Below are 144,179 nucleotides of genomic sequence, written 5' to 3' on the forward strand. Positions count from 1 at the left end.
TCTCTCATATTGGAATTATAGCATTAACATATGAAGGTGTTTATTTGTGAAGGCTAGATAATTAAATTTATAGGAAAATGGGTGAGGAAATGGATGACAAAGATGAAAAAGTGTGGGATTGTGAGGAATAGTTGAGATGTGACGATAAGGAAGCATATGGATTGTTCTTTCTCATAGGAAATAGCTTTGTGACAAGTACTACAAAGAGAGGGAGTGTGAGGGGATCAAGGTTAGGTTAGTGAATGTAACCATTTTGGGGAATGTGAGGCAAAAAAGGAGTTATTAAGGGGGTGAGAATGTAAGAGATCTTTAAGGAATCTATAAGAGAATTGGCATTAATGTATGTAGGTGGGGTGTAATATATGTCACATGGGTCTTTGACTTCAGTTTGGGTTAGGAAGTCTTAATCCACATTTTTAAAGTTGTGCAAGTAATTATAGGCAAATTGGCTAGGTATATAAGTTGGAGTTGTCATTCTTGGCAACATATAATCAATGTTAAAGTGAGACAAGCATGGAGATGAAATTTTGAATGTTTGACTTAGAAAATGTCAATATATCATGTAGTTTACCTTTCAACACAATTAGAAATTTGATTGGCATGGTTCACAAAGTCATCATTAGCATGTGTGCAGTTACTTGGTGATAGTAAAATATGTTAACATACCATACCTAAGAGTGCAAGGTAGTAAAAACAATATGGATAAAGAAAAAAATTCCACAATATTTTGTATTGCAGTGATATATTTCTAGATCTGACTGTGTTAAGATTTTTACTATCAACATTTTGAATCATACTACATGATCCATCAATAGGATGAAGAGCAAGAGATGCAAAACAAAGTGAGTTACAGATGATGGTTGACCCAAAATATAAAGGGGCTAAGGCAAGAAGGAGTGCACACACACAAAGGTTGAAGAATAAAAATAAAATAAAAAGAATAAAAGAGTAAATAGTTGGACAAGGAGCCACAAGGATCACACTCCAAGGACAAAAAACAAAAGAATTAGAAACTAAAAAACAACACTATATAAGAACCTATAATATATGATATAACTAAAAGTGTGCATTAAATTATATATTAAAACAAGAGATATCAAGAATATAATACAATTTATCAAATATGTAGGCAAAAGATATCAAGCTCCCCAAGCATATGACACAAGGTCCTCCAAATTTAAAAATCATCTAGGCCCACACATCACATTGAGTGAAACCAAGATTTTCATAGTAATGAAAATTTACCATGCTATAGTACTCCATAGCATACTATCCAAGTACTCAAATATCATCCATCTTCTCATCCCAACCAAACCATACCAATGCATAAATGACCACAGTAAAGGCTAGCTAATAAGTTTGCACCAACATTGGATCAAAACTGGTCGATATAGATAGTCCACATCCAAGTTATCCCACTACAATTAAATGGCTAGCCTACCTACCTTATTGTGTAACTTGTAGATCCAATCATTGCAACATGAAAATGCACTATCACATTAGTGACATATATAAATGAGATCAAAGAGAATAATAATGTAGAAAACATGACTCAAACATCAAATCAAGCACAAATTTGATTTGCCAATTATGTTCACGTTGAGCACCATAGTCTAGGAATCCAAAAAAGTATCACCATAGAAATGTTGACTAGAAAATCATGTACCAACATTTCCATGTAGAGAAAGAAACACACCTCCTCTCACCATGTACAAATCATGCATGTATGTAGAACTATGACTATCTCTTCTAGTAACACCCTGAAGGAACCAAAGTCTAGAAAATAGTTGTTCAATAGGTCCACAAAAAATAGAAGTTTTTATTTCAGCATGCAAAACCTACAAAAAAATTGTGTTTAAGACCACCATGCACATCCACACCCACTTCTCATCTCAAAGATTCAAAAATCTTGAAAACACAAAACAATTAAACCTAGAATAATGGACTATCATAGATGAGCATCATCATAGATTTTTAAGAAAAATTTATAAAGTGCTTAGATCTAATGAAAAGGAATCCAAGACATGTAAGTACAATCATCCAAGAGGAAAACATAGTTTAGGAACTCTAGAAACACTTGTGGATCAATTCCACAACTATTAACACATACATAAAAGAGAGGTAGGTTATCCAAAAGCTTCAAGATCATCCAATGGTTTATTTCACAAACTCTATGCATTCTAGGTAACAAAAGAGACACCTTCAAATAACCATGCATCAAGAATTATTCTTTTGCCAACTGAAAGCTCTAGATAAATATCATTTCAACATGACCAACTCTATTTTCTTTGTGCACATCATCCTTCAAGAAATGTCTATTGCCTCCTTAAAAAAAAATCAATTGCAAGACTTCCACTCATCAAAGTATTAATTATCAGTCAATTTCTTCAAAGCAAACTTCTTCAAGCTCTGAAAGATAAGAAATCTTAATAGAAGAAATACCTAGAACTAGAAACACTATGAATCCTCACATGCAACCAACATGTAATTCACAAAAATAAGCTCTAATACTAATTGAAGGGAAATGAGAGCACCCTATAAAGTCATTTGAGATTAGTATGCACATCTTGTATATAGTAGTTCCTTGAATAGGTTCTAATAAGAAAATACAAGTGCATGCTACTATGCCATAAAAGTGGAAATAGAAATAGTTGATTTCCCACAATTAAAACCTTAAAGGAAATTCATTGTAATTTACTGATCTAAATAAATTCCAGAAGCATCATATCATACAAATTTTATTCTAATGAAAATAGATTAAGAATGAGATAGAATAGAGAACATAAATATACGTGAGGAAAACCTTTCTGGGTAAAAACCCCACCCTCCAAACCATTAAATTAATTTATCATTTACATCTTGCTCTATTCTAGAGGACATCTAGTAGCATTACCCTACACAAATAACTTCTATCTATCTCTTAATTTTCCACGATAATGTTTTGTACTTATAGAGTTTTCATACAAGAGGAAATAGTTTCTAAAGCATCTACATTCAACACATCTACAAATTATTTTAGAAACTTCCTTATGGACAATCCTTGCACAAAAATAAAACATAAGAGAAAAAATCACAAAAAAATAGAAGCTTCCTATTTTTCTAATTCAAGTCTTTTCTTGTTGAAGAATCTAGCTTAATTTAGCAACTTTCCAAGAAAGCACAAATAAGGCAATAAATCATGGTAAGGCCAAGTCACCTTATCCCAACAATCCAATTGATAAGACTGAGAGAAGTACATAGTTGATTCTCAAAATATTTCTAATTGAGGTAAAATGAAGATTCATGATTCCACCCTCTATAGTGAGAAAGTATAAGGAATAAATTTGTTTTATGGTTGACACATATTTGAAATATGTTGAGGTAGTTGACCTTAGGATGTTATATGTTGACCCCCTTGTATACAGGACTACTAAAGATGAAATTGAAGGATATGTGAAGGAAATCCTTAAGTGTAAGCTAGATGAATAATTTGACATATTTGGCACAAATTAAGAGATCATGTTGATGGGTTATTAAGTGAATATTGAGAAGTTTTCTAAAAGAAAAGTGGAAAGAAGATCATGGAGAAAATATAGATAACTCCAGAAGGATCTACTACAATAAGGTAGATAGTTTCTGGTATGAAGAAAGAGAAAAATTTCATGTTTGTGCCACCACTAGAAGTAGCAAGACCATCAACATTAGTTCCATCATTAGTAGAAAGAATCACAGTAGCTTAAACAAAAGAAAAAGCATCATCTACACCATATGCAACAATTGCATAAATGTAACCATAGTCCATGTCATCATCCCAAACCAATAGAGATGAAGAAGATGAGGAAATAAATACTAATGTTAAGATATCTAAAGGAACAAATGAAATATGTGAGGTTGGAAGAGGCCAAACAAGAAGCAACTGAAGCTACAAAGCAAAAAAAAAAAGTAAAGAAGTTTTCCACTGAACCTAACAAAAGACCAAAAAAAATAATGAAAATATAGAGGAGGAGAGTACAAGTAGTATATTTCAAATCTAAATAAGAGGAATCAAAGGAATAAGAAGAAGAAGAAGTGGCATAGGTGGAGATAGTGAAAGAGAAAGAAAAAGGGATGGAGAAAGAGAATGAAACAATAGGATCAACCATAAAATAGAGGAGACAATGGAAGCCTAAGATTAAAAAGACAAGTTGTACAATTATTGATGATGAAAATATTTCCCAATTGAAAAAATTCTATGAATTGTACTATAATATTGACAAGTTTCATTTAGAGAATGCAGTAATTAGGAATATTATCCTAAATAACAAGAATTTCAATGACATACAAGGAGTTATTCTTAAGGACTTGTATGAAAGGATTGAGAATTGGAAGATGAGAGTGCAAGAGGAAGACAAGAAAATCAAAGAAAACATGATAAGATAGTTGTGCATAATATACAATGAATAACACCTAGAAAGTTTGATGAGAATTCTTGATCCTTATTTCAAGAAAAATAAAAGAGCTATTTTGATTATGGGAGGAAAATGAGAGGAAATAAATAAAGAAACTAAGAAAATTGATATAGTAAAGATGATGATAGAAATTAATCCATCAAGTCCCTAGAAAATTGAAACTGTAGAGGGAAGCTAGGGGGAGTAGTTCCTACTCTTGTAACAACTACAATATATACAAAAGGAAAGAATGAAGCAATTCCTTCACCAGTAGCATTTGTAGATAAATAGTCCACACTAATATGATAGAGGTAGAACCAACAACATCAGAGGCCCCTCAAATCATAGTTGCTATAGATATAAATGATATTGATAGAAAAAGTATCACAAAGGAACAGAAGATCCCTTCAAGGATTTTGGCCCCATTCTTGAAAATTTGGTATGTTCTATGAGGTTAGAAGATGAAGAGAAGAAGGATGGAGATGGGGAGAAAAAAGGGAAGAAGAAAAGAAGGAATAATAGAAAAAGAATGATTATCTAGATACTTTAGCAAATGAACTCATGAAAATTGATAAGAATTTGTAAGGAAATTGGAAGGTAATTACACATGAAACATCTTTGAGTATACCCTACTTGAAATACACTAAGAATGAGGTTGACAAAGTTGTTTTCCAGAATGAGGATGATAGTTTACTAATCACTCCTATTATAAGTACAAGCGAACACCAAGTTCTTAAAGATCACCATTGGAATTAGTTTTAGCAACATTATGTGGAGATGATGATGATGATGATGATCAAGTTGGCTTGATATGATCTTTGAGAAAAAATACTCTATCAATAATAGTCATCAAATAAAGAGAAAAGGTGAAGGCAAAAGATGTAATCAAAATATTTTATGATGAGTTCACTCACTTATGTGAAGTTGTAGCTAGAAAGGCACAAATCATTCATGATGTTGAATTGTTTAGGAAAGTTTTTGGGAACATAAGAAAAGACTTGAAGACTCCTGATACATGTATTAAGGAATTAAGGAGAGGTTTGATTGAAGGAAAAGAACTATATGGAAAATGTGCTTTGTCACATGACTTTATCAAGGTCATCTTAGATGAGCTAAAGGTCAAACTAGAAGAATTGAAGACCCTTGTAAATGATCTATAAAGTCCTAATGTAAAGATTATTGATTTGGAAATAAAACTTAACAAAGTCCATGATGATATTGGGTTGTTAGAGCTAAAGAAAGAAAGGATATTGAAAACGTTGTAATTATTGAGAGAGAACCTTACCTTGAAGATAAAGGTAGAAATTCAAATTTTGATTTGTATATGGCATTTTGACTCACCTTTGTCATTGTTGTCAAAGTGGGGGTATAGTTAGGAAAATTATATGCATATATAAGAGGAAGTAAGATGGCATAAATAGAAATGACCCACATTTTGGCATTTTGAAATTTTGTAATGGCCATGTGAAGATTTTCAAAAATTTTGAAATTTTTATTTTTGGGACAACCAATTTTCCCATATGTTTCTATCAATGCCAAAGGGGAAGATTTTTGAAAATTTAGATAGGTAGATAAGCTAGAGTTGTCATTTATGAAAATATATAATTAGTGTTAAAGTGAGCAAAGTATGGAGATGAAGTTTTGGCAGTTTGATATAGAAAATTGTCTAAGTATCACATAGTTATGAATAGAGCTATTGCACTTTTTCCAATTATAGTGATGAGCTAAATGAACATGGCAAAGTTATGGAATTGAATATTTTATTTAAATAATTTATTTTTTATTACCAATATAATTTCTTACTAATTAGGGATGACATCTTCAATGTTAACCCTGTAAGGAAGAAAAGGTGTGCAGAATCACTTCCTACACTAATCTTTGAGAGGATGATTATGAAAATTCAAATAACTATTGTAGAGATCTCAAGAAATTCATAATAACATAATAAAAATAATAATGAACACATAACACAATTATTACCATGGGGAAACCCTTCTAGGAGAAAAAAACCACCCTCCAAAACCCGCACAATGTATTCTCAAATGAAGAAGATTACAATGCACTTGCAAAGAAAGTTCTTACAGGAGCACATCACCACAACTAGAACTCAAACTCAAACTCAGAGAGACTCCTTCTAGCACCCAGTCTTGCAAACAAAACTCAATGATTCAAACACCTCCCCAAGCCATCCTTTTATAGTGAATTACAACTTGGAAACCATTTGTGGTCTTACAAAACCATGGGCCAAAACCATGGACAAAAAAAACATGCCACATGTTATCCACATGTCATTTGTAAGTCCAAGAATAGCATTTTCATCAAAAAATTTGTTCTCTAGTTTAGACCCCCATAAAATTCATATAATGAGCTATTTATACTCTAAAAATAGCCCTCCTATATTGTACTAGGGACAAGACATTTTTAACATCTCATACACCTTTTTCCAACTCATAAACATGTGGAAAACTAACCCAAACAAATTCTAGACTTTTTTGGAAAAGGCTTGCAAGGTTGGGACACAATTTTAAACATTCTCCCACTTGTTGAACACCTTGCAAGAGTTAGGGGAGCCAAAGTTTCATTGAATTAATTGGTAGGGTCCAAGAGGCTCATAGACTCTAAACACGATCTAGATTTCTTTGTGCTTATAGGCTTAGTTAATGCATCAGAAACATTCACCAAAGTCTCCACCTTCTCTAGCTTCACCTTGCCATCATCGGCCATATCTCCACAAAATGATATTATACATCAATGTGCTTGGTCCTGGCATGAAATGTTAGGTTCTTCACTAGGTAGATTGCATTTTGACTATCACTATAAATTATCACTACACCCTATTTGATTATATATTTGAACATAGTCTCTTAAGTTAGATAGCTTCCTTGCAAACATGAGTAGCTACCATATACTCTTCCTATGTAGTGGAAAAAGGGACCGTAGCTTGTCTCTTGCTCATCCAACTGATTGCACCACCAAATAATGTAAAAAAAATACACTAGTGGATCTTCTTCTATCAACATTGCCAACCTAGTCTGAATCCACAAAGCCTTGAATATCTAAGGAATGCTCATTTCCTATTCCATGGAAACATATAGAGTACTCTGAGGTACCCTACAATTATTTTTAAACTCTTTTTAATACATCCTAATGTCCTCCTCTTGGATTAGACATGTAATGGGAAAATACTCCCACTACTTGGGCAATGCCTAGTCTTGTACATACCATAGCATACATCAAACTTCCAACAACACTTTGTTATGGTACTTGACTCATCTCTTCCATATCCAATGGGGACAAAGGACACTATGAGCTGCAAGTATTTGTTCCCATAGTAACTAGAACACTCAATGGTTTGGAATCCTACATATTGGATCTTCTTAGAATAGTATCAACATACTTACTTTGTTGTATCCAAAGCTTTCTATTTTGTCTATCTCTTATAATTTCCATTCCTAGAATGTACCTTACTACACAAAGATCTTTCATTTCAAACTTTGTTGAGAGTTGATATTTTAATTCTACAATCAAACAGTTTCCTTTTCCAATAAACAACATATCATCAACATATAATGCAATAACTAGGAAATTATCACCATCAAACTTGTAGTATATATAATGATCAAATTTGGATTGCACAAATCCCAAACTCAATACATATGTATCAAACTATTGGTACCATGTCCTAGGACTTTTTAAAAACCATACAAGGACTTCTTCAATTTATAGACCAAATTCCTTTTACCTTTCACCAAAAAGTACTTTGGCTATGTCATATAAATTTCTTCCTCCAAATCTCCATGAAGGAAAGCTATCTTCACATCCATCTACTCAACTTTTAGATGATAAGCTACTGCAATAGAAAGTAAAAATTGAATAAATGTCATTTTTACTACAAGAGAAAAAATTTCACCATAATCAATTCCTATAACTTGGGAGTAACCTTTTGCAACCAATCATGCTTTATACTTCTCAATTCTTCCATATGAACCCATCTTCTTTTTGAACATCCATTTACAACCAACAAGCTTCTATTCTTTAGGAAATGATACCAAGTCCCATGTGTCATTCCTCTTAAGAGCTGCCATCTCTTCTTCTGTGGTTATTTTCCAAGACTTTGAATCATTCATACCAAGAGCCTCTTCTAAAGATTTCAGTTCATAAATATTAACATTGAATGAAAATATACACCTCCAATCATTAGGAGAACATCCATACCTTTTTAGTGCTTTCCTCTGTCTACTAGACCTTGGAACAAGATCTGGTTCAAGTTCATGTTTAGGTTCATGATTAGGTTCTCTCTCTTCCTCTAAATTCAAAACTCATAGAGATCTCTTCAAAATATAATCTCTCTAAGGGCCTTGATTCAACTTTTTTAGGTGTAATAGAAAGTTGAATCACATTTTTCTTTTCTTCTATCCATTCTAGATATACTATAATAGAAGAAGGTTTAGTTTCTCTAAAAATAACACTTCCAGAATAAAATACCTTTTGTGCAACATGATCCCAAAGCTTGTATCCTTTCACACCATAAATATATCTAATGAAGATACATTTGAAAACTTTTTTGTCTAATTTTTTTCACTTCTCCTTTGGCACATGAGAATATGCCTCAACCAAAAACTCTTAGATGTCTAAGTGAAGGCTTGTGGCCCAACCATGCTTCCATTGGTGTCTTATCAACAAGAGCTGATGTAGGATACTTTTTTATCACATAGAAAGTAGTGGTTACAACTTTAGCCTAGAAATTTTGGTCTACTTCAACTCCACTAAGCATACTCCTAGCCTTCTCCATTAAAATTTTGTTCATTCTTTCTACAACTCTATTCTTCCGTGGAGAATACGGAGTTGTATTTTCTCTTTTACTACCAAATTATTTACAAAATGTGTTGAAATAATTTGAGTAAAATTCACCTCCATTATTAGTTATCAAACACTTTATCTTCTTTCCAGTCTACAACTCAACCATTACTTTAAATTCTCTAAAATGACAAAAAACTTCAGCTTTACTCCTAAGGAAATAAACCCATGTTCTTCTACTAAAATCATCAAAGAAAGAAACATAATAAACTAATCTACCAATAGAAGGAACATCAACCAAATACATATGATGGAATTATATCCAAAATACATGAGGACTTATGAGAACTTGAGTAAAAATGAAAACAATTTTGTTTACCATAGATACAATGCTCACAAAAATCAAACTCAATTGCAGTCATTCAACCCATCAACATGGTTTTTACTATTTAAGGTTCATAGACCCTTCTCACCTATGTGGCTAAGTCTTTGGTGCCATAAAATAGTCTTCCTTGCATGTAACTTTGATTCTATAGATAGAACACCCTTGGGTACCCAAAAACCATGACCATCTGTTGAAAGAAAAACCCTCACTTTCTCTAGCAAAGTAGTCCTCTTCATAGTCTTATCAGAAGTACTATTGCACTCAATTGTGTATGTATCAAGATAGTAAAATGTACCCAATCTACTTCCTCTTTCTATTACTATAGCACCTCTCACAATTTTCACACCTATTTCAAAAAATTGTACATGCACACCCACATCTATTAGTTTTCTAATAGATAACAAATTCCTTGACAGTCTTGAGATATACAAGACACCATCAAATATTCTAATTATTCCATCAAAAAATTTCACATGAATACTTCCATAACCAATGATATCAAGAACTGAGTTATCACACAAATACACCTTACCACCATCAAACTTTTTGTACTTACTAAACTAGTTTCTATTAGGAGTCATGTGAAAAGATGCACCTAAGTCTATCAACAATGTATTGTCACCTACATGAGTGGCCAAGGCTATAATGAAAAAATCTCCATCTTCCTTCTTGGACTCAGAATCAAAATCTTACTTCTTCTTTTCCTTCTTCTCCTCTTTGAAGTCCTTTTGGAAGTGTACAAATTTTCCACAATTCGAATAGATTGCCTTGGACTTACCAAGATGATCTCCCCTTATTCTTGGACATAGAATGGCCAGGCTTCTTTTCATTCTTGCCTTTTTCTTTTGGTCTTCCTCGAACACTCAAAGCATCATTGGCATTCAAAGAGACCTTCCTTCTAATCTTCTTAGAAAGTAGAGAACCAACAACGTCCTCCATTTTGAAGACAACTGAGGTGCTCCCTATGGCCATGACAAGGCTACCCCATGAGTCTGGAAATGATCATAGCAAGATTTGGAACCTTTCTTCTTTATCCATTGACACCCCAAATAAGGTCAACTAAGTCACTAACATATTAAAAGTTTCAAGTATCTCAGAAATCTATCCATCTTCTTCCATTCTCAAGGAATACAAATTCTTCCTCAAGAAAATCTTATTCACAAGTGATTTCTCTTGATAGATCTCACTTAGCTTCTTCCAAAGCTTCTTTGCAATAGGTTCTTTATGGATATTAATAAAAATTGATTCTACAAGACACAATATGATGAGATCTTTAGTTTTTCTATCTATCACATCATATTGTGTTGCTAAAGTCAGATATGTGAGCCTCAACTTATTCTCATCAATCGCATCGCATAGATCTCAATCATTCAATAGATCTTTCATCTTCAGCTTCCACTTCTCAAATTTTGTGTCAAAAACCTTCTCTACATCAATCCTCCCTAATATGCTTGCCATCTTTGCATTCTTGCAACGCAGAAATGAAAAACCTCTACACAAGATCCCACTCAAATGTTGATTAGTTCAAAAAACCCTATACCCAACAAATAGAACCAAAACTAGCTAGGCCCTGATAACACTTGTAAGGAAGCAAAGGTGCATGAAATTTCTTCCTATACTAATCTTGGATAGGATGATTATGAAAATTCAACTATCATAGAGATCTCAAGAAATGCATAGTAACATAATCAAATTAAAAATGAACACATAACACAATGATTACTATGGGGAACCCTTTCAAGGGAAAAAAACCACCCTCCAAAGCCTGCACAATGTATTCTCAAATAAAGAAAATTACCATACACTTTCAATGCAAATTCTTATAGGAGCGCATCACCACAACTAGAAACTTAGACTCAAACTCAAAGAGACTTTTTTCTAGAACCCAGTCTTGCAAACATAACTCAATGATTCAAATACCTCTCCAAGCCCTCCTTTTATAGTGAATTACAACTTGGAAACTATTTGTGGTCTTACAAAACCATGGGCAAAACAACCATGCCAGATGTTACCCACTTGTCATTTGTAAGTCCAAGAAAAACATTTTCGTCCATAATTTTGTCCTCTAGTTTAGACCCCCATTAAAGCCATATAATGAGTTGTTTATAATCTAAAAATAGCCCTCCTATATTGTATTAGGGACAAGACCCATTTTTAACATCTCATACACCTTTTTCCAACTCATAAACATGTGGAGAACTACCACAAACAAATTCTAAATTTTTTTGGAAAAAGGTTGCAAGGTTGAGACATAATTCTCAACAATCCCTAAGTGGGAAAAGTATAATTTTGTGTTTTGGAACATGTATGAAGCCATGAAGGTGAACAAGATAGAATAAAATTATATAAATGGAAGTTTTTGTTGGTCAAAAGAATAGTCTTGACAATTGAGTGTCAACACACTTAACCATTTTCACTATATATGCCAAGTACACAATGTATGCCAAGCTAGAATTTCAATAGGTGTTGAACCATAGTTGGTGCCCAGCAAGTTAGAACATAGTATGTGTCAAGTGATCCAGGAAATGTTCATGTGCTGAGTGATGTAGGAAATGTTTAGATGCTAAGCAATATAGAACATACATGTGCCAAGGTACAGTGTTTAACAGGTGTTGAACAAAATAGGAAAGTAATAGATGCTGAGCAATCTACGAATTAGTTTATGCTGAGCATCATTAATGTAATGAGTGTTGAGTAACAAAGGATTAGCATAAGAGTTTTTACTTTCACATACTAAGATATAAACCATTTTTGGAGCCGACCTAGAGAAATTTTGAAGGAGAAAAAAGAAGATAAGAATGAATCATTTACATTCCCTATGCAATTTGCATGCAACCAATCAGAAAAATGGATAAGGAATGCAACCAATGAAGAAAATTCAAGAATTCAAGTAGAAATTTGAGATTAAATATGGATCATAGATCCATACCTAACCCTAAGTCTTTGTATTCTTTATAAGGAGGTCGAATACCCATTCCATATGAGGCTAAGAATAGTGTATGGGGAAATTATAGAAAAAATTAAGTGTGAAGAAGGAAAGACTTAGAAGAATAGACCAACAATTACATATCAAGTTGATCAGAATAGGACAAGGAATAAGGAACACATACAGAGATCAAATCAAGCAAGGATTAGAATGAGGAGAGTAGATCTAGTTCCCAAACCTAGCAATTTGAGATTACATTCAATCAGGTCAAATGTTCTAATACTCTCTCACAATTGTATTAGAGGTTGAAATCCTAAATAGATAGGTTAGCTTAATAGCTAGGTAGAAGAACCTTTGGAGAAGGTGATTGAAAATCCTATGTATTAGGTGGGTTTAGCAACCTATTGTAAATCCTTTAATAGGGTGACACTTCATGTAAGTGTTTTTCAATCCTCTAAGTAGGTCACTATTGACACAATGTAAAGCCTTTAACAAGGCAAGTCTTTCACAGGGCAGACCATCAAAAGTGGTTGAACATTGATTGCTGCAGTAATTTTTGTGGGTGTCATCCCCACCCCAGTTTTACCTTCTTATTCCTAGAGTGTTTTTGGGTTACCAAAAATTTGTGTTATGTGTTGATGCATGCTTTCATTTTATGTTTTCTTATATGTTAGACATTTATCTCATAACCAAATTTATGACTAAACTATTTTACTCATTGTTTGTATCATTGATTTGGTCATTTATTGTCATTAAATGGTAGTTTAAGTGGTATATTTTGTAGTTTATTTAATCATATAAGGGCATGCTGGAATTGAACCACCATCATCCTACTTGTAAAGTGGTTGTTCTTACATTGAGCTAGTACCCTTTAAATAATAGTGATGTTATTAAGTGCATAATATAAAGATAAAGAGAATGTTTTCATTGTCAAATTTATTATATGTGGCTTGTTCCCATTATTATAATAAAGTTGTGGAACAAAAAAAAAACCTTTTATTCATGTAAACATGGGAGATAAATAAATCTACAAATTTTGGATGACAATTAATTGTTGTTCCAAGTTCTTAATTTTTATTGTGCTAAGAGAAATTGGCTTATGTGTAGCTTCATCTAATATATAACATGAATTTACTTACCTCTAGGAGATAAAAATATTTGTGACTATATAACAATAAGTATTTTAAACAACTTAAATTTTAAACATTGTGGTTCTTGTATCCACACACACACACGCATGCACGCATGCGCGCGCACACACACACACACACACACAGACATTAATAATGTAAAATAAAATTATGATATCCAAATTTATATTCTTCCTTCAACATCTTTAAGGTCAGTTGTTGTATGTCAATGAATATAAGCACAACTCCAATATTGATAATTAGATATATTTATTATTGGAGGAAGCTCTTTTACTCTAATCTCACTACCCTAGAGCAATGAAACAAAATATTATAGTTACCAAGCCAAACCATCTTCTCTCCTACCTTATCAGGTTACAAAATAGAAGGGTTAGGAATATTCATTATTTTTGCACTGTAGGAAGGGTTTGATTCTACTTTATACAACTGAGCACATTGATCATGTCCACATGTTAGGTTGGCTATCATAAAGTTCAACTTTATTTAACCATTGGTGTGTTGGAAATATTCAAGATAAGATAGGTTACTAAGAGGGGAGGGGTGAATCAGTAACTTCAAAACTTTAAAACATTTTAGCACTTTAACCATATATACTATTCACCATTCATTTATCTAATCTACTACATAAATGAGAGATCAAACATTCATAACACATGTACACAGTGATTTGGTGACCCAGAAACCTTCCACATAGAAAGTAAAACTGGGGTGGGGATGATACCCACAAAACTTTGTTACTGCAGTATGAAGTTGGCCTATTAAGGCTTACATTGACCACTTTAGGTGATCTACCCTATTAGGAGCATAAAGGACTCCTAGGTCCACCTTGTTAGAGGATTTATAAACATACATTGAAGTATGCACTCTATTAGGAGATTTATACAAAGACTATTAAGTCTACCCTGTTAAAGGATTTACAAAACTAATTCACCTGTTAGGATGAAATAGTGGATCTACTTACAAACTTGATTTTCTAATTAGATCCTTGAAGTATATATCACCTCTTGTGACTGATGAATCATTACTACTCCTTGTAGACCTTGTTGCTTACTCTACTCTTCTTCTTATTCGCATTTACACTTCTCAAACATTACATGTCTCTCTTGATACTCTAATCCACATCACGTACATCTTGCAAATGATATAATACATTACATATATATACCATTCCAATAATTACAATTGCAAGGTCGGCTAAAACACAAGTGAACAAAATATTACTGAGTCAGCCAAACAATAAATAACTTAGGTTCACTGAACTGACTCGGTGACCTTCTGATACTCGATGTCCACTACATTACTCAACATCGTCATGCACTTAGTAGAAGTGAAGGCTCGGTCCATACTAATCACCTAACATATTTCTAAACTTGGTAACCATTGGAGACTCGATGGATATAGTATCACTCGATAAAAATTGAACCCTTCATTCACCTTGCTTTCACTTGATAAACATTATACTTTCATTACTCAGTAAACATTGAACTTCCATCACTTGGTAGACACTGTGCTTCCATCACTCAGTAGGCACTGCTAGATTGTACATTCACTCGGTAGCTATACTCAGCTTGGTTAATAGTAGAATACCCAGTGTGAACTACAAAGCTCGGTGTAAATTGCTTAAGTGATGAATGTACAAGGTTACCACTGAATGCTTAGTATACATTGTAGACTGAGTGATGAACTCGATAGCTATACTAATATAGATAAGTGTTGTCACTAATGGAAATAATAACTTAATGCCAACATGGTGGTATGGATGCACATGATAATAAAATGCATCTTCACCCTACAGTAGTATTTTTTAACCAAAGAGCAAATTTAATAGATATCCATAATACTACTTTCTTAGGTGTCTTGTGTCTAAGTTATTATTATATAAAACATTCAAACCATAGGATGGATGGGTTGTCCACATGGTTATTCATTAAATCCATTTTTTTCCCCCAAACATAGTTCAAGAAAATAAGGTGGATGAATTTTGGAAAGCTCAACATTCCAATTTGAGAGTGGCCACAATTAGGATTGAAGATTGTAGTAGTATAATTTCTACAATTGGATACATATAAGTAATTATGAAGAATATTTTATATCAAAAGTGAGTGTCAATCTAATTAAATCATATTTATAAGTCAAAGGAATTTGGTTATGTAACACACAAATTCCATATTTTATATTGTTTACAATTGTTAGTTAAAGTAATAGTGTAAGTATGATATTGTTGGAAATATAGGAGTAACTAAGAGGGGGGTGAATTAGTTACCACTAAAATATATCCCAGATCCCTTGGATGTTAACAATAAAATTGATTGCTATTGTTATTTGGTAAACACATAGAAAATGTTGTAACTTGGTAAATGTAGAGTGTGAGTTACTTTTAATTGATCTTAAAACATTAATAGTGATTAATTTGCAAACATTAGAGAAATAACATGAACACACAAGACACCAAGATTTAACGTGGAAACCCAGTATGGGAAAAACCACCAATGTAACTAGTTATTGTTTTCACTCTTCTAAAGTGAGCCCTGTTAGGAGCCAGCCCAATTAAAGGTTACAAAACACACTGTTAGGTGTGACCTTGCTAGAGGATTTAATCACCTTGTAAGGAGTGGCCTTGCAAGAGGTCTTAAAATAGTTCAATGGAACTATCACCTTGTTAGAAGATTTACAACTAGCTATTTAACCACCTCTATTAAGGGATTTTAGATCATTGCTACAATGGTAAGAAAGTAGCAATTTGAAATGACCTAATTGTGATGCAACTGAATTGCTAATTACAAATCTCTATTCTGCTTCATACTAGATCCTTCTTGATTGAATAAACCTTTTCTAGTCCATAAGGATACATGATTATCCTTCAAGTTTTCTTTCACTCTTACTTTCTAAATTCAATCAGCACACACACACACACACACACACACACACACACACAAATCTCAACTTGACCTTTCATTTATACCATCCAGATTGTCAAGTCAGCTCAATTAAAAATTAAAATGACCAATAATAATCACCATAGTCAGCTAGAAACAATACTTAAAATAATTAAGCTTCTTATGCCAAAACAACAAAATCCTTTATTGGCTAACCCTACTTGGTAAACACTAGTTCTGAGATGATTTCTTGTGTTAACCAATAGAAGCTTGGTTAACACTACAAACTTACAAAATCCTTTGGCAATCAAGTGAACTTGGTTAACACTATCTCCTGCCAGAATTCTTTTGATGCCCAAGTGAGCTCGGTAGACACTTCCTTTGTAGAGTAATTTTTAGGAATGCTCAGAAAACAAGAAAAACTATCTTGCCAACCAAGTGAGCTTGGTAAGCACTGACTAACAATTAATATGAAATTTGTGTAACATCAAAGACAACACACAATTAGATAATTGTATCCAACAATCTCCCTCTTTGGCATTGATGCAAACACAATGTGTCATAGCACAATGAAATTTGAGAACAAGAATTTCTCTGATAGAAAGTTTCTCCCTCTTAGATTTTTGTCAAAAAATTCTTTTCTTTCATGCAGTAATCTCCCTCTATGAAGGAATTACATAACTTCTTTGATATTATACTTCTCTCTCAAAAGAAATTTTAGAAAGATATGACAGTAAACTTCTCCCTCTTTGACAACACATGCCAAAGAAAACACATACCAAATTAGTATCAATGTACCTTGAGTACTGATTCATTTGCAATATTCCCTTTTGACTATGCTACATCAACTAATTGATTTTCAACTTGGTTCCTATTGATGCATCACTAAAAAATTATTTAGTGAGCTTCAGATAGGGGAATGATCCCTAAATTACCTCTTAGATATAGGAATGCATCCTTAGGTAATGTCTTGGTGAATATGTTTGCAATCTATTCTTTTGTATGAACATATTTCAATCTGATTTCTTTATCCTACACCAATTCTTTGACAAAATTATATTTTATAGAAATGTGCTTAGTTTTGGAATGCATCACTGGGTTCTTTGATATGTTAATTGCACTAGTGGTATCACAATACATGACAACTAGTTCTTTGATCTCAACTTTCATGCCTTCCAACAACTATTTAAACCAAACAATATTAGAACAATTCACTGTTGTTGCAACATATTTTGCTTCTACTATAGATTGGGATGTGTAGTTTTTCTTTTTGCTTGTCCAAGAGATCAACCTTTTACCAAGAAAGAATGCTCCACCATTTGTACTCTTTCTTTCATCAAGATTTCCCTCCTAATCAACATCAATGAATACTTTTAGGTCTAAGTTTCCTCCAAGTTTTTACCATAAACTTAGTCTTCAGTACCTTTCAGATATCTCAAAATTCTTTTCATTTCCATCATATGATTTTCTCTAGGTTTAGTTGAGAATCTTGCCACTATCCCAACTGCTAAAGCAATATTAGGCCTTGTATGAACTCGATACTATAATTTTCCAACCATTGATTTGTATAAGGTCTGATCTACCTCTTTTGAATCATCATCTTTAGTAAGCTTTAGTCTAGTACACATGGGGGTTCCAACTAGTTTAGAATCTTCCATTCCAAATTTATTGAGTATCTCTTTGATATACTTAGATTGAGTAATGTAGATACCATTCTTGCTTTGCTATATATTAAGTCCAACAAAGAATTTTATGTCACCAAACATGGACATTTAAAACTCTTTGTTCATTTGTTCTGAAAATTCTTTACATAGATCATCATTCCTTGTAAATAGAGTGCCATCCACAAATATCTCTGCCAATACAATCTTGTTATCTGGTCCTTTCTTGATGTACAAACTACTATTATCATTAGTTCTATAAAAACCAATTTGTATAAGGTAGTTGTGCAACCTTTCATACCATGCTCTAGGAGCTTGTTTTAGACTATATAACATGTTGTGTAATTTGTAGACCATGTCCCTTTTGTCTAGATCAATAAAACCTTCTGGTTGCTCAATGTAGATTTCTTCATCAAGAATACCATTGAGAAATGCAAATTTAACATTCATCTAATATACTTTGAATCCTCTATGAGTAACATACGCAAGTAGAGTCCTAACACCTTCTAATCGTGCAATAGGGGAAAAAGTCTCACCATAATCAATTCCTTCTTCTTGACAATATTCTTTAAACACCAATATTTCTTTGTTTCTTGATACTTGTCCATCTTCATTTAGTTTATTTCTGAATACCCATTTTTTTCTAATGACATTTTTATCTTTAGGGCTAGGAACAAGGGTCCAAGTTTTGTTCTTCTCTATTTGCTCTATTTCTTAATTCATAGCCTCAATACAACTTTTATTTTCTAATGCATCTTTAACATTTCTAGGTTCAAAATCAACAACTAAACATGTACCTTTTAGCTTACTTCTTGTCATAGTACCTTCTAATTTATCTCCAATAATCTAATCAGGTGCATGATGCCTTCTGACATACTTAGCTAATATAGGTTCTTTACCTTTTGAATGAATTCCACTATCTTCATTTTTAATTTCAACTTTTGGCTCAGGTTGCTCAGACTCGATAGGCATTGGCTTGGTAGCTTCAAAATATGACTCAGGTCCTTGTGACTCAATTTGAACTTCTTGTAACTCGATAACTAATGAAGATGTGGGAGTAGAAGTCTCCTTATTGATAGACATGTCTGGCAATGTATCAGGTTTGATGTAAACAAATCTCCTATAATCTTTTGGTTCCTTCTCGCTTTCTTCTTCAGTCCTTTCTACAAAGTTGTCAATTCTCACATATGCACTTTCTATGATTTTATGAGTAGACAAATTCAAACATCTATATGCCTTACTTCTGCAAGAATATACTAAGAATATACCTTCGTCACCTTTCACATCAACTTTTCTTTTCTAGATTCTTTCAAGATATAACATTTACTTCCAAATACTTTTAGGTAGCTTACATTGGGTTTATAGCCATACCATAATTCATAGGGAGTTTTATAAAAGTCCTTCTTTAATTGTACTTGGTTCAAAATATGAACTATAGTGTTGATGGCTTCCTTTTAGTATTTGATAGCAACATTCTTTTCAATCATTAGAGTCCTTGCACAATCCATGATAGATCTATTTCTTCTTTCAGCTATTCCATTCTACTCAAGAGTACCAAGGGCTAATATCTATCTTTTAATTCCTCTTTCAATGCAAAAGTTATTGAATTCATTGGAGATGAATTCACCACCTCTATTTGATCTTAAGAATTTCAATCTTTTCCCTATTTCCTACACCATTCTTGCTAGATACCATTTGAATTTCTCAAATGCTTTTGAATTTTATCTAAGATACATAAAGTCATCATTCTTGAATAATCATAAACAAAAAGAATAAAGAATTTTTCTCCACTATAGCTTTCTATTCCAATGGGGCCAGATAGGTCAGTATGCACAATTTTTAAGACATCTTTAGACTGGTAGTTTTTTCACCTAGGAATACCTCTTGTTTCTTCAAACTAGGAATACCTCTTACTTTTCTAAATTTTCTTATCTTGACCATATTATCAAAGTTTACATGACATAATCTTTTGTGTCATAACCAAATTTCTTCCATTTGAGAAATAAAACATGAACAATCACCAAGATCAAGATAAAATAGGTTACCTTTTGTTTGTTTGCCTGATCTAATTAGATTTCCTTTTTCATCTAGTAGTCTTGCCTTGCCATGCATGAATTCCACCTTGAATCCAATGTTGACTAGTTGTGCCACACTCAGGAGATTATGTTTTATTCTTTCAACCCATTAAGAATTGTCACATACAATTTCTTTGGTTAATGAGATTCAACCTTTCCCTTTTATGTAAAAAGGTTCATTGTTTCCAAACCTTACACTACCACCATCATAGTCTTCAAAGTGTTCAAAATTTGTTTTGTCTCCAGTCATATGATGTGAACATCAACTATTTATGATCCATGTGTTATTTTTACTGATATGAGAGACGAGTGTCATCTTTCTTCTTCTTCATCAAATTCATCTTTCAAAAAAATGTATACTATTTCATTTTCACTATTATTAGAATCTTTAGCCATAAAAAAGGTCTTCTTACCTTTTTCCTTGAATGATTTGTGATTTTTGAAATCCTTCTTTCCATTACACTTGTGACTTTTCTTCTCATCCTTGCTTTCTTTCACTGGGCACCTGGCAGCAATATGACCAATTTCTTCACATGAAAAATAGATTAGGGGAACTTTACCTTTGTATTTTCCTCTACCTCTAGAATATTTCCTTGCAAGTAAATCTTCAACAACTTCCAGATCACTATCAAAACTTTCTTTTGATTCTTCTTCATTTTCTGACTGAATGTCCTTTATTTTCTTCTCTTTCTCCTTAAGTGAAAGTTTGACCTCAAATGTAGATTCAATATTCCTGGAAGCTAGAACATAATTGTCATAGTTGTCTAGCTCAAAAGCTGTCAATCTTCCCACTAAGGAATCCAAAGTTATCTTGTGATTTGGCTCACACCTCTTTTCTTGAATAACAGATACTCTAATTGCATAGATAAGAAGTAATGCTCTGAGAAATTTACTTACAATAGTTTCTTCCTTGATTTCTCCTCCAAAAGCTTTGATTGCATTGAAACTTGCTTTGATTCTTTCTACATGGCAACATTTTTATCTTCTCTCATTCTCATTTGATCAAACTATCCTTGAAGGATTTTTTCTTTGGCTCTCCTCACATTGTCATCACCACCATAGATGTATTTTAGCTTATTTTGCATATCAAAAGTGATGTAGAGCCACACCTTGGAAAACTCAAGAGGAATCAGTCACTCAACTGAGTTGCTTCAAGGGGCATCTACAACCTTCAGGATCAAACATTTTCTTTTTTTGTATTTCACCATCAAAATGATGAAGAGACGCATCGATGACATGAATCAATCTGCATATTCCTTACTCCTGGACCACACTGTGTGCCATCTATTTCACCACTGCTTAAGATATTTTTCATAACCACTTCCTGACATAGACGTATTAACAACAACAGTTCCTATAATTGTCTCACCAGCTGATAATTTATAAAAAATGAACAAGTCAACTTCATACATATCATCTTGCCGCATAGGGGAACATCCATTTTCAGTCAAAACCGCATTCTCAATAGGAAAACCATTTGTAACACCAATCCTTCTTACCCCAAGTCAGCAATCAGGTTCTTCAATTACATTATTGCATTGAAAGAAAAAACGTAGAAGATCAGTAACTTAGAATGACTCGTAACTGAGTTTAGACCCGATTTAATGTTTCAGCCCGAGTTTTTGATAAAAAGAACCTTGCAAACTCTGGAGCATTTCGATCTAAAACTTACATGCAGTCTCCGCATGGATGGCAATCGGGTGCAACCGAACCATACCAATAATAATGGTTCTTAAAGAAGTTCCATGTTTGAAACATCAAGATATATATATAAAATTGAACATTCTATTCATGACGAAAAACAAGAATCTCAAAACCTTGGAGAGTTTTAAACAAACAATTTCATTCTAATCTAAAAATGCAAGAAGGCAATATATAAAAATAAATGTACTCTCAGGCTTCCAAATCTGGAAAGAGAGTTAAAAAGGATGTCGTATTCTCTACTGAAAAATGCAAAAGAACACCACAAGAAAACCGAAACTTGCACGAAAAATGAAAAATGATTCCATCCCTCTCCAAATTCGATGATTCTCTTACATAGCCGACTAGATTTATTTAAAACCGACTTTCTTTTCCTAATTAAAAGATGTGAAATGTTTTCTTCTTATTTAGAAAAGAAAAACATCTTCTATCCAAAAAAAAGGATAAGCATCTTAAACATTCTTTTCCTACCAATATTAGGTAGTCATTTTCTAAATCAGGAATATTCCAAAAAATTGCCTACTACCTATTATTGGATTCTGACAATCATTAAACACTCCACCTATGAATTAAAAACTATTCTAATTTAAAAACCACACACCTGGTCCTAGGTGGCTATATCTGGAGAGCTCATCGAACTGCTACTCTAGGTATGCCACCACATGTAGGATGTTATTGAAAACATTTAAATTTAAAACACACACACAAAACATAAATATTTCATATCACATTTTCCACTCTGCTACTGCAGCATACTCCCCTGTAGAAAGAATCTCAAGTCCACTTGAGATGAGATCTTGAACTGATGAACCATGTTTGTTGATTTGTTTCTCATCCATCCAAATAGCCTCTGTCACTAGTTTGTTCTTCCATTTGACTAAATACTGAGTGTATTATCATCTATGAGTCTTCTTTATTTTTGTATCTAAGATTTTCTCCAACTGAGGTAGTGCTGATTTAGGTAGTTGTTGTAGATCTTCTGTTACTGAATCTTCATGTATAGCTTGTGTTTCAGAACCTTTGTATTGTGTGAGATCACAAACATTGAATATGGGTGAAATACCAATATCTGTAGGTAACTAAATTTTGTAAGCATTATGTCCATAGTTTTCCAGAATTTGACAAGGACCAACCTTCTTAGGTAGTAACTTTGTATTCTTCATTTGAGGTAACCTTTCTTTCTTCAGATACGCCCATACTAAATCACCAACTTTGAATTGTACTTCTCTTCTTTTCTTATCAGAAACTTCTTTGTACTTTTGATTTGAATTCTGTAGCTACAACTTGACTTGATCTTGGACCTCTTTAATAGCTTCAGCAAATTCTTCAGCATGTGAACTACTTGGAAAAGTATTTGGAAGTTCCCTCAACTTGAGAATTCCTCTTGGATGTGTATCATACACAATCTGAAATGGAGATTTCCCTATACTTCTATTCACTGTATCATTGTATGAGAATTCAGCTTGAGCAAGTACGGAATCCCACTTTTCTCCATGTTGTTTTGTAAGGCATCTTAATAGATTTCCCAAAGATCTATTGACAACTTCTGTTTGACCATCGATCTGTGGATGATATGCAGATGAAAATGATAAATTTGTGCCAAGTTTCTTCCAAAGAGTCCTCCAAAAATGACCCACAAATCTGCCATCTCTGTCTGAAACAATATTTAGTGGTAGTCCATGAATTCACACTATCTCCTTGAAAAATAAATCTGCAATGTATGCTGCATCTTTGGTGGATTTACATGGTAAGAAATGTGACATTTTACTGAACCTATCCACAACAACAAAAATTCTATCATACCCCTTCTGAGTTGTTGGTAATCCCATAACAAAATCCATACTAATACTTTCCCATGGTCGTGAAGGAATAGGTAAGGGCTGATACAATCCTGCATTGGTACTTTTACCTTTACCTTTCTGAAAAATGGTGCATTCTTCCACAAATTTCCTCACATCCTTTTGTAGCTTTGGCCAAAAATAGTGTCTACGAACCAGCTCTAAAGTCTTATCCAGTCCAAAATGACCAGATAATGCCCCACTATGTTTCTCCTGTATGATATTATCTCTCATGGAACACTTTGGGATGCAAAGTTGTCCTCCTTTGAACAATAATCCTTCTTGAACTAGAAAATTAGAGTATTCCCTATTGTACCTTTCATCCAAATTAATACATGCCTGATAAATGTCTTTGAAATCAACATCATCAACATACATACCTTTCAGATTTGAAATGCCTGTAGTTTCCAACTGAATTTGTGACGTAGTCAAAGTTCTCATGCTTAATGCATTAGCAACCTTATTTTTTACTCCCTTCTTGTGCTTAATAGAAAATGTGAATGCTTGCAATGTCTCCACCCATTTCATGTGCCTATGATTCAATTTCTCTTGACTGTTTATAAAACTAAGTGCCTGGTTATCTGTGTATCCAATGAATTCCTTGGGTAGCAAATAGTGTCTCCATTTCTTCAGGGATTGAACAAGGGCATACATTTCCAAATCGTATGATGAATATCTCTGTTTGGCTTCATTGAGCTTCTCGCTGAAAAAGGCTACAGGTCTATCCTCTTGATAAGAACACCTCCTATGGCTATGTTGCTTGCATCACATTCTATCTAAAAAACTTTATTGAAATTAGGAAATGCAAGGACTGGTTATCGGGCCACTTTTTGCTTAATAAGTTCAAAGGCTTTATTGGCTTCTTCTATCCAAACAAATTTACACTTTTGCCCTCCTTTTATGGTGTTCAGAATAGGTGCACAAATCAAGCTGAAATTTCTGATAAACTTTCTGTAGAAAGTGGCTAAACCATGAAAACTTCTAACTTCTGCAATAGTTCTAGGAGTTGGCCAAGAAAGAATTGCACTTACCTTATCTTGATCCATCTTGAGTGTTCCCTTTGAGATCACAAAGCCAAGGTATGTCAGTTCCTCTCACATAAAACTACATTTCTCCATATTGATCATTAACTTTTCCTCTTGTAACCTTCTCAACACCAAATCTATGTGTTTCAAATGCTCCTCTTTTGTTTTGCTGAAAACCAAAATGTCATCTAGATATACTATCACAAAATTTCCTATAAAATCCTTCAAAACTTCATTCATAAGCCTCATAAATGTACTAGGAGCGTTAGACAATCCAAATGGCATTACCTTCCATTCATACAATCCCTCATTTGTCTTAAATTCTATTTTCCATTCATCTCCTGGCCTAATTCTTATATGATGATACCCACTTTTCAAATCAATCTTTGAAAAATATCTTGTTTTTCCTAAACAATCCAGTAAATCTTCTATTCTAGGCATTGGAAATCTGTACCTTATAGTGATCTTGTTTAGTGCTCTTGAATCTGTGCATAGTCTCCATGTTCCTTCTTTCTTTGGTGCTAGGACTGTAGGTACTACGCATGGGCTTAGACTTTTACCAATCAAACCAGCCTTGAGCAACTCTTCAATTTGTCTTGCCATTTCTTCATTTTGTTGGGGTGTTAGCTTATATTTCACCTTGTTGGGTAATGTTGATCCTGGTATGAGATCAATACAATGACTGATTTCTCACACTGGTGGGAGACTTTTTGGTATTCCATTAGCTATAATTTCTTTGTACTTGTCCAGAATTGGTTCCACTTCGTCAGGTACCTTTTCCTTCTTCTTTTCTATCACTTCCACCTTCAAGTTTGAAGACTCCATCTTTGAATTTTCTTCCTCAGTCTGATTTGCAACATCATTCTATAATTTTTCTTTGAGTACAGGAACCAGTGCAAAGAGTGGGCTCTTCTTTCCTTTCACCTCTTTCAAGAATTCTTTCTTACCCATCACCATAACTTTGGCTTCTGCGGCTTTTGATTCTTCTTGACTTGGCTCAACTAAAGGTATCAGTTCAATGAGATTTCCATTCTTTGTAATGGTATAAGTATTCTTCACTCCATCATGATGTGCCTTGAGATCATATTGCCAGGGTCTGCCGAAAAGTAAATGGCATGCATCCATATTAACAATATCAAACAATAATCTATCCTTATAGGCTCCAATCTGAAATTCCACCCAAGCTTGCTCTTCCACTATAGTATGCTACCCTTTATTTAACCAAGATATTTTGTAAGGATATGGGTGTTGTATTCTTGGTAGCTTTAACTTTTTCACCATTTCAAGAGATACAAAATTTTCTGTAGAACCAGAGTCTACTAGTACCTTACAAACTTTTCCCCCAGATTTATAGGTAGTTTTGAAAATGGACTTCCTTTATAGTGGTTCTTCTTTGATAGACATTTTTAACAGTGTTCTTCTCATCATAAGTGCTTCTCCCTTTTCTGGATAACCATAACTTTCTGAATCTTCTTGTAAATCTGCTTCTTGTGCCAGGTGTATTCTCCTTTCGCCATAAGTACTAGAGCTTGCTTTTGTTGGACATTTGTGTGCCACATGACCTTCCTAATTACAGTTGTAGCATCTTATTGGTCCATTCGTCCTTCCTGGTGATCTTCCTCTAAAATTTGGCCTTCTACGTCTAAAACTTCCTCTGAAATTATCAAACTTAACTTCATTATGCATCTCCATTTGTGGCTGAAAATTTGGACTCCTTCCTGCAAATGTACCTCTTCTTCTAAATGGTTGTCTTCCTCTGCCTCTGTTATTATTTTCTTGTCTCCTTTTGATTTTCTCTTCCACCTTCAAAGCTAGCCGATAGCACTTAGCTATGGTGTTTCGACTCAGCAACTGCAACTCTTCTTGTATGTTCATCCTCAAACCATTTAAGTATCTTGCTACCTTAATACTCTCGGGTTCTGCAAATTTTGACCTTAGACTTAGTTTTTGAAATTCTTCTGTTTAAGTGCAGACATCCATATCCCTTTGTCTGAGATTTTGCCTTTTCTGATGCAATTGTACCTCATAGTCTTTAGGGAGATACATCTCTCTTATCATTGACACCATATTCTTCCATGAACAAATTTTTCTTTTATCCTCCTTTACCCTTTCTTCTTGCACAAAATTCCACCATGTAAGGGCTGCTCCCTTCATTCTAGACTTGGCCAACTTAACTTGCTGTGACTCTAAAACTTTCTCACATTCAAAATGATTCTCTAAGGCTTCAATCCATTCCAACACTAATTCAGCGTCCATCTTTCCTGTAAACATAGGTAACTCCATGGGTTTTCCTCCCAAAGCCTTTAAAGCTTTAAAAAATGGCTTCTCATTCTCAGATATTCTATCTTCTTCACTGTTGGGTATGTCTTCCTCTTCTTCCATTTCTTCTTTCATTTCTTTCTTCTCAACTACATTCTACATATATTCCAACTTACTGGCTAGTTCTGCCACTATCCCCTTCAACTCCCTATTCTCTTTCTGGATAAGTTCTTCTTGCTCCTCAACTTTCTTCACTAACTCTGCATTGGTCACCATCTTGCTTGACCCTATTGAGGAATCTTGATTAGGGGCGTTCAACATATAACTTCACAACCTGCAACTCTCAAGCTCTGATACCAAAAATGATGTAGAGCCACACCTTGGAAAACTCAAGAGGAATCAGTCACTCAACTGAGTTGCTTCAAGGGGCATCTACAACCTTCAGGATCGAATGCTTTCCTTTTTTGATGACATGAATCAATTTGCATATTCCTTACTCCTGGACCACACTGTGTGCCATCTATTTCACCACTGCTTAAGATATTGTTCATAACCACTTCCTGACACAGATGTATTAACAAAAATAGTTCCTATAATTGTCTCACCAGCTAATAATTTATCAAAACTGAACAAGTCATCTTCATACATATCATCTTGCCACATAGGGGAACGTCCATTTTTAGTCAAAATTGCATTCTCAATAGGAAAACCATTTGTAACACCAATCCTTCTTACCCCAAGTCAGCAATCAGGTTCTTCAATTACATTATTGCATTGAAAGAAAAAACGTAGAAGATTAGTAACTTAGAATGACTCCTAACTGAGTTTAGACCCGATTTAATGTTTCAGCCTGAGTTTTTGATAAAAAGAACCTTGCAAACTCTGGAGCATTTCGATCTAAAACTTACATGCAGTCTCCGCATGGATGGCAATCGGGTGCAACCGAACCATACCAATAATAATGGTTCTTAAAGAAGTGCCATGTTTGAAACATCAAGATATATTTATATATATATAACTGAACATTCTATTCATGATGAAAAACAGGAATCTCAAAACCTTGGAGAGTTTTAAACAAACAATTTCATTCTAATCTGAAAATGCAGGAAGGCAATATATAAGACTAAATGTACTCTCAGGCTTCCAAATTTGGAAAGAGAGTTAAAAAGGATGCCGTATTCTCTGCTGAAAAATGCAAAAGAACACCACAAGAAAACCAAAACTTGCACGAAAAATGAAAAATTATTCCATCCCTCTCCAAATTTGATGATTCTCTTACATAGCCGACTGGCTTTATTTAAAATCGACTTTCTTTTCCTAATTAAAGGATGTGAAACATTTTCTTCTTATTTAGAAAAGAAAAACGTCTTCTATCCAAAAAAAAGGATAAGAATCTAAAATGTTCTTCTCCTACCAATATTAGGCAATCGTTTTCTAAATCAGGAATATTCCAAAAAATTGCCTACTACCTATTATTGGATTCTGACAATCATTAAACACTCCACCTACAAATTAGAAAACTATTCTAATTTAAAACCACACACCTGGTCCTAGGTGGCTATATCTGGAGAGCTCATTGAACTACTACTCTAGGTATACCACCACATGTAGGATGTTATTGAAAACATTTAAATTTAAAACACACACTCAAAACATAAACATTTCATATCACATTTTCCGCTCTGCTACTGTAGCAAAAAGTAGTTTTGCAGTCCTTGATCTCATCAAATTCATCATAGCTAAAAGCAAATGCAATATCAATCATCATGGTGTTATGGTTCTTTTTCTCAACAATATCTCTAATAGATAATGTACCAGTAGGAGTTGTGTATTCTTCATCAAGGTATTTCAAGCTTGAATCACTACTGGAAGCCAAATGAAATGAGTCCTTGCCATGCTGAAAAGTTGTCTCTATTAAGTTTTGGAATTTGTCTCGTGTAAGACATCTTGATCTTTAGCTTAGGTCCTTGAAACTTTTCTTGCAAGCACCAAAAGCTTTGATACCAATTGTTAGAAATATAGGAGTAACTAAGAGGGGGGTGAATCTGTTACCACTAAAATATATCCTAGATCTCTTGGATGTTATCAATGAAACTGATTGTTGTTGTTATTTGGTAAACACACAAAAACTGTTGTAACTCAATAAATGTAGAGTTTGATTTACTTTTAACTGATCTTAAAACATTAAAAATGATTAATTTGAAAACATTAGAGAAATAACATGAACACATAAGACACTAGGATTTAACATGGAAACCCAATATGGGAAAAACCACCAATGTAACTAGTTACTATTTTCACTCTTCTGAATTGAACCTTGTTAGGGGCCAACCTAGTTAAAAGTTACAAAACACACTATTAGGTGTAACCTTGTTAGAGGATTTAATAACCCTATAAGGAGTGGCCTTTTAAGAGGTCTTAAAACAATTCAATGGAACTATCACCTTGTTAGAGTATTTACAATTGGTTGTTAAACCAACTTTGTTAAGAGATTTTAGATCACTGCTAGAATGGTAAGAAAGTAACAATGAAATGACTTGATTGTGATGCAACTAAATTTTTGAGTACAGATCTCTATTCTACTTCATACTAGATCCTTCTTGATCAAGTAAATCTTTTTTGCTCCACAAGGATACCTTCTTATCCTTCAAGTTTTTTCTCACTCTTACTTTCTAAATTCAATCAAGAAACTTGCACACACACACACACACACACACACACACACACAAAAAAAAAAAAAAAAAAAAATCTCAACTTGACCTTTTATTTATACCATCTATATTTTCAAGTCATCTTAATTACAAATTAAAATGACAAATAATCATCACCATAGTCAGCTAGAAACAATACTTAAAATAATTAAGCTTCTTATGCTAAAACAAAAAACATTCTTCATTAGCTGACCCTACTTGGTAAACATTGGTTTTGAGATGATTTTCTCTATTAACCAATAGAAGCTTTGTTAACACTACAAACTTGTAAAACCCTCTGGCAATCAAGTAAGCTCAATTAACACTATCTCCTACTGGAATTCTTTTGATGCCTAAGTGAGCTCAGTAGACACTGTCTTCATAGAGTAATTTTCAAGAATGCTTGGTAGACAAGGAAAACTATCATGCTGAGAAAATGAGCTTGGTAAGCACTAACTCACAACTCATATGAAATTTTTGTAACATCAAAGAAAACATACAATTAGATAATTGTATCCAATAGATATATGTTCTATAGATAATTTATTTAGACTAAAAAAAGAAAAATAAATTTACAATTTTCTTGAGAAGATTATAATGACCACCATAGAGCGTGATGATTTTATTCCAAAACAACTTTTAAACACATGAACATTCAAATTTTACAAATCATATCTCAAATTTTAAAAATTTATAGCTTAGATTTGGAAATTAAAATTAAAAAATTAGAATATCTTTTTTCACTAACAGATAACTAGGGATATAGGTCCTGCAAAATAATTTTGAATGCACTACTAATATACCAAATAAAAATTATATATCAAACTTGGTTTTATTTTTATCACTATAATAAAGAGACATTCACACGCTTCCTCACTAGCTGATAATAAGAGGAATAACTACTTGTCAAATGCTAGTTAATTCATAGCCTTAAACTACCCTAATTGGTTGTGAGAAAATGGAGATGCATTCCACCTTATCTCATCAATATTTAGACAACATTATCCAAAGCCTAGAATGCTTCAATTTATGCTCTCAAGGGTCTTTCAAAAATATATTTTCATTAAAGTACATCTCATCATATTGTCTAACAAAGATTTGTTCTACAACTCACTTTGTTGTGTAAAGAAGTATAAAATAGCCTATGAATACATAACTTGCAAGTTGATGTTATTACATCACTTCAATTAATTGCAAGGAAAAAATGATCAAACATGCACATAATTTGTGGAGTACTACATACTGATGAAATATGGCCATAATCTTGAGAAGGACTATAGAGAAATATAAGAGGTTATGAAGGCCATTGAAAGTTTGTGTATGAACTTAGAGATGTTGAGATAGTTATAGCCATTCTGATTTCAACAACCTAGTAGAGATTGAAAGCATGCCACTTAACAAGAAGACGATTTATACATAATGGAAATATCAACCACCTTAGGACAATGCTTGTGTAAACCATTTTTTGAAGAAACATTAAAGCTATTTTTCTATCTATATTTATTCCAACTCTTACAATATAAATTAAGAAAGTAAACTATGGGACATCATGTATAATTGTTTTATTAAGCTTTTAATAAAGCCAAAGGCTGAAAAATCTCACATGTTCCTTATATTTTTGTTTTAAATGTAATTTTTATTTCTTCAGCATCAGTTGAGTTTTTTCATAAATATATCTCCTTAATTTTTGGTTTAACAATATAACTTTTTTTGGATTCATGTCATTGTAGGACATGCCATTTTTTTAGGAATGATAACGAGACTTAGTATGTGGTCTATAAGGAAGATATTTATTTTTTGGTATGTTGTATTACAAAAAGTTCTAAGTATTTGTAGTAATTACTAGTTTTAGATATTTGGTTAATGATCTATCATTGCATTGTAATCAAGTTCTTAGAATAATCCAATATCACATATTACCTTGCCTTCTTTACCTCCCTTACCTGCACCTTAGAAACCAAGTCCATCCTACTTAGTGCCCATGCTAACTTGTGAATAATGTCAATCTTCTATATCACAAAAAAAGAAAACTTCCTAGGGAAGCATGATGTAAAAATATCTAGTTTCACCATTTCCACAAAAAGTATGATTAAAAAAATAACCTAATGTAATAGTTATGTAACCATACCCACAACAACAACCATAACAAAAAGGATAGATCTAATAGGTGCATCAATGACCATAGATTCCTCAATTGCCACATGCTCCATAACCACATATAGTGAAAAATCAAAATGTACAATATACTAATCAACCACCTAATATTTAGAATGAGTCAAATCAAAGTTCACAACAACATGTTCAATGGACACATGCTCTACAAGTGACACAAATCCAACCCCAATTATAGCTACAAGTATAACTACAAATGTAGTTTCAACCTCTTTCATAACAAACATACTTGTCACAATAGGCTCATACATGCTCAAATATATATCCTAGCCAAACACATGGATCTTCTCTTGAAGAATTCTCTGATGCCTCAGAAAATACAAACCAATAGATAATCACCTTACCAAGTTGGTTCTTTTGAAGCTTCAACAAGGGAAGCTTACCATAGAGTTACCACATCCTCAACATAATCAATGTGTATCTCAAATTAGGGTGGTTGTAGTACTAGGTCTTCTCTAGTGTCACTACTATTTGGGCCTCTAATGCATAGATTTTAAACTTATAACTTAGCTTCTCGAACACCTTCTAGTCCATATGGTGCAACATTCTCTATGACAAGGAAGTCCTCTTCCAGAAGCTTATACAAAATTTCCTTCTCCTCAAAAATCTCAGAAATATACACAACCAAGTGATGCATACACTTCCTAATGTCCATAGAGGTCATACACCATCTACTCACCCTTTTGATGATCCAATTAAACAAGTGCTAGGTGTGGGATTTTTAAGAAATTGAATTTAGAGTGTGATATAATTATTGATAGAGAGTGGAAACCTATAGACATGAACTCAGTGCTAGATAGGTTGAACAATACAAAATGACCATCACAAGGAGGCTACTATAATTGATGAATATGTAAAGAAGCCTTATGTATGCACTTGTAGCTAACTGTATGCTCTATTTTAAATTGAAATGTTTAGAATTTGATTAGGGAAGATTTTGAATTTTGAAAGCCTAACTACCAAAATTTAATAATATTATAGCCTAAACCTTCTATGATAAAATATTCTTAAAACTTAGAATGTTCACATAATATTGAAGATGCGATAAAGGTTCATCTAAGATTAATTTATTTTTCATTGAAAGTTAAATAATGGATTTTGATAAAATGATTGTTCCTATTTTTTAGTATGTTTTAGCCAATGTATATTTTTATGCACCAATTCAAGTTTTTCTAAAGCATGCAATTTTTTGTGCTCTAAATCATGAACATTGCATTCTATATGGAGAAGCTTTTGGAAGGGAAAATATTAAGAAATAGAATCATTTTTTTTAATTTTTTGATCTCTTGTATTTGTTATTACCAAACCTTTAATAAGAAGTTTAAGCCTAACAAGAAATAGTCATTGAAGAATGTTTTGAAAAAATTCCATATGGCATACAACACGTGATTGAGAAATTCATTTGGTGATAAAATCTTACAAGAATTTTCCAAACCAAATTGTTTGCTAATAAAACCATAGATGAATCACCAAGGTAAAAATTACTAGGAAGAGAGAAAAATACTTAGAAATGAAGATGTAAATATCAAACCTTGTGTTGTGATGTGGATCCTAATCAAACTCAAAGTTTTATTTATCATGACTTCTACCAAGATTATTTCTATGAGATTTTGGGAGTATTTCCCCTAAGAAAAGTTCATGGGGAAATGCCCTTATGGGGTCCTAAGGTAGTGCCCAAGGTGCACTCCTTGGTGTAGTACAGTATGGGGTCAAGGGGCAATGCCCCCATAGGGCTTTTCATGGGTAGCACCCCCAAAGCCAAAAATGACCTTATATTGGAAAAGGTTTTGGCTATTTTTTTCCTATTGTTCTAGCCCTAATTTTTTAAGTGAAAAAATCTTGTATAAAAAACCTTAGGATTAGAAATTTCATAATGTATGGTGATATTATAGCTTCTTGCAACAATATTGAGTTCTAAGAGATTACAAATTGTAATCACTAGAAAACAATAATATTAAAATTATTTTTGGTGGACATAGCCTAGGGATTGGGTGAACCACACTAAATCTTTGTGTCTTGTGTTCTCTTCTATGCAATCAATTATTTTCTAATATAGGTTATATTTGCTTGTAACTATTATTTTTGTTCATGGTTAATCCTAACAAGTGGTATCAAAACTAGACTGTTGTCATTTTTTTTAGGCTAGATCATTGTCATTCTATTTTTTTTAGTAGTCCTCTATAGGAAAGTCTCATGGTTGAGTGAAATTATCTTTATTAGAAGGATTTATCAAATTCATTGGAAGGAAAGGAAAAGAACCAATGAACTATGATAGAGGAGGACTAGAAGATTCTAGATAGAAAGGCACTTGGAAGTGTTGGAAATATTCAAGACTATGCTAAGTTACTAAGAGGGGAGGGGTGAATTAGTAACTTCTAAAACTTTTACAATTTCAACTCTTAATCCAACAATCCAATTAGAATTTAATCCATCACATGTAATCTAATCTAATTGCGTGCATAAGAAATTGAAAACATGAAAGAATTCATAACACTATGACACAAAGAGTTGGTGACCAAAAAACCTTCCAAATAGAAAGTAAAAATGGGGTGGGGATGATACCTACAAGCTTTAGTACTATAGTATAAAGTTATCTTGTTAAAGCTTACATTGATCACTTCTGATGATCTACCTTGTTAGGAGCAATTAAGGCTGCTAGGTCCACCTTGTGAAAGGATTTACAAACATACAATTAAGTATGCACTCGGTAAAGAGATTTACAAAAGACTGTTAGGTCTACCTTGATAAAGGATTTGACTGATCCACCTGTTAGGATGAAATAGTAGACGATCTTTGATATACAACTTGGTTTTGCTGAATGAGATTCCTTTAAGTACTAATCACCTTGTTGTGATAGATATGACTTTTGTGCTCCTTATAATATTTTATCCTTTTTAATTCAATTTTTCTTCTCTTCTTTGATTAATTCCATGCATATATACACCTTCATCATGCTTGGATATGATACAATATATTACATATATATACCAATCCAATTATACAAATTACAAAGTCATTCATAATACAATTTAACACAAATATTACAAAGTCAGCCCAAATGAAGACACTCGAGTTCTCAAGAGTGACTCGGTGAGATTTTGATACTTGGCATCCATTATCAATATTTGACATCATAATGCACTCGATAGATATAGAAACTTGGTCCATACTGATCACTTTCAAGTAGTCTTGATCTTGGTTTTCACTGGTGACTCAATAGATACTATGAAACTCATCATATAAACTAAATCACTTGTTTACCATGGCAAGACTTGGTAAACACTATCACCTCGGGCTTGGTATAAACTAAGTCACTTGGTTAAGACTAAGAAGCTTGGTTAACACTAGACTCACATCACATACATTGCAAACTTGGTAAACACTGCACATCTCAACTTGCACTAGTAAACTCAACATACACTAAGATGCACAGTTTACACTACTAATCTTCACTATAACTATAACTAGTTGGTAACCACTAGGATTTTTCCAAAGGACTTAGTAGCAACTATAGAACTTGATGACAACTGAAATGCTTGGAAAACATTAATAGCTATACAATAAGCTTGGTAGCTATATACAATATTAATAAGTGTATGTCACTAATAACAAACTTGACTGATATGTAAACAATCTCCCCCTTTGGCATTAGTGACAAAAACACTTATCAACCAAAATTGAATTCAAAAAATTTCTTGAATACATTATATCCATCACCATGTGATACTAGCTTGGTAGAGTATTGTTTTTTAAATTTTTCAAAATTTATTTTGTAAGATATATATATATATATATGGTAAAGTTCTTTCATATAATATACTATACTTTTTCTTGCTATATACAAAATATCTTTCTATACATAACTTTATCCCCAATTGATTTTAGAACTTATTACATTTTCTCCCCCATAACATGTATCTTTCTCCATACATATATCTTTCTCCCCCTTTTTGAGATTTATGCCAAAGATTTATTTTATTTACATAGTAACACCAAAATGAGCTAAAAATTCTTAATGTACCTTAAGAATGATTAACAAAGTCTTATCTCAATTATCTTGTAGGACCTTACATGTGTAAAGTACAATTTGGACTTCTACTAACAATTTTATCATATGGTCCATAATGGAGAAGTTATTATCATGGTTGAGAGCTTTTGAATGTACAATATGCTTCTATAGTGCATCCATGTTGGGAAGAATCACATTTTGTATATCTATCAATGTGGATCTTATCCTTGCTTCATCTTTGAGCAGTTCTACTTGCATATTTGAAAAAAATCTTATTTTCTTGGAATGTGCAAAGCTTGAACTAGGGTCAAGTTGCAGCTACTAAGCATTTGACTTTAGATCATCATCTATTTTGGATAATTTACCCTTTATTTCCTTAGTAAACTCAAAAAAATCACATAGTTTTCCAAAAAATGATGACACATTTGTACAAGATGCTTCTAACTTACCCAAAATTGTAGAAAGTTCTACTTGATATATAACTATTTGCTGAGCAATGTGCTTTAGCACTTTATTATCAAACTTCTTTTTTGCCTTCTATACTAGCTTATCTTGTCCATCAGTGTCTTCATTAAATTTTTGTACTACCTTTGCTAGTAGATACAAAATTGGTTGTGAATAATCAACCTCAATACCAATGGGCTCTTCCAAAATGTTCTTTACATCCTCAATAATTTTGAATTCCTTATCTCTCTCCTCTCTTAGTCTTTACTATTTAGCCTTCTTCTAGAGGAGTTCACCAAATGACTGCATTTGGTCTAGAGTAAGCTTGGAAATATCTCAATTTGGTATTACAATTTCCTCACCTAAATCAATTTCTTCCTCCATTTCTTTTCCTTAATGGCTCTTCTTCATTAGATTCTACCTCATCCTCTACTTCCTCATCCTCTGCTTGCTCATCCTTACCTTTTCCCTTGGTCAACAAAAGGGTTAAACTAGATTTTAGTTTAGCAATTCCTTTCTTTTCCTTGTTAATTTCCTAAGGAAGCTTTATTTCAAGTTCGATCCTGGCTTTTGCTCTATCATATGTGCCAAAATATGTAGCCTTAGGATCAACTGGCTCATTCACAAGAGCTTCAATGATATCTTTAGTTTCATCAATATTAACCTCATAACCAAGATGTTTTGCCCATGCTACTCTAGGCTTAACTACCTGAATGTAGACTTTGTCACTATCCACCATGAAACATACATCATCCTTATAATCTTCAACTAGTTTCTTGTGGAATCAATATCTATTGTTCATTTTCTCTTTGAATGTATCAAAATAATTGTTCATAATACTATTATAGTTTTCACCCATTTTAGCAATAAACTCATTTATCTGATATAGCATAGGCACATCTTTTCTCCAAACTATAGTGCCTTTTGAAGGGAAGAACTTTTGAACATAAAGGAATAGACAAGTTAACAAGGAACCAAACTTAGATGGGTTATTCTTTGATGTCCTTATACTTTCCATATTTTTGTTGAACTGCCTCAACAATAGCTCGACAAGGTCGAATTAAATTGTTCTTTACCACATTTTATGCCAAGTCCACAACTTCACGTGACACATTATTCAACCTACTAGAGCTATAAATCTTATGTGCAATGATGTGAATACCAAACTTCAATTCCATATCTAAAACACTACTATTTTTCATTCCTCTACCATCCCATTCTACTAGGGTTTTTTTTTCAAGTTCATCCTAACCTATGGTTTTAGTCATTTTGGCCTTGGCTAGCATTGGGAGACTAGTGATTTGATGAATCATCTTCTTTGTGATCAACACTAGTTATTCTAGCCACAACTACCCATTATGCACCCAACTAAGGATAAACCTAATCCATTTCACTTGAAATTTGTGGGGCATGTGAGGGATGTGTGTTAATCCTTTGGTTTCTAGGTGTTGGTGCTCAAGTTTCAAAAATTCATTCCTACACAGCTTATATAGGGCATCATCCATTTCTAATGTACCAATCTCTTGAATAACACATTTGGAATGAGTGTGAATATCATTGATCAAAAGTATCTTTGGAGGGATTTGCAACTATGCTCCACTCAAATCTAGGGTTCCAGTGATTGCAACAGTGATCTTGAAATCTAGCACTTTCCATTCTACTCCACAAACCAACATGTTAGATCCATTCTTAACCTTGTTGCTGTTGGATGCCATCTTCACTCAGTAGGGTTTGAGAGAATTTGAAATCTTTCGCTGAAAATTTTCTAAAATTGCTTGGAAGGCTCTGAAGATTGCACTTTTGTAATGACACTTGAAATTTCATGGTAAGAAATGACTTCAATTTCATGCCTTTTGTTAAAAAATTTCCACAAATGCTTAGTGCAAAGGGTAGATTGATTGACATCTTGTTGAGAAACTATCATCCACTACTTTGTATTCAACACTTGGTGAAGTCTTCATGACTTGGTAACCATATGCATTTTTATTACTCATGACCTTGCTCGATAAAGTTTGTGACCAAACCTTACTCAGTAGAGAAGATAACTCAATAGACATTGATCCCTTTGTATCCTAAATACAAATTTGGATCATTTTGTTCTTTTAATCTGGAACTATTTTGGATGTCTTCTCCGATAGCATAGTTCCAGTTTCTACTTTGAGAACTTAAGTAGAAATGGTAGAGCCACCCAATTCTTGAGTGACTTGATCATCATTTCTTGGACTTGTATCCTTGGTAGTCTTTGGAACCCATTATTACCTCATCTATTTTTGGATGTTATCGGTTTTTCCTTTTTCTCATCTTCAATTCTACTAGTATTCATGCAGCTCTTGGCAAAATGACCAAGTTTTATACAAATGAAATATCTTTTAGTAGTATCCCTTTTTCTCAAATGATTCTTTACACAATTCATTCGAATGTGTCCAAATTCTCCACAATAATGACATTTGCACTAGGTGTTGTAGTCCCAACCAAATATTGCTTTCACAATTTGCTTTGCTAGATTCAATATCTTGATTTTTCATTTTGATGACTCATGTCCATGTGTCTTGCATTTGTGACATTTACCTTCAAATCTTGGTTTCTCTTTGCATTCATTAGCCTTATGTTCATGCTGATTGGAATTGTAGCAATTTCCATTAAAATTTTCTTTTCCATTGCTCCAACATTTGTTTAACGCATGACTTATCCATAGTAATTATAGGTAGGTCTTTGATTCTTTTGAGCTCCTTGTTTGGATGATTCTCCTTCTTCTATATATCCAATTCCTTCTTTTCATTTTTGTTTATACAGATTTTTTTTCATTCAATTAATTCATGTATGCTTGGGATTTCATCAGTCTTTCATTGATTTTCCTTTCATAGTTCAAATCATTTTACAATCTTTCATTGATTTTCCTTTTCAAAATTTAGATCATTACTTATTCTTTCATTTTCAAATCTTAGGCTCATGATTTCCTCATTTGCATTGGAGAGCTGATCAATAAGGTCTTCTTGCTGAAGGGATTGGTTCTAGATTTCATTGTTCCTTCCATATTTCTCTTCTTGTATCTTGCTCTCCTACTTCATGACTTCACATAGCCTTACTAACTGAATTTCCTTCTCTCTTCTTAGTTTTCTTACTTCTTTTTGTAGGGAACTATTCTTTTCTAGGAGTTATCTAATTGCTTCGTTGGCTTCATCTGAATTGATTTAATGAAGGTCTTCAATTCTTTCTTCAATTTAGAGATGATCATTCATTTGAATTGCAAGTTCTTTTCTTCTTTTTAGGGATTGAGAGAGTTTCTCCTTTGCTTTCTTGAGTTGGGAAATGACCATTTCCAAATCTAGCTTCTCATTGTTAATAGCTTTGTCAAATCTAAATATCTCCATGGCCTTGATCTTTGCTCAAGTTGTTAAAATTTTCTCTAAGAACCACAATGCTTTGATACCAATTTTTGGAAATATTCAAAATTATGCTAAGTTACTAAGAGGGGAGGGGTGAATCAATAACTTCTAAAACTTTTACAATTTCAACTCTTGATTGAACAATCCAATTAGCATTTAATCCATCACATGTAATGTAATCTAATTGCATGCACAAGAAATTGAAAACATGAAAGAATTCATAACATTGTGACAAAAAGATTTAGTGACCCAGAAACCTTCCAAATAGAAAGAAAAATTGGGGTGAGGATGATACCCACAAGCTTTAGTACTGCAATATAAAGTTATCTTGTTAAAGCTTATATTGATCACTTCTGATGATTTTCCCTATTAGGAGCAATAAGGACTACTAGGTTCACCTTGTGAAAAGGATTTACAAAGATACAATTAAGTATGCACTCAGTAAAGAGATTTACAAAAGACTATTAGGTCTACCTTGTCAAAGGATTTGACTAATTCACCTATTAGGATGAAATAATAGATTATCTCTAATTTGAAACTTATTTTTTCTGAATGAGATTCCTTTAAGTAGTGATCACCTTGTTGTGATAGATATGACTTTGTTGCTCCTTATACTATTGCAGCCTTTGTAATTTTCTCTTTTTGCTCTTCTCTAATTAATTCCATGCATACATACACCTTCATCATGCTTGGATATGATACAATACATTACATATATATACTAATCCAATTATACAAATTACAAAGTTGGCCATAATACAAGTTAACACAAATATTATAATGTCAACCCAAATAAAGACACTTAGGTTTTGAAGACTGACTCAGTGAGGTTCTAATACTTGACATCCACTACCAATGTTCAACATCATCATGCACTTGGTAGATATAGAAGTTTGATAGATATTGATCACTTTCAAGTAGTCTTGAACTCGGTCTACATTGGTGACTTAGTAGATACTGTGAAACTTGTCATATAAACTAAATCACTTGTTTACCATTGCAAGACTCAGTAAATACTATCACCTTGAGCATGGTATAAATTGAGTCACTTGGTTAACACTGAGAAGCTTGGTTAAGACTAGACTCACATCACATATACTATGAACTCGGTGAACACTACACAACTCAACATACACTGAGATACACGGTTTACACTGTTGATCTTCATTTTAACTACAACTGCTTGTTAACCACTAGGATTTTCCCAAAAGACTCAGTAGCAACTATAGAACTTGGCAACAACTAAAATTCTTGGCAAACACTGATAGCTATCCATTGAGCTTGGTAGCTATATAAAATCTAAATAAGTGTATTTCACTAATGACAAACTTTATTGATATATCAATAGGAAGCATTCAATTATGCTTGGCACCATCAGTGACATTTAACATTACAAAAGTGAATACTATGGAAGAGTTGATGCAAACCCTAGCAACGTTGTATGAAAATCCCTTCTCTTCAAATAAGGTTTTTCTCATTAAGAATTTATTTAATATGAAGATGGAATAAGGTGGATCCATTGTAGATCATTTAGCTAAGTTTAATACTATTACTATCCAATTATCTTCTGTGAATATTAATTTTGACAAAGAAATTAGGGCTCTTCTGATTTTGTGTTCTTTGTTTGAAAGCCAAAATAGCTTAGTAATGGTTGTGAGTAATTCTATTTCTAGATCTAATATCTTAAAATATGATGATGTAATTTTTGTTATTCGAAGTGAGGAAACTCATAGGAAAGCCTCAGGTGGATCTACTTTAAGAAGTGATTTTAATGCACAAAGTAGAGGCAGAACAACTAAGAGGGGAAGTAATTATAGGAATTATGAGAAATCAAGAGGAAAGTCAAAGGGGAAGAGGTATCAATCTAGAGGACCAAAAGATTTTTGGTATTGTGGGAAACCAAGGCATAAGAAGAAAGATTGATAGACTCAAAAGAACAATGAAGGAGATAAACCAGATGGTAACAAGGAGGCAAATATGGTAAGTAAAAAATATAAAGAGGATGCATTTCTTCTTTCTTTAAAAAGTGTTAATGATTCTTGGGTTTTAGATTATGGGGCTTCATTTCATGCTACACCCCATAGAGGTTATTTCATTGATTATCTCCAAGGGGATTTTTGGCTTGTTTATTTGAGGGATAATGAACCCTATTAGATTGTTGGAAAGGGAAAAGTTAAGATTAAGTTGTAGAATGGGAATCATTAGCTACTACATGAGGTAAGACATGTTCCAAGGCTAAGTGGAAATTTAATTTCAGCAGAGCAACTTGGTGACATTGTGTAGTTAAATTTAATGATAAAAATAGGAAGTTTTCAAAAGGTTCCCTTATAATACCAAAATGTGTGAATGTAGGCACCTTATATCTTTGTATAGGTCATACTATTTCTTCTACTTTTCCTATTTTAGAGAAAAATGAATGTTTAGGAACAATTGTTGCAGTTGAGAGGGAGAACAAATGATTGTTATAGATTCTAATGCAACATTATGGCACAATAGATTTGCACACATGAGTGAGAAAGGTAGGAAATTAATTCATTCAAAGAAATTTTTACTAGGTTTGAAATGTGTTAATATGGATTTCTGTTAAAGTTGTGTGTATGGGAAATAAAAGAGAATGAGTTTTGTGAAGACTAGGAAGGAAAAGAAAAATGAGAAATTAGAGCTTATGCATATAAATGTATAGGGACCAGCTAGGGTATGTTCTCTTAGTGGATCTCATTATTATGTTGGGTTTCCCTTAAAACATTTGGGTGAAGGATATTAATAATGTTATATATTTTATTAATAGAGGTCCCTCTACTCCTTTGGGATGTGGTATTCTAGAGGAAGCATGGGCTAGCAAGAAGATGAGTTATTCTTTTCTAAGAACTTTTGGTTGTGAAGCATTTACACATGTTGATTCTGAAAATAGAACGAAGCTGGAAGATAAATCAAAGAAATGCGTATTTGTTGAAATCAAAGAAATGCGTATTTGTTGGATATGACATTGACAAATTTGGTTATAGGCTTTGGGATTTTGAAAATCATAAAATTATAAGAAGAAGGGATGTCATATTCAATGAGAAAGTTTTGTACAAAGATTTTTTGCAGCAACATGAGATGAAAGAAAATGATTATGTAGTTCTAGATGATACACCAAAAGATGATGTTCCAACAATTTCTCATGGTCTACACCAACTGAAACAACAAATACCACACACCCCAATGAATGTCAGATAGTCAACAAGACTAATTAAACCTCTAGAAAGATTTTCTCCTTATTTTTATTCTATTTTACTTACTAATACTAGTGAAACTAAATGTTATGATGAAGCTATGTAGGTGGATACATAGAATCAGTGGGAGTCTACAATGAAAGAAGAAATGGACTCTTTGCTAAAAAAATAGACTTATGCAAGTTGCCTATAGGTAAAAAGGCTTTGTAGAAAAATTTAGTTTATAGATTGAAAGAAGATGATGGAGGTAAGAAAATATTTAAAGCCAAGTTAGTGGTAAAAGGATTTACACATAAAAAAGGAATTGATTTTGATGAGATTTTCTCTCTTGTTATTCACACTATTTTAAGTATTATGGCTACTAAAGATTTGCATTTGGAGTAGCTTAATGTTAAAAAAAACCTTTTCTCATAGTTATTTGGATGAACATATATGTATGGCACAACCACAGGGATTTGAGGTCAAAGGTAAGGAGAAATTAGTGTATAGATCACAAAATTTTTTATATGGCTTGAAGCAAGCACTTTGGAAATGGTATTTGAAAATTAATAGTTTTATGCATGAGCATGGATATAGTAGATGTCATTTAGATCATTATGTTTATTTTAAGAGGTTGGATGATAAGAGCTACATTATTTAATGTTTATATTGATGGTATTCTTGTATCTTGGTCTAACATGGATCACATTAAGGGGTTAAAAGAATATTCAACACATTCATTTGCTATGAAGGATTTGGAGGTAGCAAAACAAATCCTTGGTATGAAAATTTGCAGAGATAGGAAGCCCAAAAAATTGACATTATCTCATGTTGATTATATTGAGAAGGTGTTGCAATGTTTCTCTATGAAGAATGCTAAAGCTATCAACACACCTTTACCTAGTCATTTGAAGTTGAAAAAGGAGATGTGTCTAAAGACACAAGAGGAGGATAAGTTTTTCCAAGGTACCCTATGCTTAAGCTTTAGGAAGCTTGATGTATGCTATGGTATGTACAAGGTCAAATAGTGCACAAGCAATGGGAGCTATTAGTAGGTATATGAGTCATCCAGGGCTTGAGCATTGGAATGTAGTCAAATGGATTTATAGATATTTGAGAGGAATATCCAATAAGTGTTTACATTTTGGGGGCTTCACTAATGATTTATAGGGCTATTTTGACTTAGATTTGGTAGGAGATATTAATACTAGGTGGGGTACTACAAGTTATGTATTTACTATTGGTGGGATAGTAGTGAATTGGATTTCATAGTTGTAGAAGGTTAATTCTTTAACCAATACAAAGGAAGAGTATGTTTCTACTATAGAGGCAACCAAGGAGATGATATGACTTTATATCTTCATGGAAGAATTGGTACACCCACAGAGGGATAATTATATGTTTATAGATAGCTAGAGTGTCATTCATCTTGCAAAGAATTCTTCTCTACATTCAAAGACAAAATACATACAATTGTAGTGCCATTTCATTCAGTCATTTTTGGATGATTGATAGTTAAAGCTAGAGAAGATACATACATATGATAATCCAATAGATATGTTACCAAGGTAGTGACAAGGGAGAATTTGAACTCCTCTTCGGCTTCAATTGGTCTTCTTGACTAAATAGAATAAAAAACTAATAGAGTCAATGGTAGTTTTCTATTCCAGTGGGAGCTATAGGTTTAGTGGTGCTATGATTAGTCTCCAAGTGGGAGGTTATTATTGTGGAGCCTTATTAGTCTCTAAGTGAGAGATTATTGTAATGTGGAGCCTAATCACACTTGGAGTTTCATTTGGCATGACTTCTCCTTAGATTATTTCTATGGAGGTTTAGGGGCAATGCCTCCAAGATGGGCTTAACGAGCAGTGCCTGTGTAGGGTTCTAGGGTAGCACCCCAAGTGCACTCCCTATCATAAAATAGGGTGGGGTCAAGGGGAAATTCCCCTATGGGGATTTTTAGGGGTAGCAAACCCAAAGCCAAAATTGAACTTATATTGTAAAAGGTGTTGGTTGTTATTTTTCTATTATTCTAGTCCTAATTTTGTAAGTGGAAAAAGCTTATATAAAAAGGCTTAGGGTTAGGAATTTCATAATTTATGGTGATATTGTAGCTTCTTGTGGTGATATTGAATAGTAAGGGATTGTGGATTATAATCATTGGATAATATTAATATTAGACTTGTTGTTAGTGGATGTAGCCTAGGGATTGGGTGAACCATGTTAAATCTTTATGTCTTGTCATCTCTTCTATGTGATCTATTATTTTATGATATTGGTTATATATGCATGTAACTATTATTCCTATTTATGATCAATTCTAACACCTTGGACCACAAATAATGATTAGAATAACATTCCATGAATCTAGCCTATTTAAGTCCACTATTAAATCTCTCCAAGTCTAATCTGATCTCTTTTGTTGGTCTCATTATTTTCCAATGGTTTGTCTTGAAAGCCATTGATGTGAGATCATTGATTTGGGTTTCATTTGGTTCATTGACTTGTGTCCAATTTATGATTGGCTTAATTTTCTCTAAGTTGATGTCACCTGACTTGCTGATAATTTATCAAATTTTTGAAAATTTACCCACATCGAACTTGTATCTACCACATAAACTATGCCCTCGATAAAAATGACTAATTTGGCAAAAAAAATTCAAGAAAAGAAAAGAAAATTTGAATGCTTTCGCATAAGAACTAAAACTCAAGTTTTAGTCAAATATGTTTGTATAAAACAAATGGGCACAAGCACCAAAGTTCATATCTTTCAAAGAGGTGGCTTAATTAATTGTTAACTTGAAGTAGAATGATATATAGCTCTTGTTTTATAATGTATCTTTGGAATAGATATGAGTCAAGTATTGAAACAATGATCAAACATTAGACATATGGGTAATTTATAGTACAAAACAAAAAAACATGATACCTATGAATATGTAACACTTTGGAAATCATTGACACAACATGGATCTTTAGAACATGCAAATTAAAGAAAATGTTTGACTTAAAAGTATGTGTATTTCATAAATGTTAAGATCTAAAATTGAATTTAGTTGTGCATTTTTAGCTAAAATATTTGTTGTAGATAAACAATAGATATGTGCACAATATTTTGTTGTGAAGGAAGCTACAAGTATGAAGTGTTGTAAGATGTATGAGAGGAATGGATTGTTAGAAACATCAACTTCTTGAGCATATAACATGTAGATATGATCAACTTCGATCCAATTAACTTGAGTATGTTCAATCTGTGGAGTCTTTATTTCATATTAGTGTTGAATTCAATTTTGAAGTCTAAACTTGTGAATGAAAACTTAAGTTTACTATAAATTGAGGTTTAGAGAAAGAATTGAATAGGCATACCTTGAAAAGTTGGAATCAATATGTAATGCCTATGAAGAAGTGATGAAGGGTGCTCCCTTTAATACCATAAACCATAACAAAAAACAAAGAAACAAAAAAAAATGTGAGAAAAAAAATCAACTTCTTATTTGCATCACAAATGCAAAATTATAGAATTCACAAGTACAATATGCTAACCCACATGGGCACCTTCATTGCAATAATATGCAAGATAAGCTATGAACTATCATCCAAATCTATTCTAGATAATGTTTGGGCATTTCTTAAATAAGAAATTTTATGCTACTTAGGAATGTTCTAGACAATGAAACTTAATACCCAGGGTTGATAGACCCTAAGAATACATATAGAGTTAGCTAACTACATCTTTGAAAATTATTTTAGATATTTTAGGTAGCCCAACTTCAGAAATCCATAACTCTTGAACCATTGCTTTGATTGGCTATTATAACCAATTTTCAGAAGTGCTAGCTCCTGATCTACAAGCTTGAAACTACACAAGCACCCTTCTATCGAGCTTTCAAACCTCATCCGGGCACTCTAAGGCCTCCAACAGTGAGCCTGAAGATTTTTAAGTAAATTTTTCCACAAAAAATCCATAATAACTTAATAACTTCTCTGATACTTAAGTTGGAGCAATGAAATTTTTATGACAGGCTTATAACTCTAAAATGAACCTTCATATAGAAAATGAGAACATTCCATGCTCTTATGAAAAAATTACTAAAAATAGCAATTTCCCATAAATAGTAACCACCTGTCTACTAGTCCTTATTAAAATAGAAAAGACTAAAAAGAAAATATTTTTGGGTGATGCAAGATTTCTCTTACACCTAGGATGCTCTTGCATCAAGAAGAGTTTGACCTTTTTGGAAAGTAGAAGAACCCCAATATGCAAGTAATTATACAAGATAAGTGACATGCTAGTTGTTTACTATTTTTTGGAAGAAATGATTTTACCAAATATAGTGTGTCAGTTATTAGAGATTGCTGAAAGATTGTGTAAAAAAATATGAACAAAAACAATAAAGCATATGATGGTCATAAAATGATAATGATCTATTTGGAGAGGAAAAGGAAGACTTGGTGTGAGTCAACATACCTCTAAAAATCCACTCATAGATAGTTGTATTATTATGTTTTAGTTGGAGTAATGTACTTTGCTTGGTTTCTTAATAACTAACAATGGAAGTTGTAACCTTTGTGATACTCTTGTTTGAAAGAGAAACATATGCAAACAAATTAATCAATAGTTTTTGTCATAGTGATTGATATTATATTCAAATTAGAATAAATAAAATTGCAAACACATATTTGATTACAAAGATTTAAGTGAATATTAATTCTAAAGAATCTACTTGAGTAAAAGCATAAAGCAAGTTAATTTAAACTTATTAGGACAACTCATGCTAGTATTGTGTGATGAATGCAAGCAACGAGGGGGAAATATTGTAGGAGAATGAGAATGTCTTCTTGGTTTGGGAAGGTGTGAGAAAGAAATGATAATACCTTTTTTGGACCCTAAGAGGAGTACAAGTGTATTTGTAGAATTATAATATACTCATATAATGGACTTGTAACTTTGGCAACAAGTACTCATCAATGATTAATTGAAGAAAACTTTAGAATTCAATCTAAAACAATGAAAGATAACTGCCCAAGTTTGAAACAAGAAAAATATAGGAAAATATTATTTAAAAAAAAAACTAATGTTTGGTAAAGATTAACTAAAACATCTAGGGGTATGTGCAAGACCATGGTTAATCAAACTATGCTCTTAAGTGGCAATAAAAAATTAGAAAATCAGGGTTATGCCAACTTGACATGCAATTTTTTACTTATTATTAACTTTATATCAAAAATTTGAGAGAAAAGAATCTCTAGGAAATTGAATCTAGTTTCTAAATTACTAGGACTTATCTCAAAAAATAAAATTGATTGGTCAAAATTTTGAATTTTAATGCAATATTATAAAATTTTTAGAACAAAAATAAGAAGTAGATGTATATCTGACCACCTTAATCAAAATCAAATGATAATATTTTTTAATAATATTCTAGATATAAGTAGTAGACTCATGCCTGGATGTGATACATATTTTTGGGTATTTTTGTTCTGAATAAATAATAAATAATTAATTTTTTACTTTACTATTTTTGGAAGAAAAAAACTCTCATGTCTGACCACCTTAACTAATTCAAAACTCTGCAAAATTCATTTTTTCATTTTTTTTCCTTATAGTGGAAGAAACATAGAATGTGATGCATCTTTTGGATTTAAAAAATGTTGTACACTTGAAAGTTATAGTTGTTTTTTAAATAGTGTGTCAGTCGGCACTTTATATGTAACTCTATTAAAAAATAAGTAATAATTACTTACTAAACCCATAATTTGACAAACCTTACATTTATGGAAAGATAAGAACATTCTTAAGAAACCCTTTTCATTTCATCAAATTTTGGTGAGAAAAAATTTGTCAGCTACATTTTTGAAGTAAAAATTGCATAAAAATAGGCCAAGAGCACATTTTAAGGATGTTTTTAAAGTTGACCATATAGGTTTGGTATCAAAAGATATAGTAGACCTTATAAAGATATTAATTGTTTTCATTTTGTATCAGGGTGGGTGGGAAAAAAGTTGGAATAGATTTTGAAATGGTTTGAGATATTTTAGAACTACAGATTTTTTAGATTGCCACTTTTTGGCACACCATGATCCTACACATACACATAATCATTGTTACTTCTTTGGCTACAAAGAAATATAATTCAATCTTAAAACAATAATAATATTGATTTTTTCTAGTCACTCTAAATTTCTTCATAAAATATCAAAAGTGTCAATCAAGTTGTAGTATACACATTACACTAGTTTCTATCATTAATAATCCTTTTTATATTTAAATAAATAAGAAATGAAAAACTTATTTTGAAGAACATGAGAGATTAGATGGTTAATTGTAATGCACCAAAAATATAAAGAAAAATAGTATAGTACCTAAATATAGAATTGGTGATTATGTTGAAGACATATTGATACATGTATGAGAATGTGTTTCAATCATTATTTTTTACCGATGTCAAACCTACTACTTGCTAGTAGGACAACTAATTAGATGATTTGAGTACTATCATTTGTTTGACTGATGAAGAGGTTTTGATCTTATTAGATATCAATAGCACCTAGAGGAAAGGTTGAGTTATGGTATGAAAAATGAGTACACATATTAGTTAAGATAGTGATGTTATAGTGCATTGATTATCTACTTAAGGTTGCAAAGGATGGATACACTGGTTAAGTTGAGAAGAACAAGTAAAAAAAATTAATTTTACCATGCTTAAAAATATTCATAGTAGGTGCCAAGTAAATTTAGTACAAGCTAAGAAAAAAATTAGTTGGAGCCAAGAAAAGTCAAATTTCATTGTATGCCAAGTGATATAGTTTAAGCGAGTAAAATTTACTTGATGTCGAAACAAGTTAATGCTGAGTGTTAGCATTATGAGAAAGATCATGAATTTGATGAATCTGAGCCAAAAAGATTGATTTATTGAATTACGTGAACCATGTGGAAGATATGATGAGTTGGTGGAATAGAATTCATAGCAAACCATTTGAGGCAAATTCAAAGAGGATTGAAGGAGAAGTTTCTAGAAGGGAATACAATGAAAAGATGGGTAGATTCATTGAAACCTACCTAATCCTACCTAACCCTAAAATGGACAATAAAGGTTGAACTACAAAAGATCTTAATTTTCTATTTATAGAGATGGCTGGTCAAAAGAAAAGGTTGTCAAGTGTGAGAACCTAAGGAAGACAAGAAGTCTAGGGTATTGCTTCATTCAATAACCAAATAGAAGAGATTGCTATTGGCAAGAAAAGAAAGAAGGCTTAAGGGTAAATTTATCCTTGAAGGGTGAGCAATCTATCAAAGCTAAAGTGTGTGAAAGCCAAGCAAAATGGAGGACTGAAATAGAGATTTATAATTTGCAACATGAGGTGTAAGTTGTTATCAGATCAAGCATTATTGTTACTTTTTAATCATTGTACCATTTTAGGGTAAATACTTTGGATTAAGGTTGACCTAAAAATCATTTGTAAATATTTTAAGTAGGTGAATAAAAGTGAATGATCCAAAGTCCTCTAACAAGGCTCACTCCTAACAAGGTGATTGAAATCCTCTAACTAGGTCACATGTAATTATGTGCATTGTAACCTTTAATAGGGCTTGTCTTTCACAAGTCATCACTTCAGAAAGTGAGAATGAGTAGCATGTTACTGGTGGTTTTTCCCAAATTGGGTTTATCCCCTCCCCCACCTCTCAATTTTTCTAAAGAATTCAAATAATTGGAATTAGAGACATGTTCTTAAGAGGGCTAGTTTGAAGGTACTAGAAGTAAAAATATCAAGATGTCAAAAAGAGAGGCACCCAAGCTTAATAGAGATAAATTTCTTGCATGGAAAAGTTTGATGAAGCTACACCTAGGATTTCTTGAAGATCATGCAATCTACTATCATTATAGAGCATGCCAATCTTGTTGGAGCCCTAACTATTGAAGATCTGGAAAAGAAGAAAAAACACAACTAGGCAATTCTAGAGATTTTCTCTTCTCTAAGCTATGTCAAGTTCAATGATATCAAGGGTTGTGGTAGCGTAAAGAAAATGTGGGATCCTCTTCACACCATTTATGGAGGAGACACAAATGTTCTAAGAGACAAGTCTAAAATTCTTAGGGGTAAGTTCAATGATATGAGAATGCAAGAAGGTGAGAATGTTGCTCAATATTACTCTAGGATAAAAATGTTGTTAATACAATAAGAGGAGCTATTGGTAAGATAGATGATGAGACTATACTAAGAAAAGTTTTGAGAACATTGATGCACATCTATGCTATTGGAGTTTTTGAAATATAAGAACTGAGATGTATAGCAGGTTCTAATCTGACCTTTGAAGGTCTAGTAGGTAGGCTCACTAATTTTGGCTATCTAATTTTGATAACTTAAACTATGCTAATGTTGAAAGTGCTTTCAAAGCTAAGCTATCATTAAAGGAACCTAATGAGAAGAAGAAATAAAAGGTAAAATATTTTTCTCGTGATAATGATATAGATGTGGAGGATGTAAAACAACTTGAAGCACTACTAGCAAGAAAATTTCATAGAGGTAAAGGAAAATTCAAAGGTAAGTTACCTATCATGTGTTTTAATTGCAATGAGGTTGGTCATATTGCTGCTAGATGTCTACAGAAGAAGAACTATAGAGGTGGAGACAAGTATTAAAATAGAAGAGATGAGGAAAAAAAAGATTAGAAAGAGAAAGGCAAGAAGTCTCGCTATATTGTAGAAGAGGAAACTAAAGATGGATCTGATGATCATTAGGATGAAGTGGTGTATGGTGCAATGAAGGATGAATCTGATGAGGATGTGGTAAATACACTAGTGTCTTGTATGAACAAGAATGAAAAATGGATAATTGATAGTGGGTGTTCATATCACATGATTGGAGATAAAAGTAAGTTCATTACCTTAAATTATTATGATGAAAATAGTGTAAGGTTTGGTAATGATGCACCCTATTTTATAAAAGGGAAAGGTTCTATCAAACTCACAAAAAAGATTATATGTTACAATTCTTATTATCTTGAAGGACTTAACTATAATTTGTTGAGTGTGTTACAACTAAATAGTCTAGGTTGTAAGGTTGAGTTTGAGAACAAGATTACTAAGATATATGACACTAATGAGAATAGATGATCAAACTAGAGGTAATCCATTCTATCTTGATATGGATGATGCTACTTGTCTAGTTGTTAATTTGATGATGTGTGACTATGAAACAAGCAGTTATGTCATGTTAATTTTGATAACTTGGTTAGTATCAATAACATGAGAAGAGTAAGAGGTTTTCCTATGTTGAAGAAATCTAACAATATAATTTGCAAATAGTGTCAGTTAAGAAAGATGACTAAGTCAAGTTTTAAGAGTAAGACTCATACCTCTAAAGCTATATTGGAGATTATTCATAACAACTTGTGTGGACCAATTAATGCGGAAAGATACAAAGGTGATCAGTACATTATGGTTTTTATTGATGAATATTTTAGGATGATGATAGTTATGTTTTTGAAATAGAAATTTGACGATTTCCAAATGTTTAAGTGGTACTTAGCAAGACTTGAGAAGGAAATAGGTAAATGTTTGAAATGTTTGAGATCAGACAAAGGAGGAGAATTTACATCAAATGAGTTTGAGATATTTTATAATGATAGAGCAATAAAATGACAAATATCTACCCCTATAACCCCTCCATGAAGTGAAATTGCTGAAAGGAGGAATAGATCTATAATGGATTGTGCTATAACACTCATGATGGAGAAGAATGTTGCTTTGAAATACTAGAGAGAGGTTGTAAGTACAACTGACTATACCTTGAACTATGTACAAGCCAAGAAAGGTACTCATTCAATACATTTTGAACTATGGTATGGATACTCACCCAATGTTAAATATTTTAAGATATTTGGAAGCAAGTGTTATATTCTCAAAGATTTTAGGAATGGTAAACTAGATGCAAAAAATGAAGAAGGAATATTCCTTGGATATGCAAAGTTGTGGAAAGTGCAAATGTGAAATTTGATGAATATATAGAAATACATGAGGCTAAACCTATGAAGGAACCAATCAAATCATTTGTATTTTTTATAAAGGTATGAATGTTGATGAAGATACTAAAAATCAAGTTACAAATCAACAAGTTTTAGTGACTATTGAGTCACATAGTATGAATGTTGAGTTGAATTCAAGAATTGAGCTATAATCAGGTGTTGAGTTATAGAATGAAGTTGAGGCACATTCTAATTCAAAGATTAGTGTACATGAAAGATATGTTGAACTACCTGATAGAGAAGTATATAGTGATTCATAAGTTGAGAGACCAAATGAAGAAAACAAATTAGAACCTAGATTGTCATAGTATGTCAAGAGACATCATCTTACTGCACAAATCATTGGAGATAAAGATGCAAGACTAATGAAAAGGAACAAGTTGAGAAATGATACATGTTTTCTTCGCATGCATGAACCTAAAATAGTGAAAGATGCATCAAAAGATATGTATTGGAGTAAAGCCATGAAAGAAAATATTGAACATATTGAGAAAAATAAGACATGGACTCTAGTTCCCAGACCAGAACATAAAAATGTGATTAGCACCAAGTAGGTGTATAGAAAAAAGTTAGATGAAAATGGTGAAGTCACAAGAAATAAAGAAAGATTGGTTTGCAAGGGGTATGCACAAGAAGATGGAATAGACTATGGAGAAACATTCACTCCTATTGCAAGATTGGAAGGAGTAAGAACTTTTCTTTCTTACTCTGCATAAAAAAGTTTCAAAGTTTATCAAATAGATGTTGAAACTATGTTTCTAAATGACATATTTGGAGAAGAGGTTTATATAGAATAGAAAAAAGGATTTGTTGATGCTAACAAGAAAAACATGGTATATAGGCTACACAAAGCTTTATATGGTTTGAAGCAAGCACCTAGAGCATGGTATGAAAGGCTTCACAGTTATCTTGTGAAAATTTTATTTGAGAGGATTGATAACAACAACAATATATACTTAAAGATAGAGAAAGGAAAAGGTATTTTACTATCAGAAATTTTTATTGATGATATCATATTTTGAGGTCAAGATACTTCATGTAAAGATTTCACAAATGAGATGTCTATCTTTGGAGAGATCAAGTTTTTTGTGGGTTTTCAAGTACATCAGATGAAATATGGTATATACATCACTCAGTCAACGTATGTAAAGGATATACTAAAAAAATTTAAATTGGAAGATTCCAAGCTAGTAATTACACCTATGGTGATAGGAACAAATTGCCAAAGAATGATGATTCAACTGAGGTGAATCAAACATTGTACAAGTCTATGATTGAAAAATTGCAATATGTAGTACATAGTAGACCTAATATTGCATTGTCTATTGAGATAGTTATAATATTTTGTGCTAATCCTAAGGAGAATCATTTGATGGATATTAAGAGAATAATGAGATATATTAAAGGAACAAAAGACTATGGTGTATACTACAAGAAAAATGAAAAAAATTGAGTTGAGAGCCTACACTAATGTCGACTGGGTTGGAAATATTGATGACAAAAAGAACACTAGTGGAGTATTTTTCTTAGGAAAAATGCTAGCTACATGGACCATCAAAAAAAAAAATTACATATCTCAATCTACTGTTGAAGCTGAATATGTTGTTATTTTAGTAAATTGTACAAACATTGTATGGATCAAACAACTACTCAAAGGTATGAAGCAGGAAATCACTAAACCTGTGATACTTTATTGTGATAATACTAATATATCAAAGAATCTTTTGATGCACATAAAGACTAAGCACATTGCAGTCAAGTATCATTACTTGAGAGAGTTAGTTCAAGATCAAGAGGTGAAGATGGAATATGTGAATACAAAAGAGAAAATAGTTGATATCTTCATGACTATCTAAGGGGTAAACTAGGGGTGATACCCCTATCCAAGGCTATTTAAGAAGCATGAGAAGTGCCCTGCATCAACTAAGATGAGTAACATATGTTACACATTGATGGAGTGAATCTTACTTTACGAGATGCCTAAAGTAATCAAAGAGCTAGAGCTACAAATTAGTCACAAGCTAGGTGATAGAGGGAGAAACTGAAAATGTTCATATCTACATATTAAGATGGCAAGCTTTTGGAATTGTTGTCAAAGAGGGAGATATTAGAGGAGATATTGGTGGAAATATTATACAAATAGAAGAAATATGGAATATATACTTATAGGGAGATAGTGTACCTACTGATTACTATAGAGAAAGAGATGATTAAATCTACATAGTAAGAGGGAGAGAGTTCTAAGGGAGATATAAGATGTGATCAAGAGGAAGTCATAAGGATGAATTGCTTGTTTTTTGATAAGAATAAAATTTTGAAACCTATATAGAAGATAGAAGTTAATGATAGAGGGAGAGATTTCAATACAAGGAATTATTTTCATTTTTGGTATTATTGTTGGTTGTACTAGTTGAATTGGTTTTCCATCACTTCCAAAGAGGGAGATTGTTGAAAATAGATTGATACAAGTAGGAGAATTTTTTTTAATCATTATTTTATCACTAATATCAAACCTACTACTTGTTTTTAAGACAACTACTTAGAGGATTTGAGTACTATCATTTTTTTGATTGATAAGGAGGTTTTGATCAAATCAGATAACAACAGCATCTAGAGGAAAGGTTGAGATATGGTATGAAAAAAGATTACAAGGATTAGTTAAGACAGTGATGTTATAGTGCATTAAGGTTGCAAAGGATGAGTACACTGATTAAGTTTAAAAGAAAAAGAAAAATGAATTAAGTCTACCAAACTTAAAAATCTACATAGTAGGTGCTGAGAAAAGTTAGTACTGTTGGAAATATTCAAGATGAGCTAGGTTACTAAGAGGGGAGGGGTGCATTAGTAACCTCAAAATCTTTACCAAATTTAGATTTTAATTGCAATAACCCAATTACCATTTAGTTCACCAAATCAGATCTAATTGCATGCATGAGAAACTAAAAACATAAAACATTCATAACACTTGAACACAATAATTTGGTACCTAGAAATCTTCCAAATACAAAGTAAAATTGGGGTGGGGATGATACCCATAAAACTTCACTACTACAACATAAAGTTGGCCTGTTAAGGCTTACAATGATCACTTCTGATGATCTTCCCTATTAGGAGTAATTATGACTGCTAGGTCCACCTTCTGAGAGGTTTTACAAACACACAATGAAGTATGCACTAGGTAAAGAGATTTGAGAAAAGACTGTTAAGTCTACCTTGTTAAAACATTTGGACTAGTTCACATGTTAGGATGAAATAGTAGATCTCTGACTTACAACTGAATTGTTGATAGAGATTCCTTGAAGTACTAATCACCTTTATGTGATAGATATGACTCTGTTGCTCCTTTTCTAATATGGCCTTACAATACACTTTGTCTACTACTGATTCACATTCGCATCCTTCTATTTCACATTAATGTCACACTTTCATACTACCTTGGATATGATACAATACATTACATATATATCAATCCAATTTACATAATTAAAAAGTCTTCCAATATACATCTTAACACCAATATTACAAAGTTGGCCCATATATAGATACTCAGGTTCTAAAGACTAACTTGATGAAGTTCTAATACTCGACATCCACTATCACTACTCTGCATCATCATGTATTCAATAGAAGTAGAATCGGAGTCCATACTAATCACTTCAATGTATTCTTGAACTTGGTTTGCACTGATGACTTGGTAGATACTATGCAACTTGGTAGAAACTAAATTACTCATTTACCATGACTGCACTTAGCAAACATGAATTGTTGCATAGCTCAATTAACACTAACTTTTCTTTATATGAACTACTTAGCTCAGTATAAATTGCAAAGCTTGGTAACCATTGAAATGCTTGGGTTGAACTGTTGGACTTCACATTGCTTGATTCTACTCAGTTTGAACTATTGCACTTCACACTAACTAAATTCACTTGGTAACCACTAAAATGCTCATTAGGAACTATAGTGCTTGGTGGCTATTGAAATATATGGTAAACACTATAGATTGTTCAATAAGCTTGGTAGTTATACAAAATCTAAATAAGTGTTGTCACTAATAACAAACTTGACTGAATGTCAACAATCTCCCCCTTTGGCATTAGTGAAAAAAACACTTATCAACCAAAACTTATATACATCAGAATGTGATACTAGCTTGATAAGGTATACTATTTTCGAGATTTTTCAAAATTTGTCTTTGCAAGTATATATAGTATACTATATCTTCAAATTCTTTGCTATATACACTTTTCTCCCTTTGCATGATTCTCCCCCACACAATATACATGGCATGACTAGTGAGTGAACCCACAATAATGGGTTCCACTTTAGTGGAATGAACAAAATGGGCAAAGTTGAATTTTTTTTGAAATTCTATGCACTGAACATTTGCACGAACATTATGGTTATGTTCATGTGAACATATCACATACATATGTTTGCACAAAAATATTAGCGTGTATAATCGTATGTTTGCACAAACATACGTTGAAAATATGTTCGCACGAACATATACGATGCTAATTTTCAATGATTATAAATGTAGATTTAACATTTTTCACCTCATTTTAATGGCGACTACTATTCAATTAGAGGGTTGGAGCGAACGCATGATTTGTACTGCCTCCATCAACATCATCCAGTCACTTTCACTCTAATTCTCAACTTTAGGTATGTCAAACTACTATTAATTTAATGTTTTGAACATTTTTAAAACATTTTTTAATGTTATTAAAGTAGATTTTAATGTTTTCATTGCATTTTTTTAATGGTTTTAAAGCATATTTGAATATTATTTACATTTTTAATGGTTTTAAAAGCATATGTAAATGTTAATTTAATATTTTTATTGTTTATTTATATTAATTTAGAAAACATAAAAATATTATATAGAAAACATTAGAAAACAATTTTAGAAAACATTAGGAAAAATAGTAGAAAATTTATAATATAAAATTTAGGAAAAACATTAGAAATTTTATAAAAAACATTAGAAAACAAATTTAGAAAAAACATTACAAAATTTAGAAAACAAATTTAGAAAAAACATTACAAAAACATTAGAGAATTTATAATTTAATATTAAATTTAGAAAAAATATTTTAAAAAATTAGGAAATTTAGGAAAAACGTTACAAAAATATTAGAAAATTTAGAAAAAAACATTACAAAAACATTAGAAAATTTAAAATTTAATACTAAATTTAGAAAAAACATTAAAAAAATTAGAAAATTTAGAAAAAATATTAAAAAAAATTAGAAAATTTAGAAAAAAAATAACAAAATTTAGAAAAAAAATTTATAAAAAAAATTAATAAAAACATTAGAAAATTTAGAAAAATAAAATAAAAAACATTAGAAAATTTAGAAAAAAAATTAAAAAAACATTTTAAAAACTATAGATTTTTTTTCTAAAAATTAAAAAAATATTAGAAAATAAATTTATAAAACAATTAGAAATAACATTAGAAAAACATTGGAAAATTTATAATTGAATATAAAATTTAGAAAACAAATTAAAAAAAAAAGCATTAGAAAATTTATAATTTAATATAAATTTTAAGAAACAAATTTAGAAAAAACATTAGAAAAACGTTAGAAAATTTATCATATATATATATGTGTATATATATATATATACATATATATGTATATATATATGTATATATACACACACACACATATATATACATATATATGTATATGTATGTATATATATGTATATACATACATATATGTATGTATGTATATATATGTATATATATGTATATACATACATATATGTATGTATGTATATATATGTATATGTATATACATATATATACATACATACATATATGTATGTATATACATATATATACATACATACATATATATATATATGTATATATACACACATATATATACATATATATATATATATACATATACATATATATATGTATATGCATATATATATTATATATATACATACATACATACATATATATGTATACATACATATATATATATATACATACATATATGTATATATATATATATACATACATATATATATACATATATGTATGTACGTGTGTGTGTGTGTGTGTGTGTGTGTGTGTGTGTGTGTGTGTGTTAAATGCAGACATGTATGTTTTCGATATCAATATTTATGTATATATGTCAAATTCACCTTAATGTCTTAATCTTAGAAGTTTAATTAAATGACATATCTTAAGGGTCTAGATCCTAAATTGTACATGTAACAATATAGATTAGAATGTATAATTTTTTATTTTGAACATAGATGTACATGTATATTTGTTCATGGTTAAAAGTAGATATATGTACATGTTTTTAATAAATTCATATTTTTGTATGTATAATTTGTGTGTGTGTGTGTGTGTGTGTGTGTGTGTGTGTGTTAACTATTGATCTTAATTTGTCTTATAATTAAGTGTACAATTAACTATATTTAAGGACACATGTCTTAACCTGGGAGATTCTAAATTATGTATGTATAAGAATGTAGATTAAAATGTATATTTTATTTCATAAATGTACATGTAAATATGTTCATGTGTTAGATATAGACGTTCATACATGTATGTGTTCAATATTCATGTTTAAATGTGTAATTATTTTTAATGTCTTAATAATCTAAGTATATAATTAACTATATAATTCTCAATGACATATAACTTAAAACGTGTATGACGTAAAGAATACATGTTACAACACTTAATTAATAAAAGTTTTAAATTATAATCTAACATAACATGATTATAATATATACAAACATAAAGAATGTCTACATCATGTATATTAGAACATGTAAAGATCTTATATATAACTTAAATTTTAACTCTTAAACCTTAATGTTAAACAATAGGACCCTAAATACTAAACATGATCACAAGATCCTAACTGCAAAACCATAATTTCAGAAATTATAACCCGTAATCTTAGATGCTTAACCATAACTCCTAAATTTCAATTTGAACCGTAGACCTAAATGATAAACCCCAACATTAAATCTAGTAGTTAATCATAATACTTGATCCTAACTTTAATTATAAATATTAAAATTGCATATTACAACCATAATCCAAAATCTGATCCCTAATACAAATTTGAACACTCTAACCATACTGAACTAATAATGATGTAAACCCATTTAACCTCTAGATGTAACCCTTTGATAATAATCATTTAAACCATAAATGTTAAACCATGACCCTAAATACTAAACCCTAATCTTTGTACACTAAGATCCTAAAATGTTAGATTTAAATGCTAAATTGTAATTCTAAGAGAATACTTAAAGATTTTAATGTCTTAATCTAAGTATATAATTACTTATATAATATAATTCAATGACATGTCTTAAGGGGAGATCCTAAATTATACATATACAAGAATGTAGATTAATTTGCATATCTTCTTGGTACATGAATATATAACATACATGTACATCCAAACCCTAACCCTAAGCATTATCCAAACCCTAACCAGGTAACCTTGATCTTAAAATTTAATTTCTAAACCCACTTGATTATAAATAATAATAAATATCCCTAAATCATAATCTTGAACCAAATCATAAACTTCATATGCTAAGTTCCCTTATCCTAAATTCTTAACCATGGAGCTTAATATTAACCCCTAAATTTAATGCTAAATAATAATATGTAAGTTCATATAAACCCTAAAAATGTCATAAGGTCTTAAATCTTACCCTAAAATTGAGCCTAATTATAAATTTTACACTAAAACCCTATTTCAAAACCTAATTGAGGCCTAACTTACATAAAATTAACACAAGTTGACCCTAATCCTAAATTGTTAAAAATTACATTTGAGATACATGCACATACATTTAAACACATGTATGTTACATGAAGTATGACCCTTGTTTTACATGAACTTGAAACCTAAACCTTGAAACATTATCCTTTAAGAGTAATATAAATAATTTATTACCCTTTAATTGAATTCTCTAATAATATACCCCCCAAATTATAATAAAACCGTATAACAATAAATTAAATGTAACCATAACCAAACTCTCAACTTTAAAGTTATCTTCAACCCTAACTATAAATCAAAGACTTTTGTGCCTCTAATTTGCACCTTATCCTACTTGCTAGTTACCTTAACTCTAACCTTAATTTTCCTTAAATCATAACATTAATTAAACTAATATATATCCCTATTTTAAGGTCCTAACTATAATATAATCTATATGAAAATTTGGAGATCTATATACATGGTTAAAAAATTAGTTTGATTAAAAAATGAGTGCGTGCACATGTGCATTTTTTATTTCATAAATCTAAATTATAATTTACAACATCTTTAATCAAATGATATACTATTTTCACTTGTTCGAAAACAACACACATTAAAAAACATTATTATATATAAAAATGTTGTGTTATTTCTATTTAACTTGGAAAATATAGAAAATCTAGCTAATTAATTTTTAAAACACATTTTTAATTAATAATAAATAAATATATTATTGAATTTTTAAGTATTATATATGATTGAAACTTTTTTATTTTGAATATTAGGGTTTAGTATTTAGGGTCATGGTTTAACATTTATGATTTATGATTATGATTAGGGTTAGATACGTTACATCCTTAAATCCTAAATTATAAGCCCTTATACTAAACTAAAAGTTTGTATAAAGATTAGGGTTTAGTATTTAGGGTCATGGTTTAACAAGTTTATGGTTTATGATCTTATGATTAGGGTTAGATCTAGGTTAAATGGGTTTACATCATTGTTAGAAGTATGGTTTAAAGAGGGTTAGGGTATGGGTTTATATCATTGTTAGTTCAATATGGTTAGAGGGTTAGGATTTGTATTAGGGATAAGATTTTGGATTATGGTTTTAACATGCAATTTTAATATGTATAATTAAAGTTAGGATCAAATATTATGATTAAATGTTACATTTAATGTTGGGGTTTATCATTTAGGTCTATCGTTCAAATTGAAATTTAGGAGTTATGGTTGAGCATCTAAGATTAAGGGTTATAATATGACCAGGTTTAGTATTTAGGACTATTGTTTAGCATTAAGGTTTAAGAGTTAAATTTAAGCTATTATATATATATATATATATATATATATATATATATATATATATATATATATATAAGATCTTTACATGTTCAAATATATGATGTACATTCTTTATGTTTGTATAAATTATAATCAAGTTATGTTAAAGATTATAATTAACTATTATTAATTAAATGTTGTAAGATGTATTCTAAGTTAGCTCATACACATTTTCTAAGTTATATGTTCTTATATATGTACATGTGTATGTTATATTCTTACCTATATGCAAATTAATCTAAGTCCATGTGTTACAGATTATCTAGGTCCATGATGTGTGATGTATGTTCAATTACATACATGTGTATAATTTTTAATTTTAAAAATAAAAAATTGTGTGTACAGTAGGCATTTTAGCTAGTTTCATACATTTCTACAGATATGGCTTCACATGATCAGTTTTATCTAGCACCCGATGTAGTTCTTGTTGCGGCTCCTACTACTCCACAAGTTGATGTGGTTCCTGTTGCAGTGCCTGATGCAGTTCCTGATCTGGCTCCTCATGTAGCTCGTCATGTTGCTCAAGGTGGGGCTCGTGCTACAGCTCATGGTGTACCTTGACATAGGGCTCATCGTGCAGCTCATGTTTTGACTCCTAGTGCAGCTCCAGGTGGTGTAGGTCCTATCATGGCTCTTGGTGCAGCTCCTGTTCCAAGTCAGGCTAAACCTGTAGCTCCTATTGGAGGTCCTATTTCTCTACCTCCATGCATCGATATTGATGCTCTATTTGCATTTTTAGAGTAGGAGATTTCTAGATTACAACACTTTATATCAACCTCTGATGATGGTCTTTATAGAGACATATGTACTACAATATGTAAGAGTTTGCAGGATTTGATAGCTAGGTTTAGAGCTCACCATTCATTTACTCCTACCATATTAGCTTCCATATCTAGGGAGCTTAGGGCTAAGTCTCAGGAGATGCATCTTTCGATGATGTCAAGAGGGTAGCCCCCAAAGACATCATCAAGAGAGAGCTCTTTCTAGTGTATGAGGGTACAAAGGGTAGGGTGAGAGGTTATAGAGTCACATGATGCATAGACCTTATTATTGCTAGCATGATCTATCCATGATTTTTAGTAGCAAATGGTCATTATCATAATAATGATTAGATACCCCTTTATTTTGCACAACAGTTGTACGCTGAGTTTCGTATAGGACTCAACGTCAACTACTTGGATATTCTTGATTATTGCAGATAGGGGCGTGGTCAGATTGCAGATCATGACTAGTACCATAGTGCACATCATCTACCACTTGCAGATGTTAGATAGTTTGTTGGATAGAGGATGCCTCCTATGATTCCTACACATGTGCCTATTGCAGATAGAGTCATCATTGCCTCCTAGAGGGGAGAAATTGACACTATTGGGGACATTGCATCTATGGCATCTAGTATCACATCAAATTTTATTGCTCATTATCTTCATAGTCGACGTACTCATCCACTTGGTTGACCATCTTCACAGGCATCTAGTAGCACTTTAGGTGCCTACTCTAATGATGCATGTAGAGCTACTAGGCTACCACTGCCAGGCAATATTCATTGTCTTTCAGGATAGTAGAAACATATGGATATGGCACTATATTTTTTGGAGGATATGTTGCATATTATCAGCTATATTTCTAATACACATGGGATTTTAGTACACTTAGTGATGGATATTGTTAGACAACATCAGAGCCCTGGCATAGTTCCATAGACATAGGCTGCTACACTAGTGATAGATGATACACCTGTGCCTAGCTCACAACATTTGGCACCAGGCTCATGACACTCTATAGATGACTTGGGTATATGAGTTGGAGATGTCCAGATCATAGCTGAGGGTCTTGATGAGTTTGGTGAGCAGTTGCAAGGCCTATCTAAGATTGATGCTAGTTTGTGCCTAGGTATTTCATCCTACATGGACTTGTTGTTCCAACCTAGCAACACTGATTCTACACCATTACCCAGCTGGTTACACAGTCCATTTCACTTAGATTTACTTGCAGTTGGACATGGTGCTGAGGGAGGTTAGTAGGTGTTAGAGTTTCAGGCTGAAGTGCATCGGTAGATGATATGATGGAGTCTACTAATCATCCTCCACCTCTGGAGACCTAGGTACATATATAATTTATTTTTAATTTTAAATATATATGGAGTTAAAAAATATGTTCATTTATTAAAAAATTCAGTTCAGATATATATCTAGAATATTTAACTTGATCTTTAACTCATAATAAATCATGTAGGCACAGGTCGCTGAGCACATGGTTACATATACTATTGGTTCAGGGAATCATGTATGTGAGAGAGATGATTCTATTGAGGCACCTAATAGTTCTCAGGAACTTAAGTTTTGAATAGTTTGTTTAAAGTTATTTAAATTTTTTGAAAACTAGATATATATCTATATATATACAAATTCATATTTAATTTGAATGTACATGTACATGTGTATGTATATATATGCTTTAAAGATAGAAATCTAACATGTATGCATATATATATATATATATATATATATATTTGTAGGGCTCGGTTCATGCACCTCAGCAAGAGGATGTATAGGAGACTTGATTAGAGGGTCATTCTATTTGTATGCATCTTGAGGGGTCCCTCCAGTAGTAGATCAGATATATATATACATTTTAATGCATTTATTTATTGGAGACATTTTACATGTACACATGTGCATTTCAATACCTTGATGACATACATGTACTTTCACTATTTATTTGATTATTGAGTACTTCAGTAGTTAGATACCATCACATGTACGTGTATATGACTTTTTATATTTTTCTACGTACATGTATTTATTCAAGATTTACAGTTTGCATTTCAATTACATAGAGATATATTATATCTATACATGTTTATTCTTGAGATGTGTATAGTTTGAAAAGAAGTTGATATTTAAGAATTGTAACATATTAAATTATTTTTGATATGTATATCTATAGATAATGAAATTGTGTAAGTTCGAACTAACTTTTAGCCTATTTATATCAAGTTGTTAAATCATTAAATTCATCCATAGTACAATTTATAGTATAGTTTTTAAATAAACTAATAATAACTAAGACTATGATTGTACAATTAAAAACACATTTCATCAAAGTTGATATTTAAATTATTATAAAATAAATCTCAAAGGTCTAATCAACCATGATGTACACTTATAACATGCAATATTTTTTCATGATCTTCACTATCTAGTCTCCACTTGTGACATACACGCTTATGTTTGACTGGATGTAGACAAAGCCTGGTAGGAATGACCAGGTGGCTGTATTGTAAAATTTTTTTGCCAGGTTGATAATCAACAAAGTGTATTCCATGTTGAACTATTTTGTCTTACTTCAAATATGTTCCCTCTATTACAACAAAACCTGTACCACAAATTTAAGTATTTTAAAATTTGATAGATATGAAGTTATATATATATATATATATATGTATGTATGTATGTATGTATGTATGTATGTATGTATGTATGTATGTATGTATGTATGTATGTATGTATATACACATACATTCATATATACATATATACACACACACACACATATATATACATACATATGTACATACATATATACATATATACATGCATACATATATATATGTATGTATGTATGTATGTACATGCACATATATGTGTATAATTTACCTATGGGGAACAACATTCCATCACTTTCTTCAAGGTCATATAACTTTGTCCTCTTTGCAGTACATCAGAATAAATAATAACTGACACCTTCATGATTTTCAGGCTCATCAATCACTGTAAAGACATCTCCTGCATAACAAGTACATACATGAATCTATGTGTACAATATATATAAGAAAGTTGAAATTGATAATTAAATAACAAGTTGAGATTAATTGGTATGATACTCACCCACTTTTACCAATCTAGAGATATGATTATAATCATCAGAAATTGATGGAATATCATCAAAAAATTTATCATCTTTATCAAATGTATCGGTAACATCAAGTGGTACCAAAATCCATGCACCTGTATATCCATGTGTCTAATTGATGCATTCTTCATAGTCTTCATCAATGCAACTGTCACAAAAACATGAGTACTCTCTTGTCTTCAATGTCCAATTGCAATTATCTATACTCATGACTAAATGCAAGAAATGTGTCTTTTCTATCCTCTTGCAACCATGCATGTTTTTTCTATTAACACCTGAAAGTTTTTTAAATTGAAAATACAGAAAATTTAAATTTAAATTTCAATGAATTCAAAAATAAAACTTTAACAATAAAATTTTATAAATTAATCGCAAAAAAGTTAAATAGACGTACACATGTCCATACCTATTATCTCCCAGAAGACTCCATATGGTACCTGTCGACTCGTCATTGATAATATCCCGACCTCATCTAATACAAAATGAGTCTTACACCATTCAACAACATCATGTGCATCATTTACATGAACTCCCTAATAATTCATTTGATACTTTCAAAAAGCACGTTTGATGCAAGCTCCAACACCATCATGTTCACCTTTTCCATGGCCACTCTCGAAGAAATTCCATACGTGTTTTATATTCTCATTGCGATGATATCTACACAATGCATAAAATGGTCTAAATGATTTAAACTGTGTGGCACATCCATTAGAACAAACATAATGTTTATCAACATTTATGATTCTTTCTTTCAAATATGAAAAGAACATGTTGAAGCAATATTCTACATAGTGAATGTCATGTTCTTTATCATCACTTATATAAAAATGACATTCCTTTATAATTACTCGTGCTTGAACTATACTCTAAACACCATCCAAATCTAATTGTGCATGTCTATAAAAAGCATGTACCATAATAGTAGCCTACTTATTAAAGTAATAATCTAATTGAATTTCTTTATGATGAACAAATGAATAGTTCTCTACAAAATCAACAACTGATACAATTTTTCCAAGTGGAAAATTATCTCTCAGAGTTTAAAATTGTTGTGCTTGCCACTTTGCAAAAAATGCATGATGAATATAAGGTTGAATCAATTTCTTAAATCTGTCCATAAATGTTAGAACAGGAAACTCCTCTTCAACATATTCCAACCTTTTTGTTTCTTTCCCCAAATTTGTTTCATTCTTGACATACTTGTAACTTTTGCAATTCAATATTTTTGTTCCGTCAATATTTTTAGTTTTTAAAGGAAATAGAGCCAATTCACCACATGTTTCACATAATCCTTTGATGCAATTTATTTCACCCGTTGGATCATCTATGTTGTCACACAAAATGGATGATATAAAATCACTTCTCCTACTAGGAGGAGCAACATGAAAACCATATGTGTCTTCTACAAACTTTCAAAATACGTGATAGTGAAGATCAAACTCAATATGACGATGACAACAAGTTTCAAACACTTTGTTTGACCTCACAAAGTATGGCTTCAATTTTTCAAACAATGTTTGCCCAACTTTTACATTAGGATGTTCACTAAAAAATGACACATATAACTCATGCTATGTTGTGTCCAACCAATGTTTTGTATGATGTTCATATTGACTAGGTGCAATCCTATACCTGATAACATCTCTACTATTTGATGAAGGATGAGTGTTATCAATCCAAAATTATATGACTAAAATTTTTAAGAACTCTTCAATCCTATCAGAATGAGGTGCTCTACACATGATTGCCCAATTGCCCTCCATAGTACTATCATCCACAATTAATCTTCTCTTAACATATTGTCTCATTATTTTCCTACTAAAACCCATTTCAGATGAAATTGAAGATATTTGTCTATTTTGAGTTGCATTCTTACTTACAACAGACATCAACATCACTTTTCCTGCCACAAACTTATCTTTAGTTCGAGAGTGTTTTCCTATGTTTCTCAAACCTTGTTTAACATTTTTAATCAAATCAATTTGCATGCTAGAAAATCTTCTCTTCTTTGATGTTGTGTCTACACCTAACAATTTCAATGCCTCTTGCAAATTTTTTTGTTTAAGCAAAAGTGAAAGCAACTGAGCTTGTTCAAGTGTTTCAGTGTTATCAAATTGAGTCATAATTTCTCTTATCTTCTTATTCATTGACCTTTTCTTAGAAAAACTTAACGGTTGAACACTATCTGCAAGTTTTCTCAATTTATCCACATCCATTTTAAGTAAATGATCTAAATTCTTATTAGAAATACCATTCATTATAGATTGGGCAATATTTAAGAGTTCATCCATACCAGTTCTTGCACCTGATCCTGACCCTTCTGTAACTTCTATTACTAGAATTTCTACAAGGACCAATCTTAAGCCTTCTCCAACATCCATTGTTTGAGATTCAGCAAGGAAAGATTCTGACCCTTCTCCAACTTCTGTTATTTGAACCTCTGTAGGGAGTGATCTCGAACCTTCTTCAACATTCATTTTTTGAGATTCTGTAGGGAGTGTTCCTAACCTCTCTCCCATATGCACTGCTTCTACTTCTGTTAAGCCTTCTTCAACATTTCCTTCACCTTGTTTAATTTGATGATAATGTGTTGTAGTCTTATGAATATTTCTTTGTTCTACTTCATTAGATCTCTTCCATGCATTTTTTTTTGCCTTCCTTTTTTGTTTCCCATTATAAAATTTAAAAAAAAAAATTATCCCTTGCTTCAACATAAATTTTGAGCAATAATTAGATAAAAAAATTGCTATATGGATTAAAGCCTATCACTGTCACAATTTTTAAAGAGTAAGTCAGAAGCTGACGCCAGCCTTTTCCTTTTTCGTATGTTCACCCGAACATAATAAACTACACATGTTCACACAAACATATGATGCTGATTTTTTTTCCACCAAAAAAGTTAAGTGCGCATGTTTTTTTGAACATATGTTTGAGCGAACATGTACAATATGTTTGGTTGAACATTGTGTTCATGTGAACACACAAAAAAAAGAATTTTGCAGCCTTGTTTTCATATTTTATTTATTTTTTGCTCTTTTCACACCCTAATTATAGGAGAATGATCTCCTATTCTAAAATATATAATATTAAAATATGCTTCTCAGAGAAAGCTTTCCAATGACTATAATTATAATACATATTTTAGTCATTAAGACTTTCAATTATGAGTTTAACTCATTATAGGTTCATTACCGATTGAGCATCAACCAACTTCGACACCTCAAGAAAATTAGTAAATTAGGTCAATTTTTTTTTGAAAAATATGTAGGAACTAGCTTATTGAGATACCTTTCTATTCAAAAAAAAAAAAAAAAAAGGTTTCTAATAAATTGACTTCAAATTATTTGTGTCAAATGGAACGTATGTTTGAATTAGGATTTGTGTCACTTCAAAACTTCATAAACTATACAATATTCAACCAAAATGAATCAAACCAAATGCATCCTCTAGATATTGATGTTACAAATCTAACACCAAAAGAATTATGTCATTATCATTTCTAGAAAAAGAGTTATGTGTGTCTAACAAACTGTCACTCTTTAAAAATATTGAATTTTATTATGTACCACTTTTCAAAAGAGATGAAAAAATTGACCTAAATAATTTTTTTTTTCAGATTAAAAAATATGGTTACAAAGTAGGAATAGAGTACTCAAAATCATTAGTTTATGTCATCTTGAAATTATTTATAATTTTCAAGATATAGTCAATTGAACACGATGTTTGTTGCAAAAATATTGATTTCAATGTCAAAATTGGTCAAAAAGTGGAACCCATTATTGTGGGATCACCCTAGCGTATCTCCCCCTCCCCCTATATACTATACTAAGTGTCTTTCCCCCTTTTTGACAATAATGACAAAGATTTATTCAAAACTTATTTACATGGAGACACCAATATAAGAAAGAATATTAGAATGTACCTTAAGTATGAGTGCTAATGTCTTATCCTAGTTTTCTTGCAAAACTTTGCATGTATGTAGAGCAATTTGCACTTCTGCAGAGAGTTCTATCATGTGATCTACAATGGAGAAGTTGTTGTCATGGATCAATTTTTTTGAATAAAAAAATTGCTTCTATATTGTATCCATGATGGGAAAGATCATACTTTGAATATCTATCAGTGTAGACCAGAACCTTGCTTCTTCTCTCAACAACTCTACCTACATATCTGACAAGAATATGATTTTCATATGATGTTGAGAGCTTGAACTAGGGTCAAGTTGCAACTACCATGCACTAGCCTTCAAATCCTCATCAATCTTTGCCAGTTTTCTCTTTATTTCCTTTGTAAACTTGGTAACATCAAACAATTTTCTTAAAAGTGATGTTACATTTGTGCAATAGGTTTCAAGATTGGTCAAAATTTAGGAAAGCTCCACTTGTTGAATGAAAATTTGTTGAGAAATGTGCTCAAGCACTTTATTATCAAATTTCTTTTCTACTTTCTCAATTAATTTATCTTGACCACTAGAGTCCTCATTAAACTTCTAGACTGCCTCTTCTAATTGAAACAAAATGTGTTGAGAAGTATCGACTTCAACACTTATTGCCTCAGTCAAAATATTCTTGGCATCATCAATAATTTTGTATACTCTATCTCTCTCCTCTCTCAATTTCTTCTACTTTTCCTTCTTTTGGAGGAGTTGACTAGCTATATGCATTTGATTTATAGTGATATTTTCAAAATCTCATTTGGGAATTTCAATCTCCTCATCTAGGTCTATATCCTCCTCTATCTCCTTTTCTCTACTCAAAAATATTGTACTCAGTTGAGCCTTAGGTTCAACTGTCCTTGTACTTGATGCCTTTGAATTTAGAATGGAAACAATAGTAGAGATGGTAGGACTAGTAGTGAAAATTGATATAGTGCCAACAGATGGAATACTAACTGGAATGCTTGATGAATCCAAAACTAAAGTACTTACAAAAGTATCCAAAACTGTAGTAGCCAAAATTATAGAACTCAAAACTAAAGTACTTACTACAGAAGAACACAAAATTGTAGAAGCCATAGTACTCATGCCTGATGATGTTGACTCAGGAGCTGAAGAAGAGGGAGGCTACAACTCAATAGATGAAGTGGTAGAAACTTCTATTAGTGATGTGCTGAGTTGTGAGGAAGTGAAGAGTGATTAGACATTTGATGTATTTGTTGTGGTCACAATCAAACTTGCTAAAGCTATCTCCAAACTTGATATGACTGCTGCCTTTCTTAGAGAATGAGTAAGTGGGGTAATTACTGTGGCTTCTATCTTCATAGAATCAGTCTCCTCATCATCTTCTTTTTTTTCTTTGGTAGCTTCTTCTTTATTTTCTTCAACTTCTTCATTGTCAAAATGTGTTGGCTTAGTGTACGTTTCTTCTTCCTCATCATCATTGTCATCATCCTTGACCTCTACTAGGAAGTCACTTTGCTTATGCAAGTGATAAACATTCTTCCAAATACTTGTGACATTCTTGACCACATGCTCTATATTCTTTATCAAAATTAAGCAAGTATTAAATATATGAGCCATCTTATCTTCATTTTTCTTTATGGACTCTTTTACCTCAGCATCTATCATGCTCAGTAGCAATTGCCTTAGGGTTTCTGCATAGATATCTTTTTCTATTTGCATATAAAAGTCCCATATTGGCTTTATTTTCTCTAATAATTCATTAGAGATTTGGGAGGCTATCTAGTTTGGTGAATACTTTCATTTTCCCATCATGGTTAACACCAGTTCTTCAACCTATTTCTTCTCAGCCTCTATTCTGGTTTCATACTTCAATTATTTAAGTTGGTTATACCAGCACCTTCTTCCAGTTGTTTCATTTTTTCTTGGATGGTGGGAGGAGGTTTTCTAAAGACAATTTCACTACCTTTCTTCCTAGATCTCCTGGTAAAAATTGTAGTGGATGGCTTGGTGATGATCACCTTGCCTTTATTCTTTACTAGCTCTTCTTCCTTTTTTGATTCCTCTTCATCCTCTACTTCTTCAGTGTCTTCTCCTTTTCCCTAATTCAACATAAGAGGTGTACTTGTTTTCAATTTTTTTATCCCCCTCTTACCTTTTTTAACCACCTATGGAAGCTTAATTTCAAGCTCTATTCTTGCCTTGGCCCCATCATACGTTCCAAAGTGTGGTGCCTTTGGATCAATAGGTTCATTTATCAAGGCCTCAATAATGTTTTACTTCATCAATGTTCACCTCATAGGGAAGAGGTTTTACCCATACAACTCTAAGTTTCATTGCATGAATGTAGACTCTATCATAGTCTACCATGAAACAAACATCATCTTTATAATCTTCAACTAATTTCCTAGGTATCCTAAATCTATTATTCATTTTCTCCTTGAAGACATCAAAATAATTATCCATTGTACTAACAAAATTTTCTCCCATTTCTACAATATACTCATTAATTTGATATAGCATTGACACATCCTTTCTCCATACTACCATGCCTTTTGAAGGGGAAAACTTTTAAACGTAGAAAACTAAACAAGTCAGCAAAGAATTAAATTTGAAAGGGTTGTTCTTGGAAGTCCTAATACTTTCCATGTTTTTGTTATAATACTTCAACAAGAAATCTGCAAGATCATATGACAAGTTGTTCTTCACAACCTTGTATGCCAAGTCTACTACTTCACATGACACACTATTTAGATGGATAGAACTATGGATCTTGTGAGCTATCACATGTATGCCAAATTTAAGTTCTACATTAGTTACACTACTGATCTTCATGTCTTTATTGTCCCACTTGACTATGGTTTTATTTTCTAACTCCACCTAACCTAGGGCTTTAGTGGTTTTTGCCTTGGAGAGCATGGGAAGGCTAGTGATTAATGAATCATCCTCTTAGTGATCAAAACTAATTGATCAAGCCATAACTATCTATTGTGAACTTAGCTTAGGATGTATCTAATCCAGTTGATTTGGAAACTTTGGGGTAGGTGGGGAATGTGGGTTAAACCCTTAGCTTCAAAAAGTTTATGCTCAAGCTTAAGAACACCACTAACACATAATTCTCCTAGGGCATCATCCATTTCTAGGGTTCCAATTTCTTGAATAGCACACTTGAAATGAGTTTGGATGTCATTAATGAGTAGTACCTTAGGAGGGATCTGCAACTATGCTCCATTTGGGTTGAGGGTTTTAGCAAACGCCAGCACAAGTTTGCAATCAAGTGCTTTCCATTCTACACCTTTGACCAACATCTTTGACCCTTTCCTTTCTTTGCTACTGCTACTTGATGCTATCATGGCTACTTGGTAATATGTGAAAAACTTTGAAGAATTTAGCTAAAAATTCCACTCAAAGTCATTTGGTCGCTCTACAATTCACTTGATCACAATAACACTTAGAATTCTTGATGAAAATGAATCCAATTTCCTTTATTTTGTTAAAAAAAATTCCATAATTCTTGGTACAAAGGTAGCTATGATGACATCATTATGCATGATAGGTTATCATCCACTATTCAATTGATTACTTAGTGAAGGTTTCATAACTTGGTAATCAAACATGTTCTTATTACTCTTGACATTTCTCAGTAGAGTCCATGACCTGACCTTACTCGGTAGAGAGGGTAACTTGGTGATAACTGATACTGATCTCACTTGATGATCCTTTTGTATCTTGAAGACTGATTTGGATCTTTTTCACCTTTCAATTTGGAATTTTTTGAATGTGATCTTGATAGTGCAATTCCAATTCTTCCTTAAGAACTTAGTTGGAAATGGTGGAGTCACCCACTTCTTGAGTGACATGACCATCATTGCTTGAACTAGCTTCCTTGGTAGATTTAGGAATCCATTACTACCTCATCTGCTTTCAAATGTTGTCTACTTTTTCTTTCATTTCATCTTCAACTCTACCTATATTAATGCAATTCTTGGCTAGATGACCAAGTTCAGTACAAGTGAAACATCTTATGGTGCTATCTATTTTCCTTGTGTGATGTTTAACACAGTTCATTCCAATGTGTCCATATTCTCCATAGTAATGACATCTACACCAAATGTTGTAGTCCCAACCAAATATTGCTTTCACAATTTTCTCTGCTAGAATCTAATACCTTGTGACTTTGTTTCTTACATTTGTGACACTTGCCTTCAAATTTTGGTTTCTTTTTGCATTCATTAGCCCTGTGACCATGTGGATTGAAATTGTAGCATTTACCATTGAATTTTTCTTTACCATTACTCCAACATCTATTTGTTGTATGACCTATCTTACCATAGTGATTACAAGTAGGTCTTTGATCACCTTGTTTGGACGATTCACCTTCTTCTTTGTATCCAATTCCCTCTTTACCCTTTTGTCTATAGAGATTCTGCTTATTTAGCTAATTCAATTGATTCATGTATGCTTGGTATTTCATCATTCTTTCATTGATTTTCTTTTTAGTGTTTAGGTCAATTTTCAATCTTTCACTAATTTGTTTTTCAAATCTCAGCTCATTTCTTGTTCCTTCATTGATTTGTCTTTCCAAATTTAGATCATTTCTTAGTCTTTCATTGATTTTTCTTTGGCTCATGATTTTCTCATTTTCATTGGAAATTTGATCCATAAGATTTGCATGTTGAAGGGATTGGTTTTGAATCTCATTATTTCTTCCATCCATTTCTTCCTTCATCTTGTTCCTCTATTCCAAGATTTCACATAGCCTTACTGACTGAATTTCTTGTTCTCTTTTGAGCTTTCTTACTTCTTCTTGTAGGGAACCATTCTTCTCTAAGAGTTTATTAATTACATTATTTGCTTCATCTAAACTGCTTGAAGGGAAAAAGTCTTCAATTCTTTCTTCAATGTACTAATGATCATTCATTTGATTTGCAAGTTCCTTCCTTCATTTTAGGGATTGAGAAAGTTTCTCCTTAGCTTTATTGAGTTGTGCAATGGCCATCTCTAGATCCAAATTTTCATTGTCGTTGATTTTTGCTCAAGCTATCAAACTTTATCCTAAGAACCACAAAGCTCTAATACCAATTGTTCGAAATATTCAAGACTAGCTAGGTTACTAAGAGGGGAGGAGTGAATTAGTAGCCCCAAAATCTTTACCAAAATTAGATCTTAATTACAATAATCCAATTACAATTTAGTCCATCCCAACAATAAAGTATTGGTCAATCAGTTGATAATACTCAAGATATATAATAGATATAGACCCATTGATGAAGCAAATGTAGTTGAATCCATACATTGATTTTATAAGACAACAAATGTCATTATCAACCATATCATAAGATCTCCTAAAGACTATAATCTAATACCAAGTCACCAATTGGAGCTTATGATGACCAATATAAAGAAAATATTATTTTACATTAATTTTTCATGCCCAAAATTATAGGGAAAAACACAGTTAAATTTTTCTTTTTTAAATTTTTTTTACATAACTTAGAAGTTCTCATAAAGGATTACTCATTATTAATTAGATTATATTTAATAAGAAGTTTGCGGTATGCTTCCATTATTATAGTATGAAATATAGTGACAAGTGGTCTTTAGAAGAATATAGAGCATATCAATTGAGCATTTGACCTAAACATTTATCATAACAACCCTTAAGCAATGATCATCTTTTCAATAATCCTAACACTAAAACTAACTAGGCATACATGCCCCTAATAGGCTTTGCTTACTGCTAAGGTATACTCCACTAGTTTCTTTGATATTAATCAACATGTAAACCATAACTTTAACCAACTCATTTCTATGTGGCTTCCTAATTGGATGATCAACTAAATCTAGGAATTTATAATTGAATGTTATGCAACATTATGTATCATCAGAATTCATATACCTATTAATTAATAATTTCTCTTCCTGTGTCTGAACTAATATGTTAGAAATGGAATACCTTACCTTTATATATATATATTATGATACATATTAGCACTAGGATGCCACATTCGTTTGGTCCTAGTTTATGGAAGGAATTACAAACCAAGTCCTAACTTAAATGTACATATTATTTAGTTTATGAATGTAATAGCTCGCATTATTTATAGGTAAAATTATGTTTATTATTATAATATGAAGATGATTGGTAACCCAACCTCTAACTTGGCTTGATTCATCTCACTACTAGCTATGAATTACATAGGGACAATAGTAAATTTCTCCTATTTTAGCTTTCTAACTCCATTTTTCATTGCAACTAGACAATTTTCATACAACACTCTAATCCTAATTTTACTACATACAATTTCACTTTTTTGTGTCCCTAAAATGATAAAATAAAACATCTTAATTATCAACTTAACATTAACATCTCTTACGTATATATTAATATCCCTCTTTTTATATATCAGACAATAATCACAACTACCTACTTACTTTACACTATTCTTCCTAGTACCCCTAGAGATATATATAATCCAAACTCAACAACTTTGATCATATTGGAAAGATTAAAAAATTAGGTACTACTAATTAGGTCTTTAGATTAATTATTGATTATTTATCGATTTTATTAAAAAATAAATTATTTATTATTATTCATTATTATTATTCCTTTAAATTTATTAATTTAGATATAATTGGTAATTAAATAAAAGTTAGCATATGTTCTAAAATCTTTCTACCACTACACATGTCCTAAGTTTTAAATCTTACTACTACCACCCAGTTTTAATATTAACATGATTTTAACATTACTACTTAATAATTAATTACCTAAGATGCCTTCCCAAAAATAATTCTACTTAATATCACTAGGCTAGATATTACCTACACCTACCTTAATGCTATCTCTTAACAACCCTTGACACATAATTTGAATATAATATTTTAATTTCATAATTAATCTCAACACCTACATATTTAAACTGACCACTAAACTCGTAAACTCCTATCATTACTTGATTAAGTTTCAAATCAACTAATGCCATGTCCTAGATTTTGACCTTGGTTAGGAACTTCATATGTGTGAGATACTTTATTATCTCCAAATCTTGGTCCCCTCCCAAGTGAATTCCTATGCATGAGGACATGTTCTCACTTAAAACCTCCTTTCAATGATGTTTAAAAAAGATTCTGACAACAATGATTTGCAACATTTAGAGTTTTTCATGGAACGCTCCCCAACAACCATCTCTACTCTTCTCCTCTTTTCTAGCGCATAGTTCCTCCTCCTAGGTGTGATGGGGAAGAAAGAAATCAAAAATTTAAAATTTGGAAAGTTACTAATTTGATAGGATAGAAAGGCTTTAATTTTTTTTACTTGCAAAGTGATTTCACTTTTTTTTCAAGGGATATGCACCTAAGTTTGTGACTTTTGATTTGTGTTAGAGAAATACCACTTCCCACACATTGCTTAATGTTTTAAAAAGGTGATGAGGATGCCAAAGTGAGGTGGGGAATGAATTGAAGGAGGGTATGTCCTATGTCAGTGGGAACATCATGCTCCATGCATCTTCCAAGGCTTAGAGATGGGATATTGATGCCAAGGTGGTGGTGGGGACCTCCTATCCTCCAAACCCTATCATATTTTAACTTTTACACATTCTCCTTTTTGAAGATATCCACCTAGGTAGTAAGGGGTAGAGATAGGGTTTAGACATGTTTATCTTTATTTTATTTATTAATTTTTTTTTTGTCATTCTCTTGATTGGTTAATGTGTTCAGTCTGACTTCTTTATTGACTTTATTTTATTATTTTATTTGGATTTGATGTGATAGTGACTTGTGAGTCACATGACACAAATGAGTCCCCATTTATAATTTATCGAATAGGTACTTGTGATGTTAAATCATTTCTTTTTGGGATACATATATTATACTATTAATATTTGGTGTGCTAGGTTCTAGTGTGTAATTTTCTTATTATTTTATTACTCTATATTATGGGGAAGGAATTATTTTTCTTCCCCATACATTTTCCAAAGAAGAAATGTATGCCAACAACAAGATTTCTCATAGATTTGCATTATGCATTTTCTCTTCTCAAGAAAACTTCATTTTATACTACCATGGAATTTTAGGTGCATAAGTTTGGCGATGTGATGGTATCACCTAAAATTTTATTAGTACTTGAAGTTAAAGTGACCTAATATATGTGTGAGGCCTTGCCCCGACCCATCCTAGCATCGATGATACATTATTATTTTGATACTCATGACTCGATATATTAGAACATTATTTGATGCACTAAACATTATTATGCTATTTATGATGTGTGATGACTTTACTTTTGGATATTTGTTTTCATCATTTAATGCTTTATGAACATGTATGATGATGAAGTAAATGAATGCAAAACTAACACTTGATTATGCAATTTTAACAGTCAAAAATATGAGTAGAATTAGACAAACAATTGATTATTAGAAAAATGGATGTTTTAGTTTATATGATTTTTTTGATACATAAACTACATAATGCATGTGATTCCTTGAACCTACTAATGTGTGCAATGAGTGTGCAAGACATTTATCCAGGAAACCTAATGGAAAGATGAAACTAAAACCCTTGTTAATTTGTGCTATCCTTGCATTGTTTTCCTTTGAAGGTTGTTAATTGGTCTTACTATTCCCCAAGCCTTTGTTTGTTTCCTATTAAGTCTTTAAGGCTTAAAAACATTAAATTTAAGTGCCCTAGGGGTAAGGGTTTGGGTTGGGAGTACTTTCCACCCCCTTTGCCTCCTTGGTTGACTTTTAGGGTCACTCAAAAACCCTACTTTTGGTTGATTGCGAAAATTGATTGTATCCTACATGAGTTGGTGACTCAAACTCCATCTGGAGTTACTTGAAGTCTAGTTGAGTTAGGGATCATACTTAGAGGCATTTTGGAGTAATTTTGGGGGTTGTTACCCAATCTCTAGATTTGGAGAAAGTTTAAAGATTGAAGGAAGAAAAGGAAAAGCTCTTCTCAACCCACCATTTTTTGCCATAACTCTTTTGGTGAAGGTAAGAGTTCTTCACTTTTTTGAAATTGTTTTCTTCATTTGTTCATGCTTGAATCTTTCTTGAATCATGCATAAGGCACTGTGTTGTTTTTTTATTGCTTGCTTGTGTGTTGGGGTTGATTGGGAGGGATCTTAACTTGTTTTTTTTTTGATGTTATTCTCATGCTTGCTTTGATGTTTTGTGTTTTGAGGGGATTTCATGGGGATTGTTTTGGCATTACTCACCCTTGGATAGGGAAGAAGTGGCCATGTATGGGGGAAGGGCCTTAGTTGGACCTCAATGATGTAGAGTCTCCTCTCATGGTGAGAGGAGGGAAAGAGGGTAGGGTGTATGGGCTCCTACTTGTCATCACATACCTTGTTTGATATTGTGAATTATTGAATATGGAAAGGAATGAAAATCCTTGTGGAAATAGCCTTGAAAGGGCCTTGTAGAAGAATGGAAGTTCTTGAAGATTTAGCCCTAAAAGGGCTATGTTATGGTATGGTGATTGAAGTCTCCCATTGGGAAAATCCACCTCCCCCCTAGTCAGGTTCTATGTTTGGACCTATTGTGTAAAACTGGTTTGGGGTGTATGCTTGAATTGCTCTTAATGTTGTGATGTTTCCCCCTGGGTCAACTCTTGTCTTCTCCTTGTTTTCTCGACGATATTGGAAGGAAGCACTTGTGAAGGATTTAGAAGTGAATTATTTTGAATTGTAATATTATGTAAAATGTATTTGAATTTTGATGTATTGGCAAAGACATCGAGTTTTCTTATTGGTTCTTTCTCAATGGAGCCTTGAACTAGGATGAATAATAGAGAATGAGAAAGATTATGAAAAGAAAAGAAAACTCCTTGCATTGCTTTTATGTGAATTCAAATTATGCATATGTATGTGAAGAAGTAGGTTAATAGATTATGTCTTCAAATTATGAATTCTCAAGTTTTCAGTTATGTAATGAAAAGTAATTTGATATGTTGAAGTTTCCAATTCAATGCTTATGTATCAAGAGGAAATAAAAAAATCCTACAATGTGGTCACAAAGTTATCTCTCTCCTTGACATATTTCATAATGGAAAAAATCAATTTGGTTAAGAGTTATGCATCACCTTGAATTCTAAATAATTGGAATATGTACCTTGTTATATGATGATTGTTAAAACATAAATTTTAGGAGAAAAGAAAGAAGGGAATAACCTTATACACATCCTTGTAATGGTGTATTGTTAAAAGAAATCAATGTTTTCATTAGGTTAGAATTCACTCTTAGAATAATACAAAAAGTATATAGCGAAGAAACAAAAAAAAACATGTCAACACTTTGGAAATTGGCTTCAAAAGAAAAATGTGCATTCCTAGGAGTAAAATACCTCTCTAGAAAATGTATGGGGAAAATTTTAATTCCCCAAGTTTACAGAGAATATTCTCTGAATTATTCCTTTGAGTCTCAACTAAATCATTGCTAAATTTATAAATAATATAAATAAAATAAAATAAAATGAATATTTAAGTAATTTTCCCCCTACTATTAGTGTAGGCTTATGGACCTATAACAAATTAATTGGTTGCATTGAATGGGAATGGGGCTAATTCCCTATGTACCCCATGTACTGGACTGATATGGTAATGGAAAAAAGTAAGGTTACAAATGTTTTCAAGTCAAAAAATAAACTCAAATTAACTTACCCTTGTTACCCCTTCCACCTAGTGCTCACATTGGGATGTGCAATAAGGAGAGATCATACTCCCCAACTTCCTTTGTACACGCAGTACAAGGCAAGGTCCAATCAGGGAAGACTTAGGCTTTTCATTGGTAATTTCCCACCCACTTTAGCCTTCTTCATGTGCTTGGGTTTCTTCAAGCTCCCATTACATGCAATGGGAAGTAGGCAAGTCTGCATTGACAAGCTTATGTCAATGTGTAGGCCTCTTGGGCAGCACACTATCCTTTGGGCAAAAGGGCCACTTGACATAATCTATGGGGAGGGAGGGTAGGTCTTAGGATAGGGGGTTAGTGTTAGGTATGGTTTATGTTTGAGTTAATTTAAATAAGTTTAGATTAGTTTTAGTATGTGTTATTAGTTGGGATTAGATTTGTTGAAGTTTTAAGTTAGAAAGTTAGTTTAAGTGTTATCATTTAGCATTAGTATTAGCATGTTGTAGTTAGTTCATATTAAATTTGTTTTAGTTTAAAATTTTAGTTAGTTTGTTTCATATATATATATATATATATATATATATATATATATATAATTTAGTAGTTTAATTAATTCTTTTAGTATAGTATGATTTATATTGTAATTCATTTATTTTGATAGTTAGTAATGTAGTAGATTTGTTTAGCATTAATATTAATGTAGCATATATCGATAGATAATGTTATTCTAATTTTGCTCATTTATTAGAATTATATTTATTTTGTAGTGTAGTTTGATAATAATAATTAGTATGTAGTCTAGGTTAGTATAGTTTTTTTTGGTTAGTTTTAGATCTGTTAATATTTTAAATTAAGAGTAGCACTAAATTTACAATAAGATTAGTGGTTGTTTGATGTTATTAGGAAGTAGTATAATATTTATATGTTAGTGTAGGTGTTAGTATGGAATAGCAACTTAGTTGTTAGATTGTTAATTAGTTCTAATTTAAAAAGTTTTAAATTTGAAATTTGTATATTTTAATTAAAATAATTTTAGTGTTTTACTAACTAGTTTTATACTATTGTAAGTTAATTAGATTAGTCTTAATATTGACTTTTTAATGTTGAACTTAAATTTTATAACAGTTTAAAATAGAGTTCAGATTTACTTATCGATTTAATTGAAATAAGTCTAGTCTTCAATTTTAATTGAAATTGATAAATTAATTAATTAGATTGTTAGGAGAATGTTAGAGATAATTTGAAATTATAATGTAGATAATATAATTGATAATAATGTTTATCTCTATGGTATATATATTAAAGGCTAGTTAGATTTTTTATTAAAGTGATAAACATAGTTAGCATGGTTGAATAGTTAAATTTTATTGATCTTCTAGAGTTTCAAATTCCCTTAATGTTTAATGATTTAAATCATAATGTCGATCACATTATTAAGTTATAGAAGGGCCTAGTCAATTAGATCATTTTTTTTAGGGTTATTGGTATATTGTTTGTAATCAAATTAATGTTAAATAGGATTATGCAATTGAGAGATAGATGTCACTTTAGTTAGTAGGTTATTCTGACATAATGAATAAGTTGTTGTGTTAATCTAGTGTCATCCTTAGGAGGTAATATTTTAAGGAATTATTAAAATAGATCATGGATTAGGAATTTAGTTAAATGGATTAGTCATTTAATTTAATTAATTGATTTACTAAGAAATTTTCAGTTCACCCAAATAATCCCTTTTATGAAATGATCAAACTATGCTGTAACCTTTTATATCAATAGTGAACTTGCATCTAGTTTCAAAGTACCTATGGGTATCTAAATTTAAAACTACTCAAACAATTAATTCCATTATAGTTAAACATTTAAAATCTTTTACGACCATGTTATCTTATTTAATCATAGTTCTTTAAAAAGTAAAATTTGTTGTGTTTGTTTTGCCCCTATATTTTTGGGCATGACAATATGAATGAACTATCAAAATATATTAACTTTCTTCCATCATATTGTATTCAAAACATATATATTTACATTACAACCATTTATGCATTGAATTATATCAACTATAACAAAGGATATAATCACTATGAAATATTCACACTAACTGAATTGTGAGAATAAATGTTACAATTACATGATTCTCCATTCTACATCAATTACATAATGTGAAAACTCACAATGAAGGTTTCATTGCAAGTAAACTATATAAATAACTTTCAATCTTTTCTTACACATTTTTAACAAGATAGAATATTAAAAATATCCTACTTTACATCACAATGAAATCACAATGGGAGCTTGATATCATAATAAATTTGAGATGACATGAAAAAAATTGTCTCTCTTTACACACTTGGTTTTCTAACTTGTCAAGGGTGGAACCCTAACATCTTCAAATAATCCATCTTCACAATCTTGCAAATAACACACAAACTAGGAACCATGGAGGCTCACCTCCTATCCTAGGCTTCTATGAAGCCACCCACTGAGTAGGGGAAAACAAGATCCAAACTAGGTTTTATTCTAATCTTACAAATGCATGAGCATCGCATTACAACACTTAACAATCTCATCCCACAATTTTTCACAAAGGTTCACTAATGGAACCTTGAACATAGGGTGAAGTGTGCTTTCAATAAGGACACTTTCCATATTGTCACATATCTACAATAAATTATTTCAGGATTTCATAATTAAAAAATGCATGCTCTTTCAAGGCTTTCACAAAAATCCACCACATTCTACCACAACATCCATGAATACCCATACTCCATAATCTTCCTTTCTACACCATCATTTCCCTTATCAGCCACAAAAAAATATATGAATGAATATGGCATACAATGGAGCCCATACTCCAAGGTTCTCAACTATATTTCAAGCCCAACTAAGCCCTTCACCCTGGGCATCTCTTCCCTTCCTAAAGGGTGAGTGAAGCCCTCACACCCATATCACAACTTGACATTCAAATCAAACAACAATATTAAAAAAGAAAATCAAGAAACTACATGGAAAAAATACTCATTCATCAAACAACACAACACAATGCCCAAATCCACAATACAAGGTTCACAAACATCACAACACAATATCCAAATCCACAATACAAGATTCACTTACACCACTTCACAATGCCTAAATCCACAATACATTGCATACTTGCAGATTCATTATGCAACACAAAAGAAGGAAATGATCATGTTTTGAAAACACTAACCTTGGTCCAAGCTAAGGCAAAGAAAGTTGTAGTAGAGCCCCTTAATCTTGCTCCAAACCCTAACTATCTCTAAACTTAGAGAGTGGGTGAACAACCACTAATTTGACCAAGACTCTCTAATAAAGACTTCCCACTAGCTATTTTTATCAAAGACATCAAGCCACTTTCTCTTACAAACTTGTCTCCCTCAAGTTTGATATATGTGGCTTAGTGGAAACATGGGAGAAACACATGTGATAATTCTAATTTTGAATTGGTAGAAGAATTCATGGGTAAAGGGGGACCTTAGCCTATCTAGGTACTCACATGGTCAAAATTAGGTCCCTAACATGATGTACTATCATATGAGTAACTTATATTCACCTAAAATACACTTTGGGACCACCTAATGGCCCCTCAAAAGCCTATCCAAGTCCAATTTCGAATTTCCCTTGATTGTGACCCACCCTACCCCTTGTCAAGTGGGTTTACTTACTCATTAACAAGGTAATTAGTTTTAGGGTAAAATGCCACCATGACCAAAACCCTAAAGGACATGTCATTCCAGAAAAAATCCACAGGTGTCATGTGACACATAAAATACAAGAAAACTTACATTTACAAAATAAAATACATCACAATGAGGCTTTTGAATCTTCCAAATATTCACCTTGGTTAGACTATGTTCACATAGGTTTGGATCTTGTTTCCCCCAAAAAAATCCATGGTTCCACTTCCTGCACATTAAATTTGAGCATCAGTAATCCAAGGAGGTCATCTAAAACATATATCATAAATGCATGTAATTCCAAATGTTACATAACCCATTTTAACATAATTCAATTAAATTTTCCTTTTCAATTCATTCAAAATGTTAGAATGTCAAAATCTACATATCCTGAATCATCATAATCACATTAACATTTATCTACATATCAAAAATCATTATAATCCAATTAACATTTATCTACATATCATAAATTATCATATCCAAATTAACATTTCACATCACATCATGACCTAATTCTATCATATCATAAAGTTTCATCCATCTGTGTTCGATCATCCCATTCACAATCTTAGGTTCTATTGCACAACAAAATCTATCTTTTAATGTTGACATTATAATTTGACATTTCAAGAATTCCTAAAAATTCAGTTTCTATTTGAAATAATTTAGAACATGAAATGGAATCATCAATTATATCAAGTAGATTCTAATGTGTAGATTATCAAAATGCAAATATTGAAATGAAAAAACCTTAAAGTCTCAAAAGTATATGAAAATATAAAATTAGAAGTATCATAATGCAATTATGTCATCTACACTATGATGGATGGTGTGAGGCCTCACATCCTTCCCGCCGAGTATGAACCTCCTCGTAGAGTTCATCAACTAGGTGCAAGTATTAGGATCTTGCCTAAGCTACATTTACCAAGGTTGGCCCAACTTGAGTCTTCTACTATTGGTGCTAATAATCCACTCTTCACCTTACCAAGGTCTAATTGATAATTTTTTTATGCCCTTACTTATGGTTCTTAACATAATGTTTTCCTATACTCTTAACAAGTATAAGATACATTCTATATTTGTGCTAGTACAATTTTCAAGGAGTTTGACCATTTTCATATTTATGACATAGAAATAGGTGGTAGCACTGTAATGCATAACAAGAAGATTTAATAGTGCACTAATTCTCTAGATGATTTGTCAAGGATCCTCCTTGGTATGGCCATTTCAATACAATTTACTTGCCCATAAAATTCATAAGAAAATTTCTCCTAAGAAACTTAAAAATAAAAATAGAACAGTTTGATAGAAAAACAACATAGATGTGGTCAGATAGTTAAATCCCAACAAGACATGTCCCTGAGGCAAAAAAAGGGGACCAAAATGGAAAATTTCAAGTTTTTGGGAAGAATATAATTGCAAAAACAAAGGACCAAAAAGAATTCACATTGAATAACAATTGCATAGGAATGATGTGGTAGGTTCCCTGATGGAGAAGAGGAGAAATTATTGTATTATAGAAGTAATGGCTAGAAAGAAGTCGCATATCCCTTATGTCTCTAAGTGCTTCGCCCTTAGATTGTGGTTGATCAGGTGCACTAATACATCTTACACAGGGTTGCAGTATTCACATATGTTGAAAATAATGGGTTAGGCTCCTAGTGTTGAAACTAGGCTCTACTAATAGTGGTTCTCAGAAGGGGATGTATGCTTAGGCGACCTTGCCTAGAAATATCATTTATCAATTATTCAATTAAGCACCCTATCCTTGTGGGTAAGAATTGTATCTATAAGGTATCATATAAGTTCTTTCTGAAGCCTAGATTCACAATTTGAATTGTATCCAAATGGATGTACATGAAAAAGTAAATATCCATATTTACCATTATGCATTGCAATCATGAGCCCTAGATGAATAATATCTATGTAAAGTTAAGAGTTCTATATGATAATGTGATAAGTAAAAATCATGCTAAGGATTTTTTTTGAAATGTTTTGAATTAAAAGAACCAACTATTGATTACATCCTATACCTAATATAGGACTATCACACCTTCTCAGTTACAAATTTGACTATACTAATGATGTCTCAAATGGATTATTGTTCAGTGTCATAGCCTCTATGATAATTCCTCTACTATGTATGTCAGGTTATATATGACCACCTTAGTATCAATTTTTTTGAGGTCAAGTTTCACTTCTATCTATAATGTAAACAAATCTTAATATCAATCTTGTATTCACATCCCAAATGTTGTTCTATATAGTCCACTTCATCACATTTTGATATCTATTATATGCCCATTAACTATTATCTCTTTTTTTTCCACACTAACTAGATACTATACTTTTGTGACACCTTGACCCTTCTACATTATTATTATTAATGAATACTATTTGATCATTTTTTCACTAGAACCTCATAGTGGGGTAGCCATTCACAACCTAATGATTCTTTTCTAGTTGTTACTTTTATCAATTATTTAAGAGCATTGTGGCACTCCAAAGGGCAAATAGGTTTGAGGAGAATTCATGGATTTTACTTATGTATAGACTATCATTATAAGTTATGCATTTACTGAATACATCAAATCTTGGTATGTCCAAAAATTTTCTTTTATGTGTGACAAGATCATGGTTCACAGAGATCCTATAGCTATCAGGCTTCCTCATTATTTAGTTTGACACACTCAATACTATCTTGTATTTTAACTTAAGTTCAAAGTTTTCAGGATATTAGAATTTTACGACTACAAAATATTATTCATTAAAGTTCAAAATTTACCTTTTCTTTCAAGGAGACATTATCTATAATGGCTTGATTATTGTAGGAGATCATCATCTCTTTTTGAAATAAGATATTTATTTTTACTATATTATTATATCTTTGTGTCGTTATTACAAACTCATTTTCTATCATTAATCATTTAAGATCACATAGCCCCAAGGGGTTTACTAAAGGGTGTTATATTTTTAGTTGACTCCCTCATAGAAGCTACTAGCTTGAAAGATGAGTTCATTGAAGTTCTACCCTTTTGAAGGTAACATTTACATAGTACATTCATTCATGGACCCATTAATGCCTAGTATTTCATAACCTAGCTTTGATGCCAAAATGTCATGCCCAAAATTATAGGGCAAAACATAGTTAACTTTCTTTTTTTTTACATAACTTAGAAGTTCTCATAAAGGATTACTCATTATTAATTAGATTATATTTAATAAGAAGTTTAGGGTATGCTCCCATTATGATATTATGTACTATAGTGAAAAGTGGTCTTTAGAAGAAGATGGATCATATCAGGTGAGCATTTGACCTAAAATTTATCATACCAACCCTTAAGCAATGATCAATTTTTCAATAATTCTAACACTAAAACTAACTAGGCATAAATGCCCCTAATAGGCTTTGCTTATTGATAAGGTATACTCCACTAGTTTCTTTGATATTAATCAACATGTAAATCATAACTTTAAGAAACTTCTTTCTACGTGACTTCCTAATTGGATGATCAACTAAATCTAGGAATTTTTAATTGCATATTATGCAACATTATGTATCATCAAAACTGATATACCTATTAATGATGCTAGAGAATCTTGGTTTCACTTGAAATCCTACATGTTTGAGGGGGATTTTGGTTAAGGGTTATGGAGCTTGGTGAATACTGGTGCTCGACATGCACTAGGAGCTCAACATGCACTGGGAGCTCAACATGCACTGGGAGCTCGGCATACACTGGGAACTCAGCATGGTCTATGGAGCTCAACATGGTCTTGGGAGCTCAGCATGGTCCTTGGTTTCTTAGCATGGTCTATGGTTTCTTGGCATGGTCTTAGGACTCGTTATGGTTCCTGGTCACTCGGCATGGTCTTTGGTTACTCGGCATGGTCTGGGAGGACCTCAGCTTTGCTTAGGAATTTGGTGCATGTTGTAGGCCATGTATCTAATTTTTTTAAATGAGTTAGAGAATGAAAATTTTAAGGATAGAAGACGGCCTATATTTTTAACTATGGTTGAATGCTCAAGTTATAATTCATCTAGAGCTAAGAGATATCACAATTTTTATAAGCTATAAATTTTGGGAATTTAATTGTTGTAGGAGGCCGACTTTGGAATTTAATTTATGTATTTGTATTTAATTTGTATTCTATGCCAACCTATGGCTTATATTGGTATAAGTGGTGGTTTTGGGGAAGCCTTCAGGTATGATCATTCAGTAAGGAGAAGTAGAGGAGCTTGGAAGAGCAAATTTTGAGAAGGGCTAGTAGCCAGGGTTTTGGGATTGGATCTTGAGGGATCTTGTAGAACTATTACTTGCTTTGTATTTGATCATAATCAGGAAGGCCTTATAGCCTGACACATTGCATGTAATCAGTTATAATTTATGAATATATTATTATTATTTGGTATCAAATCTTGTATTATTGCTCCTTGTCCTTGTGTTGTTTCCATTGCATGGTTGTATAGTTGGGGCTAGGACATCTCCTTTGGGGATTTTCTTGCCTTGTACTACATCAGGTAGTATCAGAGTGAAGGTTGTTCTTGAGTGTGTGGATAGATCACCAAAGTTGAGGTAGTTTGCACCAAGACTTGGGTTGAAGAGGTAGATTTTGATCATGGATTTATTGCTTAGGGTTTTCTAATAATTTGGAAGATGCCTCCAAAAAGATCAGACACTAAGGAAATTGATGATGCTATGGAAGAAAGGCTCTTAGAGAAGATTAAAGAAGATTTTAGATCTGAAATAGAGGAGGTTAGGGCAGAGTTTAGATCTCATATAGCATTGATGAAGAGTGACATGATTGCTGAAATTGTGAGTGCTTTAGGTGGTGTACCTAGACATGTGGGTACTGAAGGCAATTATGAGGAAGTTGCAAAAGACTTTGAAGTTGTTGTATCTAGTGGCAAGGATAGAATTGATCATGTGGAGAGACCTATTGGAAATAGGGTTGGTCAGTTTGCTAGACCTAGATCTCAGTTGAAATTGAAGCATAAGATGGAGGTTTCTAATTTCTCAAGTACTTTGAATCCTGAAGACTTGATTGATTGGATTGGTGAATTGGAAGACTACTTTGAGCTTGAGGATATTGAGGATCCACTTAGAGTAAGGTTAGCACAAACAAAGTTGAAGGGACATGCTGCTCTTTTGTGGAAGCAACTATAAAAACATAGAGAAGAGGAATGTGAAATGAAGATCACTAGATGGAGGTTAATGGTGACTAAGTTGAAGGCTAAGTTCATTCCTGTTGATTATGAACTTGAGTTGTTTAAAAGATTGTAGAACCTAAAGTAGAAAGATATTTTTGTGAAGGATTATACAAAGGAGTTCTACAAGTTGACTATTCGGTCTAGTCATAGAGAATTGTCAAAAGAGAAGGTAGCTAAGTAAATTAATGGTTTGAGATTCAATATTCAGGATGCGGTTGGTATGCTAAATATTTATTCAGATGAGGATTCTTATCAATATGCTTTGAGAGCAGAGGAGAAACTAAAGAGGAAGAATCAAGGTAGTTCTCGAGGGAAGGAGAAGTAGGATAGTTCAACACAAGCTAAACCAAAAGAAGAAGGTGAACCAAAACCTGTGGAACCAAGGAGAAGGACAGGTGGAGGTTGATTCATAAGTAATTGTTTCAAGCATGGTCAAGAAGGGCATAGATCTTTTGAATGTCCAATTGGTAAGATAGTTTCTATTGTGAATGAGGTTGAAGTACAAAATAGTTAGCCTGAGCAAGGAGAAAGTTTGTTGGCTCGATGAGTACTAGTTGGTGAGAGGGCATTGGATTCTTGTCAGAGGACTAGTTTTTTCAAGACATGTTGTAAGTTTGGTAGTAAAGTCTACAAAGTAATTGTGGATGGTGGTAGTATTGATAACCTTGTTGTTGAAGAGATGGTTTAGAAACTTGGTTTGAAGAGAATGAGGCATCCTTATCCTTATAGAATTGGCTGGTTGCAATGTGAGCATGCTTTGGAAGTGAGAGAGCAATGCCTTGTTGATTTCTAGATTGGGCAGTATAAGGATCAAGTGTTGTGTGATATTGTGGATATGAAAAATTGCCATGTGTTGCTTGGTAGACCTTGGAAATATGATTGTAGGGTTGTGCATGATTGTGTCAAGAATGTGTTTAGAATTGAAAAAGGTGGTAGGAAGTTTTCCCTAATTCCTTTGTAGAATGAAGAGCTTAGTAGGAGGAACCTGAGTATTGGTAGTTGAGTTGAATTGGAAAATTCTAAAAAAAGTTGGAGATCAGCATGGAAATCAGACCTATGGAACAGCTATGGTGGATGTGCAGAAGAAAAAAAAGAGAAAGAGTGTACAAGTTAAAGACTCAAAGGATATGTATGTGAAGAACCAGTTTGGGATTTATGTGTTGAATCCCAAAAGATGTTCTTCGAGTTACTAGAACATGTTTTTGAACCTGGGGTGTTTGATGCAGGAGCATCTTGTGTTCACTTGCAATCCTTCATGTTTGAGGGGGATTTTGGTTAAGGGTTATGGAGCTTGGTGAATACTGGTGCTCGGCATGCACTAGGAGCTTGGCATACACTGGGAGCTCAGCATGGTATATGGAGCTTGGCATGGTCTTAGGAGCTTGACATGGTCCTTGGTTCTCGACATGTTCTATGATTTCTTGGCATGTTCTCTGGTCACTCGGCATTGTCTTTGGTTACTCGGCATGGTCTGGGAGGACCTCGGCTTTGCTTAGGAATTTGGTGCATATTGTAGGCCATGTATCTAATTTTATATAGAAAGTTAAAGGATGAAAATTTCAAATATGAAAGAGGGCCTAGATTTATAACTACTGTTCGAAGCCTATGTTCTAATTCATCTGGAGCTAGGAGATATCACAATTTTTCTAAGACAACAATTTTGGGAATTTAATTGTTGTAAGAGGCTGACTTTGGCATTTTATTTATGTATTTGTATTTAATTTGTGTTCTAGGCTGACTTTTGGCTTAGATTGGTATAAGTAGGGGTTGTGGGGAAGTTTCTAGGTATGATCATTCAGCAAGGAGAAGTAGAGGAGCTTGGAAGAGCGAATTTTGAGAAGGGCTAGTAGCCAAGGTTTTGGGATTGGATCTTGAGGGATCTTGTAGAACTATTACTTACTTTGTATTTTTCCATAACCGAGAAGGCCTTATAGCCCAGAACATTGCATGTAATCAGTTTAATTTTATGAATATATTATTGTGATTTGGTATCAGATCTTGTATTATTTCTCCTTGTCCTTGTGTTGTTTCGGCTATGTGGTTATATAGCTAGGGCTAGGACATCTCCTTCAGGGATTTTCCTACCTTGCACTGCATCAATTAATTAATATTTTCTCTTCCTGTATCCTAACTAATATGTTAGAAATGTCATACCTTACCTTCATATATATATTATGTTACATATTAGCACTAGGATGCCACGTTCATTTGGTCCTAGTTTATGGAAGGAATTACAAACCATGTCCTAACTTAAATGTACATATTATTTAATTTATGAATGTAATAGTTTGCATTATTTCTAGGTAAAATTATGTTTATTATTATAATATGAAGATGATTGGTAACCAAGCCTCTAACTCAAATCAATTCATCTCACTACTAGCTATGAATTACATAGGCACAATAGTAACTTATACCTGTTTAAGCTTTCTAACTACATTGTTCATTGCAACTAGACAATCTTCTTACAACATGCTAATCCTAATTTTACTACATACAATTCTACTTTTTTATGTCCCTAAAATGATAAAATAAAACATCTTAATTATTAACTTAACATTAACATCTCTTACATATATATTAATACCGCATTTTTATATTAGACAATAATCAAAACTACCTATTTACTTTACGCTATTCTTCCTAGTACCCCTATAAATATATATAATCCAAACTCATCAACTTTGATCATATTGGAAGGATTACAAAATTAGGTACTACTAATTAGGTATTTAGAGTAATTATTGATCATTTATTCATTTTATTAAATTTATTTATTTATTTATTATTATTCATTATTATTCATTATTATTATTCCTTTAAATTTATTAATTTACATATAATTGGTTATTAACTAAAAGTTAGCATATGTTCTTAAATCTTTCTACCACTACACATGTCCTAAGTTTTAAATCTTACTACTACCACTTGGTTTAAATATTAACATGATTCTAACATTACCATTTAATAATTAATTACCTAACATGCCTTCCCAAAAAATATTCTACCCAATATCACTAGGCTAGATATTACCTACACCTATCTTAATGCTATCTCTCAACAACCCTTGACACATAATTTATATAAAATATTTTAATTTCATAATTAATCTCAACACCTACATATTTAACCATACCGCTAAACTCCTAAACTCATATCATTACTTGACTAAGTTTCAAATTAACTAATGCCATGTCCTAGATTTTGACCTTGGTTAGGAACTTCATATGTGTGAGATCAAACTTTATTATCTCCAAATCTTGGTCCCCTCCAAAGTGAATTCCTATGCATGGGGAAATTTTCTCACTTAAAACCTCCTTTCAATGATGTTTTAAAAAGATTTTGAAAACTATGATTTGTAACATTTAGACTTTGTCATGGAACACTCCCCAACACCCATCTCTACTCTTCTCCTCTTTTCTAGCACATAGCTACTCCTCCTAGGTGTGATGGGGAAGAAAGAAATCAGAAATTAAAAATTTTCAAAGTTATTAATTTGATAGGATGGAAAGGCTTTAATTTTTTTTACTTGCAAACTGATTTCACTTTTTTTCAAGGGATATGCGCCTAAGTTTGGGACTTCTGATTTGTGTTAGAGAAATGCCACTTCCCGCACATTTGTTAATGTTTTAAGAAGGTGATGAGGACACCAAAGTGAGGTGGGGAATGAATTGAATGAGGGTATTCCCTATGTTAGTGGGAACATCATGCCCCATGCACCTTCCAAGGCTTAGAGATGGGATATTAATGTTAGGGTGGTTGTGGGGAACTCTTGTCCTCCAAACCCTATCATATTTTCACTTTTACACATTCTCCTTTTTGAAGATAGCCGCCTAGGTAGTAAGGGGTAGAGATAGGGTTTATACATGTTTAGCTTCTTCTTTTTTTGTCATTCTCTTCATTTGTTAATGTGTTCAGTCTAATGTCTTTATTAAGTTTATTTTATTATTATTATTATTTATTTGGATCTAATGTGATAGTGACCTATGAGTCACATGACACAAATGAGTTCCCATTTATAATTTATGGAATAGGTACTTGTGATGTTAAATAATTTCTTTTTGGGATAAATATATTATTCTATTAATATTTGGTGTACTAGGTCCTAGTGTGTAATCTACTTATTATTTTATTACTCTATATTATGGTGAAGGAATTATTTTTCTTCCCCATACATTTTCTAGAGAGGAAATGTATGCCTACAGAAAGATTTCTCATAGATTTGCATTATGCATTTTCTCTTCTCAAGAAAAATTTATTTTATTTTACCATGGAATTTTAGGTGCATAAGTTTGGTGATGTGATGGTATCACCTAAAATTTTATTATTACTTGAAGTTCAAGTGGCCTAATATATGAATGAACTATCAAAATATATTAACTTCCTTCCATCATATTGTACACAAAACATATATATTTACATTACAACCATTTATGCATTTAATTATATCAACTATAACAAAGGATGTAACCACTATGAAATATTCACACTTAATGAATTGTGAGAAGAAATGTTACAATTACACAATTCTCCATTCTACATCAATTACATAATATGAAAACTCACAATGAAGGTTTCCTTGCAAGTAAACCATATAAATAAATTTCAATCTTTTCTTACACATTTTCAACAAGATAGAATACTAAAAATATCTCACTTTACATCACAATGAAATCATAATGGGATCTTGATATCACAATACATTTGAGATGACATGAAAACATTTGTCTCTCTTTACACACTTGGTTTTCCAACTTGTCAAGGGTGCAACCCTAACATCTTCAAGGAATCCATCTTCACAATCATCCACATAACACACAAAATAGGAACCATGGAGGCTCACCTCCCATCCTAGGCTTCTATGAAGCCACCCACTGAGTAGGGGAAAACAAGATCCAAACTAGGTTTCATTTCAATCTTACAAATGCATGAGCATCACATTACAATGCTTAACAATCCTATCCCAAGGATTTTCACAAAGGTTCACCAATGGAACCTTGAACATAGGGTGAAGGTGTGCTTTAAAGAAGGAGACTTGCCATATCATCACATATCTACAATAAATTGTTTTCATGCCCTTTCAAGACTTTCATAATTTAAAAATTTCATGCCCTTTTGGGGCTTTCATAATTCATTACTTTCATGCACTTTTGGGGCTTTCACAAAAATCCTCCACATACTACCATAACATCCATGAAAACCCATACTCCATAATCTTCCTGTCTACACCATCATTTCCCTTATCACACCCAAATAAAAATATGAATGAATATGGAATACAATGGAGCCCATAAGTTCCAAGGTTCTCAGCTATATTTCAAGCCCAACTAAGCGCTTCACCCTAGACTTCTCTTCCCTTCCCAAATGGTGAGTGAAGCCCTCACACCCATATCACAACTTGACATTCAAATCAAACAACAAGATCAAGAAAGAAAATCAAGAAACTACATGAACATAATACTCATTCACAAAACAATACAACACAATGCCCAAATCCATAATACAAGGTTCAAAAACATCACAACACAATATCCAAATCCACAATACAAGATTCACTTACACCACTTCATAGTGTCGAAATCCACAATATAATATTCACAATACATTGCATAAACCCATAGCAAATTTCTCCATAGTTGCAGATTCATTGTCCAACACAAAAGAAAGAAATGATCATGTTTTGAAAACACTAACCTTGGTCCATGCTAAGGCAAAGAAATTTGTAGTAGAACCCCTTACTATTCCTCCAAACCCTAACTATCTCTAAATTTAAAGAGTTAGTGAAAAACCACTAATTTGATCAAGAATCTCTAATAAAGACTTCCCACTAACTATTTTTATCAAGTACATCAAGCCACTTTCTCTTACAAATGTGTCTCCCTCAAGTTTTCTATATTTGGCTTAGTGGAAACATGGGAGAAACACATGTGACAACTCTAATTTCGAATTGGTGGAAGAATGCATGGGCAAATGGCACCCCTAGGTTGTCTAGATACTCACATGGTCAAAATTAGGTCACTAACATGATGTACTATCATATGGGTAACTTATTTTCACCTAAAATACACTTTGGGACCACCTAATCACCCCTCAAAATCCTAGCCAAGTCAAATTTCGAATTTCCTCCTATTCTAACCCATCCCACCCCGTGTCAAGTGGGTTTACTTACTCATTAACAAGGTAATTAGTTTTAGGGTAAAATGCCACCATGACCAAAACCCTAAATGAAATGTCATTCTAGAAAAATCCACATGTGTCAATTGACACATGAAATCACATTCCACATCACCAAGACATATTCCTAATGCATCTTTATGATTAAAAGTTTTCACATACAAGTAAACTTACATTTACAAAATAAAATACATCACAATGAGGCTTTTGAATCTTCCAAAGATTCACCCTAGTTGAACTATGTTCACATAGGTTTAGATGTTTTTTCCACCCAAAAATTCTATGGTTCCACTTCCTACACATTAAACTCGAGCATCAGTAGTCCAAGGAGGTCATATAAAATATATATCATAAATGTATGTAATTCCAAATGTTACGTAACCCATATTAACATAATTCAATTAAATTATCCTTTTCAAATCATTCAAAATGTTAGAATGTCAAAATCTACATATCATGAATCATCATAATCACATTAACATTTATCTACATATCACAAATCATCATAATCCAATTAAAATTTATCTGCATATCATAAATTATCATATCCTAATTAACATTTTGCATCACACCATGACCTAATTCTACCATATCATAAAGTTGCATCCATCTATGTTTTATCATCCCACTCACAATATTAGGTTCTATTGCACAAAAAAATCTATCCTTCAACACTAACATTATAATTTGACATTTCAAGCATTCCAACAAATTTAGTTTCTATTTGAAAAATTTAGAACATGGAATGGAATCAATAATGATATCTAGTATGTCCTAATGTGTGGATTATCAAAATGAAGATATTGAAATGACAAAACCTTATAGTCTCAAAAGTATATCAAAATATGAAATTAGAAGTATCATAATGCAATTATTTCATCTACACTATGATGGATTGGGTGAGGCCTCATATAATTTTACATTTATATTTTCCTACTGATCATATTATTTGTGTGAATAGATTGGAAATAAACCATTCAATGTGTTCTAGGTTACAAAAGACCCAGTACTAAGATGCAAAAGACAAAAAAATAGTGTAAGGTTTAGTTGTTTCCTATATTCAACTAAATTCATCTCAGATCTAGACCAACATTATCAGAGTATAGAGACTCTCTACACTTTAGGCTCTATAGGGCCAAAGCGAGTGCACATTAGGGATGGAAATGATTGGATGTTTTGATATTCTCCTTAAAAAGGTATCATTCATACTTTTCCTTTTAGATCTATTCCCTATAGAAAAAAATGGTCAACAATTCTTCTTGGATTTTTAATGACTCCTTGATTATAGTAGCCAACTATAATTCAGAGAAATACTATTATAAATAAGGACCAATAGTTTGATTCTTCATTATAGAAAAGTAATATTGAATTGATTTTGAATTTTCTTTGTACAACCACATGAACTAATCAATTTGCATCTAAATTGATGATGAATGCCTTATCCATTGCTATATAGACTCACACCAATAACCCTAAACCTATTTAATTGCCTTGCAATTTTATTTATCAACAATTAACTGTGAATTTCATTCATAAGATATCCATTCCATACATCTAGAAACCCTATCAATTCATAAAAGCATTTACCTAACCCTTTTAATTAAAATCAATCAATGAAAAGATATACAACCCATTCAAGTTGTATTAAAGTTAAAGAACCCTATTGATTCAATCCCAAAATTATAGATATATGAAAATTGAGACGAAACTTAGAGACACAAATTTTGCAAAAGCTTCCTTAGCATTAATCTTCCTTGAAAAAAATACATTACTAGTATAAACTCAAGAATAACTCAAGACATGGCAAAACTATCATTTAATATTCATTTGTATTCCTAGATTGAAAAATTGAATACATCATAAAATTGACACAAAGACTAACTAGACCAACTACAAAATAGCATAACACTAAAATTATACAAACTTTAGACCCTCACTTCAAAACTTGGAAATCCTTTTTTATGAAGGATTTCAACAAGCTTTAGATGGGAGGACACATGCGAAAACTCTATTACAAAGAAAATAAAAAGATATTTGTTATAGTTATATTACAAACATTCTTTGTACTTTGATCAAAATTTTAGGATGCATTGCAAAATTGGCGAGGTGACACTATCTGTAGGTGTCTTTATCATATTTATGGCTATCTTCAACTACCTATCACTTTCTTTGCCCTTTCCTTATCCCTTTTATCCCTTCTACCTTTAACTACACCTTTGAGAAACCTAGTCACTTTCAACAAATGGTATGGCCTTTATATCTGCTATGACTTCCCAAATAGCAATTTTAGTATCCACATTAAGCTAGGTGGAATCTTGGATGGTGTTTAACTCATCTATGCATTTTTTCAATTTAGTATCAATGATTTCCTTTAATTATCTAGTAACTTTTCTCATATTTGATTCAATCCTAAATAGAAAATCAATCATGTCATAGACAACTATTACATCTGTGTCATTATTGTAGTAAGCAACAAAATGTGGATGCCTCAAAATATCCTCAAAAGAGGAAGACCATTCTTGCCACTCTTTTATGACTCCGTTAACATCTAAGATAGTAGGAATAAAATTGCGAATCTCCATGGTAATTATATTCAATTTACCTTGGATAAATTGCATTTTACATGAGAAAAATCCATTTAATTCCTTTACCATTTTTATCATCTTTCTTACATTAATAATTATCCCCTTGGGCAATTCTTTCTTTTGAGGGATCAAGATATCAAAAAAAATTGTGTATGGCCTCCACATTCTAAATAAAGGGTATAGCAAAGTTAATGCCTCTGAGTATTGAAATTTAGCTCCCTGCATAAAGATATAGCTATTGTGCACATTTTGTGAAACAATTTGCAAGGCACCTATCTTGTGCATCATCAAGCTTTGAATTTTCTTGATTTCCACCTCCTTTGCACCATCCTACTCATCAATATCCATTTTTTTGGCTTGCTACCACATTTTTTGTATCAACCTCTATCTGGGCTTCCTAATCTTTTACCTCTGTGATAGGCCTAGCCATATTTCTCAGGCTTCTTAACTCTTTGTCCAAGGAAACCAATCTTTGTTCCAAGACATAAATACTCTTTATCTCCTCTTCATATTTATTTCTAGCATCAATGGATATGTTGTACATTTGATACAACTATTTTTCTAATACATCCATTTTTCTCTTCCCCATACATGATGTTGTGTTTATCAAGTTATGTATCAAGTTACTAGACATAGTAGTGACATTCCAAAATATAACATTTCCTTGGGGAGAATCTTTTATCTCCATAAGTTTTGGATTATTTAATACTCCATACTACCATTGTCTTACTATAAATATTGAAGCCATGCCCCTAAATCTCACCAACTTGGTAATTTGAATATCAATATTAAATTCCTAGATCCTATTGATCCATCAAAATCTTCTTTTTGAAACCTATTGTTGTGAGAAGATGTCTTTTACTACAGCACTTGTGAAAAATGCAATTATAATAGCTCCCATCAAGTAGCACCTAAATTCCTTTACAAATTTAACCAATGTATAAGCTGACTTCTCATTTATATCATATTTTAATTGTGCAACTTGGAAAGAATGTTATGGGTCATTCAAAACCATCTTCATTCTTTTGCAATAAAAAAAAAACTATGTGAAAAGATGCAAAAGAAAATATATGCATAGGCTTTGTATAATTGGGTTCCCTCAAGATAGGAGCATCTTTGATTTTTTTCTTTATCTTATGAAATGCCATGCTTGGTTCTTCATCCCATTTGATCTATGAACCTTTCTTTAGCATCTTAGAAATGGACCTATTTATCTTAGCAAAATTTGTGAAAAATCTTCTTAAAAAGTTTATTTTCACAAAGAAAAATTGAATACCATTTACATTTTTGGGCTTTTGGATTTTGTCTATGTCATCAACTCTTTTAGGGTTTATTATGACTCCTTATTTTCTGATCAAGTGGCCTAATAATTTTCCCTTGGTAACAACAAATTCACACTTCCTAGGATTTAAAGAGACACAAAACTTTAAGGCTCTAATGAATACCTTTTCAAGGTGCATGCAATGATAATTCTCATATTTTGAGTAAGATTTCAAGTAATCCTAGTAGACAACTAAAAATTTGTCAATAATATCTAAAAAGGCTACATCCATAGCCCTCTAAAAAGTAGCACCACCATTTGTTAGGCTAAAAGACATTCTACTATGAACATAGGTTCCCCAAGGCATTGTAAATGTTTATTTATACTATTTTGAGTCTTTCAAAATTACTTAGATATAGCCTAAGAACCCATCCATCATGGACATTAGTTCTGATCTAGTAACTCTCTACAACATGGTCTCCATGTTTGGAAATCCATAATTATATTTTAATGATGATATGTTCAAATTTATGAAGTCAGCACAAATTCTAATATCACCATTATTATTTCTCAAGGGAACTAAATTTGAAACCCAAAAAGAATTCCTAATTGTCTTAATAATTCCAGCATTTCTTAGCTTTATCGATTCCTCTTGCATTTTTGGTGCCAAAGTTGGATTAATAGACCTCTATTTTGGTCTAGAAGGTTTCGCTCCTTCTTTCAATGGGACTTCATGTTGAAAGAGATTCTATCTATAGTATTTTAAGTCATCATGAGACAAACAAAAAACATGTCTATATTTCATCAATAATTTAGTCAAAGTTTGTTTGATTTTAGGGGCTAATTTCTTCCCTGTGTATACCTTCTTAGGTGCTTCATTAGTCCCAAGAGTCACTTATTCTAGATCCTTAGCACTAGATTATATCAGCATTAATTTTGATGATACTACATTAGGGGAGTACCCTAAACATTGAAGAATATTGATATATTTCATTCATGACTGTATTTGTCACTGATGTCAACATAGCGGTAATTCTATTAAAACTAGAAGAATAGCAGCCAGTATTCTTAGCATGCATAGGATCTGAGGAAGTTTTAGATTATGTGTAGTAGAGGAAATGGTCCTAAGGTTTTATTTATTATTTGGTTGAAAGTAATAATTTTGATTGGATGTTGTACGAAAGTTACGCCTATGTTACTAGAAGTAGTGTAGAAATAAAGCATTGGAAAATAGAGTTATGATGATCTATCACTATCTTTCATCTAAGATGTAATGAAGGTGATGCATAGTTAATAGTGATATAGATCAATCATATGGTTATTATATCATGTGTGCAAGACATGGTTTGACACGTGTAAAGTTTTGTATAGACTGTAAGCCAACAATATTGTTGTAATTGTGAATTAATTAATTATCTTATTTTAATTAATTGAGAAAGCCTCAAGGCCAACTCAAGGAATTATTATGAAGATATAGTATAAAAGAAAAAAAAAATTCCTTGTTTTAAAAAAATACTTGGAGGAAAGTGGACCAAGTGGAATGTGATGTATCAGTGTGCAACTTGAGAAGAACAAAATGCTTACTAAATGTGTGTAAGTGATCCAAGGGATTATTGGATGCATAGTATGAGATCTAGTTACAAGATCTAAAGAAGAAAAAGTATAATTGATAGGATAGAGATAGAGGAAGAAGTAAATTTCATTTTTATTATTCTAGAAGGAATAATATAGAGATCATTTGGACAGTGGGTTCCTTCATCCTAACCTTGAAGTTATTTGGGCAGTGGGTCCAGCTATCTTCCACAACTCCTAACAAGTATTCAAAACCTCCTAACAAGGACTCATATGTACTAAATGTTGCAATAGAATCCTAGAAAGGTCTATCCTCTAACAAGGAATATTTATGTTAGTACATCATCTTGTGGGTACCATCCCCAACTAGGGTTTTCACTATGATCAAGGGTTTCTCTAATTAACATATCTAGTGTTAATTGTGCATGAGTATCTTGTTGTGGTTTTAGTTTATATTACCCACATGGTTAATGTTTGTGATAATACTTTTATAAGTGATTCACCTCCTCCCCTCTCAATTATATTAGTGGACTATATATTCCAACAATTGGTATCAGAGTATCAGGTCCTTGAAGAAAGGCTTTACAACTTTGGGAGATCAATGAAGAATATGTTCAAGAAAGATAGTCCAAGATTCAATGGGGACAACTATGATAGTTGGAAGGAAAATATGAAGACTCATCTATTGTGCATGGGTCTAGGATATTGGATTTTGAAGAAATCTAAGAAGGAAATTGTTGAAGAATCAAAGCTAGAGGAACACAGTGAGGGAGAAAGAGATATGTTCATGTGTAACATGAGAGCTAGAGAAGCCCTACTATCAACTCTTCTTGAGAATGAATACAATCATGTAAAGAAATTTCAAAATTCTCATGACATTTGGAAAGTATCTTTTGAAGGTGATGATGTTGGAAATGATTGAAAAGATCATGAATGAATAATAATGGAACTGGTAATGAATGTTTTCAATCATTGTTTTATCATTGATGTCAAACTTTCTACTTGAAGGAATGAAAATTTCTTAAGTGATCCAAGTACTATCAATTGGTTGATTAACAAGGAGGTGGCAATCAATAAGATATAACTAGAGCACCTAGAGAAAGGTTGAAGTTATGATGTTGTAAAGAAGTATAAGGATCAGCTAAGCCATTGATGAAATAGTGTACTGATGACATACTCTAAGAGGTTGGACACACTAAGACACATCAAAGATGTAAGGTTCAACTAAGTCATTTTTAAAGCCTAACTAAGTTCATTGGAGAGAGCTAAGCAAGCTAGTTAGAGCTGAGAAGATTCTTAGTTGAAGCCAAGAAAGTTAAACTTTAGTGTGTACTGAGCAATCCTTTAGGTGTCGAGTGATCTTCAAGTGCCGAGTGATCTTTAGGTGCCAAGTGAAGATCAAGTGCCAAGTAACTTCAGGTGCCAAGCATGATATAGGAGCCAAGTGATATTTAAGTGCCGACTCATAGATGATGTTGAGAAAAATATAAATGCGGTAGGAGCTGAGTGAGATAGTTTTGTTACATGTGTTGAGCATTAGTAAACCAATGATGTTGAGTTGCTACATTATTTGTTAAGTCAAAGATTTGCCAGATTAGTGATGAAAAGTTTGTTACATTGAATTTTGTGAATTAGTTAGATGATAAGGATGATGAGTAGATGTCATAGAATTCTATGTAAACCATGCAAACCAATTCAAGGTGAATGTTGGTGGACTTATCATGAAGTTTCTAGAAGAAGCAATTTGGAGGGAAAAGAATACCATTTTCTCAAGATCAAATCAAGATTTGAGTGGGAAATGAAGAACATAACTTCTTTATAAGGAGTTATAGGTCATAGATCAAGTGCACATGTGTGAGAGGGAGTTGGTCATAAGTGTGGTCATGCGAAGAACCCAAGAGGAGTAAGAATAGAGCATCAAGACTATGAGTTGATCAAGTGACCATAGAGTGCATTGGCATAACGAGTGGAAGAACTCAAGGAGATAGATCTTGAAGGGTGAACAAGATGTCTACACTAAAAGGAAGAAAAGCCAAGAAAAGAAAAGAATTGAAGAGTGATCTAAAATCTACATAGTTAGGGTTGCAATCTTTATCAGGTCAAAACCCTTCTAATACTCTCTTACCATTGTATTAGATATTGAAATCCTACATTGCTAGGTTAGCTTAATAGCTAGGTGGATAAGCCTAAGGAAAAGGATAAAGAGATCCTCAGGAGAAGGATAAAGAGATCCTTAGGAGGAGGTTAGGAGATCCTTAGAGAGGGATGAAAGATTCTTTTGAGAAGGTGACTGTAAATCCCATGGACTTGGGTGAGCCTAATAGCTCTATGTTAATCCTTTAACAAGGTGGCATTCTAATTTGAATGTTCTTAAGTCCTCTAACAGGGCACATCCTATCAAGGTGTAGAAATCCCTTAACAAAGTCACATTTAAGAATGTGTTGTAGCCTTTAATAGGGCAAGCCTTTAACAGGGCAGACCATCAGAAGTGGTTGAAATCAATTGTGCAGTTATTTTGTGGGTATCATTCCCACCCCAATTTTACATTCTTATTCCTTAGTGTTATGGTGTGATGCATTTTTTCCTTTCATGGTTGTTTAATGATTAATTTCATGCATGATAATTTTAGTTATGTTCCATTAAGGATTAGAAGAAAAAGTTGTATTGGATATTATTGGACCTTGAATAACTAATTCACCCCCTCTCTCAGTTATACTAAAGAATTCTAACAATTGGTATCAGAGCACACTGTTGATTTGTTTCAAGGTACTAGCAACAAGAAGATTAAGATGTCCAAGAGAGAAGTTTCCGAGCTAAACAAAGACAACTTTGTTGCATGGAAAAGTCTAATGAAGTTACACCTTGGATCGATAGGTGACTATGCACAGACCTCAATCACAGTTGATCATGTAGACCCTGGAGGACCTCTCACTACAGATGACATGAGCAAGAAGAAGGAGCACAATCAAGCGATGGTAGATATTGCTTCAGCACTAAGCTATGTCGAGTACGATGATGTCAAAGGATGTGGTACTACACATCAAATCTGGGAAACATTATCAAGAATCTATGGAGGAGATGATAATTTCAAGAGAGCCAAAAGAGAGAGCTTAAGAGGAAAGTTTGATGATATGAAAATGGAAGAAGGAGAGAATGCTTCTCAATATGGTGCAAGGATGAAAGAAGTGGTAAGTGCCATAAGAAGCCTAGGAGGATAGTTAGTAGAAGAAATAGTATGTAGCAAATACTTGAGAACTTTTCTTCCTATCTATGCTATAAGAGTATCAGCCATCCAAGAGCTAAGGTGTGTACCAGGCAATGCATTGTCATTTGAAGGAATAATTGGAAGGCTCACTGCCTTTGAGCTATCCAACTTTGACAACTACAAGCTAGAAAACTTTGAATCTACATTCAAAGCCAAGATGAAAATAAAAGACAATGATGAGGCACAAACAAAGAAAAAGAGTGGAAAAGGAAAGTATGTATCTAGTGACAACAACACTGATGAAGATGATGTAGAACAATTGGAGGCATTACTAACAAGGATATTTCACAGAGGAAGAGGCAAATTCAAAGGTAAGCTGCCAATTATTTGTTTCAATTGTAATGAAGTTGGTCACATTGCAGCCAGATGCACAAAAAAGAAAAATTACAAGGATGGAGGAAACCTCAAGAGTAAGAAAGAGGACAACAAGGACTACAGAGGACAAGGAAAAAGATGCTACATTGTTGAAGAATACTTTGACGAGAATGATGATGAAGTAGTCTATGTGGCTATGAAAGATGAATCAAATGAAGATGGAACAATTCCCTTGGTAACCTGCATGAACAAGAATGACAAATGGATCGTAGATAGTGGATGCTCTCATCACATGATTGCAGACAAAAGTAAGTTCATTACCTTTACTCAATATGAAGGAAATAGTGTTAGATTTGGTAACAATGCACCATGTTAGATCAAAGGGAAAGGTAGTATCAAGCTTACTGAAAGGATATCATGTGATAATGTAGACTATGTTGAAGGCCTAAATTATAACTTATTAAGTGTCTCACAGTTAGGCAACATAGGATGTAAGGTTGAATTTGAAAAAGGAGTTCCTAAGATTTATGATTCTCAAGAAAGTCTAATAGGTAAAGGTGATCAGACTAGGAGTAATTTGTTTTACCTAGACATGGAAGATGCTTCTTGTCTCATTGTTCAAACTGATGATGTATGGTTATGGTACAAGAGGCTATGTCATGTAAATTTTGAAAATCTGATAAGCATCAGCAAAATGAAGAAAGTTAGAGGTCTACCAAAGTTGAGGAAACCTGATAACACCATATGCAAAAAATGCCAACTAGGAAAGATGACCAAGTCGACTTTCAAAAGCAAGGCTTATACTTCTAATGAAGTATTAGAGTTAGTTCATACTAACTTGTGTGGTCCTATTGAAGTGCAAAGCTACAAAGGTGACATATACATAATGCTATTTGTAGATGACTATTCAAGGATGATGACAGTCATGTTCCTGAAACTAAAATTAGATGCATTTCAAATCTTCAAATGGTACTTGGCCAGAGTAGAGAAAGAGACTAGGAAGAGCCTAAAATGACTCAAATCTGATAGAGGAGGTGAATTCACATTAAGATAATTTGAAGAGTTCTATAATGAAAGAGGAATCAAAAGGTAGACATCAGCACTTAGGACTCCACCTCAAAATGGTATAGCAGAAAGAAGGAATAGATAAGTTATTGACTATGCCTAGACCTTAATGATGGAGAAAAATGTCACACTCAAGTACTGAAGAGAAGTTGTAAGTACTACAGTCTACACACTCAACATAGTTGAAGTCAAGAAAGGTACAAATGCAACACCTTTTGAATTATGGTATGGGCATTCTCCTAAAGTAAAACATTTCAAAATATTTGGATGCAAATGCTATATATATAAAGAGTCTAGAAATGGAAAGTTTGATGCAAAGAGTGAGGAAGGCACATTTCTTGGTTATTCTACTAGAAGCAAAGCTTATAAGTGCTTGAATGTTAATACTAACAAAGTAGTAGAAAGCACAAATGTGAAATTTGATGAGCTTGCAGAAGTTCAAAGTGTTGAGAACACCAAGAAAGTAGAAGAATACAAGATCTTTATGAACTTTTATGAAGGTATACCTAATAATGGTGAAGTTGCAACTCAAAATGACAATCAACAACAAAATCTAGCATCTTCTGAATCGCATAAAGTGAATGTTGAGTAGCAGACACATTCAGAAGCTAAGCTACAACATACAGAGAATGTTCATTCAGATTCTAAGAACAGCTAACAAGAAGAAAATGAACAAATACTTGATGAGAATATGTGTGAGGATTTAGATTCTAAAAGAGACAACATGCAAACAAGGAAAGAACCAGTATTGGCAAAGTATGTGAAAAGACATCATCCTGGAGGTCAAATTATTAGAAATAAAGAGGCAGAACCAATGACAAGGAATAGACATAGAAGTGAGACATGTCTACTCAGCAAAATGGAACCAAGAATAGTAATTGAAGCCATAAAAGATGATGACTAGTACAATGCTATGAAAGAAGAAATAGAAAAAATTGAGAAGGACAAGACATGGACCTTAGTCTCAAGACCATCTGACAAAAATGTAATTGGAACTAAGTGGGTGTTTAGAAACAAGTTAGATGAGAATGGTGAAATCACAAGGAACAAGGAAAGATTAGTCTGTAAAGGGTATGCACAAGAAGAAGGACTAGAATATGGAGAAACATTTGCTCCAGTTGCCAGAATGGAAGGAGTAAGGACCTTATTGGCATATGTAGCCTTCAAAGGATTTAAATTCTATCAAATGGATGTAAAGTCTACATTTCTGAATGGTATACTTGAAGAAGTCTACATAGAGAATCCAAAAGGTTTTGTTGATGAAAAGAAAAAAAACAAGGTATGAAAATTACACAAGGCTCTATATGGATTAAAGCAAACCCCTAGAGCTTGGTATGAGAGACTTCAAAAGTATCTAGTGCAAATAGGATTTGAAAGAACATATGATAACAAAAACATGTACATCAAATCGAAAGAATGTAAGGATATCCTTGTATCTGAAATCTTTGTGGATGATATAGTTTTTGGAGGAAAGGAAGCACTTTGCAAAAGTTTTACTGACAAAATGAAACATGAGTTTGAGATGTCTATGTTTGGAGAAATCAAGTTCTTTGTAGGATTACAAGTACATCAAATAAAACATGGCATATTTGCGACACAATCAAAATACATCAAGGAGATACTCAAGAAGTTTGGATTAGAAGACTCCAAACTTGTCAACACACCAATGGAAATAGGACATAAGCTATCCAAAAATGATGAATTAGCTAAAGTCAATCAAACAATTTATAGATCCATGATTGGAAAACTACAAAATGTTATACATAGTAGACTAGACATAGCATTAGCAGTTGGAATAGTGGCTAGATTCTTTGCTAATCCTAGAGAAAATCATCTCACGGTAGTAAAAAAGATAATGAGTTATCTCAAAGGAATTGATGATTTTGGCCTATATTACAAAAAGAATGAGAAGTTTGAGCTCAATGCATACACAAAAATAGATTGGGGAGGCAACATTGATGATAGGAAAAGCACAAGTGGAGGAGCATTATTCTTAGGTAAAAGGCTAGTTGCTTGGACTAGCAAGAAACAAACATGCACATCTCAGTCCACTGTAGAAGTAGAATATGTGGCAGTAGCAGTCAATTGCACAAACATTGTGTGGCTCAAACATCTATTGAAAGGAATGAAAGAAGAGGTAACCAAACCTATGATACTGTATTGTGATAATACAAGTGCTATAAACATATCCAAGAATCTAGTAATGCATGAAAAAACCAAGCATATTGCAATCAAGTATCACTATGTCAGAGAATTGGTTGAAGACAAACAAGTGAAGATGGAGTACATTCACACAAAGGAACAAACTATAGATATATTTACCAAACCATTTCCCAAGGATGCTTATGAATATCTTAGAGGCAAGTTGGGGGTAATGCCCCTAACTCAAGCAGTCTAAAGTAACAAAGAAGCTGCCCTGCATCAATAGGAACAAATCATTGAAATATCAAAAGAATGATGCAAAGGATGACAATAGGAGAAAAAATTCTAGATCAGTCACAAGCATGGCAACAAAGGGAGAAAACATGAGATGCAAAGCTTATATTTAGCATGTTGAAGATGCTGCATCTTTGGCATTTATCTCAAAGAGGGAGATATGAGAAACTGATCAAAGAAAGGTAAGAGGGAGATGTATATGTATGAAAGGAGAGATGAAAGAAGGAGATTTAGAAGAGATAAGAATTAGCAAACAACTATGAAGGATTAGGAATACAAAGTAAGGATGCAACAATCTAGAGGGAGAAGCAGAACAAAGGATTCAGTTTGTATCAAAAAAAGGAGTTATATACCAAGCAGAAAACATATGTAATTTTGGTGGTAACTAAGTTGATCAATTGATTAGTTTGGTTTGTCATCAATGCCAAAGAGGGAGATTGTTAGAAATGATTGAAAAGATCATGAATGAAGAATAATGGAACTGGTAAAGAATGTTTTCAATCATTTTTTTTTCATTGATGTCAAACTTGCTACTTGCAGGAATGACAATTGCTTAAGTGATCCAAGTACTATCAATTGGTTGATTGACAAGGAGGTGGCAATCAATAAGATGTAACTAGAGCACCTAGAGAAAGGTTGAAGTTATGATGTTGTAAAGAAGTATAAAGATCAGCTAAGCCATTGATGAAATAATGTACTAATGACATACTCTAAGAGGTTGGACACACTAAGACACATCAAAGATGTAAGGTTTAACTAAGTCATTTGTAAAGCCTAACTAAGTTCATTGGAGAGAGTCGAGCAAGCTAGTTAGAGCCGAGTAGATTTTTAGTTGAAGCTAAGCAAGTTTAACTTTAGTGTGTGTTAAGCAATCCTTTAGGTGCCGAGTGATCTTTAGGTGTCGAGTGATCTTTAGCTGTCGAGTGAAGATCAAGTACTAAGTGACTTCAGGTGCCAAGCATGATACAGGAGCTAAGTTATATTTAAGTTCCAAGTCATAGATGATGATGAGCAAAATAGAAACACAACAGGAGCTGAGTAAGATAGTTTTGTTACATATGATGAGCATTAGTAAACCAATGGTGCCAAGTTGTTGCATTATTTTTTAAGTCAAAGATTCACTAGATTAGTGATGATAAGTTTGTTACATCAAATTTTGTGAATTAGTTGGATGATAAGGATGATGAGTAGATGTCACATAATTCTATGTAAACCATGCAAACCAATTCAAGGTGAATGCTAGTGGACTTATCATGAAGTTTCTAGAAGAAGCAATTTGGAGGGAAAACAATACCATTTTCTCAAGATCAAATCAAGATTTGAGTGGGAAATGAAGAACATGATTTCTTTATAAGGAGTTACAGGTCAGAGGTCAAGTGCACATGTGTGAGAGGGAGTTGGTCATAAGTGTCGTCATGCAAAGAAGCCAAGAGGAGTAAGAATAGAGCATCAAGACTATGAGTTGATCAAGTGACCATAGAGTGGATTGGCATAATGAGTGGAAGAACTCAAGGAGACAGATCTTGAAGGGTGAAAAAGCTATTTGCACTGCAAGGAAGAAAATCCAAGCAAAGAAAAGAACTGAAGAGTGATCTAAAATTTGCACAGTTAGGGTTGCAATCTTTATCAGGTCAAAACCCTTCTAATAACCTCTTACCATTGTATTAGATATTGAAATCCTACATTGCTAGGTTAGCTTAATAGTTAGGTGGATAAGCCTCAGGAAAAGGATAAAGAGATCCTTAGGAGAAGGATAAAGAGATCCTTAGGAGGACGATAGGAGATCCTTAGAGAGGGATGAAAGATTCTTTTGAGAAGGTGACTATAAATCCCATGGAGTTGGGTGAGCCTAATAGCTCTATGTAAATCCTTTAACAAGGTGAAATTCTAAGTTGAATGTTCTTAAGTCCTTTAACAATGTACACTCCTAATAGGGTGTAGAAATCCCTTAACATGGTCACATTTAATAGTGTGTTGTAGCCTTTAATAGGGCAGGCCTTTATTAGGGCAGACCATCAGAAGTGGTTGAAATCAATTGCACAATTATTTTGTGGATATCATCCCCACCCAGTTTTACCTTCTTATTCCTAGAGGGTTTCTAGATTACCAAAAGCCTTATTGTTATGGTGTGATGCATGTTTTCCTTTCATGGTTGTTTAATGATTAATTGCATGCATGATAATTTCAGTTATGTGCCATTAAGGATTAGAAGAAAAAGTTGTATTAGATATTATTGGACATTGAATAACTAATTAACCACCCCTATTAGTCATTCTAAAGAATTCTAATAGATGATCATGAAACATTAATGAAATTACAAATTTGGATTTGCACATTTAAAGATACTAAGATGATGGAAGATGAATACATCAAAAATTATATACGAAGAATATTGGAAATTATTGCAGGTATTCAATCTCTTGGTGGAACTAAATAAAATGACAAGGTTATATAGAAGATCTTGAAAAGTTTATCAAAACCATTCAAGCAAGGAACTTAGATGATTTAGCTAGTAATACCCTGCACCAAATATTTCACAAAGAAAAGTTTGCTTGGAAGATTAGAACTTGTAGAAGTAGAAATGAGATAGTCTGAGGAAAAGGCCATAGTTGAGATAGCTTTTAGTGCTATGCACATTCTATTGAAATTATAGTCATGTTTGTTATTAGTGACACACACTCATTTAGATTGTAAGTATCTACCGAGCATGTTATATAGTTAATAGAGTTAACCAAGCATTTTAAACTCTACCAATTTCTACAGTTTCTACTGAGTCCAAGGAATAGTATTTAGTTTGTGCCAAGATGTTTCTACCATGATGGTGATTAATAGTGTAAATTGATCTTCATAAGGTTTACCAAGTTCCTTAGTGCAAATTGAGTTGTGTGGTGCTTATCAAGTTCATAGTTATAGTGATGTGAATTCAGTGTTGACTGAGCCACTTAGTGTTAACCAAGTGATTCAGTTTATATCAAGCTTGTAGTGATAGCATTTATTGAGCTATGTAGTGTGAATCAAATGATTCAGTTTATATGTCAAGTTTCATAGTATTGACTGAGTCACTAGTGCAGACCGAGTTTAGACTACTTGGAAGTGATCAGCATGGATAGAGCTTCTATGTCTACCAAATTCATTATGATGCCTAGCATTGTCTATGGATGTTGAGAATTAGAACCTCACCTAGATAGTCTTCAGAACCTGAGTTCCTGTAGTTGGGCCGACTTTGTGTATTTTGTGTAAACTTGTATTGTAGTCAACTTTGTTGATTTGTAAATTGGATTGGTATATATGTAATGTACTATATCACATCCAATATATAGAATAAAAGTAATGTAATAAGCATAGAAGAGCATAAGTGTAAAATAGAAAGGCTATAGAAGTATAAGGAGCAACAAAGATTTAATTATAACATCAAGGTGATCATTACACTCATAGGAATCTCATTTATCAAACCAAGTTGTAGATTAGAGATCAACCATTGTTTCATCGTAACTGGTGGATCAGTTTAATCCTTTCACAAGGTAGGTTTAACAATATTTTGTAATTTTTTTTTACTAAGTGCATACTTCATTGTATTTTTGTAAATACTTTTGCAAGGTGGACCTACTAGTCCTTATTGCTCTTGTAGACACCTAAAAACCTTTAGAAAATAAAGTATTTTTATTTTTTGAAAAATTCCTGATGACATCATCATTTATTAATTAATTAATTATTTAATTTATTTATTTATTTTTATGCCATTAAATCCCCTTATCTTAATTAAAAATATTTAATTAAGGAATCCCTCCCAAAAATGTTTAAATCTTATTTCAACATTATTTCCTTATTTATTAATTATTTAATTAATAAATTGACCAAAAAACCCAAAATAAATAAAAAATTTATTTTTTGCCCAAAACTTGGCCAGTTTCCTGAAGACCACTAACCTCTTCGAAAATCTTCTAATCCTTCTTTAATTTTGATTAAAGGCTAATCCCATCATTTCCTACCCCTAATCCCAACTCAAAATATTTAATTAAGATTAAATATTAATCCTAATGTTTATTAAAAAAGTTTTAATAAATATATCCTCAACTCAAACCCTTGAAATAAATAAAACATTATTTATTTCCTAAAAATCTAATTTATCCTCATCCTAAGAAGTTCTAGACTCTTCTAGAAAGTCTTCATCCTCATCCTAGGAAATTCTAGACTATTCTAGAAAGTCGTTATCCTCATCCAAAGTCTAGACTCTTCTAGAAGATGTCTTTAAACCTAATCCTAATCCCCTCCTAACCTTGTCACATTCCCTAAACATGGGTTAAGACTTACTAACCCAAGCCAAAGTTAACAAATATCTCCTCCTTCACCCACCCTCATTAAATGCCATCCACTTGCCTATCCCTAAGCTAATCCTAAACCATCCTAATCCATCCTCTAATCATTTGCACAAGCCTAAGCAAGCTTAAAACCCTCCTAATCAAGCCCAAGTCAAAATTTCTCTCATCTCCCTCAAAATATCTCAACCATAAAACTTTATGAAGTCCACTAGGCCATAAATGACTCTTCCAAGCCCTTTTATTGCTCTTACAAGCCATTATGAGGGTCTTTATGAAGATTTTATCCCTTGAGCCTCTTTTGTTGACTCATCCTTCCCCTTTCCTCCATCCTCTCACCCTGTGATGTGTCACTCCCTGATTGGCTGTAAGGAAGCACAATCCATGTGCTCTCCTCTCATGCAATCTGAGCCCTCCATGAGCTTTTTCCCATCCTTGCATCTTAGCCCTCAATCCCTCAAACCTCTTGCCTATAAATTGGATCCTTCCCCTTTGAAAAATAACACAATCCATGAAGTAAAGTCATAATGCCATTTTAAGAAGCCATTTTACATCAAAACCATACACTCACACCCAAATTCCAACTCCATTTGAAGCCATTTTTGGAGCATAAGCTTGAGCATACATCCTATCTATTTAGACAAAGCCACTCAACAAGAGAGCTTCTTATTGAGAGAGTCCATTAATGGCTCATATTCTCAATTAAGAGCTCATCTTAGTCTATCTTGAAGTTTATGAATTTTTTTTAGTTTGTAGAAGCTTTATTTAAATTTGGTTTCTATTAGCATACTAACATTGCTCATATACATTTTGGCACGCCCGGTGGGACCTCGCATGGGAGATCTTCATTAGCTTTTTTAGTCAAGTTTTGTATGTCATTTGCTAATTTTGGCTAATTTTGCTTGTTTTTGTGATTGATAGGATTGTATAAATTGGTTTTGTAGGTCCACATGAGCATGAAGAAGACAAAGGAACTCATAGTCTATCTCATAGTATTTGCAGATTTTTCAAGCTTATAGGTGGACAAAGCACTTGGAATTCTTCTTCCTCTTCTTGTCTTTATTCTTCTTATTCCATCTACTTCTTCTTCTTCTTCTTGTGAGAGATCTTGGCCATTTTTTTTAAGGAAGCAAAATCATACACACTTCTTTTTAGTGCTTAAAATGAACCCCCAAATCATACTTAAATCCATTGAAAAATTAAAAATTTGCAAAAAAGAAAAAATCTTTTAACAAATGAAACCAAACCAATCTAATAATTTGCATCCTTGCAACATCAAGGTTTTAGATGCATTCATGCAAAGTTAGTAACACTTTATTTTTGGGAATTTAAAAAGAACTTCAAGTTTCCATTTCAAAAGGTTCAAAATCAACACTAAGTGCACACTAAAATCTAAATCAAACTCAAAGCATCAATCAAGGATAAAATGAACCTCATTTGCAAATATGTTAAAGTTCTTTTAAAAATCTCATGAAAACTAAGAGTCCTAAATGGTTGCCAAAATTGTCCTAAAAAGCTTTGTTATTTGTTCCAAACAAATGTCTTGTTGCAAAATCTTGAATGTTTCTTAGGTTTTTTATGCATCAAAACAATCTAGGAATATCATTTTTGGGCTTAAAACATGCAAACTAAAATACAAAATCTTGAATGAAAAGCAAAGTCCAAAGAGTCATTTTCACTTTTGAGTCCAAAAACAATCTTGAATGATCTAAGGTTAAAACAAAGCACTTCAAAGTTCTTAAAACAACACAAAAAATCTCAATCTTGAATGCTCAAAGGAAAAAATTTGAATGTTTAATCACTTGTCTTTGAATGCATGTTGCTAAAATCACTCTTGAGTGCCATGGATTAAAATCAAGTTTGTTTTTATGAATGCATGATTAAAACAAAAAATCCAATCTTGAATGACATAGATCAAATAATCATCTTTTGGGGCATAAAAAGAATCCACATTTTTGAAAACTTCTAAGTTATAAAAACTAATAAAGACATTTTTAGTAAGTTTGTAGTTGGACTCACCCTCTTTAATCACCCATCAGTTTAACCATTGGTTGCAATCTTGGCACCATCTATGGGGATGGGTCTACCTAAGAGGGTGTTAAGTGCTTCACAAAGATCAAACTCCACTCACTTGAGTCTTTAGTGGTTTTTTTAAGTTATAAAATTCCTTGAATGCGCATTAATCTCACTCACACTTCATTTCGGCATAAAAATTGGACAAATCTTGACACGGAGGGCCTCTGGGCATGCGCTTGGCAATCGAGTTTCACACATCTTTGTTTTGGGCTTAAAACAAACTCACACTCAATCTTGAATGCCTAACAATCAATGAACATTGCATGGTTTGGACGTATTTTCAATAAAGCTCACATTTCTTATGTTGATGATCTCTCAACTTTCATTATGCTGACGATGTTGTCAAATTGGAATGAACATTGTATGCCATAATCAAAAGTGTCTTCAATCATAGCTTACAAAATCTAAATCATCAATTGGAATAAATGTGTGTCTTTTAAAGCCCAAGATCATGTATGTGGTCTTGTTTTACACTTTTTAGGAGGCCTTCTTGGGGATTTCATCACCCCTTGGGACGATCTCAACTCCAGTGTTCCAGTGGAGTATAAAAATTGGGAGGTGAATCCAAAGACACCTCTCTTGGAATCAAGATTTTGTCACTCGAGCTAAGCCTCAAGGATCTTTATACCCTTGAGAAGTGAAAGAGGAGAAGTGGGTTACCGCTCCTCTCGGTTGTGTAACATCTTTTTGGTTTCATCTACGGATTTGGGCCTCACGTACCTTGTGTATATCGAGGACTCCCTAGCTAAACCAAATTTCATCCTTGTAGAAAGATTCCTAGGATGTTGGTGTATTTGACGTGCTTGCTCCAAAATTTTGTCTACTTGTTTGTTCATAGCTTTTGAATGAATGCTTGCCAACTTTGGTCAAAATCCCCCCAAAAAAAAGAGAGCAGAAATCTCCCAGCTCAAGGCATACTTAGCGTAGTCACTGCCTCGTCAAAAAATCATCCAAGCTCCCCCGCTACAACCGAATCTATCTAGTTCCCTTCTTTAGAACAATCGCAAATCCAAAGTCTCTCCAAATCATCCCCCCCAGCTAGCTAGCAACCCATTCCAAAATCACACCCTAGCCTTTAGAGAGTTGTTGTCATTCTGCTAGAATTTGCTATCCAATCAATCTGACCAATCCACCAGCCTCACCAAGGTTATCCCTTTGACAGAGCTTTGTCTAGGGTAATCTAGCTTTGTCACTTGTTATCCCTCATCACCTTGAGCTAAAGGTTGGGATCCACAAGTGGTCAATCTCATGTCATGCCCATAGGATCATTAGTCTATCCTTAAGTTGACACAATCTCCACCAATCCAGCGCATAGGAAAGCAAAACTCTCACTTTTTGATAGCATGCCCTTGAAGTCTTCCATTCACAGGAAAGCCAAAAATCTCTAGCCAATCCTCCTTAGGTCTATCATACAACTTTGACTCTCCCTAGGAAATCCTTCATCAACCAATCCAAAATCTGCACTTAATCCAAATCAACCATGAGCTTCCATGTTCATCCATATGCAAGACCCCATCCCCATCCGACTCATCATCAAAACATGAAATCCCAAACCTATCATGATGTGTTTGGTCGTATTGTCCTTTCTCTTGCTAAATCCTATTCCAAGGATGATGAAAATCTTGTTGACTATGACGAGTATATTGAAAGCCTTAGAAACATTCCCCCAAGCATCCCCCAAAATCCAAGAGTTATTCCAAACTATCTAGTCATGCCATCTGATATCCCAGCTTCTCCTCCATCACCCAATCAACCAAGCTTCCAATCTTCCACCCTCATCAAACCAGCTATTCCTATCAATCCACCACCTCCACCTCTGACACACGAGTCTCCAAGGAATCTCCTAGAGGAAATACAAGAAAAGCCACCTCCAACAGTCGATAAGCCATGTCATCTAATCCAACCATGTGAAGTAGTCATTGATGAAGCTTCCCCATCTATAATATCATCCCCATCTCCCATAGCTACCATCCCCATACCATCCATCAAATTGCTTAAAATCCTTCCACTTCCCACAAGCGTCAAAATCCCACCACCCATCAAATCGCTGCAAATCCCATCCACATCTCCTCCTCCAAGCATTATCCAAATCCCATATAATGAACCTCATGCATCCACTCCCATCCATTCCTGTCAAGATCTTGTCCAAAAGCATGTTGAAATATCCTCTGACAGAGTAGCAGATCTTGCCATCCCACTTATTCCCCTACATGATCCACTTTTACCATCCCCTCCATATCTAAATCCTACCATCTTACTTACTCCATCTCAAGATCCCTTTCCCTCAGCCCACCCAACTCAAGATCCTATCCTCCCATCTCCTCTGCTTCATGATCATACATCTCCCATAATCCATGATGATAGATCCATCAAAAAAGAACTAATTATTATATCTGAAGCTCCAACTCTTTCAGCTAGTAATGGACTCACATCTTGCATTCCAAATAATGAACATCATATTGAAAAAAGAAATGAAAATGTATTTCTAGATGTTGGTATCCCCGCTATTCCTGCATGGTCCCAAGTCCTTCCATCTCCACCCCAAAGTTCCCATCCATCTTATTCTACATCTATTTTGGGCCCTCATCCTACTCCTTATCTCCAACCCTCCATTTTGGGTCCATATATCCCTTATCTAAATCCCACACCCTTTCCATCCATTTTGGGTCCTTACATACCTAATATGAATCCTTTATCCCCTCCATCTATTTTGGGACCTACACCTTCGTCGTTTCCATCTATTTTGGGCCCATATCCTTCCTTCCCTCCATCCATTTTGGGCAATTATATCCATCCATATCCTATGTTCCAATCTATCCTTCCATCCCCTCAAATCCACCAGCTAGATCATCAAAGGCACTCACCCTTGAATCCCTTCCAACCTTTAAACCCTATCACTCCATCAATTATCCCTCCATCTCCTCCATGCTCTTGTTCCCATCCCATGGCTATTAGAAGCATATTGGATGCCAAAATACAAAAGCATAAATCCAAAAATCCACAAAAAGCCAAGTCTCAACATGTCCCTTCTAAAATACATGTTCAAAATAAGAAACATTTAATCCCAATCAAAGAAAAAGTCAAAAATAATGTGGATACCCAAGATGCTCATAAAAGAAATGCATCTCAAAAAAAAAATCTCAATTGGAATCCATTCATGCTACTCAAAAAGCCTCATCCATCCATCCTTCATCCAAATCCCGATATAAGAATCCTTCATCCCCCCAATCCACTTTTAGTCCATATGCTTCTTATCCTAAATTTCCCATCCTCCATCTTCCAACTCTACTTTTAGTCCTTATCTTTCTCTTCCTCCATTTTCTCCTCAACCTTGCTCAAAACCATCTTTCCCACTACTTTATGACCTCTCAAGGTGTGTGCCAATGATGATCTTTCCATTTTCCTCATCCATTTACCCACAAGCCTTATGTCTTTGCATCCATTATCTATCAAACACCCACCCACCATTCCACTTGTTCAATCCAATCCTTTTTCATCCATCCTACCAACATCTATGAGCCAAAAATAGCTGAAGAAAGCCAAAATCATTCTAGCTAAGTCAAAAGTCAAAAAGTCAAAAATAAATAAAGAAAAATAAAGCATCCACTGGTGAAAACTTGGCAATTCAAGCACCTTGGACAAGTACCATGATGAAAACTTGGCAAACAAGCATCATGTGTAATCTCGCCATCCCTAGCTTAGCCTATCACCCTCATTCTTTTGGTCATCTCTTGACATCCAAATCCATCTTCCAATCTATCCACCTATCCTCCACCCTCCATCTTCCATCTCAGACCATCCACTTATCTCCTGCAGCTTCAGCCAACCATCCCAGCTATCATCCATCTCCCTAGCCCCTTCAACTTTTTCCATCCTAGCTTCAATCCTATTACATCCATCATAAGACCTCCTTCTACATGTTATCTTTTGATTGGGGGCACTATATTCCTAGGATATCTTGTCTTGTCCATCCTCCCTTGTCATTGGTATCTAGCTCTAGGCTATCCTCATGCAAACCCAATGTCATCTCTTTATATCCATCATAATCCTAGCTATCTACCATCCTATCCAGCCATCTCATCCTACTCATCTAGCTATCCTTGGTCACAAAATCTCTTATCATCATTAGATGCATCCTGCCAAATCCATATCTTTCTCTATCACCCCACCCTTAGCTTTTGCATCTTGCACAACATCAAACCATCCTGCTATCCTATCATCCTAAGCTTTTGCCTGCTTGTAACTATCTTGGTTAGCTTTAGCTTGTAAATATCTTGGTCCATCAGTTTGTACATCCTCTTTAGCTTAGTACCATTGTATCTATCTAGTGTTCATGTCAGTTCATCCTTGATTAGCATCTTGCACCCATCACACATCTTGGTTAGCTATTCCAATGCATCCTTTAGCTAGAGTTCCTGTCACCAAAGTGTTATCCTTCTTAGTTCAGCTTGACAGATGCATCACTCCTCCAGATCCATCAACTTAGGTGCTCTCTGACAGGTGCTTGCAGGATATAGCTTTCCTCATGTCTGATCTTGGTCCGTTAGTATCTCGTCCTAGCCATCTCATTGGCAAACAGTTCTCTTTTGGATTTTTGCTTTCTTTTGATTTGGACTCTTCCTTGTTGGGTCTTGAAATATCTTTTCCAAGCAATCTCCTTGTTCCCTCCTCAAGGTTGCCACGATCTTCCATATCATGGTATACTGCGAATGGGGCAATCAGAGCATAAGGTCTTGATCATGTCTTTTGCTTGTTTTCTTTTCTGCTTGTGGGTTACCCAGTGTCATTTCCACACTGCTTCCTCTTGGATTCATGTGTGATACTGGGGCAATCCTTGTGTGTTTGTTTTGAGTCAGTTCGTTAGTCCTCTAGACAGTTAGTAAAAAGGCCTTGATGTTCTTGGTAACCTTGGCAATTAACCAACAATCCTATAGCAAATCTAGTGCTCAACTACATGATGGTACTTCTCTTTGAAGTATCCCCCCACTCAAAACGCTTCAATGGTTTTCCTTCATCTCCATTATCCCCCATCCATATCTAGCATCTGTCTCTCCTACCCCAGCTTATGCATCAGTATCTCTTTGAATCACTCCTCACATTTAGCTTTAGGGATCCACAATCCTAGTCTTAGGGATCCACCAATCCAAATCAATCCACCAAGCCTCATCTTTCGAGATCCACAATCCTAGTCCTAGGGATCTCCGAAACCCATCTTCCACCAATCTGACTCTTTGAAATCCTGTTGCATCAGCTTTTTAATCCCCTCATCCATCTCCCAATCTTGGATTCCTTTTTATAGTGCTCCACTCCTTCATCCTCCACCTTCCGTAAAGTCTTAAGCTTGTTTGCTCTTGTGCATCTGATTCTCCTTTATCATTCTCCCATAGTGAGAGTTTGAGCTAATTCAGCCCCTTCTCTTTGCCAATCTGAGTTTCCTTGCTCATTTGAGATTCTTGTACTTTTCAAGAAGCCATTGAGCCTCACTTTCTCTCCCTGCCACCTTCTTGAGGGGGCATCTCACAGTCCATTCTCTCCTCTTCTTCTCTAGCCTTGGGCATCTTATTTTCTTATCTTTGATGCCATGCCACTTGAGGCATCACATCAAAGAGGGGCAAAATGTAGACACCTAAAAACCTTTAGAAAATAAAGTATTTTTATTTTCTGAAAAATTCCTGATGACATCATCATTTATTAATTAATTAATTATTTAATTAATTTATTTATTTTTATGCCATTAAATCCCCTTATCTTAATTAAAAATATTTAATTAAGGAATCCCTCCCAAAAATGTTTAAATCTTATTTAAACATTATTTCCTTATTTATTAATTATTTAATTAATAAATTGACCAAAAAACCCAAAATAAATAAATTTTTTATTTTTTGCCCAAAACTTGGCCAGTTTCCTTAAGACCACTAACCTCTTCGAAAATCTTCTAATCCTTCTTTAATTTTGATTAAAGGCTAATCCCATCATTTCCTACCCCTAATCCCAACTCAAAATATTTAATTAAGATTAAATATTAATCCTCATGTTTATTAAAAAAGTTTTAATAAATATATCCTCAACTCAAACCCTTGAAATAAATAAAACATTATTTATTTCTTAAAAATCTAATTTATCCTCATCCTAAGAAGTTCTAGACTCTTCTAGAAAGTCTTCATCCTCATCCTAGGAAATTCTAGACTATTCTAGAAAGTCTTTATCCTCATCCAAAGTCTAGACTCTTCTAGAAGATGTCTTTAAACCTAATCCTAATCCCCTCCTAACCTTGTCACATTCCCTAAACATGGGTTAAGACTTACTAACCCAAGCCAAAGTTAACAAATATCTCCTCCTTCACCCACCCTCATTAAATGTCATCCACTTGCCTATCCCTAAGCTAATCCTAAACCATCCTAATCCATCCTCTAATCATTTGCACAAGCCTAAGCAAGCTTAAAACCCTCCTAATCAAGCCCAAGTCGAAATTTCTCTCATCTCCCTCAAAATATCTCAACCATAAAACTTTATGAAGTCCACTAGGCCATAAATGACTCTTCCAAGCCCTTTTATTGCTCTTACAAGCCATTATGAGGGTCTTTATGAAGATTTTATCACTTGAGCCTCCTTTGTTGACTCATCCTTCCCCTTTCCTCCATCCTCTCACCCTGTGACATGTGTCACTCCCTGATTGGCTGTAAGGAAGCACAATCCATGTGCTCTCCTCTCATGTAATCTAAGCCCTCCATGAGCTTTTTCCCATCCTTGCATCTTAGCCCTCAATCCCTCAAACCTCTTGCCTATAAATTGGATCCTTCCCCTTTGAAAAATAACACAATCCATGAAGTAAAGTCATAATGCCATTTTAAGAAGCCATTTTACATCAAAACCATACACTCACACCCAAATTCCAACTCCATTTGAAGCCATTTTTGGAGCATAAGCTTGAGCATACATCCTATCTATTTAGACAAAGCCACTCAACAAGAGAGCTTCTTATTGAGAGAGTCCATTAATGGCTCATATTCTCAATTAAGAGCTCATCTTAGTATATCTTGAAGTTTATGAATTTTTTTTAGTTTGTAGAAGCTTTATTTAAATTTGGTTTCTATTAGCATACTAACATTGCTCATATACAGCTCCTAATAGGGAAGACCATCAAAAGTGATCATTGTAAGTCTTAATAGGCCAACTTTATACTACAATACTAAAGCTTGTGGATATCATCCCCACCCTAGTTTTACTTTCTATTTGGAAGGTTTCTGAGTCACCATATTCTATGTCAAAAGTTTTATGAATGTTTTGATGTTTTTAGTTATTCATGCATGCAATTAGATCAAAATACACATGGAGGATTACTTAGTTACTAATTCAACCCTCCCCTCTTAGTAACTTAGGCTATCATATATATTTCTAACACATTTTTCCTAATCTATCAAGAAGTACAAGTGCAAGTGGAGGCTCTACTTGCATCTAAATGTCCTAAAATAGAGAAATAGTTCAGAGGAAAATTTAAGCCTAGAAGAAATAAGGATAGAAAATGCTTATATGTTAATGAGGACAAAGAATCTGATGAAAAGAATCAAAGTGAAAGTGATGATGAGTTAAGATTTGTGGCCATTAAGGAAGATAAACTTAATAGAGAAATTAGAGAAGAAAGAGCTCTCTAGTTACCCAAGTTGAGAATAAATTAGATTGGATAATTGATAGTGGATGTTCACATCATATGACTGGTGATATGGACAAATTTTTTAAGTTTATAAATCATGATGGATGTATTTTTAGAGTTGGTAATAATGCAACCTATCATATTACAGGGATTAGATCTATTACTCTTGATGTTAAAACTAACACTAACAATGTTTACTTTGTTGATGGTTTGAAACATAATTTGCTAAGTGTTGAATAGCTAGTAGACAAGGGGTATCTATTGCAGTTCATAGAGAAGACTTGCATTATCAAAGACAATAATGGTAAGCTTATTGGTACTAGAACTAGATCTAGAGGTAATGTATTTCAGTTGACTCCTAATTAAATAACATGTTTGGTTGCAAAGGTTGATAATAGTTGTTTATGGCATATAAAGTTTTGTCATATAAACTTTGATAATATTGTGGAAGTTAGCAGTACATTTGTAGTAAGAGATCCACCTAAAATTATTAAGCCTATTAATGTTGTTTGCAAGGAATGCATTTTGGCTAAGTAGAGGAAAGTATCTTTTCCTAGCAAGAAGTTTTCTACTAAAGAGAATTTGGAAATTGTGCACATAGATCTAAGTGCTCTTACAAGAACTAGAGGATTCTATGGTGAAAGGTACTTTATGATTTTCATTGATGATTTCACTAGAATGATGTAGGTAGCATTTATTAAAGAAAATTTTGAAGCTTTTGGGAAATTTAAGATATTCAAGAATAGAGTTGAAAATAAATCTAGTGTTAAGATTAAGTGTTTAAGATCAGATAGAGGTGGAGAATTCACTTCTAGAGAGTTCAACATGTTCTATGAAGAGAATGGAATCAAAAGATAGTTATCTTCACCTAGAACACCCAAAAAAAATGGGATTGCTGAAAGAAGGAACAAGTCAATAGAAAAAGCACCATGGGTGATGTTATATGAGAATGATGTCTCAAAAATTTTTTGGAGAGAAGTAGTTAACACTGTAGTATATACTCTAAACATAATACAGATCAAAAAAGGTATGACCAAGACACCTTATGAGTTATGGTTTGGTCAATCATCATTTGTTGAGTATTTCAGAATTTTTTGAAGTGTTACATAAAGAGAGATAATGATATTGGTAAGTTTGATCCTAGAAGTGATGAAGGTATGTTTCTTGATTACCAAATGAAAAGAAAAGAATATAGATGTTTCAAGTATAGAACTAAGACAATAGTTGAGTGCACATATGTAAGGATTGATGGAAAGTTTGGTACTAAAGAGAAAATAGTAGATTATAATCTTGATGAAGAAGAGGATAATTCTAGAATTGTTAGAAAAAATGCTAAAGTTCTTTTTGAGACAAACAATGATTTTTAGAATGAAGTACCTATTAAACATAGAGAAGATTAGATATCTAAACCTAGGAAAGAGATCCGAGTTGAGATGTTAACTCCTACTTCCAATAGAAACATGACAAAGAATAACCCTATAGATTAGATAATTGGGAGCAAGAATAAAGGTGCAATGACAAGAAATAGAGTAAATGAGGAATTATGTCTAATTTCCCAAGTGGAATCTAAGAACACAAATAAAGCATGTAAGGATGATCACTAGATGCAAGCTATTAAAGAAGAACTAGATCAAATTGTGAAAAATGAAACATGGGAATTAGTTCCTAGACCTAAAGACAAGAATGTGATAGGAACCAAATGGGCATTCAAAAATAAGATGAATCCAAAAGGAGTTGTGAGAAACAAGGCCAAACTTGTTTACAAAGCTTACTCACAACAAGAAAGCATAGATTATAAAGAAACCTATGCACCTGTGGTGAGAATGGAAGCAGTAAGAATGTTCTTGGCTTATGCAGCAAGGAAGAATTTCAAGGTTTATTAGATGGATGTCAAGCCAACTTTTCTTAATGGGTAACTTGAAGAATAAGTCTACATTGAGAAACCTAATGGATTCCCTTAGGCAAAAAAAAAAATTTTCCTGCAAACTAAAGAAAGAATTGTATGGTCTAAAGAAAGCACCTAGAACCTAGTATGCAAGGTTGGACAAGTATCTATCAAAGCTTGGATTTATAAAAGGGACAACAAATGGTAATTTGTATTTGAGCAATAATGATGATGGTCTATTCATCATTGTAATATTTGTGGATGATATAATATTTGGAGGAAATGATGAAGAAAGTGATAAGTTTGTTGAAGAGATGAAAAATAAATTTGAAATGGGCATGATAGGAGAAATGAAGTTTTTCTTAGGATTATAGATTGCGTAGAATAAATATGGGATATTTATTTCACAAACTAAGAATTTGAAATATTTATTGAAAAAAATTAGTTTGGACAATTGCAAACCTATTGGTAAACCCATGATAACTAGTCACAAGTTATCCAGTAAGGATGAGTGATGCAGGAGCATCGAGAGGTATAAGGGCAATCCTGTGTTAACCAAAAAATGTACTTAGACTTAGTTTCTATTTCATGTGTTTTCATTTATGGATACCCATTTGGGTCAAATAAAGGTTCCAACTCTCACAGTTCCACTATCAGTGTTCTAGGATAGAGTATTTGAACACCTTGGGATACGTGTAAATGCCAAAAAAATAGGAGTATGTAATTGAGCCATCATTTTGGTGAACTAGGTGTAAATTTTTTAGATAAATGTGATTGTAATTTAGAGCATTCCAAAAAAAGAATTTGGTCAAAAGGTCCCACGGTTTGAAAGTTATTGCAATTTTTAAATTTTTGGAGACCTCCTAAGAGTGCTTCAAAGTCAGGTTAGGGGCATTAAATGATCTCAAAAAGGGCCAAAAAATGGGGGACAAGTGAATCTGGTACATAGGGCTATAGAGCACTTTGAGAGCTTTCGAGAAATGTAAATGGTTCGTCAATTGGAGCTACGATTAAAAAGTTATGCCTCTTGAAAGTTTGGTTACCATTTCTAGATTTTTCTAGATTTGTGTCAACTTCTAATGCAACTTCTAGAGCCTTCTATTTGGTTAGTGGATGTTAACTAGCACTTTCTAGAATGTATTCCTAATCCTTAACCCTCTGGGGTTTATTTAAGAACATTTTTGGCATTGTAAAAGGTAGTTTGGAGTGGAGTTTGAGAGGAGGTACTAAAAGGAGAAATTATCTCCAAATTTATACTATTGTAAGCCCTTAGGGCATGTTTTGAAGTCCATTTTTTCTGTACTAAATGTATTAGCTATTTATAAAGTTAATAAAATTTTCCCTTTCTTGTTGTGTCCATTCTGTGCTTGGGTTGTGTCCCCATCAAGTGGTATTAGAGCTGGTTTTCCTGAGTGTGTAGATAGAGCACCGAATGTGTGGTTGTGGGTTTGAGTTAAGAAGATGCCTCCACGAAGAGAGCATGGTGGAAGGGCTGGAGCTATTAATCCTAAGGATGTTAGAGCCCTCCAAAGGTAGGTACAAGCATTGCAGGTGGAGCTCCATAGAGGAACAAATGTTGCCACAGGCGACGAAAGTGAGGATGACAATGAAGAAGAAGAAATTGGACCAAAAGGGGAATTTGACAAGGAAATTCTAAATCAGGCAGAGGAAAGGCTTTTTAGGGCCATTACTAAGTTTGGGAAAAGACCTACAATTGATGTGGGTGTATTTTCAAGAAATTTGAAACCAGATGAGTTGATTGATTGGATCAACGAATTGGAAGAGTACTTTGAGTATGAGGATATCAGGGATCCAGATAGGGTTAAGTTTGCAAAGGCCAAATTGAAAGGCCATGCCAAAATTTTGTGGCAAGAGGTTCAATTGGAAAGAAATAGAAGAGGAAAGGAGAAGATCACAAGGTGGGATCGTATGGTTGACAAATTAAAGAAGCAGTTCATTCCTGTTCATTATGAGATTGATTTGTTTAAGAAGATGCATGGGTTAAAGCAAGTAGGAAAATAAGTCCAAGAATATACAAAGGAGTTCTATCGACTTCTTATTAGAGCAGGGCATGCAGAAGAAAACAAGGAGAAGGTTGCTCGTTATATCAGTGGGTTGCAACCTAGCATCCAAGAGGAATTAAGTCTAGTAAGAATGACTAGCATTGAAGAGGCATACTAGTTTGCCCTACGAGTTGAAGAGAAGATAAATAAGAGGTTTGAAGGGAGACAAAGAGGGTGTGGTCAAGGAGGAAGGGGTAGTGGTAGGTCATCTGGAGGCCAAAATGAAACCCAAAAGAAAAATGAAGATGTGGGTACTAGCAGGAACCAGAGGAATAAGGGTTTCAACTACTCCCATGATCAAGACTTTGGAAATCAAAGAGGAAGACTTAGAGGATGTGGACAAGGAAGAGGAGGCTTTTGTGGTACCTATTTCCATTGCAATGAAGAAGGTCATCATGCCTTTGAATTCCCTCAATGACAAGGAAGGATAGATAGGAGAGCTGAGGGTCAAGCTAGGGTTGCTCATGTGGATGAGGATGTACAATCATCACATTCAGAGGATGCAGAAAGAGGAGAGACTTTAGTAAATGAAAGGGTCCTACTAAGTGGTGAGATTGAACTAGGACAAAGGAGGAGTTTATTTTGTACCAGGTGCAAGTGTGAGGATAAATGTTGTGATGTGATCATTGATGGTGGTAGCACTGATAACTTGGTATCAGAGGAGCTGGTCTCTAAGTTGAAGCTCACGAGGGAGAAACACCCCCAGCCCTATTGGATTGCTTGGGTGAAAGATGATCATAAGGTCCTGGTAAGTTAACAATGTTTAGTGAAATTCAAAATTGGGAGTTAGCATGATGAAGTTCTCTATGATGTTATTTTAATGGATGTTTGCCATCTATTGTTGGGTAGACCTTGGTAGTTTGATAGGCATGCAGTACATGATGGTCATGCAAACACATACCCTCTAACAAAGGATGGAGTTCACCACAAACTAAAGCCCATGAAAAAGGAAGGCAAAAAGGTATGTAGCAGTGCTAGGATTTGTCTTGTTGATGGAAGGAAGTTTTTAAATGGCATGAAACATCAACGCACGTGCTATGCTTTGATCCCTAGGAAAGATAAAGAAGGTAGTAGTGAAATACCACTTGAAGTTTTAGATTTACTAGGTGAGTTTGGAGATATCATCTCTGATAATGTTCCAGAAGGATTTCCACTGGTAAGGAAAATCAGTTATTAGATCGATTTAATCCCAGGAGCTAGTTTTCCTAACAAGGCTACTCACAGGATGACTCCTACTGAAACTGAGGAGCTAAATAGACAGGTTCAGGAGCTATTGAGGAAGGGCTTGATTCGGGAGAGCCTAAGTCCATGTGCAATACCTACAGTACTAGCACCGAAGAAGGATGGAGAGTGGAGGATCTGTACAGACTCTTGTACTATAAATAGAATAACCATCAAGTATTGGTTTCCTTTGCCAAGAATGTATGATCTTATGGATTGATTGAGTGGAGCTCAGTACTTCACAAAGATAGATCTCAAGAGTGGCTATCATCATATATAGATTTGAGAAGGAGATGAGTGAAAAATTTCCTTTAAGAACAAGGAGGGTCTTTATGAGTGGTTAGTCATGCCCTTTGGATTGACGAACGCCCCAAGTACCTTCATGCGGCTTATGAATGAGGTACTTAAGAAGTTCTTGGGAAAGTTTGTTATTGTCTATTTGGATGATATTTTAATTTTCAGCAAGAATTTGGAAGAACATTTATTGCATATTCATAGTGTCCTTGAATGGTTAAGGGAAGAGAAACTATTAATTAATCTAAAGAAGTGTATCTTTGCAAAAAGGGAGTTAGTCTACATGGGGTTTTTTATATCATGTGAAGGTGTTAAAATGGATCCAAAGAAGGTAAAAGCCATCTTGGAATGGCCTACTCCAAGGTTTTCTACTGAGGTAAGATCATTTCATGGTCTAGTTAGTTTTTACACGAAGTTCATTAAGAATTTTAGTGGCATATGTGCACCCCTGACTGACACAATAAGAGGGGATAGAAAAGAGTTCAAATGGACTGCAGCAGCTGCGAGAAGTTCTGAATTGCTAAAGAAGAAGGTGACAAAACAACCTGTTTTGGCACTTCCAAATTTTAGAAAGGTGTCTAGGTGGATTGTGATGCTAGTGGCAATGCTATTGGGGTTATATTAAGCCAAGAAGGTAAGCCTATTGCATATTTTAGTGAAAAATTGAATGATCCGAAAAAGAAGTATTTTGTTTATGATCAAGAGTTCTATGCAATAGTTTAGGCGTTAAAGAAATGGAGGCATTATTTATTGCCAAAGGAATTTGTTTTGTATACTGATTATCAGGCATTACAGTACCTAAATAGCCAAGGTAAATTGAATTAGAGGCATATGAAGTGGGTAGAGTTCTTGCAGAGCTATACATTTATGTTGAAGCATAGAAGTGGAAAATATAATAGGGTTGCAGATGCACTAAGTAGGAGACAGTTGTTGCTTATAGTATTGTAGGTTGAAGTAGTTGGGTTTGATGAACTCAAGAATCTATACCCTGAGGATCCTGATTTTTATGAACCATGGAAAGCTTGTAAGGAGGCTGTTGCTATAGATAGAACTAAGTGGTTAGACTATCTGATTCAGGATGGTATGTTATCCAAGGGTAGTCAATTATGCATTCCAAGGAGTTCGATGAGGGAAAATTTGATTAAGGAGAAACAAAGTGGAGGGATGGCATGACATTTTGGTCGAGATAAGACCATTGCCATTCTTAGAGAGCATTATTTTTGGCCTCAAATTTCATAGGATGTGAAGAAGTTTGTACAGAGTTGTTAGATTTGTCAAGTGGCCAAAGGATTTAGTCACAATACTGGATTATATCATCCATTGCTTGTTCCATCAAAACCATGGGAGGACATAAGTATGGATTTTGTTCTTGGATTGCCAAGGACACAAAGGGGTAATGACTCAGTATTTGTGGTGGTTGATAGGTTTTCCAAAATGGGACATTTCATTTCATGCCACAAAACTCATGATGTTGTCCATATTGCAGACTTGTTTTTTAGAGAGGTGGTAAGACTACAAGGTCTTCCAAGGAGTATAGTTTCTGAAAAAGATACTAAATTTGTAGGGTATTTCTGGAGAACATTGTGGAAGAAGTTGAGAACAGACTTGAAATTTAGTTCCACACATCACTCACAGACTAACGGCCAAACAGAAATGGTAAATAGAAGTCTGGGCAATTTGTTGAGATGTTTAGTTGGGGATAAACCCAAGGGGTGGGATTTGATTCTACCACAAGAATAGTTTTCTTACAATAACTCTATAAACAAGAGTACTGGTAGATCACCATTTCAAATAGTATATGGAAGTAGCCCAAGGACTGCACCAGAGTTGAGGAAGATAGAGCAAGGGGAGAGGACAAGTGCTGAAGCTGAAGAATTTGTTGAACATATCAAGCATCTACATGAGGAGGCCCAAGCACACATTACCAAGATGAATCAAGAGTATAAAGCTAGGGTTGATCAAAGGAGAAGACATAAGGAATTCCAAGTAGGGGATCTAGTCATGGTCCACTTACAAAAAGAAAGATTTCTAGTCGGTACTTACAACAAGCTGAAAATGATGAAATTTGGCCCCTACAAAATTTTGAAGAAACATGACTCAGAAAATGCATATGAGGTGGAGTTTCTGGATGGTATTCACATTTCTCCTATTTTCAACATTGTAGACTTAATAAAGTATCATGATGATGGTGCAGATGAGGAGCCAATGTTAGAGCCATGTCCAATTCCTGCTTCTACGAAGGAGGAGATAGAAGACATTCTAGATCATCATGTGGGTAGGAGTACCAAACATAGGCAGTATGAAGAGTATTTGGTCAAGTGGAAAGGACGACCGATCGAGGACTCAACTTGGATATCAGCAGCTGAGGTTTCCCATTTGGGATTTCCTGTACAATTCATAAAGTGATAGGGTCACTTTTCAATCTACTCTAGGAGTCTGATGCAGGAGCATCTAGAGGTATAAGGGAAATCCTATGTCAACCCAAAAATGTACTTAGACTTAGTTTCTATTTCATGCTTTTCATTTATGGATACCCATTTGGGTCAAATAAAGGTTCCAACTCTCACAGTTCCACTATCAGTGTTCTAGGATAGAGTATTTGAACACCTTGTGATATGTGTAAATGCTAGAAAAATAGGAGTATGTAATTGAGCCATCATTTTGGTGAACTAGAAGGTGTAAATTGGCTAGATGAATGCAATTGTAATTTAGAGCATTCTAGAAAAGGAATCAGGTCAAAAGGCCAGACGGTTTGGAAGTTATTGCAGTTTTTCAATTTTTGGAGACCTCCTAAGAGTGCTTCAAAGTCAGGTTAGGGGAATTAAATGACTTTTAAAAGGGCCAAAAAATGGGGGATGATTGAAGCTGGTCTATAGGGCTATAGAGCACTTTGAGAGCTTTCCAGAAATGTAAATGGTTTGTCAATCAAAGCTACGGTTCAAAAGTTATGCTTCTTGAAAGTTTAGTTACCATTTATGGATTCTTCTAGATTTGTGTTGACTTCTAATGCAACTTCTAGAGCCTTCTATTTGGTTGGTGGATGCCAACTAGCACTTTCTAGAATGTATTCCTAATCCTTAAGCCTTAACGGTCTATTTAAGAACATTTCTAGCATTCTAAAAGGCAGTTCGGAGTGGAGTTTGTGAGGAGGTACTAAAAGGAGAAATTATCTCTAGACTTATACTATTGTAAGCCCTTAGGGCATGTTTTGAAGTCCATTTTCTATGTATTGAATGTATTAGCTATTTACAAAGTTAATTAAATTTTCCCTTTCCTGTCATGTCCATTCTATGCTTGGGTTGTGTCCCCATCAATGAGACACCTACAGTTGAATAGAAGTATAGATCAATGATTGGAAGATTGCAATATCTAACTCACACTAGACCAAATATAGAAAATGTAGTTAGGATTGTGGAAAGATTCTAAGATTATTCAAAAGAGTATTATTATGTAGTAGTAAAGAGGATATTCAAATATTTGAAAGGTACATTTGATTATGGAATATGGTATGATAGATGAAGTGAGTTCACCTTGTGCACATATACTAATGTATATTGGGCAAGAAGTATAGATGATAGAAAGAGCACTAGTGGTGGAGCATTCTTTCTTGGAGGAAGATTGGTTTCTTGGTTGAGCAAGAAACAAGATTGTATATCTTAGAGTATAGTTGAGGCAGAGTATCTTGCAACAAAAAATAATTGTAATCAAGTTATGTGGATGAAACAAATGTTAAAAGATATTGGAACTGAGTTTATAGAACCTGTTATCATTTACTATTATAACACAAGTATAGTAAGTTTTTCTAAGAATCCAGTAGTGTAGTCTAAGACTAAGAAAATATTAATAAAATATCATGTTTTAAGACAAAAGGTAGTAGAAAAAGAAATAAGGTTGGAGTATGTAAGAACTAAAGATTAGATTCTATATATATTTATGAATCCATTTCCTAAAGATGTTTTTGAGTACTTGAGAGGTATGCTAGAGGTTATGTCCCTACCTATTTCAAAGTAGTTGATGCAAGGAGTGCATAAATCTAGTGGTATATAGCACTATGGTTAGACTAGAATAAATGTTGATGCTTCCTATATGAGGGAATATCTAATATGTATTAGGTCATGAAGGACTCTGGTTTTGGTATTGAATAGTGTCTTTGGACACTTGAGTTGATTGATGATTTGAGCAGCTAATTAGCAATTGGTATGTAACAATTGGTATTGTGATTGATATCTTTGATATTGATGTCAATGGGGGAGAAAATGTACATGAAAAACACATTGAGTTAATTTACATAAGAAGAGAAGCACCTATTGAGATGGAAATGAGGGAGGTTTATCTCTTTAGGGAGATTTAGAAAGATTCATATTAATACCCAAAAGGATGTGCAAGTGCATGTTAGAAACAATAGTCCACCAAGATAGCTAAGAGGGGGGGGAGGGGTGAATTAGGTATCCAATAATTAAAATATTTATCCACCTCAAATAAAATTAATCATTTAACCAAAGTAAAAATTAACCATAACAAGTTGCACATAGACAATTACACTTGATATGTTAACTAAGGAAACCCTTGATTAGAGGGAAAATTCTGATGGGAATGATGCCCATATGATGATGTACTAATATAAATATTCCTTGTCAAAGGATGGACCCTATTAGAAGTCTATTAAAACATTTAGTACATATGAGTCCCTAATAGGAGACTTTTTGAATCCATTTTAGGAGATTCCAACCCTATTAGGAGATTCCAACTTTGGATAACATAATAAAACCTTGACAATGAAGTTTCCTTCACTTCAGCTCAAATCCTCTTATCTTCACATTCTACTCTTCAATCATTTACATTCGTCATACATACTTCTTTTATGATAAAGGAAAATTCCCTTCCTTTATACTAAATCCATAAAACAATTCTTTGACTTAGTTGTTACACCTTCTCAATTAATTATTATAGGACCACATTAAGAACACATTACACTTATTGATAATAGTAATCTTCTATCTTGTAACTTGAATAACTTTCTATATGCATGTCATTATGATGAGCAAGCTTGGCCACATCATCTCTACAATGTCTTCTTCATGTGTAAATTTGGCTTCTTAGAATAACAAATTTGCTAAGATATAAAATAAGTTTACCAAAACATGCCTCTGTAAACTCTATCTTAGAATAGTCTTCATGGAAACTTGCATAACTTCTTCCGAACTTAATATCTAAATATGCTAGACACTTAGTAGTATCTCCCTTTAACCTCACTACTAAAAATGATTGATGATCTATCTATACCATCTTGATCTTTCGACTATTCTTCTATTAGATACCATAGAAAACTATTATGTTGACATCAATGACAAACACAATCATGAATGTAATGATAATGATCTAATAATAATTTTACAATACTCCCCCATAAGAATATCATCAACATTCATGCCTCTAATAGTGCATAGATGTAGCTAGAGAGTATTGGAATTTGTTTACTATGAACAATTATTGTCAATCCTAAAAAGAAGAAGAAGAATAGTACAACATTCTAGAAAGATATCAGATTGATGAAGAGGATTTGAGAAGAAGATAGAAGTAGAGTAAAATTTGGTATTATTGGAGCTTAGATATTTTTCATCTATGTTGCCATCAATGCCAAAGGGGTAGATTGTTAGCATGAATTCTGATGATACTAGATTGGGGGAGTATCCTAAGCATTGAAGAGTATTGATATGTTTCATTCATAATTGTATTTATCATTGATGTCAACACAATAATAATTCTATTAAGACTAGAAGAATAGAAGTTAGTAATATTAGTATGTGTAGGAGCTAAGGAAGTTTCAGAAGATGCACAATGGAGGACATGTTCCTGAGGTTGTCCAAATGACATGGTTCAAATGACTAGGTCTAATTCAATGTTGTATGGAAGTTACACCTATTTTACTAGAAGTAGCACAAAAATAGAGCATTGGAAGATAGAGTTATAATGATCTATTGCTATCTTTCATCCAAGATGTCATGAAGGTGATGTGTAGTTAATAATGATAGAGGTTGATCGCATGGTGATGCCAGCATATGCATAAGACATGGTTTTACATGTGTAAAGTTTTGTATAGATTATGAGTCAACAATGTTATTGTAATTATGAATTAATTAATTATCTTATTTTAATTAATTGAGAAAGCCTCAAGGATGACTCAAGGAATTATTATGAAGATATAATATAAAGGAAATTTGTTTTCCTTGTTTGAAAAAATGACTTGGAGGAAAGAGGGCCAAGTGGAATGTGAAGTATTAGTGCATTTCTTGAGAAGAAGCAGAATACTTACTAAATGCATGTAAGAAATCCAAGGGATTATTGGATACATAGTATGAGATTTGGCTACATGATCTCAAGAAGCAGAAGTCCTATTAACAAGAAAATGATAGAGGAAGAAGTACATTTTAGTTCTATTATTCTGTAAAGAATAATACATAGATCATTTGGGTAGTTGGTTCTTTGATCTTAACCTTGAAGTTGTTTGGGTAGTGGATCTAGTTGTCTTCCACAACTCCTAACAGGGTTGGAATCTCCTAACAAGGATTCAAAGTCTCTTAATAGGGAATCATATGTACTAAATGATGTAATAGACTCCTAATAGCGTCTATCCTCTAACAAGGATTATTTTTACTAGTACATCATCTTGTGGGTACCATCCCCACTGGGTTTTCCCTCTGATCAAGGGTTTCCTTAGGTAACATATCTGGTGTTAGTTGTACATGAGTATCTTGTTGTGATTTTAGTTTATATTCCTCACATGGTTAAGTCTTGTTAAGGTTGATGTTTTTGATAATAGTTCTATAACTTAATCACCCCCCCTCTTAGTTATTTAGTGGACTATATATTCTAATAGATTGTTTGTTTTCCACTTGAGATCTATCATGAATATCAAAGACAATCTCCAAAATAGCCAACCCTATTTGGAGCTTATTGATTTTTAATTAGACAACCTCTATCCAAATAGAATTTCCTTACCATTAATATTCTCTACATAAGCTATGCAATCATTTTCTTTCCCCCAAAATTGGTCTTCACAATTTAGAAATCTTATTATATCCTTGTCTTCTTCAAAGACTTACAAATTTTGCATCTTTCTAGTGACTAAGGGTCTAGTCTATACTTCCATTTTTGATAGACCAACAAAGGTTATATCATCATGCTTTACATCATTCGGCTTAATAGAAATATTTGTTAATAGGTCTTCCATCTTATTGTTACTTCTATCTTTCTAGACTATTCCAAAAGCATCAAAATATTCAACAATATCCCAAACAACATTCATATATTGCTTCAATCTTTTGTTCTTTGAAACATATACTCCTCTTACTTTAGAAACAATTAATTCAAAATCACCAATGACATACATGCATTTGACTCCATGTTTATGAGCTAATCTCAATCCTAGCAATAGGGTCTCATACTCTACTATGTTATTTGTACATGGAAAATTTAGAGTAAAAGAGAATTTATAAGTGCAACCATCAGGAGAAATCAAAAGAATGCATGCTCTTGATCCTTCTTTGCAACAAGCTCCATAAAAAGTACATCATCCATAGATCATCCTTCTTTGATTTTTACTTAGGTTATTTTGCAATGGGTGCCTTGATTTTATCTTTATTCAGTACCAATACTTCAGCCTTGAAAGAATTAACATTAGTATCTACAAAGCATGTCATAATATCTTCAAATTCTTACTCAATCATGTAGATACTCTTGGGCTCTCTGTTCACTTTCACCAACTTGTCATCAATTTGAAAAGTTTCATGTGAAAAATTACCTTGAAAACTTCCCCCCATTGCTACACTCAATTTTATAGTTAATAATATGTCATATTGGGGTGGGATATCTACAACTAGAACACTCATGGTCCTAATTTTAGTCTACTTTTAGTGCTAATTCCTTCATTACCTCAAAAGACATGATTGTATTAGATGCTCTAAACTTAATTATACAATTCTTCAAAGTTTTTCCATTGTGATGTAGGGAAAGGATGAATAACTAGGGTCAAAGGCTCACCTAGCTATCCAAACCACCCTGCAAGAGTTAACACAATGGAAGAAAACACAAGGAATAGAAACCAAAAGAGGAGGAAGAGTAAAATAATTTTATTGATTCATCAAAATATCTTCATATATGCCCATCTATAAGGCCTTATGGGTTACAAATACATTCACATTCAAAGATCCAACTACAAATTTGCACTTTTAGTTTTGCTCTATAATTTTCTCCATAAAAATTACCTAAATATAAGCCTAAACACTCTATATATACTTTCCAAAATGGCTTACATATTATTCTAGAACATTAAATAAGAGGAGGGCTGACCCAAGAAAAGATCATAACATAAATGTCATGATAAAAAATAAATGTTGCAAGTCAACTCATAGAAATCACGTCCAAATGTTGACACTTGGCATACACTAGGTAACTCGGCACATGAAGAAACACTGAACATACACTAGGTAACTCAGCACATGATGAGTCACTCGGCATACACTAGGTAACTAAACACATGAAGGAATTACTATAGTAACTCAGCACATGAAGGACTACTAGGCACATGAAGGACTTCTAGGCACATGAAGGAACTACTAGGTACATGAAGGACTGCTAGGCACATGAAGGAACTACTAGACACATGAAGAACTACAAGGCACATGAAGGACTATTAGGCATATGAAGGACTGCTAGGCACATGAAGGAATTGCTAGGCACATGAAGGAATGCTATGCATATGAAGGAATTGCTAGGAACATGAAGGACTACTAGGCACATGAATGGATTGCTAGGCACATGAAGGAATTGCTAGGTACCAACTTGCATAATGAACAAAAATGAGCAAGATAACAAGGCAACTTAGGATGCTCCTGCATCATATTGACAATGATACTTGGGAAGAAAGGATCTACACTTCCTAGACACTGATTTATAGAATCATCTGAATACATAAGTGGAATTTGGGACGCAACAACCTCATTTTCCAATTTCTTCTTAGGCATATGAGGGATCTAATTTGTATTAAAGTCATGATTAATCATACTATCTATACCCTTGTCCCTATTATGGTTTTACTCTTATGCTCAAACATTCTTAACAACTCTAATAAAGGAACTTTTACTATAATTTGTGACAATAATGACAACATATCAATGGGAAGAGTAGTAGAATTATCATTTGACATACCTTTTATCTCCTTTTCCTTATTAGAAGAACTTGGATTATTCTATTTCTTTTGTTTATCAGTCATAGTAGTAATCATTAATGACTCCTTTTCCTTCCTACTATCATTAATCTAAACTTCAGGACCTTTTGCAATATCTTCTTTCTTGGCTTCCCATTTTTTATTAACAATCTTTACCTTGATATTACTCTTATCCCTTGGATCCATCTTCTTGATAAAAAACACCAAACATATTGTTTCATTTATTCTTGTGTATCATACCTCTAGTCTAAACTTGAAAAACCATTTTTGCATTGATTTGATCAATTTCTTCCTTAGTTGACATTCTTAGGGTCAATTCATTTTTTGATGACACTATATTATATGTAGTGTCTTCTTCTTCATCTTTACCTGAGAATATTTGCTGATGTATTTCACTACTAAAATGTCTTCTATCTTGAAAATCATATTCATTATCATCACATTCAAAAGCATCATCAAAATATGACCCAACCATAATGCACCTAACATCTTCAACTCCACCATCATAACCTAATTTTTCATCATTCTTTTCTTGATCAACAACAAATGATAAAGCAACATCACAATATTCTAGTGCATGAGGTAATTGACAAATCACACACCATTGAGGTTCATCATCCATGTTGATATATGTTTTTATGTAAAGGATCAAGTGTACTTTTTTGACTAGTATTCTTAGTAGGAAGAACAACAGACTTCCCATCCTTCCATTGAGTGGTATAGGGAAAATTTTGCATTCTATTTTGCATGTTGTAATTATTGTTGAATGGGATTTGTCAATAGTATTGGGCTTATTTGGATTGTATAACAATGGATTCATAGTATTAAGAAAATTTAAAAATTGACCCATTGTATCCTCTTTAGGCTTCTTACCTACATCAGGCTTCTCAACTTCTTTATTATTGTTTCTTGGATTAAATAATTTTTGGTCATCTCTTATTCCCAACTTACCACAAGCTCTCCTATTATTCTCAATATTTACAGGCATCTTATAAGCATCTCTCAATTTCTTGAGATCTTTATCTCTGAGAGTATAGGCCATATTCCTATCAAATGTGTTGAAGTAATTAGTGAGGCACATATCTTCACCAAGTATCATCACTTGGAATAATTGGTACATTCCATTTTGAAATTTTGCATTGAACTCAAAGGTGGACTCATTTGGGCTCATTTAAAGTTATTGAAATCATTCAGCATAAAACTAATATTAGTGTCGTCCCCATACTATTCTTTGAAAAGATTTTTTAAATCACTCCATGAGTTGATGTTGACATCAAGAAATCTCTTGAACCAATCCCTAGCATCTTTAGTCAATGAATTTACAAACAACCTCATTACTACATCCTCATGCTCTACCTCATAACCATTGATCATGTCAATGAACTTTCTTAGGTTATATTCACCAGTCACAACATTATTTCCTAAAAATTTATTGACCTTATCTCTTAGATCATTAGAAATAGGATGTGGAAATCTAGAAATTCCTAGAAAGGATATTTATTTATAATTCTCCATGTAAATGGGTCTTCTCTAAAAACTAGCAAGATTTGAGGTACTTGCTCTAGAAACTTGGGTTTGGATAGGGATTTGAGGATCCTAAACTTGTTGATTAATAGGTATTTGACTACTTATAGTAGAAGATATAAGAGGAGCCGATTGAGATATGATTTGGCTACTTATTGCTAATGAACAAGCAATGACAAAGGGTGCAACTTGTGAGGATAGATTTGGTGAAGATACTAAAGTAGAATTAGATTTCCTAAACTATATCTTCCTTCTTGTTTCAACTTCTTGGTCCCTATTCTCAACCTTTTCAAGGTCTTCGGCTAAGTCTTCCCTTTCCTTTTTTTTCTCTGAATTTAGTTCCAACTTAGTGATGACAAGACTTGTCAATTTTTTCTCGGAAGAACTTGGGTCTCATTTATCTATATTCCTACAACCTTCTACTTTCCTTTATCAAGGTGTTTCACTATTAGGTCTATGACTTTTGGTTCATTCTCCCTGGCTTGCTTCAACAAGAAATTATGCCTGATTGTATCAAACTATTGAGATCCTCTAGGAAACATTTACAATGCCTTTCCCCTGACCTAATTAGGGATATCAATCATCTTTTGTCTTTCTCTACCTTGGGCCCATGAAGAGCTCTGAGGCTGATCATCTTCTACCTCAATAGTTATAACATCCTCTTGCTGAGGGGCTTGAGGAACTACTTTGTCTTTTATTTTAGTAGGTAGTTGTGCCATTATCTAATAAGAATATCAAGGCACTTATTGTACCTATCCAAATATCTTGTTTCATGATAGAAACACTAGAAAGATGCATCTATTTCCTTCATGACCTCTTCTATCCTTATTATCTCTCTCCACTTATAGGTTCTATATATATAGATCTCTATGTCTAAAAAATTTATTATATAATCTTCCTCCCAATTTGGCTTGCTATTAGGAAGAGCATAGTTTTTCATCTTCTTGAGAGCATGACTCACCAAATCATTTGGAATCATAGGTCCTAGTAGGGTCTGTAGGAAGTGTAAATTCAAAAATACATTTTTCTATTTCTTCTATTACATCTTTTCCTATCATAAAATCCCCCATTTTGGTATTCATGGATACAAAAGAACCTTTTTTAATAGCAAGACCTAAATACTCCTTGTTCATCATAAGTAGTTGCCATAAAATTTCTAATTGGCCTAATCTCTCTGGGACATATTTAGGTAGCATATGATGGGGCTAAGGACATCCAAAAATTCTTATTATCAAAAACTTTCCAAAAAGAAACAAACTAGCCCATTCATGGCTCATTACCCTATCTCTATTTGGAAAGGAATATGTTCTTATCAACATTCTAACTCTAGATATTCTCTCAGCTGTATCAGCTAGCATGTTTGAAATTTGAAAAAAAAAATCATTATATACAGCCATAGCACTAGCATAAGGACAAAACCTTTGCTAGAAACAAATCCACAACTACACAAGTGGGTTCTCTCCATTCTCCTTAGTAGCTTCAATGAAATTTGGACTCATGTGCCCTATGTTCTGATAAGAATAATATATAGTAGGAATGAGTAATGACAAAAGCTAAAATCTCCCAATTCTCCCATCTAAGCTGCCACAATCTCATCACACATCCTATAAATAATATACTCAAAAAAATCATATCTAGGATTATGAATTGGGTCCTAGACATCTAGAGCCATAATGTATATATACCTAGGGGTATTCATGGCACCATCTACTCCCACAACTTTTTTGATCTCAAATATGTTATATATGATGTATTTATAGAAGAATTCAAGTGGCATAAGATTTCCTACCTTCTTTAGTAGTTCTCTCTTTTCCTTCTTTTCTTTGGGGATGTTTCTTCTCATAACCCTTCTAGTAAAGAAACTTTTCTAACTCTTGAAAGTTTCATTCATTTTCTCCTTCTCAATTAGCCCCATCATAGGCCACCCTAGGTCAAAAATATTGGCAAAAGTCTCCCTATCTAGCATACATAGGATACTCATATCCTTCCTATGAAATCCTTTAGTTGTAGGATTTTATGATTTGATCAATGCTTTCATCAAATCAACATCTATTATTACCTCTAGCATTATTAATCTTGGCATTTTTATGATCCAAGGGTTGCAAATTGGTGATTTGTCAAACCTATTATTATAAAAGTACCATAAGAGCTCATTCCTGTTGGTAATAGGAATAGTAGCATCTCTATAGAAAGAGTATGTATCTTTGAATATATGGGAATTCATGGTTTGAGCATGAGAAGACCCTAAAAGCAAGTATACTCATTCCTCTACATATAAACTTGCCAACTTTGGTTTGGCCTATTCAGTGACTTGTGAAGATTCTTCTATGTCAACTTGGGCTATTATCTTTCTATCTTCTTGTGTCATGACTTCTACAATCAATTCTGCAAACAATCTTTGTTAATATTAGCTCAAAAAGATTTGAATGTGTTTTCAAACATAAAAAAATTCTTAGCACTCAAACTTCTATATCTAGATTATGCAAAATATAGTAACTTAGAAAGCCATTATGTTAACTTATTAAGTAGAAGAATGACAAACAAAGAAGCATTTATGTGTCTTTATGTCAAAATATGTGAAAATTTTAAAATTTTTTAAAAGTGGTAAATTGACTTGTTCTACCATCCTTTCAAATCTTCTTATGCACTTTTTGACAGGACACCACCTTTTAATAATGATGAAGGTCTTTAAAAGTTATATTTTTTATCACATCTTCACACCTTCATTGCCACTTTGCAGTCTAGTTAATGTTTTGGACAATTAACCATGTGATTGGGTGCCTTAAGGATTTACCTCCTTTTAAAACATCAATCGCAAGGTTCTCCATCCTATTAAAATTTTTAATTAATACTTGTGATTGTGTGAATGCCTTTAACTGTCATGAAGTCATGACTTTATACACATTTCCTACTTTTGGAACTTCTTTGTTGCAACCACATGATCACCTATTTCTTACAATTTATTCAAGGTTTCACAAAGTCATGCCTTTACTTATCTTATAACAAACTTGCCTCATGACCATGCAAGCAAAGGATTATTCATGCATTCTTATCTCTACTGCTGCTTCATGGGTTATATTAATTGACATCTCTTTAAAATTTTGGTGCTCTTTTCTAAAAAAAATGAAATTGGCTCTTTTGACCTCCAAAATTGAGATTGAATGACCTACTATAAAATAAAAAATATCAATTTGTGTTGTTTGGAGCAAGCTTTTGAATGACTATAATTTTAATATATATTATATTCATTAAGACTTTCAAATATGAGTTTAACTCATTATAGGTTCATTATCAATTAAACATCAACAAACTTTGACACTTTGGGAAAATTTGAAAAATATCTAGGAAACAGATTGTTGAGATAGCTTTCTATTAAAAAAAGAAAATTAGAATTATGATAAACTGAGTTCAAGTTATTTGTGTCAAAATGAATGTATTTCTAAATTATGATTGATGTCACTTCAAAACTTCATAAGCTATACAATATTCAAACAAATTGAATCAAACCAAATGCATCCTCTAGATATTGATGTTACAAATCCAACACCAAAAGAATTACCTCATTATCATTTCCAAAAAGAAATTTATGCATGTCAAACAAACTATCACTCTTTAAAAATATTGATTTTTCATATGTACCACTTTTTGGAGGAGAAAAAAATTGACTTAAATAATTTTTTTATTAAATTAAAAAATATAGTTACAAAGTAGGAATAGAGTACTAGAAATCACTAGTTTAATTCATCTTGAAATTATTCATAGTTTTAGAGATATAGTCACTCGAATGTGAGGTTTGTTTCAAAAATATTGATTTCAATGTCAAAATTGGTCAAAAAGTGGAATCCATTATTGTCAGATCACCCAAATATGGTCACACACTTAAAAAAATTATGAGCTCACATTTAAAATGCAAATATATGTTAAAACAAAGATTGAACCAATTGATTTTTGGATTTTCAAAATTTTAAAAAGGGCATAGATTAAAACCAAGGGTTTGCTAGAGAAACCCATCTTTTATGAAATTCAAGGGATGCCTAAATGCCAAGAATGGGAAAACTTATCAAGTTTAGGGTTTTCATCAAAGGATAGATAATAAAATGTAACAAACCCTAGCTGCACAACTCAAATCAAGGCATTTTCACATTTATTTTTTTAGAATTTGGGCATAGTGAAATGAGGGATATCATAATGCTTCACCAATTTATGCATAAACAAGAGACCTAGAGAAGGAATCTAAGAAATTTAATCTCTCATGATGTATTATGAAAAAGGAACAACAAGATGGTAAGACAACTTATTTAAACAATTTATTTTGAACTATCTACTTCCACAACTATCAATATTAATCTTGGCTAACTTATGTTTATACATAGGCATTCTATTGGACCAGCCTAGATTTGGGATAGGGATAAGGTTCTTTTCATTTATAATTATCTAAAAATATTGTAATGATTAGACTTGGAGTCACATAGAACCATCAACTACCCAAACCATGATCAATTTTGACATATACGAAGCTCAATTAATAGCATGATCATAGACATGTCACAAATTACACAAGATAGGAAGAAATTAATCCTATTTTATCCAATCCTAAAGTGAAATTTACTTGCACATATCTTGACAAGTCCAATATCAATATAGTATTTTACTTTTACACAAGAAGAAATCTAATTAGCCTCATTGGAAGATGCAAACTTAAGATGGTTCTACTTCATTTTAGCATAATTTTTTTCCATGTTAATAAAAAATTTAAACATGGCAATATGTTCACCTAAATAACTACCTCTTAGAAAATTCAAAGGTTTTCTTGTTGAGAAAATAAAAATACACATGATTCTTGGATAACCCTTGCATAGTTGATAGTATAGGTATGCTACATAAAAGAATATTAGAAGTGACATTATTTCTGAAAGAAGATATGGTGTTCACAATCTCTACAAAAATAAATGTTGAAAGAGGCTTGAAAATTTGGCTCAAAAACATTTTTTTCTAGACAACAACATTCCAATCAATGTGCCCCAAGTATTGATTTAGAAAGATTGGAATCACATCCATTCCTTTTGAAAATGTGTTATTTTTTTCCTTGACTATAAAAATATCTACTTAAATTTCTTTAAGGGGAAGATGGTTTCTATGTCTAGCTCTTCCAAGGCCTTCAAAATATTAATGATCAACTCATATCTCCCTAGAACATATCCCAAAGTCTTTATTGTCATTCATTACTACTCTCATCAATTTTGACAGAATCTATGTCCACAATCTTTAGGCTTATCCCAAATTACTCCTCAACCAACAATCTAAAAACCTATAAAAGGTCACTCCTCTCAATGCAAGAACAAGCAATCCCCATTGATCAACCCACCCTTAAGATATTTCCTCATTAATAACCAAATATAATATTCACTAATAAATAAAGTCCCACACCTTTTAACAATGCAGTTAGAAACTTTGCATTCATAACACTATTCAATGATGTCATAGGATCATTTTTTATACTTTCAAGAGTTTTTCTTACCCTCTTTAACTCAAAATTCAATTGATCCCTTAACAATATAAATTCTTTCTTACAAGATCAACAAGTTGTGTCCACAATCCCTATGATAGTTTTGTCCTCCTATGGTTGTCTATTCCATGGTCTTCTTGAGTAGATGTTCATGTATAAGGTTCAAAAAAAGATGTTGAAAATAATTGATCAATTGTATATTGCCTTTTATGTTACACAAAATATCATAGCTTT

The sequence above is a fragment of the Cupressus sempervirens genome, chromosome 5, assembly GCF_028749045.1.
Source record: "Cupressus sempervirens isolate cs-2001-9-10 chromosome 5, ASM2874904v1, whole genome shotgun sequence".
Lineage (NCBI taxonomy): Eukaryota > Viridiplantae > Streptophyta > Pinopsida > Cupressales > Cupressaceae > Cupressus > Cupressus sempervirens.